Source organism: Hyperoodon ampullatus, assembly GCF_949752795.1.
Source record: "Hyperoodon ampullatus genome assembly, chromosome: 1".
NCBI classification, from domain to species: Eukaryota; Metazoa; Chordata; class Mammalia; order Artiodactyla; family Ziphiidae; genus Hyperoodon; species Hyperoodon ampullatus.
In genome coordinates this window covers 59,901,000-60,045,178 of record NC_136914.1, presented here as the reverse complement: position 1 = coordinate 60,045,178, position 144,179 = coordinate 59,901,000, and the positions used below count along the sequence as shown (strand labels likewise).

The window sequence follows — 144,179 nt, the reverse complement described above, 5'->3', positions numbered from 1 at the left end:
GCAACTAGGAAAGGACATGTGACTGGATCTGCCAGTCAGATGCAGCTGCCCAGGCATGGGGTCCCTTCAGAAGCTGATGCTGAGACCAGATTAGAGTACAGGTAATTATGTTGGAAGTGACCCCAGGCAGCCCACTAGGGGAGAGGGCAAGTAGGCCAGGGGAGGGAGGGTGACCCATAACAGGGGCTTTATCCAGCAAGTCACCATATGGGCAACCAGAGCCTATGAAGAGTTATCCCAGCTGGGATGGAGGGAGCTGGGCGGCCATACACCACTTCCCATGCGTCACTGGTTAGGGCTGAATTATTTTTCTACTTATTTCACCCAGACTTGGCTTCTATTTCTGGCAACTAATAACCCTGGTGATGACACCATGCCATCTTTCCCCTTGCTGCTTCAACACCCCCATCCCCTTTCCCAACTGTCCTCCCACCCCACCCTGGTGGGCCCTGTCCTTAGAGCCACCATTCAATTGCCCCCAGCACTTCCCTCCCCAGGGCATGGAGCACAGAAGGGCAGGGACCTTTCGTGGGTTCCATCATTCACCGATGGTTACTGAGCACCTTCTGTCAACCAGGTCCTGGGGCCAGTGAACAAGGCATGCGGCACATCTGTCTCCTTGTGGCCTGTGTCTGATGGGGAGATGATGTGGGCCCGGAGGAGATGCAGGGAGCAGGGTGGCACTCAGGCTGTGGGCTGGGCTGAATTGCTTTTTTTTTTCCTCTCTCTCTCTCCCCGCCCAAGTGATCTCTTCCAAGACTTCGGGCTGGGGTTGACGACAGCCTGGTTTTTGTTTTTTATGCAGTTGCCACAGCACCTTCATCTCCCTTCAAACACACTTCGTGGTCTCTGAGGTGTGGCCCCCAGCTGCTGTGGCGGCGGCGTCAGTGTCTCTGACGTGTGAGTGGAGGAGGATCTGCTGGAGGACAGCAGTCTGGGGGTGGGGAGAGCCCGGGGGGAGGTGCAGGGGGCCCCTTGCAGCTTTGATAGGCTGTGAGTCCTCTCTGCAATGATCTTCATTCCCCCACATCCGTCACCAAGGCCAGCCAGTTCAGCCTCTTCTGCTCATAACCACAGCCTCTCTGGCCCAGGCCATCAACATCTCTCGCTTGGACGAGTCTTCCTGTGGCCTCCTCACTGATCACTAGGCTCCTGTCTCCCCCTCACCGTCCCTCCAACTCACAGCCACAGTGGTGCTGGCACCCTCCCCGTATCCCCTCAGCCCGCTCCATGCTGGCCCTCCATGTCTGCCTGAGGGTCCCACGGGGAGGCCAGAAGTGCTGGGGATCAGTGTCCATGCCCGACCCAGCCTGGAAGAGCCCTCAACCGATGGCTAATGGGAAGTGGTGTATAAATAGCCCAGCTCCCTCTGCCTGGGCCGGGGGGGATAACTCTGAGGGGCATATTCTGCAGTGGCTCCCAGAGTTGCCCAAAAGCGTTAAGCTCCAGTACTCACAATGGTGACCTGCTTGACCCCAAGTGCTCTCCTGGCTGTCTCCCTTCCCGGTCTCAATTCCCCACTTCCCTACTGGTATTATCTGGAATCACCTCCCACATAAACTACCTGTTTGCAAATGCCTGTCTTAAGGTCTGTCTCTGGGGAAACCAGCTAAGATGAACATCTGACCACATCATTGCCTCGCTTGAAACTCTTCATTGGTTCCTTGTGGCTCTTGCGATGCAGTCCAAAGCCCCTAGTGTGATCCACACGCTGACCTCACTCTCAACTCTGCCTTTCCCGCCCCCTACCCCGCCCATCGCTCAAGCCCTGCCTCACTGAGCATGTTCATTCCTCTGTTGGCCACGCTCTCTCTAGCTCTTCACATGTGCTGCCACCTCTTTCTGGAACTTTTCTCCTCTAACCAGACTAAGTCCTCCTCAGCCTTCAGGCTTCAGCTTCAAAGGTGGCTTCCTCTGGGAAGCCTTCCCTGGCTTGCAGGTCTAGGTCATGGACCCCCGTACCCTGCTCCCATAGTCCTCATTATTTCCCCATCACAGTGCCGTGAGGCCAAGGGCCATTTCTATCTTACTCACAGTTGAATCAACTAGTCCAGCACCTAACATAAGTTTGATCCTTGAAAAATATTGGATGGGTGATTAGATGGATAAATCAATGAATGAATAATACCTACCAAAGAATCTTCCAGCCTCTGCTTGAACTCTCCCAGAGACAGAGAACTCATTACCTCTGAAGGTAGCTGTTCTACACAGAAGGAAGAAGGTTCTAACCATGAACCATCATGTGACACAGAAACCGACCTCTTTATAACGTCCAGCCCTGGTCGTGGATCAGGGATTCTGTGTCTAGATCTCTGGTCCCGTCTCTGACTTGGTTGGGCTGAAGCACCACTAAGCTGATTCCAGTCCAGGCAACGGTTGTCTCTCGCTCCTCTTTGTGTAAAGGAGCCACAGAAGGGCCACACACTGCCTGGGTCAAGGTGGACATGGGACTGGGTCAGCCACCCTCCTCTCTGTTACTGACAGTAGAAGCAAGAACCTCTCATGGGAGGGAGACCTTCAAGATGGTGGAAAAGTAAGACGGAGATCACCTTCCTCCCCACAAATACATCAGAAATACATGTACATGTGGAACAACTCCTACAGAACACCTGCTGAACGCTGGCAGAAGACCTCAGACCTCCCAAAAGGCAAGAAACTCTCCACGTACCTGGGTAGGGCAAAAGAAAAAAGAAAAAACAGAGACTAAATAATAGGGACGGGACCTGCACCAGTGGGAGGGAGCCGTGAAGGAGGAAAGGTTTCCACACACGAGGAAGCGCCTTCGCGGGTGGAGACTGCGGGTGGCAGAGGAGGGAAGCTTCGGAGCCACGGAGGAGAGCACAGCAACAGGGGTGCGGAGGGCAAAGCGGAGAGATTCCCGCACAGAGGATCGGCGCCGACCGGCACTCACCAGCCCGAGAGGCTTGTCTGCTCACCCGCCGGGACAGGTTGGGGCTGGGAGCTGAGGCTCGGGCTTCGGAGGTCGGATCCCAGGAAGGGCACTGGGGTTGGCCGCGTGAACACAGCCTGAAGGGGGCTAGTGCGCCCCAGCTAGCCGGGAGGGAGTCCGGAAAAAAGTCTGCACCTGCCTAAGAGGCAAGAGACCATTGTTTCGGGGTGCGTGAGGAGAGGTGATTCAGAAAACCGCCTAACCGAGCTCCAGAAACGGGCGAGAGCCACGGCTATCAGCGCAGACCCCAGAGACGGGCATGAGATGCTAAGGCTGCTGCTGCCGCCACCAAGAAGCCTGTGTGCAAGCACAGGTCACGATCCACACCTCCCCTCCTGGGAGCCTGTGCAGCCCGCCACTGCCAGGGTCCCGGGATCCAGGGACAACTTCCCCGGGAGAACACACGGCGCGCCTCAGGCTGGTGCAATGTCACACCGGCGTCTGCCAACGCAGGCTCACCCCGCATCCATACCCCTCCCTCCCCCCGGCCTGAGTGAGCCAGAGCCCCCGAATCAGCTGCTCCTTTAACCCTGCCCTGTCTGAGCGAAGAACAGACGCCCTCAGGCGACCTACATGCAAAGGCAGGGCCACATCCAAAGCTGAACCCCAAGAGCTGTGCGAACAAAGAAGAGAAAGGGAAATTGCTCCCAGCAGCCTCGGGAGCAGCGGATTAAATCTCCACAATCAACTTCATGTATCCTGCATCTGTGGAATACCTGAATAGACAATGAATCATACAAAATTGAGGAGGTGGACTTTGGGAGCGATGATATATATATATTTTTCCTTTTTCTCTTTTTGTGAGTGTGTATGTGTATGCTTTATGTGATTTTGTCTGTATAGCTTTCCTTTGGCCATTTGTCCTAGGGTTCTGTCCATCCGTTTTTTTTGTTGTTGCTGTTTTGCTTTTTGGTTTTTTTTAATATAGTTTTTAGCGCTTATTATCATTGCTGGATTTGTTTTTTGGTTTGGATGCTCTCTTTGTTTTTCTTTTTTTTATTACTTTTTAATTTTTTTAATAATTGTTTTTTTATTTTAATAACTTAATTTTATTTTATTTCTTTATTTATTTTATTTCTCCCTTTTCTTCTGAGCCATGTGGCTGACATGGTCTTGGTGCTCCGGCCGGGTGTCAGGCCTGTGCCTAAAATCATAATAAGGTCACAGACACTCCAAAACACACCACCAGACATGGACCTGCCCACCAGAAACACAAGATCCAGCCTCATCCTCCAGAACACAGGCACCAGTCCCCTCCACCAGGAAGCCTACACAAGCCACTGAACCAACCTTCGCCACTAGGGGCAGACACCAAAAACAATGGGAACTATGAACCTGCAGCCTGCAAAAAGGAGACCCCAAACACAGTAAGTTAAGCAAAATCAGAAACCAGAGAAACACACAGCAGATGAAGGAGCAAGGCAAAAATCCACCAGAACAAAAAAATGAAGAGGAAATAGTCTACCTGAAAAAGAATTCAGAGTAATGATAGAAAAGATGATCCAAATCTTGGAAATAGAATGGAGAAAATACAAGAAGCATTAAACAAAGACCTAGAAAAACTAAAGAGGAAACAAGCAATGACAAAAAACACAATAAATGAAATTTAAAATTCTCTAGAAAGAATAAATAACTGAGGCAGAAGAACGGATAAGTGACCTGGAAGATAAAACAGTGGAAATAACTACCGCAGAGCAGAAAAAAGAAAAAAGAATGAAAAGAATTGAGGACACTCTCAGAGACCGCGGGGACAACATTAAATGAACCAACATTCAAATTATAGGGGTCCCAGAAGAAGAAGAGAAAAAGAAAGGGACTGAGAAAATATTTGAAGAGATTATAGCTGAAAACTTCGCTAATAGGGGAAAGGGAATACTTAATCAAGTCCAGGAAGTGCAGAGAGTCCCATACAGGATAAATCCAAGGAGAAACATGCCAAGACACATATTAATCAAACTAACAAAAATTAAATACAAAGAAAAAATATTAAAAAGCAGCAAGGGAAAACAAACAAATAACATAGAAGGGAATCCCCATAAGGTTAACAGCTGATCTCTCAGCAGAAGCTCTGCAAGCCAGAAGGGAGAGGCAGGACATATTTAAAGAGATGAAAGGGAAAAACCTTTCAAGCAAGGATCTCATTCAGATTCGATGGAGAAATTAAAACCTTTACAAAGAAGCAAAAGCTAAGAGAATTCAGCACCAGCAAACCAGCTTTACAATAAATGCTAAAGGAACTTCTCCAGGCAGGAAACACAGGAGAAGGAAAAGACCTACAAAAACACACCCAAAACAATTAAGAAAATGGTAATAGGAGCATACATATCAATAATTACCTTAAATGTAAATGGATTAAATGCTCCAACCAAAAAACACAGACTGACTGAATGGATACAAAAACAAGATCCGTACATATGCTGTCTACAAAAGACCCACTTCAGACCTAGGGACACATACAGACTAAAAGTGAAGGGATGAAAAAAGATATTCCATGCAAATGGAAATCAAAAGAAAGCTGCAGTAGCAATTCTCATATCAGACAAAATAGACTTTAAAATAAAGACAATTACAAGAGGCAAAGAAGGATACTACATAAGGATCAAGGGATCAATCCAAGAAGAACATATAACAATTGTAAATATTTACGCACCCAACATAGGAGCACCTCAATACATAAGGCAAATGGTAACAGCCACAAAAGGGGAAATCGACAGTAACACAAGCATAGTAGGGGACTTTAACACCCCACTTTCACCAATGCACAGATCAAGATGAAAATAAATAAGGAAACACAAGCATTAAATGACATATTAAACAAGATGGACTTAATTGATATTTTTAGGACATTCCATCCGAAAACAACAGAATACACTTTCTTCTCAAGTACTCATGGAACATTCTCCAGGATAGATCACATGTTGGGTCACAAATTAAGCCTTGGTAAATTTAAGAAAATGAAATTGTATCAAGTATCTTTTCTGACCACAATGCTATGAGACTAGATATCAATTACAGGAATAAATCTGTAAAAAATACAAATACATGGAGGTTAAACAATACACTACTTAATAACCAAGAGATCACTGAAGAAATCAAAGAGGAAACCAAAAAATACCTAGGAACAAATGACAACGAAAACATGACGAACCAAAATCAATGGATGCAGCAAAAGCAGTTCTAAGAAGGAAGTTTATAGCAATACAATCCTACCTCAAGAAACAAGAAAAAATCTCAAATGAACAACCTAACCTTACACCTAAAGCAATTAGAGAAAGAAGAACAAAAAAGCCCCAAAGTTAGCAGAACGAAAGAAATCATAAAGATCAGATCAGAAATAAATAAAAAGAAATGAAGGAAACAATAGCAAAGATCAATAAAACTAAAAGCTGGTTCTTTGAGAAGATAAACAAAATAGATAAACCATTAGCTAGACTCATCAAGAAAAACATGGAGAAGACTCAAATCAACAGAATTAGAAATGAAAAAGGAGAAGTAACAACTGACACTGCAGAAATACAGAGGATCATGAGAGATTACTACAAGCAACTCTATGCCAATAAAATGGACAACCTGGAAGAAATGGACACATTCTCAGAAAAGCCTAACCTTCCGAGACTGAAGCAGGAAGAAATAGAAAATATAAACAGACCAATCACAAGCACTGAAATTGAGACTGTTTTTAAAATCTTCCAATAAACAAAAGCCCAGGACCAGATGGCTTCACAGGTAAATTCTATCAAACATTTAGAGAAGACATAACATCTATCATTCTCAAACTCTTCCAAAATATAGCGGAGGGAGGACCACTCCCAAACTCATTCTACGAGGCCACCATCACCCTGATACCAAAACCAGACAAAGATGTCACAAAAAAAGAAAACTACAGGCCAATATCACTGATGAATATACATGCAAAAATCCACAACAAAATACTAGCAAACAGAATCCAACAGCACATTAAAAGGATCATACACCCTGATCAAGTGGGGTTTATCCCAGGAATGCAAGGATTCTTCAGTATACACAAATCAGTCAATGTGATAGACCATATTAACAAACTGAAGGATAAAAAACATATGATCATCTCAATAGATGCAGAAAAAGCTTTCGACAAGATTCAACACCCATTTATGACCAAAACCCTCCAGGAAGTAGGCATAGAGGGAACTTACCTCAACATAATAAAGGCCGTATATGACAAACCCACAGCCAACATCGTTCTCAGTGGTGAAAAACTGAAACCATTTCCACTAAGATCAGGAACAAGACAAGGTTGTCCACTCTCACCGCTGTTATTCAACATAGTTTTGGAAGTTTTAGCCACAGCAATCAGAGAAGAAAAAGAAATAAAAGGAATCCAAATCGGAAAAGAAGAAGTAAAGCTGTCACTGTTTGCAGATGACATGATACTATACATAGAGAATTCTAAAGATGCTACCAGAAAACTACTAGAGCTAATCAATGAATCTGGTAAAGTGGCAGGATACAAAATTAATGCACAGAAATCTCTTGCATTCCTATACACTAATGATGAAAAATCTGAAAGAGAAATTAAGGAAACACTCCCATATACCACTGCAACAAAAAGAATAAAATACCTACGAATAAACCTACCTAAGGAGACAAAAGACCTATATGCAGAAAACTATAAGACACTGATGAAATAAATTAAAGATGATACAAACAGATGGAGAAATATACCACATTCTTGGATTGGAAGAATCAACATTGTGAAAATGACTATGATACCCAAAGCAATCTACAGATTCATGCAGTCCCTATCGAAGTACCAATGGCATTTTTCACAGAACTAGAACAAAATATTTCACAATTTGTATGGAAACAGAAAAGATCCCGAATCGCCAAAGCAATCTTCAGAAAGATAGAAGGAGCTGGAGGAATCAGGCTCCCAGACTTCAGACTATATTAAAAATCTACAGTAATCAAGACAGTATGGTATTGGCACAAAAACAGAAATATAGATGAATGGAGCAGAATAGAAAGCCCGGAGATAAACCCATGCACATATGGTCACCTTATCTTTGATAAAGGAGGCAAGAATATACAATGGAGAAAAGACAGCCTCTTCCATAAGTGGTGCTGGGAAAACTGGACAGCTACATGTAAAAGTATGAAATTAGAACACTCCCTAACACCATACACAAAAATAAACTCAAAATGGATTAAAGACCTAAATGTAAGGCCAGACAGTATAAAACTCTTAGAGGAAAACATCGGCAGAACACTCTATGACATAAATCACAGCAAGATCCTTTTGACCCACCTCCTAGAGAAATGGAAATATAAACAAAAATAAATAAATGGGACCTAATGAAACTTAAAAGCTTTTGCACAGCAAAGGAAACCATAAACAAGATAAAAAGACAACCCTCAGAATGGGAGAAAATATTTTCAAATGGAGCAACTGCCAAAGGATTAATCTCCAAAATATACAAGTAGCTCATGCAGCTCAATATCAAAAAAACAAACAACCCAATCCAAAAAACAAAAAACCCAACCCAAGACCTAAATAGACATTTCTCCAAAGAAGATATACAGATTGCCAACAAACACATGAAAGGATGTTCAACATCACTAATCATTAGAGAAATGCAAATCAAAACTACAATGAGGTATCACCTCACACCAGTCAGAATGGCCATCATCAAAAAATCTACAAACAGTAGATGCTGGAGAGGGTGTGGAGAAAAGGGAACACTCTTGCACTGCTGGTGGGAATGTGAATTGGTACAGCCACTATGGAGAACAGTATGGAGCTTCCCTAAAAAACTAAAAATAGAACTACCATATGACCCAGCAATCCCACTACTGGGCATATACCCTGAGAAAACCATAATTTAAAAAGAGTCATGTACCAAAATGCAGCTCTATTTACAATAGCCAGGACATGGAAGCAATCTAAGTGTCCATCGACAGATGAATGATTAAATAAGATGTGGCACATATATACAATGGAATATTACTCAGCCATAAAAAGAAACAAAACTGAGTTATTTGTAGTGAGGTGGATAGACCTAGAGTGTGTCATACAGAGTGAAGTAAGTCAGAAGGAGAAAAACAAATACCGCATGCTAACACCTATATATGGAATCTAAAAAAAATTTTTATATGGTTATGAAAAACCTAGGGGCAGGACAGGAATAAAGACGCAGATGTAGAGAATGGACTTGAGGACACGGGGAGGGGGAAGGGTAAGCTGGGACGAAGTGAGAGAGTGACATGGACATACATACACTACCAAATGTAAAATAGATAGCTAGTGGGAAGCAGCCTCATAGCACAAGGACAGAGAGATCAGCTCAGTGCTTTGTGACCACCTAGAGGGGTGGGATAGGGAGGGTGGGAGGGAGATGCAGGGGGGAGGAGATATGGGGATGTATGTATATGTATAGCTGATTCACTTTGCTATAAAGCAGAAACTAACACACCATTGTAAAGCAATTATACTCCAATAAAGATGTTTAAAAAATACAATGGGAAAGTAGAATGAACATATGATGTATCTAAAGCTGTATATTCAAACTCAGATAACAACAAACTACTAAGCTTTATACGGGGATTCAATTTGCAAAATATCATTAGAACACTTTGAATTGAGGGTCAAACAGTTTCAGTATAATTGAAATCTTCTCTATATGCATTTATGCATAATAATGGATTTCTAAATCCCCAAGTATTTCTTACTGTGAAAAGACTAAGTATGGAAATTATAGTCTAATATAATTTAGCAGTTCAATCAAATGAATAAATAATTGATAAATTAACATGTTCAGTTTTCAGGGTTCCAGTGAAATGTCTGTAACTCTTAGTTTTCAAACTGCCTGATTCTTTCTCCCCGACAGTTCCAAATTATTCTGTTGTTGTTCTTTAGTTTGAAGATCTATTTGACCAATTTAAGTAGTATAATTTCAGTTTAAGTATATACATCTAAAATTATAAACCAGAAACCAAAGATAATTTCTTACAAGAGTTGTTGAAATGTGTTTGTAGCCTGTGCTATGACCACAGCAGAAACTCAATCAATATCTGTTTGCTATGGACTTCCATGGTGGCGCAGTGGTTGAGAATCTGCCTGCCAATGCAGGGGACACGGGTTCAAGCCCTGGTCTGGGAAGATCCCACATGCCGCGGAGCAACTAGGCCCGTGAGCCACAACTACTGAGCCTGCGCGTCTGGAGCTTCTGCTCCGCAATAATAGAGGCCGCGACAGTGAGAGAGGCCCGTGCCGCGATGAAGTGTGGCCCCTGCTCGCCGCAACTAGAGAAAGCCCACACACAGCAACGAAGACCCAACACAGCTATTAATTAATTAATTTTAAAAATATCTGTTTGCTAAATAAGTGAATAAATGAATGAGTAAATCTGAAAAAAAAAAAAACAGAACCTCTCATGGAAGGCGAGGGATGGCTCTTGATTGTTACCTACCCAGACCTCTTGTTTCACAATGGGCTCAGTCACCAACTGAGTCAGTTCCAGCTGGGGCAGCTCTTTCTCTGGGCACAGCTGGTATCCACTTGGCCTAGGCAAGTTGTGACCCCAGAAGGGCCAGGTCTACCACCCTAACCTGCTCATGGGGCTCCCCTCCCCCACCCACCGCCTGCCAGACAAGGTCCTTTCCAGCCAAGACTTCCACAGCCCAGGCGGCCAAACACCAAGCAGGGGCAGACTGGGCACCTGCCTGGCTTTTATCTGTTAGGGAGGGGGTGATAGGGTGGCAGGTGGGTCTGGTACAGCTAAGACCAAGGTCACTGGTTAGCATTACTGCCACACAGAAAGACACCAACCTCCGTCACAGACAGGACCCTCAAGAGCAGCTAAGGACTGACAGCCAACCCAGGCCACAGATGAAATGACCATGGCCATACGCTCACCCCAGACTAGCCAAAGAGACTTACCATATGAACCTTGACTTTGATCCAAGACTGAGCTCCAACCCCAACCAGTTCTCTTTAGTACATCACAATCACATAAAACCCCCTCCAGACCCTGGGGTCCCCTGCTGTAAAAGGAGGAGCTAGAACAATGACGTCTGCATGCTCTTTCAGCTGAGAGGGACTGGGCCCTGATTCCCCAAGCCGGCTGGTCCCTGACACTCAGTGGACATGGCCGAAGGACCCGACAGCCCTGTCACCCCGAATCTGCTGGGTGGGCAAACCCCAGAAGCACCACCCTCCCAATGCTTGGAAGAAGTCCTGCTCCACAAGCCCTTCTCTTCCCAAAAGCCAGATATGCAAGGCCGGCTGGCCAGAACTAGAACAGCTGCTATTGCTTTACAGGCTATAATGGCAATTTGTTTACTGTGGGGCTCGACTGCACATCTGGGCTCACAGTTAATCTCCACAACAGCTAGTTCCCTGCTTCTTCTTAAAAGGGCCATGACGTCAACCTGTTGGCAGGACACTGACTTTTCCCCTGGGAAACCCAAACACCCCATGAGATCAACCAGCATGAAAGGGAAACATCTTTGTCTCCATCTCCTTTTTTTAAACATCTTTATTGGAGTATAATTGCTTTATAACGTGTTAGTTTCTGCTGTATAACAAAGTGAATCAGCTATATGTATACATATATCCCCATATCCTCTCCCTCTTGCATCTCCCTCCCACCCTCCCTATCCCACCCCTCTAGGTGGTCACAAAGCACCTAGCTGATCTCCCTGTGCTATGCGGCTGCTTCCCACTAGCTACCTAATTTACATTTGGTAGTGTATATATGTCCATGCCACTCTCGCACTTCGTCCCAGCTTACCCTTCCCCCTCCACATGTCCTCAAGTCCATTCTCTACGTCTGCATCTTTATTGCTCTCCTGCCCCTAGGTTCTTTAGAACCTTTTTTTTTTTTTAGATTCCATATATATGTGTTAGCATATGGTATTTGTTTTCTCTTTCTGACACACTTCACTCTGTATGACAGACTCTAGGTCCATCCACCTCACTACAAATAACTCAATCTCATTTCTTTTTATGGCTGAGTAATATTCCATTGTATACATGTGCCACACCTTTTTTTTGAAGTTTTGAATTTTATTTTACTTATTTTTTTATACAGCAGGTTCTTATTAGTTATCCATTTTATACATATTAGTGTGTATATGTCAATCCCAATCTCCCAATTCATCACACCACCACCTGCCCCCCACCACTTTCCCCGCTTGGTGTCTGTAGCATTGTTCTCTACATCCGTGTCTCATTTTCTGCCCTGCAAACAGGTCCATCTCTACCATTTTTCTAGGTTCCACATATATGCGTTAATATATGATATTTGTTTTTCTCTTTCTGACTTACTTCACTCTGTATGACAGTCTCTAGATTCATCCATGTCTCTACAAATGACCCAACTTCGTTCCTTTTTATGGCTGAGTAATATTCCATTGGTATATATGTACTACATCTTCTTTATCCATTTGTCTGTCGATGGGCATTTAGGTTGCTTTCATGACCTGGCTATTGTAAATAGTGCTGCAATGAACATTGGAGTACATAACTCTTTTTGAATTATTGTTTTCTCAGGGTATATGCCCAGTAGTGGGATTGCCGGGTCATATGGTAGTTCTATTTTTAGTTTTTTAGGGAACCTCCATACTGTTCTCCATAGTGGCTGTATCAATTTACATTCCCACTAACAGTGCAGGAGGATTCCCTTTTCTCCACACCCTCTCCAGCATTTATTGTTTGTAGATTTTTTGATGATGGCCATTCTGAACGGTGTGAGGTGATACCTCATTGTAGGCTTGATTTGCATTTCTCTAATAATTAGTGATGTTGAACATCCTTTCATGTGTTTGTTGGCAATCTGTATATCTTCTTTGGAGAAATGTCTATTTAGGTCTTCTGCCCATTTTTGGATTGGGTTGTTTGTTTTCTTGATATTAAGCTGCATGAGCTGCTAGTATATTTTATATATTAAGCCTTTGTCAGTTGCTTCCTCTGCAAATATTTCCTCCCATTCTGAGGGCTGTCTTTTCGTCTCGTTTACGGTTTCCTTTGCTGTGCAAAAGGTTTTAAGTTTCATTGGGTTCCCTTTGTTTATTTTTGTTTTTATTTCCATTTCTCTAGGAGGTGGGTCACAAAGGATCTTGCTGTGATTTATGTCATAGAGTGTTCTGCCGATGTTTTCCTCTAAGAGTTTTACAGTGTCTGGCCTTACATTTAGGTCTTTAATCCATTTTGAGCTTATTTTTGGGTATGGTGTTAGGGAGTGTTCTAAATTCATTCTTTTCCATGTAGCTGTCCAGTTTTCCCAGCACTACTTATGGAAGAGGCTGCCTTTTCTCCATTGTATATTCTTGCCTCCTTTATCAGGTGACCTCCTTTATAAGGTGACCATATGTGCATGGGCTTATCTCTGGGCTTTCTATCCTGTTCCATTGATCTATATTTCTGTTTTTGTGCCAGTACCATACTGTCTTGATTACTGTACCATTTTAGGAAAGTACAGATTATTTTAGTCTGAAGTCCAGAAGCCTGATTCCTCCAGCTCCTTCTATCTTTCTGAAGATTGCTTTGGCGATTCGGGATCTTTTCTGTTTCCATACAAATTGTGAAATATTTTGTTCTAGTTCTGTGAAAAATGCCATTGGTACTTCGATAGGGACTGCATGAATCTGTAGATTGCTTTGGGTATCATAGTCATTTTCACAATGTTGATTCTTCCAATCCAAGAACGTGGTATATTTCTCCATCTGTTTGTATCATCTTTAATTTCTTTCATCAGTGTCTTATAGTTTTCTGCATATAGGTCTTTTGTCTCCTTAGGTAGGTTTATTCGTAGGTATTTTATTCTTTTTGTTGCAGTGGTATATGGGAGTGTTTCCTTAATTTCTCTTTCAGATTTTTCACCATTAGTGTATAGGAATGCAAGAGATTTCTGTGCATTAATTTTGTATCCTGCCACTTTACCAGATTCATTGATTAGCTCTAGTAGTTTTCTGGTAGCATCTTTAGAATTCTCTATGTATAGTATCATGTCATCTGCAAACAGTGACAGCTTTACTTCTTCTTTTCCGATTTGGATTCCTTTTATTTCTTTTTCTTCTCTGATTGCTGTGGCTAAAACTTCCAAAACTATGTTGAATAACAGCGGTGAGAGTGGACAACCTTGTCTTGTTCCTGATCTTAGTGGAAATGGTTTCAGTTTTTCACCACTGAGAACGATGTTGGCTGTGGGTTTGTCATATACGGCCTTTATTATGTTGAGGTAAGTTCCCTCTATGCCTACTTCCTGGAGGGTTTTGGTCATAAATGGGTGTTGAATCTTGTCGAAAGCTTTTTCTGCATCTATTGAGATGATCATATGTTTTTTATCCTTCAGTTTGTTAATATGGTCTATCACATTGACTGATTTGTGTATACTGAAGAATCCTTGCATTCCTGGGATAAACCCCACTTGATCAGGGTGTATGATCCTTTTAATGTGCTGTTGGATTCTGTTTGCTAGTATTTTGTTGTGGATTTTTGCATGTATATTCATCAGTGATATTGGCCTGTAGTTTTCTTTTTTTGTGACATCTTTGTCTGGTTTTGGTATCAGGGTGATGGTGGCCTCGTAGAATGAGTTTGGGAGTGGTCCTCCCTCCGCTATATTTTGGAAGAGTTTGAGAATGATAGATGTTATGTCTTCTCTAAATGTTTGATAGAATTTACCTGTGAAGCCATCTGGTCCTGGGCTTTTGTTTATTGGAAGATTTTAAAAACAGTCTCAATTTCAGTGCTTGTGATTGGTCTGTTTATATTTTCTATTTCTTCCTGCTTCAGTCTCGGAAGGTTAGGCTTTTCTGAGAATGTGTCCATTTCTTCCAGGTTGTCCATTTTATTGGCATAGAGTTGCTTGTAGTAATCTCTCATGATCCTCTGTATTTCTGCAGTGTCAGTTGTTACTTCTCCTTTTTCATTTCTAATTCTGTTGATTTGAGTCTTCTCCATGTTTTTCTTGATGAGTCTAGCTAATGGTTTATCTATTTTGTTTATCTTCTCAAAGAACCAGCTTTTAGTTTTATTGATCTTTGCTATTGTTTCCTTCATTTCTTTTTATTTATTTCTGATCTGATCTTTATGATTTCTTTCGTTCTGCTAACTTTGGGGCTTTTTTGTTCTTCTTTCTCTAATTGCTTTAGGTGTAAGGTTAGGTTGTTCATTTGAGATTTTTTCTTGTTTCTTGAGGTAGGATTGTATTGCTATAAACTTCCTTCTTAGAACTGCTTTTGCTGCATCCATTGATTTTGGTTCGTCATGTTTTCGTTGTCATTTGTTCCTAGGTATTTTTTGGTTTCCTCTTTGATTTCTTCAGTGATCTCTTGGTTATTAAGTAGTGTATTGTTTAACCTCCATGTATTTGTATTTTTTACAGATTTATTCCTGTAATTGATATCTAGTCTCATAGCATTGTGGTCAGAAAAGATACTTGATACAATTTCATTTTCTTAAATTTATCAAGGCTTAATTTGTGACCCAACATGTGATCTATCCTGGAGAATGTTCCATGAGTACTTGAGAAGAAAGTGTATTCTGTTGTTTTCGGATGGAATGTCCTAAAAATATCAATTAAGTCCATCTTGTTTAATATGTCATTTAATGCTTGTGTTTCCTTATTTATTTTCATCTTGATGATCTGTGCATTGGTGAAAAGTAGGGTGTTAAAGTCCCCTACTATGCTTGTGTTACTGTCGATTTCCCCTTTTGTGGCTGTTACCATTTGCCTTATGTATTGAGGTGCTCCTATGTTGGGTGCGTAAATATTTACAATTGTTATATGTTCTTCTTGGATTGATCCCTTGATCCTTATGTAGTATCCTTCTTTGCCTCTTGTAATTGTCTTTATTTTAAAGTCTATTTTGTCTGATATGAGAATTGCTACTGCAGCTTTCTTTTGATTTCCATTTGCATGGAATATCTTTTTCCATCCCCTCACTTTTAGTCTGTGTGTGTCCCTAGGTCTGAAGTGGGTCTTTTGTAGACAGCATATATACGGATCTTGTTTTTGTATCCATTCAGCCAGTCTGTTATTTGGTTGGAGCATTTAAACCGTTTACATTTAAGGTAATTATTGATATGTATGCTCCTATTACCATTTTCTTAATTGTTTTGGGTTTGTTTTTGTAGGTCTCTTCCTTCTGTTGTGTTTCCTGCCTAGAGAAATTCCTTTAGCATTTATTGTAAAGCTGGTTTGGTGGTGATGAATTCTCTTAGCTTTTGCTTCTTTGTAAAGCTTTTAATTTCTCCGTCGAATCTGAATGAGATCTTTGCTGTGTAGCATAATCTTGGTTGTAGGTTTTCCCCTTTCATCACTTTAAATATGTCCTGCCTTTCCCTTCTGGCTTGCAGAGTTTCTGCTGAAAGATCAGCTGTTAACTTTATGGGGATTCCTTTCTATGTTATTTGTTTGTTTTCCCTTGCTGCTTTTAATATTTCTTTGTATTTAATTTTTGTTAGTTTGATTAATATGTGTCTTGGTGTGTTTCTCCTTGGATTTATCCTGTATGGGACTCTCTGTGCTTCCTGGACTTGATTAACTATTTCCTTTCCCCTATTAGGGAAGTTTTCAGCTATAATCTCTTCAAATATTTTCTCAGTCCCTTTCTCTTTCTCTTCTTCTTGTGGGACCGCTATAATTGAATGTTGGTGTGTTTAATATTGTCCCCGAGGTCTCTGAGACTGTCCTCAATTCTCTTCATTCTTTTTTCTTTATTCTGCTGTGTGGTGCTTATTTCCACTATTTTATCTTTCGGGTCACTTATCCGTTTTTCTGCCTCAGTTATTCTACTATTGATTCCTTCTAGAGAAATTTTAATTTCATTTATTGTGTTGTTCGTCATTGTTTGTTTGCTCTTTAGTTCTTCTAGGTTCTTGTTTAATGTTTCTTGTATTTTCTCCATTCTGTTTCCAAGATTTTGGATCATCTTTACTATCATCACTCTGAATTCTTTTTCAGGTAGACTGCCTATTTCCTCTTCATTGGTTTGGTCTGGTGGGTTTTTACTTTGCTCCTTCATCTGCTGTGTATTTCTCTTTCTCATTTTGCTTAATTTACTGTGTTTGGGGTCTCCTTTTCACAGGCTGCAGGTTCGTAATTCCCATAGTTTTTGGTGTCTGCCCCCAGTGGGTATCGTTGGTTCCGTGGCTTGTGTAGGCTTCCTGGTGGAGGGGACTGGTGCTTGTGTTGTGGTGGATGAGGCTGGATCTTGTCTTTCTGGTAGGCAGGAGTGCGTCCAGTGGTGTGTTTTGGGGTGTCTGTGAACTTAGTATGATTTTAGGCAGCCTGTCTGCTAATGGGTGGGGTTGTGTTCCTGTCTTGCTAGTTGTTTGGCATAGGGTGTCCAGCACTGGAGCTTGCTGGTCATTGAGTGGAGCTGGGTCTTAGCGTTGAGACGGAGATCTCTGGGAGAGCTCTTGCTGATTGATATTACGTGGGGCCGGGAGGTCACTGGTGGACCAGTGTCCTGAACTCGGCTCTCTCACCTCAGAGGCTCAGGCCTGACACCTGGCTGGAGTACCAAGACCCCGTCAGCCACACAGTTCAGAAGAAAAGGGAGAAAAAAAAAAAGAAAGGAAGAAAAAATAAAATGAAGTGAAATAAAGTTATTAAAATAAAAAAAATTTTAAATATTAAAATTAAAAAATTAAATAGTAATAAAAAAAGAAGAGAGCAACCAAACCAATAAACAAATCCACCAGTGATAACAAGCACTAAAAACTATACTACGATAAACATAAAAATCAGAAACTAGGGCTTCCCTGGTGGTGCAGTGGTTGGGAGTCTGCCTGCCGATGCAGGGGATACGGGTTCGTGGCCCGGTCCGGGAAGATCCCACATGCCACGGAGCAGCTAGGCCCATGAGCCATGGCCGCTGAGCCTGTGCGTCCAGAGCCTGTGCTCCACAATGGGAGAGGCCACAACAGTGAGAGGCCCGCGTACCACAAAAAAAAAAAAAAAAAAAAAAAATCAGAAACTAGTTCATCGCAGACAGCAATCTCCAAGTCTACAGTTGCTCCCAAAGTCTGCCACCTCAGTTTTGGGATGATTTGTTGTCTATTCAGGTATTCCAGATGCAGGGTATATCCAGTTGATTGTGGAGATTTAATCCACTGCTCCTGAGGCTGCTGGGAGAAATTTCCCTTTCTCTTCTTTGTTTACACAGCTCCTGGGGTTCAGCTTTGGATTTGGCCCCACCTCTGTGTGCAGGTTGCCCTCTGGTGTCTGTTCTTCGCTCAGACAGGAGGGGTTGAAGGAGCAGCTGATTACGGGGCTCTGGCTCACTCAGGTCGGCAGGGAGGGAGGGGTTCGGAATGCGGGGCCAGCCTGTGGCGTGAGAAGCCAGTGTGATGTTGCAACAGCCTAAGGCACACCATGTGTTCTCCCAGGGAAGTTGTCCCTGGATCACAGGACCCTGGAAGTGGCAGGCTGCACAGGCTCCCAGGAGGGGAGGTGTGGATTGTGACCTGTGCTTGCACACAGGCTTCTTGGCTGAAACAGCAGCCTTAGAGTTTTTGCCCATCTCTTGTGTCTGCACTGATAGCCATGGCTCGCGCCCGTCTCTGAAGCTCTTTTAGGCGGTGCTCTGCCTTCTGTGGGCAGACAGGGAAGGAATCCCCTCTCCTCGTGCACCCCAAAACAATGGTCTCTTGCTTCTTAGGCAGGTCCAGACCTTTTCCAGGACTCCCTCCCGGCTAGCTGGGGTGCACTAGCCCCCTTCAGGCTGTGTTCACGCCACCAACCCCTGTCCCCTCCCTGGGATCCGACCTCCGAAGCCCGAGCCTCAGCTCCCAGCCCCAACCCGTCCTGGCAGGTGAGCAGACAAGCCTCTCGGGCTGGTGAGTGCTGGTCGGCACCGGTCCTCTGTGCGGGAATCTCTCCGCTTTGCCCTCCACTCCCATTGCTGTGCTCTCCTCCACTACTCCGAAGCTCCCCCCCTCCGCCACCAGCAGTCTCTGCCTGCGAAGGGGCTTCCTAGTGTGTGGAAACTTTTCCTCCTTCACAGCTCCCTCCCACTGGTGCAGGTCCCGTCCCTATTCTTTTGTCTCTGTTTTTTCTTTTTTCTTTTGCCCTATCCAGGTACATGGGGAGTTTCTTGCCTTTTGGGGGGTCTGAGGTCTTCTGTCAGCGTTCAGTAGGTGTTCTGTAGGAGTTGTTCCACGTGTAGATGTATTTCTGATGTATCTGTGGGGAGGAGGGTGATCTCCACGTCTCACTCCTCCACCATCTTGAAGGTCCCCCCATCTCCCTGTCCTTTTTATTCACAGGAGTCATCACCTGGAAGGCTGGGACCTTCATCCAAGGTCCTGCCTCCACTGGGAGGCAGTCATTCCCACCTCCACCAGATCCCCCTCTCGGGAATGTGGGGCTTCATGGGACTTCATTTCATAAGGCATTTTTCCAAGTTGCAGTAATTGAGAGACCTCACTGCCTCTCCTTTGCCTTTTCACTCCCCTTACTTTTCTCTAACAGCACAAGTGAAATACTAATAAATAACATTTCTTGAGTGCTTACTGCAGTGTTTTGAAGGCTGTACATGCATCATCCCAGCAGCCCTACTTGGTGGATGTACTCATCCCTGCTTTAGAAATGAGGTCTCCCAAAAAGCCGAGGAGCTTGTTTCTCCAGCCGTCCCATGGTGTGACCCCTGAGGTGTCGAGAGTGTATTTTGCACCATCTCCCCTAGTGTCTTGTTTGCATAGTTCCCCAACCTTCTCAACACAAAGCCCTCGAGTGGCTGAAGAGGACCCGCTTTAGGGGGGTGTTCTCAGGAAGAGCAATCTCCTCATGCCATCTGCCACTCTCCTTTTTTTCAATTTGATAAAAACATACAGGGCATAATATTTATCATTTTAACCATTTGAAAGCATACAGTTCAGTAGCATTAAATACATTCACAGTGTCGTGTAAGCATCACCCCTATCTATACCTGAATCTTTTTCATCTTCTCCAACAAAAACTCTGTACCCATTAACAATAAACACCCCCCACCCAGCCTCTGGTAACCTCTATTCTGTTTTCTGTCTCTGAATTTGCCTACTCTAGGTAGGCAAGTGGAATCGTAACAGTATTTGTCCTGTGTGTCTCGCTTCTTTCACTCCACATAATGTTTTCAAGGTCCATTCATGTTGTTGGCTGTGTCAGGACTTTATTCATTCTATGGCTGAATAATATTCCACTGTATGGATATATCACTTTGTTTATCCATTCATCCATAGATGGACACTTGCATTGTTTCTACCTTTTGGCTATGGTAAATAATGCTGCTATGAACATTGTGGCACAAGTTTCTGCTTGAGTCCCTGCTTGCACTTCTTTTAGATAAACACCAAGGAGTGGAATTTCTGGGTCATGTGGTAGTTCTATGTATAACCTCTTGAGAAACCACCAAACTGTTTCCTGCAGCCTGCCACTGGCTTCTTAGCTAGCCTCTACCTTGACCTTCCTGTGCCTATCTTCCTACCTGTCAAATCAGGACTTAAACAAGATCCAGCCCAGCTCTCCAGAACTGGAGAGACCAACCTCACACTTATGACAGGGCCATGGCAACTCCAAGCCCTCTAGGCCCCAAGGAACTAGCCCTGCCCACAACTCCGCCCTCCCCCTAGAGCTCCCCGCTACAGCAGTGGCCCTGGGGTGGGGTGGGGGGCAGTGAAGAAAGCCAAATAGGTGGGCACCGTCACTAGGCCTCGGGATTCTCCTGCCTGGAACTGTCCCATTCTGTCTGGATCATCACGGCCTCCACGCCCCTAGTAAGACCTGGCACGTAGCAGGTGCTCCAAAAACACTGTTGAATGAATGAATGTTGGCATGTATTTCCCCCTGCCTCACAAGACAATGAGCTTGTTGGGTTAGGGGGAGACAAGGAGACTGGGGAGGGTGGGAGAGCGAGCACTGGAGCCCTGCTCCTGGGAATAAGAGCCGAGGCTAGGCTGGAGGGAAGGCCTCAGCTCCTCTCTCCCCACTGCCCCCGGCGGCCCTGCCCCCACCCAGAAAGGCCAACTCTTCCCCCTTTTACCTTGAAACAGTTTGAGACCAGTGTGGGGAGCCACTAGTTGGGAGGAAGGGACTTCCAACCAGAGCCAACCAAGGTGCCCCTGCCCTCATGCACAGGTGCACAAGCTCATGATAAATGCCAAGAGGAGGATGAGATCTCAAGGTAGTTTGTTTTTACCTTTATCAACCATTTCTTAAGCGCCTACTGTGAGACATGCCCTGTGTAAATATGCATGATTTCATTTACTTTTCCTAAGAGCCCTACTTTCTAAGTGAGGAAACTGAGGCTAAGAAAGGTTTGATGACTAGTCCAAAGACTCCCAGTTACTCAGTGCTGGGAAAGGTAAGATTCGAGCCAGGGGTTCTGCTGCCAATGGCCCCGGGTACGTCCTGCTCCTGCCTCCAGTCCACACCCCACCCCACCTGTCTTCCCTGGGCATCTGCCCCTCAGCTACTGCAGACCTGGGGCGGTGCCCAGGCGCCCTCAGCCACGCTTCCTGTCCTGGCCAGGCCACAGGGCTCTCACTAGGGCTCCCTCCCCTCTGGTCCCTCGCTCCTCCACTCTGGTCCACCTTGCACTGGAGGCTCCTAGCCCACCCTGGCTGTCCCGCTCTGTCCTCCTCAGCATTGGGAAATGACACCTGCAGGTTGTACATCGCACTCCAGGGGCTAGAACGAGGGGTGCACTTGGTTCCCCTCCCTGGGACACTCACTGAGCCCAGCTCCCATGCCTACCCTCTGGACCATAAGAGGGTGGGGAAGGCTGGCTGGGAATTCCAGGGATCCTGAGGGAAAGTAGAGGGCACACATTTACTGGGCATCCCTGACACATTTACTGGTGTCAGGCAGCATGCTTCTCTGTCACTCTAACCCCCTCAGCTGCCAGGCAAGGACCCCACAGGCAGGACGGGGGGGGGACTGGCTCAAGGCCAAGCAGACTGGCCCAGAAGGACCCACTCCTTAGCAACCGTTCCCTTCCGTCCCCAAGGGCCCTCTCCTCTCTCAGGAGGCCGGCTGCTAAGGGAGCAGCCAGTTGCGGGAGGCAGCTCAGGGGAGGGGCCCGGGGACTGGACTCCAGCCTGGCCAGAATCCCTCCCTGCCCCTTAAAAGAGCAAACTGGGCAGAGGAGAGACAGAAAGCCTGTGTTTAAGCTGGAGCCGGCAGCCTAAACATAAACATCTGTTTCTGATTTCAAAAACAAAACAGAAGTATGGTTTGCTGAACCAATTCACAGGGCAAATGACATGGCAGGGGATTCTATAACTTTGTGAAGAACCCAAACTGCTTTCACGTCCTTTGGAAACCTTTAAGACCATGCAAATGTGCTTATTAAGCAAACCGTGCAAATTAGCTTATAAACCATGAGTAATCCCTCATGATTCTTATCTGGTATTTAAGCAGGTGCTGCAGGGGCGTCCACTGGGTCCAGAAGGTACCTTAGTCTTGGTTTTCATCTGTAGTGTATCTGAAAATAATACTAGGGCTTTCCTTGAAAGGGTTCAGTGATGTAGACGTTCTGGTCAATTCTTCCCTAATTATGTCCCCCAACTGTTTCCAAAAAGCGGTTGTTTATTGTTTTGTTGTATCAACAAACTGAGCAAAAGGGCCTTTATTGGTACCATCTGGAGTGAAGAGCATTCCCACAGCCCTCCCAGACCAGTTGTGTGCAGTGGGCTACACCCTTGCTTGCTACGTGACCTAGAGCAAATGGGTTCCCCTCCGAGTCCGCTGTTCCTCACATCGCCTGGACACACTAACACCTCAGTCAGAGTTTAAGATCACACGTGGGCTCCTGTGTGGTAAAGGATCAGCTGTGGAAGCACCTACAAACACGTCAGGTGCAGCAGCATCGGGAAGGGACCCCACTTAATGGGTTGATGCCTGTCCTGCCCCAGATCCCGTAGACAGCTGGGGAATCCTGCCTGCACTGCAGGATGGGGTCTGGGGCGGGAGAGCATTGTCAGCTCCTTTTAGAGATGTAGAAACTGGGGCTGGGAGAGTTGCAGGAATTTGTCAGGCACATGTTAGATACTCAGAAGTACCTGTCACCCAAGAAACACTCACGGAGATGTTACTGTGTGCAGAACCACAAAGACACACCAGCCACAGCCTGCTGCACTGGTCTGCTGCTCTCACCTCCCCACCAAGAGACCCACTCCCTGCTGGGGCCAACGTCCCTCCTCAGCAAACCTTCCCTGGCAAATCTCTTTACAAAGCTGCGATCCTGCCTGTCCTCAGCCAAGGAGAGGGTGGGCCTAGCCAGAGAGAACGCCAGCCAGTGCCCTGACGGGGGAATCCAAGGCAGGAAGGACAAGGGCCTGTCTCCTGCATTGGCAGGGATCCGGGCAACCCAAAGGGAGTGGGGTCACCTCACACGGCCACAGCTCCCCTCCACCCAGTGCTTTCATGGTTCCCACAGCCTTGCACCCCCAGGGCTCCCACAGACGCCCACCACGCAGTGCTTCCTTTCCAAGGGAGTTGGGGACAGCAGGTTGCTTTGGCCACTCAGAGCCTGTATTCTTCAGATTCTCGTCCAAAACCCTCGTGAGGAAACTTAAGCCAATGGACAATGACATAACCTCCCCATGTGACCAAAGTTCATGCCCAGTTACTGGCAGCCACAGAGAGTCCTCACACAGGCCACAGCTCTAAGCGGAAGCTTCTCCATGGAGAGCAAGGCTCCCAAAGGCTGGTCCACACTAACATTTTCAGTCGAGAGCAAAGTGAGCAAAATAAGGACCATGTAGCATGTTAAAGCTATTTCACCTAATGGGAAGGCCTGTCACTTTTATCCCCCAGAGAATTTGTCCTTCTTGTTTGGAGGGGTTAAAAATATCCTTTTATGATACGATAGAGTTGTAAGGGGGGTTCATTTCTTTTTAATTTTTGCCAACTTTGCAAAAATCTGCATCCTAATATTCTTTTAAAAATTCTGTTTATCTGCACAATCAAGAATTTGGGGAACCACTGGAGAGAACACGTAAAGGAGCCCTCACCTGCTTTGGGGGGTCACGGTTTTTGTATTTGTTTTGAGAGCCTGATGCAAACACTGGATGCTCTCCTGAGCAGAGTATATAAACACAATTTCACACACAACTTCAAGAATCTGAAGCCCATGGCACCCTCGGTGAAGAAGAAGGAAGATGGGCACCATGAGCTAGTGCTTGGGCAGGCACCCACCCACACAGCCTTAGGAAATGCAGTTTCTGTGGGTCTCCAGGCTCTGGGTTAGTGACTAGTACCAATCCAGATGCTCGGATGGGAAAAAAAGAAAGCGCACTGGGCAGGAAGTCAGCACATTGAGTGTGCCCTTGCCTCCCTGCATGACCTTGGATGTCATTGCCCTTCCAGCCTCAGATCCCTCCTTTGCTTAGTGAAGAGGTGTACGAGCTCCCTTCAGGTATCATATTCCCATAGTGAATGAATTTCCAGCAGTGAATGCCATATTCCAGTAGTATGGAAATACTCACTAAAGGTTCATTCATTCATTCTTGCCAAAAATATTTACTGTACCTGCTAGTTGCGAGATCCTGGGACATTCAGAAATGCATAAAGCACAGTCCCCAGCACCAAGTAGCCTCCAGTCTACAGAGAAGGCACTGGGTCACCAGCATGGGTTTGAGGGCAGCTTGACAATCTGAATCCCAGATCCCTTAGGGATACAATGTGAGCCTTGAGTAAATTATGAAACTTCTCTTGGTCTTGTAAAAGAGAGATCATAATCCCAGCCTCATCTGACTTGCAAGGCTTTGGTGAAATAATGAACGCAATGCCCCACACAATGTATGAAAACCACCCGTAGGCACTCAAGAAATAAAACTCTCCTTCCCCTTTCCTGGGAAACACCAAATGCCTTGTGAATTATCGATTCATCAAACATTTACTGACTGCATTCCGTGTGCCAGGCCATCACAGACCCTGAGATGCAAAGATTGATCACTGGTAGCCCTTCCTTTTTAAGGAATTCACAAGTTAGTGGAGGTCTAGACAAGTTGATGGACAGTAGTGTGAAAGTGTTTTTGAGAAGTGGGCCCCAGAGTATGGGGCTGTTCTTCATACAATACTTCCAACCTTCCTGTAGTTTTGAAATTTTCATAATGAAATGCTGGAGGAAATGTGGGCACAGCATCCTGAGAAGTCAGAACCCTTTCTCTAAGTATCTTGAGGACACTTAGATCGCAGTGGTGAGGAGACCTGAATCAAGCTGAACTTGACGCACAGGAGCAGTGGGCTAGGAAGGGAGGGAAGGCACACCAGGCAGAGGGAGGAATAGAGGGAAATTCTGGAGGTGTCATTGGATCAAGGTGCCTGGGCTTCCTCCTTTGTAAAATAAGGAGAACAGGCCTACCTCGTCAGGCTGTCGTGGAACTACCGGAGGTGATGACATACATGAAGCGCCTGGGAGAAGGCTGTGCTGGTTATCCTCCGTTTGTCTCTCTCTCAGTTCCCCATCTCCGGAGGCGGACCCACCCTGTGGACCATGTTGCTGGCACCTCCTGCAATCAAAGGAAGGCACTGACGGGAGATCAGAGGACAAGACAAGGGAGAAGTCAAGGCATTTGCTCCTCCTCCCTCAGCCCCATGCTCAGTGATGCTGCTCTGGCCACGGTTACCCGCTTCTCAACTCAGTTTCTGCTGGATGGTCCCCGGAGTCCCCTGAAGATACCTGCGGCAGGCTCAGGTAACACTGTGCTGTCCCCTTGCCCCCTCAAGTCTAGGGGAGGTTACTGCTTCTCCCTGTAACTAGTTCCTGAGTGCCTCTCACCATTCCAAGCTGGTTCCCTTAACCCTGCCCACACCTCTGCAAATGGTCCTTTCATTAAATTGTCTTTGAACTTGGAGCTAAGGCTGCCATCCATTCTTTGCCAGGATCCTAACTGCTACAGGGCCTAGTGCATAGTATGAGCTATTTTCATATACAAATTATGATTAAGCACATGCTCTAGTTTCCCCTTCCCAACCCACAGCCCTCAAAATGTCATTAAAAGTATCTATTTTTTAAATTCTTTGCCAGTGCTAGAATAACAAGAGGTCAGAAATTGTGAGGAATCCCTGAAAGACAGAGATTGATGGAACTGGATGGACAGGGGAAATGACAGCCCACAAGCCACGCAGATGAAAGCCTCTGAGAGAGGAGAGACCAGCTTTAAGGAAGCTTTCAGCTCACAGATGCCAAGCCAGGAGGCAGGAGGAAGCCTGGACCCCCATCAAGACAAGGTTGGAGAATTCCAGCAGAAGCAGCGGGAGAATTTGGCTCTCCCCGTGCCCCCCTCAGCAGCACAGGTCAAGTCTGGGTAGCAGTGGAGTCTGCCAGGTAGTAGCAGCGAGTGGGGCACTTGGGGCAGCATCCTAGGACTGATATCCACCTAGCAGCGGGGGGGGCACCCTCATCCAGAAGGGCAGCCACCGGCACACGCTGTTGCCAGCAAGTCTCATCCCTCCCCAGTAGTCACCAGTCCAGGCTATGTGCAATAGTCACAAGCCTTACCGACAGGATAACCTGAAATCTCAAGACAAAGTTGAGTGCACAACCAAATTCACCAACCACTGAGGAAAACCAACAACATGAAAAACAAACACCAAGTTCGATAAAGAGAACTAACATCCACGGAAATAGAACTACTAACTGAATAAGCCCTCAAATAAGAATAATTAATATCTTCAAAGAGATGAGCCTTCTAACGCTTTTAGGCTTACCCTAAAAAAGACTGAATTGGAAATCTTATCAATTAAAAATGTGACCTGGGAGGGTGGTGGTAGGAAATACATCCACTACACACCAATTAGAATGGCTAAAGTCAAAAAAGATTGACAATTCCAAGGTGGGTAAGAATGTGGAAGGACTAGAACTCCCATATGCTGCTGGTGGGGATGAAACCATCTGGAAAATAGTTTGGCAGTTTCTTAAAAATTTAAACATACACATACCACACCATTCAGCCATTCTCCTCCTAGGTATTTATCCAAAAGAAATGAAAACATATGTCCATACGAAGACTTGTACATGTTCATAACAGTTTTATTTGTAATAGCCAAAACTTGGAAACAACCCAAATATCCAGTAACAATTGGGATTAACCAACTGAGGGTATAGCCATACGATGGAATACCACTCAGCAATATAAAGAAATGACCAATTGATGTACATTAAACATGGATGACTTGAAATAAATATGCTGAGTGAAAGAAGCCAGAAAATAAGAGTACACACTGATGATTCCATTTATATAAAACCCTAGAAAATGCAAACAAATCTATGATGACAAAAAGCAGATCAAAGTGTCCCTGCGGAGAGGGATGGGGGAGGGAAGGTCAGGAAGGAGAAATTATAAAGGGATATAAGCAAACTTTCAGAGATGATGGATATGGTCATTATCTCGATTATGATAATTTCACAGGTGTATACCTATGTCAAAACTTAACAAATTATACACTTCAAATATGTACAGTTTATTGTATGTCAATTATACCTCAATAAAGTTGTTTTTAAAAAACTTTTTGGACTGTAAAAAAAAGAAAAGTTTGTATTGGAAAAGGGGAGTTAAAATGAACAATATTTTCCTCATCTATTTTTATGTATGTTAGTTTATACAGGGTACCTCTGAGTGAAAGAGTAAGAGATATAATTAGTAGTCACTTGACAAATCTTAATAAACATTTGGGGGCATATATTTTCCAGAAAGTGAGAGAGTTAATGACTCCAATATCCAGGTAATACATCCTTTTGCAATTCCAGTGTTTTCCAATTCTCAATGCTTATAACAAAATTACACGAGTACCCACTTGACTGACAGCTAATAGAAAAAAAATTTCTAATGCTTTGATGAGAGATCATGAAGTGATTTTTGGCATACTACTCAGAAGAGGTTCATAGAATCAAGTAGCATTACTATAGCAAAAAGTCACCTCTACTAGTTTATGTGATCACAGATTCTCAATGTTTACATTTATAAGAACAAAAGTAGGTTATCTGAAGATAACAAACAGAAAAACCGGCAAATGTGACCATGGAAAATATGTAAGATATTCATAAACATTAAGATTGAGAAAGAAGACAGTCACAGATGCACAGGAGCCTTCTAAATACTTAAGAGAATATTACAAGGTTTTCCCTGGCATTCCAGTGGTTAGGACTCCGCCTTTCCAGTGCAGGGGGTGTATGAGTTTGATCCCTGGTCGGGGAACTAAGATCCTGCATGCCGCTGGGCGCAGCCAAAAGAAAAGAGAGAATATTACATATGATTTTACATTAATAAATTTGAAATTTTTGACAGATGTCCATGTGTTATTCTGGGAAAATGTTGGTATTTTACCAAAATTGACCCAAGGAAAACTAAAAGTCCAGAAAAGAGTAATAAAGATGTAAAAAATTAAAAATCCACTCGAGATTTTTTAAACTTAGGATGGAAAGTCAGAGATGGTTGTTGGAAGATGAATGGATGCTAGAGGCAATGGCAATCACATGTCTACTGTACGGACCCATGTATACCCAGGGACCTAACATATGACAAGGGTTGCAGTTCAAGGAGTAGAGAAACTTGGCTACTCGATAAATGACATAGGCCAACTGGATATGCATTTGGAAAAAAATAAATTATATTCTCTACCATATGTCATTCACAAACATTTATTCCAGGTGAATTAAAGAAAGAAACATAAAGGACAATACTGTACAAGCAATCAAAGAAAACAAGGAAATAGATAAGTAACCTTGGGTAGAGAAGGTCTGCTGACACAAGACACAAAATATAAAAGGCAAAAATTTGACAAAATAAACTCCAAAACAATTATGGATAAACTGGAAGAAAGAACTGGCTGTATATCTATCTATCTACCGACAAATGAAACAGACTGTATTAAAATTTTTACGCCTATTAGTTTAAAAGAGACAACCCAGTAGAAAAATAAGCAAACACATAAGAGAGCAAATCCAAATGGCCAATAAACCTATAAAAAGATGTTTCATCTCATTAGTAATTGGGAAAATCGTATTAAAATAAAAACAAAAGACTCTTTCCTTATCAGATGGGCAAAAATTAAAAGAGTGGTGACTTCAAATGTTGGGGTGGGAATGGGGAAGTGTGTGTTTTCATAAACTACTGATGTTTAATTCAGGGTGAGGTGGGCAGATGGTAGGAAAAGAAAGAATATACTAAGGGGAGGCGCAAAATGAAACTCAAAAGCCCCCATCATAGATAATCTATCAGAGTGACTCATAGGAAACAAGTACTTCTTGTGGGTGTTGAGGGGAACCTCTTGAAAGAACACGGGGGTTTGAAAAGCATTGAGTGTAAGAACCACAAGACCTTGTAGGAGGGTTTTCAAAGCAATCATGCTTTCCCCTCACCCCCCTCCCAACCCTCCCCCCAGCGAGGGCACACTTCCAGAAGGACTGACATCTCTCTCCCCATCACTGAAAATGTCAGAGAGGGTTCCAGTACCCAGAGCTGGCACCGACATCCACCTTTGAAATGAGCACGGGCTTGGAGTCAGACACTCTCTTGGCACATAGATCAATGGAACAGAATAGAGAGCCCAGAAATAAACCCATGCACTTATGGTCAATTAATCTTTGACAACGGAGGCAAGAATATACAACGGAGAAAAGACAGTCTCTTCAATAACAGTATGAAGGGTCCTCAAAAAACTAGAAAGAGAACTGTCATATGATCCAGCAATTCCACTCCAGTATATCCAGAAAAAACAAAAACACTAATTCAAAAAATGCACCCCAATGTTCACAGCAGCACTCTTTACAATAGCCAAGACATGGAAGCAACCCAAGTGCCCATCAGCAGACACACAGATAAAGAAGATGTGGTATTATATATGTGTGTGTATACACACACACACACACACACACACACACACATTACTCAGCCATAAAAAACGAATGAAATTCTGCCATTTGCAGAAACAAGAATGGACCTAGAGAATATCATGCTTTGTGAAATAAGTCAGAGAAAGACAAATACTATATGATATCACTTATATGTGGACTCTAAAAAACACAACAAACCAGTGAATACAACCAAAAAGAAGCTGACTCACAGATACAGAGAACAAATTATTGGTTACCAGTGGGGAGGGGGAAGGGGGGATGGGTAATACAGGGGTAGGGAAGTAAAAGGTACAAACTATTAGGTATAAAATAAGTTACAAGGATATACTGTACAACATGGAGAATATAGCCAATATTTTATAAGAACTATAAATGGAGTATTACCTTTAAAAATTGTGAATCACTATATTACATACCTGTAACATATAATATTGTACAGCAACTACACTTCAATAAAAAAATAAGTAAATAAATAAAATATAAAATTAAACACATGAGATTCTACTGTGAGCCACAAAACTAGCGAGAAGTTTTTAAAAAATGGAATAGGTGGTGCTGGCCAGGCATGAGAAACAGTGAGCTCCTTAATTGCTATTTGAGACTATCCAATAGGACATTTCTGGAGGACAAATTGAAAACCTTTATAATGGTTTACTTAGGAAATATTCCCTTTATTTAGGAAATAAGCAGAGGTTGGCACTGCCATTCGCAGATTTAGGGGTATCCACCCAGATAACTCTAAGCGCCTCAGTCCTGCCTTCCCCACCCCACCCCATCCACAGAGAAGGTGAGCAACAATTTCCTTCCACACGGGCCCCAGTCCACAGGCCCCGCAGCCCCACACTCGCGATGGAAGGGCAGGGCGGTGCGAGAGAGAGAAAGACAACTGAGTCTGGCTGGAACTGTAACATATGAAGCTGGAAACCGGGCTGATGGTGTCCCTACGCAGTGCCAGAAAAGGCTGCCTTAACCAGCAAGAGGGACAAAGAAGCTGCCCAGAGAGGCCAAGAAGAGGGTGAGGGTGTGTCATTCAGGTCCTCAGAGTGGCAGACGCCACGATGGGATCAGATGTGCAAGAGATTTATTTGTGGAAACCCCTGTGAAGGATAAAGGAGGAGGCGGCAGAAGGCAGGAAGAGCCTGCAGATCACGATGCGGGTCTGACGCCCGTGAAGGGAGAGAGGAAGCGAGAGCCCCACGCTGCAGGGTGGGTCTGGGGAACCCCAAGCCAGACCAATGGGGAGGCCCCAGGCAAGGCTGCCACGGGCAGAAACAGCGTGGCTAGTGGCTCGAGAGCCCTGCCGGCCTCAGCCATCGTCTGGGAGAGCCCGAGCGGGGAAAGGGATGGAGACGGAGCGCGGCCTTGGTGCGTGCTGGATCGAAGCTGCAGTGGCTGGAGTTGTGCCATTTGCTCTTGCAGAGGGTACTCCTGAAGGGGGATTGGAGCGGCGCACCCCCGTTGATGCTGCAGAGGACTTCTAGGGCTCCCTGGACAGTATTCCAGTTCCCAGTCCTGGTCGTCCCAAGACCCCGCCGCACCTCCATCAGGGTCCCAGGAGCTCCTTCCACTGATCACAGTTTTACAATCCCCTCATCCCTGGCAGAGAAGTGCTGAACCACCGCACATACGGACACACATGCACATATGGACACACATGCACACTGGCGAATACACCACTGCACTCACATTCAGAAGCCACACAGAGCATGCCTGGACTCTGCTGTGCTGGGAAATAACCCCAGGAGGCCTCCCCCCTCCAAGGCTGGGGAGATCACCAACCCTATGCAGTCAGAGCTCTGGATTCCATTCTCACCACCCCCAGCTGACCTTGGAACTACCACCCAGAGGGTCTGATTCCCCTAGTCCTGGAAGAGCTTAGAGAGAAGCCTCAGGTCAGCACTCTCTCTGCCTCACTCTCCCTACTGCCTCTTTACACACCAATTTCTCAACACAAGTGTGCTCAAGCCTTCAGGGGCCTAAAGGGACCAAGGGGAGCCTGCAGGGATAAGAAAAGGAAATAGAGGTTGAGGACCACCCTCCTTCATAGCCCTTGAAATTCCATTTTGTTCCATTTCCCTGGATATAACAGTCCTTCACACTTTAGCGTGAATTAGCCGGTTATGTTGCCTTCTTCAAGAAGGGGCTCAGCACGTCAGCCGTGGGCATCCAGAGTGAGATGGTCAAACATGATTGGGGATGTGAAGGAAGGAGAGAGACATCCAGGAAAATCCACCTTCTCTGAGAATCAGATGCACTACAGGCAGGTGCTCTTGGCTCTCCCTGCCCTCCCATCCTTACTCTGAAGTAGCAGGGACCCCAGCTTGCATCAGTTCTGTAACACCTGACCCACACTAAAGACATAGGCAGCCAAGCGCACTTCACATTTAACCACTTTTAATGCTCAAAAGCTCTGTACAAAAAAAAAAAAAAAATCACGAATGAATCCTCACAACACCCCTGTGAGGTAGGTAGGCAAGTATTATTCTCCCATTTTACAGATAGGGAAACTGAGGCAGAGAGGTGATGTGACCAGCCAGTAGTCCCAGCACAGCTGAAAGTCAGGGCCAACCGTGAGAATGCAAAGGATCCCTCCCAGTTCAGCCCTGATCTCTGACCCCTCATCTAGACCTTGTCTGCAACAAAATTAACACTTTTTACTACATGCAAAAATAAAACCAAAAACAACAACAAATCTGAAAAGGTAGTGAACAGACATACAGTAGATTTGCAAAAGAATTCAGCCAAAATGGTCATAAATTTTCCAACACTAGGTAGATGTGAACAACTTTGGCCTCTTCCCCCTTTTCAAAACACCATGACCGGTGACACATCACCCGTTTCTCTGCACAAGTGCCGGTGTCCAACCAAGAGAGACCTCCCTGGCCCCAACGAGCCAGGCCAGAAGGACAGCGTCCACACCATTCAGCCCCTGTGCTTCGGGGGACACCAGCCCTAAGAGGGAGAGCCGCAGACTCAGCTCAACACCGCCTGCCTCTCCGAGCAACCCTCCCACTGTCTGCACAGAGCTGGTCCCAGCAGCTGCTAACTCAGCAGCACTTGACCCTTTGCCCCCACTGGAACGCAGCTCAAGGATGCTCAGCAAGAATGGCCTGGAATCCAAGTGCCCCCTCACGCCATCCTTGGCCCACTCTCACACGTCCCACTGCTCACTCAGGGTCACCCGGCGGTCTCCGGGGCTCCTGCCACAGCAGGTCGGGGCACAGGCCACTCTGGATGGCGGGGCAGGGAGGCAGTGCTTCCCTAGACCTCCCGCCCATGGTTCCAGAGAAATGGAGCTGGTCTTTTCCACAGGGCTGCATGCACCTTCTGGAAGCTCTTTCTTCCCCCGAGAGGGACTCCATTTCATTTTCAGCTCCCTGGAAACCTCCAAAGTCCTGCCAGCCCAGAGGAGGGGAGAGGGCAAAGGAAGGAGAGGCAGAGGCCCCTATGGGACCCACCGGGCACGTGGTTGTCCTTCTTCAAGTCTCCAGGTTGAGACGAGGCATGAGAGGCAAGAAAACTGGGTAAAGCTGCCTTTAAGGTAACAAATCAGCCAGCACACAATCCACTCCCCAGGGAGCCCGGGGCCCCCAGGGCAGTGCTCAGGCAGCAAAACGGGGAGAAGCTGCACGGGAGAAGCTGCATGGGAGAACCACGAGAGAGGGAAAGAGGGAAACCAACACTGGCCAGGGCCGCTCCGCACCAGGGGCCATCAGAGCCGCTCGGGGGAGAGGTGGGCGAAGCGGCGAGGGGCTTCGCTTGGCGACTTGGGGAGTGAGCTCCTTGGAGACGTCATGCCACACCCGCCTTCCTGCAGGCCCTCCCCGCGCCTGCCATTCACAAGGTAACACCGTGCACCAACTATCCTACAAAAACTCTTTCAGAAAAGGGGTCCCCACCCATGCCAGTCACTCTGCTAAGCTGAGGAATCATTTCTCAGGGCCACTGTCAGTGAAGAGCACCGGCACCCCCAGCCTGCGAGGGTAGGAGGTGGCCCCGCGGGAGGCGACGGTAGCAGGGGCAGGGGGAGTGCGTCCTACAGGAAGTCCCATTCCTACAGGAAGTCCCCTGCAGCGGAGGGCTCGGGGCTGTGGCTCTGCTCCTGCCACCGGCAGCGCAGCCTCGAGAAGGGCTGGTCCTCCACGCTCTCAAGCTCGGGGAAGCCCAGCTGGTTGAGGATCTCGTAGATGCCGGCCTTTGCTGCCACCTGGGGAGGACAGCAGAGATGGGGGCAGAGCTCCAGGGAAGGGGGGTAATCATTCAGGTCCCCCGTCCCCCTCTGTCACACCGTCCTCCCCTCACTGGGCTCTGCAGATACAGGCGAGTCTGGGGCCCAGCGCTGCCTCCCCCCAGCTCAGTGACCTGCACAAGTTTGCATCCTGATTACTATTAACTGCTCTGCGCTTCCATTTCCTTATAATGGGACTGCACAGTGTGGAGGGCGACACTGCACAGAAAGCGCCCGGCAGGGAGTGAGCAAGCGGAGAGCAGCGCGGGAGGCCAAGCACACCCCATGCCTGTGTAGCCCCGACGCTCCCATGGGGACCTCAGGAGCAGGGGCCCAGCTGCTCCCGGTATTACAGCTGGGCCCTCAGGGAGCGCTGGGGAAGGCAGTGTGGATGCAGCAGCCAGCAAGAGCCCTTTGGCTGTGAGTTCCAGCTGTGGAGCAGGCAGGCCCACCAAGGGCCTCAGCTCAGGCGGGTTAACTGGGGCCTCCCTGGACACTCTCCACACAGCCCTATGGCCCAGACCCTGGCACTAGACTCAAACCACTCAACGACCAGCCTCCTTCTCTCCCCACCGTCCCGGGGGATGGGGAGGATGCAAGCTCCACTCCAAACAGAGGTCCCCGGGCAACCCGCACCCCTGCCCTCTGTTCATCCCCCGAGGCTGGAACCCACGCTCGGGGCTGGACCAGCAGTTCTCGCCCTCCTTGACGTCCCCAAACACCCACCAGCCAGGTTCAGCCGGCGAGCTCCGCAGCCCCTGGTCCCCCTGATTTCAGCTCTCCGAGCAGAACCCAAGCAGAAGTGTCCTAGGCCTCCCACCACCTTCACCTCCACCTCCAAGAGGAAGCTGAGCCCAAGGCCTGCTCAAGAGGGTAGCCCCAATGTGGCCTTGGTGTGACCCACGCCCTATCAGGACCACCCGGAAGGCTCATCTTCAGCAGAAATGCCCGGCAGCCACCACTCCTGCCACCAGGCCCTGTGGTGGTCTCCCTGCCTCTGTTCCCTCACAGCTCTGACCCCACGTGCACACCAACCTAAGCCCCCCTACCCTTCCTATACCCATCACAGCCTCCCATCCTCCTGCACACCTGCCCCACGGGAGCTAATTTCAGCCCTGAGTCCAGATTAGAACTGCCAGGACAGTCTGGTGAGGTCAGTAGGGGCCAGTGTCCCAGCGGAAGGGTAATTACAGGCCCCTCTGCCAAGGAGGGAAGGAGGCCTTTCTCCTGCCTTAGAGGTGCCGAGGCAGCGGCTCTTCCTCTAAAAGCAGCCAAACTGGGGGAAGAATCAGGAAGAGCCACGCAGAGAGGGAGGGTGGAGGCGGCATGAGAGGGCAGCGTCTCAGGCCAGACATGGTGGGCTTTGGAGCCAAACAACCTGCTCTAACGCTGACCGTGAACACAGCACTTAACTTCTCTGTGCTCAGTCTCCTCCTCTGTAGAATGGGAGCATACAGTCGCCACGTAAGGCAGACCCGCTCACACAAGCTCTGGCAGATGGCACTGTATGCATCTCATGGAATCCCCACCACAGCCTCCTGAGGTGGTGCTGACGTTTTAACGCCGAGGACAGCAGCTCAGAGGGGCTAACTAACTTGTCCGAGGTCACGGTTGCAAGGCAGCAGCGGCCGAGCCACAGCGGGAAGCCAGAAGGGCACAGGGGAGGGATGAACACAACAGTGGGCGTGAAGCACCCAGGTGACGCTGGCCTGGGGGACACAGGCAGGGAGCAGGAGCCCAGCCCAGCACCCGCCCTGCTGTGTCCCCAGGCACCTCGTCTCCTCCCTCCCCCTCCTCACCCACCCACTCACTCACTGCCTGCTGAGCACAGAGGCTGTGCTGGGGACCCAGAGCTGAACGAGACACAATCTCAGCCACAGGGAAGCGTCCTGTACAGTGAGATGAGAACTCTGCCCACTCAACAGGGAGCCTGTCCCTGGGCCCGGGGAAGACGCACAGGGCGGTCCCGGCCCCCGCCCCTGCCCTCACCTCCCGCATCCAGGCGCTGAAGGGCCTCTGCCAGGAGCCGGCCTTCTCCAGGTGGAGGTACGCATTGAAGAGCACCAGGCAGACGTAGCGTTCCAGGTACTGCAGGCTTCGCAGCTGCAGCCTCCGGGCCTCCCGCTCTGACTTGGCCGCTTTCGCCTAGAGGACGGACAGCACGGGGCGGGAGTCAGAGTGGGTGCTCATCCCCAGCCAGGGACACTCCACACACCACACACTCCACACACACTCTACACACATACACACACCCGACTCACACACTCACAGACTCTCACAATCGTACACAGCACACACACACTCACACACATATACACACACTCACACATACCTCACTCACACACCACATGCCCTCGGTCACACACACCCCACACACAACACAGTCACATACACACACACGCACCGCATACACACACCCACATACTCACACACATACAGACACACTCTCACACAACACACATAGTCTCCAAGGCTGGGGGCAGAGCGCAGAAAGACCACAGAAGCAGGGTCAGCAACAGGGGCGAGAGCTCAGGGAGGGACAGGCTGGGATGCAGGGTGGGGCATCGGCCTTCTGAACGGCAATCCTGAGCACCTTCTAGGAGAAGAGGCCACGCCAGGGAGGGAAGGGACAGCCAAGTGACTAAAGGTAGCTTCCCAGAGAGCACAGGATGCAGCTGGGCCTTGAGGGCCTGGGTGGACTCGGATGAAGACAGTGAGCACCAGACGGGGAGGCCAGAGGTGAGGATGGTGCCCAGCAGGTAGGGGGACTGGGAAGGGGCTGGCCTGGCTGGAACAACGGTGCGAAGGGACAAGACGGGAACTGGGTTGGCCCCCAACTCTAGAAGCCACCCTGGTGCTGAGAAGTCTACCCTCTAAGCCAGCTTCCCAACCCTGGCGTGCAGATGCCTGGGCCCCACCCCGGACCAATCAGACGAGAACCTCCGCGGGGTGGGCTGGGCACAGGGACTGTGAAAAGTCCCCGGGGCCATTCTAGGGAGCCAGGGTTGAGCTCTGTGGCTTTAGCACCGGGGAGCCACTGAAGCTTTGAGAATAGGAGTGACCTGTTAACGGAAGACTCACGGGAGACTAACGCTCAGAAGGAAGAGGCCTTACATGGGGTCCCCTCCAGGTCCTCCTCCGTGTCGGGCTCAGTGGGAAGGCGGGGGGACAAGGCCCAGGACACACAGAGCCAGCTCTCCCCCTGCCGGGTGTCTGCCACCATATCTGAGCGTGCTCCTCCAACCCACCACAGATGGACCGTCACCCTAGGGGGGAGCCCGGGGGACTGAACGCCACACCTCACCTTGCACTTGCACCCTCCCCCTGCGCGCCCACACCCGCACCCACCCTGGCCTCCTTCCAGGGCCCACGGCAGCTCTCTCTGCTCCAAGAAGAGGATGTGGCATAGCGGCCGTACCTTCAGGCACCGGGAACACCCAGGAGAGGGCGCAGCCAGCCCCCGGGGCCTCTGGGAACCAGGAAGGGCAGTCTCCCAACAACTGGGCCACAGCTGGAAGCCCTACCACGCAGGCACACATCAGCCTACACGAGTCTCCTCCGGGCCGCTTCAGGAAGGCTCCTGGGTGGGCCCCCGCCCCAGACATGACACGACCCACAGCCCTAAGAACCGCGAGCTGGAGCGGGCTTGCCTGTGGGGCCTGGAGTCCCGCACCCCCCACTTCTGCCTCAGGTGACTCAGCCTCTGGTGCCTCTGCCGTCTTTGCCCCCAGGGTCATGGGAGTGGACGGCTGGCCCACCACACCATCCAGAAGGAGCTCTAGAACCTTGGGGACGGCGAACAGGGCCCAGCTGGGGCAAGGGGACCACAGCCAGCGCCCTGACTCCCTGGGAGACACGACTGGGTTCTGGTCCCAGCTCTGCCATTTAAACTCTCAGCCCCACGTTGCTGGAGGTCACATTGCTCGGTAAAGTATGGCATGAGGAAGCACCTATAAACCCTGGGGGGCCACACGGGTCCAGCCATTCACAGAATGGGGGCCACAGCCATGGCACAAAGGTGGGGCACACACAGGCCCTGGCCGCAGAGACACTCGTGGTCTGGGGGAGACAGGGGACAACTTCCAAACACCCAGAGCAGCCAGACCACGGGATCGAGGCAAGGCAGGTAGTGGATGAGGGAGGGCCTCCAAGAGGAGGAGGATTTGAGGTGCCCTGAGAGGGGGAGGAAAGGGTCAAAGAGTGAGGTGGGTTCAAGGGAGGCAGAGAGGGAGGGGCTTGTAGCAGCAGGGGGCCCAGAGCCAGGCAAGCCCTGACCCTACAGACAAAGGGGCCAGTGAGGGCTTCTGGCAGATATGAGGGTAGGAATGTCCCCAGGGCCACTGGTGCGGGAAGTTGACTGGGGCTATAGGGGCAGGACGCCTACTGTTTTAAGGATGGATCAACCAACCAAGTGCTCAAAGCAAAGCAGTTTTGCTTAGAAATTAGGCAGTGGACCAAAAAAATATATATATATATTTTACCTAAATACAAACTGCGGCCAATACAGCACGACACGGCCTGTCTCTAAGGGTGACTATTGCATGCCGCGCGGAGCTGGGCATTCACCACCCGATCCCTTACGCTGCTCCCCAGTCTCCATCCAAAGGCTGGGAGCCTAGTTAAACACATTTTCTTAGAAAGAAGGAAAGGAATTCACCCCCAGTGCCACCAGGCAGAGTCATTTTAAACTACTTTCAAGAGCTCAGAAGGAACTTCCTGTGGGTGTGAAGAGGCCTCAGCTCGGGACTTGGCCCCGGGGGCAGAGCCGCAGCAGCTCTATCCTCTTGGCGCCCCTGCTCCAGAGGGGACCGAAGCCTGCTGCCCCCGAGACTCCAGCAAGGATTCTGAGGAACATCTTGGGTGGAGAGGTCAAGTGATTCCTTCCGAGCCCCTACTGGCAAGGTAGGGTGGAATTATCTCTAAATTCAGACCACTGGGTCAAGGTGACGCCTGACACCCACCGGAAGGTTCCGTGGGCGCTTCCTGCCCGACCGCAGTCTGTGATTTGAGACAATGATCCATCTTCCTAGCAAAGCCCTGGTTTCCTTAAAATCACCCCAGGTTGGCACTGTCTGGGGAGGAGGACAGGCCAGACACCTCCAGTAGACAAAAATAGTGCAGCTGTTTTTACATGGCCTGGCAGGCCAGGCTGTCATTAGCTGTGGTGGAGCCGACAAGGCTTCCTCGTCCATTGGGGACTAAGCACTAAAACAGACGGGGCCCAGGGAAGGTGGCCAGGGCCCTGAGTTCGTCAGGCCTCTCAAGCCTCCAGTCTGCCCAGCATCAACGCGGGCCCCGAGATGCACTGCTCCTTGCTGGGCCACTTGGGAGAGGCCCATGGAGGCAGGGCTGGAAAGCCTCCCCGGGTGTGCCCAGGCCCCCTGCATGCAGGTGCCAGGCTGAGCACAACGCACGTAGATCTGACGAGGAGATTCTAATAGGTCCTCCAGCAAACCCATGAAGCAAGAGGGACATTTCATGGTGCAGATGGGGCTCAGCAAGGTCACAGAGTTCCAAGCTGGGACGTGAACTCCAAAACCCCAGCTCTCCTAACACCCTAGGCCTTTCCACCACAGTCAAGTTCAAGTGCTCCCTGCCTCACTCTTCCTCCTGCCTGGAATGCCCTACCCTCCGCCGGGGCTGGCCGCGTTCAGCTTTCCCTCCAGGCCCTGGACAAGCCACTGCTCTCCCGAGGCTCTGAACCATCCAGCCCCACCGCGCGCCCTTCTCAGCCTCCTCTGCCCTGCACCAGTTCACTAACTACTGCATTACATTCCATCGTGAGGGCTTCTAATTGCTTCTCCAAGGCATGACGGGTCTCCTCAAGACAGCGATACGCCGGGGCGACAGGCACCAGATTATAGCCAGGTTTCCATCTCCGCCTCCTTCCCGCCGCCCTGAGTGTCTGACTAGGACCCAGCGTGCAGAGGGTGCTCAGCTGGTCAACGGGCACTCACTCCCTGGGTCCTGTCACCCTTTCAGTGTCATACTCTCAGTGTCATCTAGGACCGAGCTTCCAGATTCCCTGGGGACCCCCACGTGTGTACCTGCGCCGGAGGCTCCGGACTCAGACGTGCAACTGCTGCTCAAGAGCTCCGCATGGACAAGGTTTGGGCTCCTCAAATTCCACAACACACTCCACACGGGCCTCGGGACCGCTCCCCAAACCTGCCCTGCCCACAAGCTTGCCGTCTCATAGGCAACTCCTGCTGCTAAGGCCCAAACCGACATCCCTCCTCGACTTCTCCCTTTCTCAGCCCCACATCCAGCCAATCAGGGAATCCTGTCAACTCTATGTCAACACCCCCCCAGAAGCTGCCCCCTCTCACGCCCCAGTCAAGCCACCTCATCTCAGTGAGGGCGCCTGACTGGCCTCCCTGCCACCGCCCTCAACCCCCGCCCCTGCTGTCTATTCCCAGTGCGGCACCAGAGCGACCCTGCGGGAACCTGCGGTCATTACTGGAGCCTCCCTGCTGCCCTCTCCCCACCCGCTCCCCAGGAACAAGCATGGCCTGGAGACCACCGCCCTCCAGCTGAGGGGGGGTCCAGACCGGGCGGGCGGCCGACAGCCCTCAAAGATGGTCAGTTTCTAAGGGGCAGGGTCCCAGAGCTCAGACCCCACCCTTCTTCTCAAAATTGAACGCCATCCCCCTCCTTGGGAGCTTTGCATGAGTCCCTGCAGACTCCATCCTCAGGCCTGCGTGGGCTTGAGGGGCCTCACGCCCAAGGATGCTCTCCACGCCTAGTCCCCAGAAGGGAGAAAGGGGCCCTCGCCACAGAGGCAGGTAACTGATTTTCCAAAGCTGTCATATTTCGATCAGCACTTTCAAAGCATGAAGGGGCTAAACCTGGCACCATGTGCTTCTCTGATGTTCATCCAACAACCACCGTTCACCCTTAGACCAGGCTCTGGGATTCAGCGCTGACCAGACACGGTCCTGGCCTCAGGAGCCCACTGTCCCTACACATAACCAAGGGAGTCAGCCTGGTGTCCCGGCCACCGTACACCCCACTCCCACCTCACCAGTACCCAGGCAAGTGCTCACCACCACCCCTCAAGGCAGGCAGGGCAGCAGCAGTGACCCCGGGTGACAGATGGAAAAGCAGAGGCCCAGGCAGGTCAAAGTGATTTGCCCAAGGTTGTGCCGGAAGCTACTAGCAGAGCCTGGGCTAGAACCAGGGTTTCCAACCCCCTCCCAGGGCTCTTTTGGTTGCTGGAGAAGAGCGCCCTCTCCTGGAGACCAATCCTGTGGACAAAGAACCAAAAGATACAGAGATGGTAGGGGGCGGGTTTCCTATTTAATCACACAATGACTTACTCAACCGTCCGCTTTCCATCCGCTCACAGGCAGACATCTGTGAAGCCCTACTTGTGCCAGGCAGGGTCTGAGTCAGGGTTTCAGGGAGGAGCCCTTGCACGTGGACAGAGATGAGCAGCTGAAAGAGGCACCTTTAGTGACAACCACAAACTTGACAGTGACAGCGATAAGCACAGAGGCAGGGTCTCAGGGGACGGAGGGGGTGCGGGGGGAGGGGGAGGCAGGGAGACGGTGGGGTTGAGATCTGAACCCCTCCCAAACCACGGAAAATCCCAAGCCTGATGGCGCATGTTCAGAAACCACGCCTGGCACTCCGCCAGTGTTCACTGGATGGATGCCGTCGAACAAACCAGCATAGTCCCCCTGGAGGGTGGAAGCGGTTCCAGCTCAGCCGTATGATGGGAAGGAAGGGAAAGCAAGGGAGGTCTCAGCTACTGAGAACATGAGCCTACTCACACAACTCACACACTCTCACACTCACACTTACACACACAGACCCACACCCACACACTCCATCTGAATGAAAGCTGCTCACCAGTCCGCTGGCTCTATTTTGGCCTGGTTTGAAAGAGCCTTGGGAAGCAACCCTTTTCTTCCATCATATTTTACGTGACAGCTTGGCCCTGACCCAAACTCATTGCCTCTATAGGAATGGAGGAGGCATCATGGGCTGCAGCCCCCAGAGGCCAGGCAGCCTGAGACAGGCCTCGGCAAAGAGAGGCGTCCAGACTGCTACACCGGGGAAGGTCTGTCTCCACGGAAAATGTGTGTGCAGGTTTGGTCCCATGCCCTTCTACAGCCATGACCCGAGTGTGGGATGTCTTCTTGTCCTCTGGGCTCCTCCCCTTACTCAGGCGGGGAATACAAGGGCAAGGACCATGGCTTCCAGGCCTTATGCTTTCCCCCAGTGGGGCTGCAGATGGGCAAGGGAGGTAAAACTGCCCCCTCTTCCTTGGGCGGCAGTGTGGCACAGTGGAGAGGGCCCGATCTGGGAGTCGGGGGCTGGAGTCGTGCTCTCCTCCTGCCATCATCTACCAGCTGTGTGTCCTCGGACAAGCCTAGGGCCTCCCTTCCTCAAATGGAGGTAATGTTACAAGCTGCCTTGGTCAGGCACAGGCACACAGGGAAGACTAAGCCAGACTGTGGATGTGAAAATGTACAGTCAGCCTGGCGTGGACATCTCCCAGGCTGGTTCTGAGCCTGGCGTGGACACCACCCAGGCCCCATGTGTCCTTGGCCCCCCTGCCTCTAGCAATGGCCTCCAGCAACTCCCAGCCTCCCCTCATGAGCCCTTCCGTCTTCCCTCTCCCGGCCCACCCCCACCCAGTCACCCCCAGACCCTCATCACAGACTCCAGTGCCATCCGAGTCTGGAGGAACATTAGGGCTTACTGAGTACCTCCCCTCGGCTTTAGAGGAGCATCTCCCAAACCTCCCCTGGGGACGGGTAAATCCAAGGGGAAAGCAAGCACCGGCCCTGCCTTCCTGCCCTCATTGCATCTCGGGGAAGTCTCTTTCTGGAAGTACAGCAATTAATTAATGCAGAGGGAATGAGAGAGCCGGTATATCACCATTTTGCAAACCAATGAAATAAGGAATCCAGGGGATGAGCACCAGCAGCTGCCAGGTCACAGTAGAGACCACAGCAGCTTCCAGGCCCCCGTGGCAGCACACAGCACCACCTGTGACTGTGCCGGCCCAAAACCAAGCCAAATCTGGTCAAGCCTCTGCTCTACCCATTTACAGGAAGCACAGGAACTGCAACACAGGCTCAATTAAACCCACAGGTGCAATCAGCAAGATCCAGACTGTGGGACGCCCGGGAAGATAACCTGGTTACCTCATCACATTCACTTCAGGGGAGGAAAGGAGGAGAAATGTTCTAGATTCATTGAGACTTAAGGGCTTCATGAGCCAAATGCCACCTGTGGATCTTGTTTGGGTCCTGCTCCAACTGCAGAAATACGTCGTGAGATCAGTAAGAAAATCTAACACTGACTAGGTATTGGAGGATGAGAAATCACTGTCGTTTTAGGTGTGATAATGGCATTATGATGGTCTTTCTTTTTTTTGGCCACGCCGCAGCTTGCGAGATCTTAGTTGCCCAACCAGGGATCGAACCCGTGACCCCTGCAGTGGAAGCACAGCGTCCTAACCCCTGGACCACCAGGGAAGTCCCTATGATGGTCTTTTTTTTTAAAAGATCCCTTCTTTGATGGATATGCTGAAATATTTATAGAGGAAGTAATATGAGGTCTGGGACTTGTTTCAAAATAATCCAGTTGGGGTAGTGGGCGGCACTGGTAGGGCTTCAGATGAAATAAGACTGGCCCTGATTCCTGAAGCTGGGAGGTGGGCACACAAGGGTCTGTGAAATTATTCTCCCTACTTTGAATTGTTCTGTTTGAAATTTTCCAAAATAATTTGAAAAAATAAGTTCCTATTTTTCAACTCAGTCAATAATCCTACTTCTAAGAATCAGCCTACAGAAACAAGCCACACAGATGAAAGAGTAGCATGCGCTGTGAGGCTCGTGGTACCATCACCTGCCCAGAGAACAACAGGAAGTAATCTCATGGGCCACCTCCACAGGAAGAGCAGGTGATGCTGGAGTACATCCACTCAACCAGGTATTAGGCCGACATTACATAGGATGATGTAGAGGCTCTTCAACAGACAGGCTAAAGTGTCCACGAGCTCAAACTATTTATTAATGAGCCTCTCCTCATTCTACTAGAATATAAGCTCAGTGAAGCTTCACTCACTGTTCCATCCCCAGACACAGGACAGGCGCTCAGTAAGCATGTGCTGACTGAGCACATGTTTAAACGCAAGAACGTCATCCAGGTGAATAACCAGGACAGCTTGTGTACACACTGCGATCACCGCTGTGAGAGGAAGTGAGCCCACATGCACGAAGACCAGAGAGAGAAGGCAAAACTGAAACCATCCCTGGGAGGCTGGGTAATGGTCTAATATCATTTCCAAAACCACAAACAAGCTACAAACAGTCCTCATCGCTGTTGTGTGACTTCGCCGTGCAGACGGAGACTTACACACACTCTGAGCCCTCCTTTCTGCTCCACGACAGAGCAGCAACCTCCACATTCTCTCGCTCTTCTCCACCAAGGGCCCGAAATAGTTTTACTGCTGGCAGAAGTGCACTCGCCGAGTTCCAGGAGCCGTTTTCTTAATTGCCTGTGATTAAGGTGTAAGCTGACTGCTGGACCTGGCAGGGCCAGGGAAGGGAAATGCACTGTTTGGGGGATCTGGGGTACAGGGCAGGAAGCTGAGGAGCACGTGCTGCTGAGAGAGAGTCTCAGAATCCCAAGGCTGTGGGATCCTGGGAGGAAACCTTCTGATGGGCAGAATGTGGATAGGACCTGGAATGTTCCCAAGCAAATGGAGCCCATGTAGGCGATACACCCCCAACCTGAGCCTGGGCTCAGGTCCATTTCCATTCAGAGGTCCTGGGTGCCCAACCAGGCAAACGAGAGTCACCTGCACATGCAACACCTGGCCTGCTCTGAGCAGACAACTGCAGGCTCCACCAGAGAGCACCCGGGGGCTTCCAGCTTGAAACCAGAGGGCAGGGGTCTAAATAAACAGCCAGGTACCAGGGGTGAGACATGGCTGCCAATTTCCAGAGGAGTCGGTCCATCAGAGGGAAAGGGTAGAGGAAGCAGCTGCCTCTGGAACCTCAGCAAGCCCACCACAGCCCACCAGGGCAACATGGACTGAGACCTGGGGTCAAGGGCATCGTGGTCAGGGGAGGGGCTCGGGGCTGGGAGTGAGGATCTTTGCCTCTCATCCCTGATCTGCCACCAACTCACGTGGGGCCCTGGGCAGTCCGCTCTCCTGCTCATCTGTAAACAGAGAGGTCACATGCTCTCTAAGTCCCCTTGGCACTAAAATCTGAGAGTCTGTTCAGGGGGTTTGAAGCTAGGAAGAACATCACAGGACACTGTGCCCTACAATGATCCTTGGGACCTTCCATTTTCGAGCATTTACTGTGTCCTTCCCACACACAGCCCTGCGAGGAAGCAGCATTAGTCCAGCCTGTAGGCAGGGGGACAAGGTAGTCAGAGGGGATGAAGATGGCCCTGTAGGAACCCAGCGCCTTCCAGCGCCCACATCCTCGTTCCTTCCACCAGTCAACCCAGGACAATCTAACCTGCTTCCTTCCCATCCACACGGGGATTGACGGTCATAATTAAGTCCATTCCAGGGTCCACACACACACACCTAGCTGGCCAGATGCCCCTTCAAATCTGGAGGCAGCTGGGACAGCTCAGATCACCCTGACCTCAGGCAGGACAGGGGCTCTGGGTCCAGTCAGGCCGGGGCGAGTGCAGGGTGACCCTGAAGGAGGCATTCTGCCTTTCTGACTAAAGTAAACAGTGGCCTCGTCGCAATTCCCAAATCTAGGTCTATGACCAGTCTCACAACTCTGCAGGAATTTAGAAATATAAATCTTTTCAAGGACTGTCCTCTATTCTGAGAACACCCACCCTACTTTTCTGGTACTAAAATATCCTTTCTTTTCTAAAATGCCAACCATGTTAGATGGTAGTTGGGTTTTTTAATTTTTGCTTCTTTACTTCCTTCCTTCCTTTAAAATGAACACATTTAACAAGGCTACATATTGGCAACCCTTGAAAGATCCTTCCCTTTGTTAACACTGGTCTGTGAAACCTGGGCTAGGAATAAGGTCTTTGGATTCTTTCTTTGTTCTCTAACAGCACTTGCAGGCTGGAAGGTGTCTATGATAAGACGACCTCTGAGATTAGTGTCCTTATAAGAAGAAATACCAGACAGCCCCCTCCCTCCCTTCCCTTCTCTCCGTACACACACACACACACACACACACACACACACAGGCCATGTGAGGACACAGTGAGAAGGCGGCTGTACATAAGCCAGGATGAGAGCCCTCACTAGAAACTCAATCAGCCAGAACCTTGATCTTGGACTTGCCAGCCTCCAGAACTGTGAGAAAATAAATTTCTGTTGGTTAAGCCATGCAGTCTGTGGTAGTCTGGTATGCCAGCCCAAGCTGACTAACACACTTGTGATACCCTCTCTTCCTCCCTAGGTTTCTGTCTCCCCATGACAGGGTAACACTGTATGAGGCCAATATTACCCTGATGCCAAACCAAACACATCATAAGAAAAGAACTCTACAGATCAATAGCTTTTATGAATTTGATGCAAAAATCCTCCACAAACCAAATGTAGCAACATATAAAGAAGATCGTACACCATGACCAAGTAGAATTTATCCCAGGGATGCAAGCTTGGTTTAATATTCAAAAATTAATTCCAACAATATAATATACCAATAGAATAAAGGGCATAAACCATAGAATCATCTCAATGGATAGAGAAAAAGCATTTGACAATATTAACATCTCTTCATTAAAAAACACAATAAACCAAGAATGGAAGAGAACTTCCTCAAAGGATATCTGTGACAAACCCACAGCTGATATCATACTTAATGGTGAGAGACTGAAAGCTTTCCTCTTAAGATCAGGAACAAGACAAAGATGTCTGCTCTTGCCACTTCTAGTCGACGTTGTACAGGAAGATTTTGCCAGGGCAATCAGACAAGAAAATCAAATAAAAGGCATGAATATTGGAAAGAAAAAAATAAAATATCTCTACTTGCAGATGACATGATCTTGTATATAGAAAATTCTAAGAAATTCACTAAAAAAATAAAAGTATTAGAACTAATAAACAAGTTCTACAAGGTTGCAAGATAGAAAATCCATATACAAATACCAGTTGTATTTCTATACAGTAGCAATGAACAAACTAAAAAAATAAAACTAAGAAATCAGTTCCATTTATAATAGCATAAAAATAATAAAATACTTAGGAATAAATTTAACAGAAGAAGTACAAACCTTACACTCTGGAAACTACAAAACATCATGTAAGAAATTAAAGAAGACTGATATAAATGGAAAGATACCTCATTTTTTCATGGATCAGAAGAGTGACTATTGTTAAGATGGCAATCCCCGGGACCTCCCTGGTGGCAGAGTGGTTAAGAACCCTCCTGCCAATGCAGGGGACATGGGTTCGAGCCCTGGTCTGGGAAGATCCCACATGCCGCGGAGCAACTAAGCCCATGCGCCACAACTACTGAGCCTGAGCTCTAGAGCCCACATGCCACAACTACTGAAGCCCGCATGCCACAACTACTGAAGCCCGCGTGCCTAGAGCCTGTGCTCCGCAACAAGAGAAGCCACTGCAATGAGAAGCCCGCACACCGCAGTAAGGAGTGGCCCCCACTTGCCACAACTAGAGAAAGCACCTGCGCAGCAACGAAGACCCAATGCAGCCAAAAATAAATTAATTAAAAAAAAAAAGATGGGAATCCCCAAACTGATTCCCTGCCTCTTCACCGCTGACTCTGACAGCAAGAGCGCCCCGCACACTCTCCCCTCCCTCTTGGATCTGCTTGACCCCCACTCAGGGACCTTAGGGACCCCCATCCACTCTACTCTCTGACAGAGCACCCAGACACGACCTCCTAGAGGGGCAGAGAGACGCACAGTCTCCCATGCAGGGAGCGAGGACTCCAGATTCCATTTCACCCACAAAAGTCCTCAGTGACCAGCTAAGAAGCCACAGAATCATCTGGGCTACAGCTATAATGGATGGCTAAAATCAAAAAGGACAATCACCAGGGACTTCCCTGGCGGTCCAGTGGTTAGGACTCTGCACTTTCACTGCCGAGGGCATGGGTTCAATCCCTGGTCAGGGACCTAAGATCCCACAAGCCACGCAGCCTGGCCAGAAAAATAAATAAAATTAAAAAAAAAAATTTTTAAAAGGACAATCACCAGTGTTAGCGAGGATGTGGAGAAATTGGAATCTTCACACACTGCTGATAGGAATATAAAATGGTGCAGCCACTTTGGAAAACAGTCTGGCAGTTCCCCAAAAGAGTAAACCTAAAGTTATAATATGACCCAGCAATTCCACTCCTGTGTATATTGAAAACACGTCCACACAAATACTTATCCATGAATGCTCATAGCAGCTTTATATTCATAACAGCGAGAAAACGGAAACAACCCAATGTCCGTCAACTGATGAAGAGATAAACAAAATGTGATATATCCACACAACAGAATAGTATTCAGTCATAAAAAGGAGTGAAATACTGATACATGCTACAATGTGGATAAACCTCAAAAATACTATGCTAAGTAAAAGAAGCCAGTCACAAAGGTCCAAATATTGTATAATTCCATTTATATGAAACGTCCAGAATAGGCAAATCCCCAGAGACTGAAAGTAGATTGGCCGTTGCCTAGGGCTTGGAGAGGGGGAAATGGGGAAGGACTACTAATGGGTACAATAGGTTTCTTTCTGGGATGATGAAAAGGTTCTAAAGTTGATTGTGGTAACGATGGTTACACAACTCTGTGAATATACTAAAACCCATTGCCTTGCACACTTTAAATAAGTGACTTGTGTGGTGTGTGAGTTACATCTCAATAAAGCTGTTATAAAAAGGAGAGAGCAAGAGGGTGAGACACTACAGCGGCAGAACCCGCAGTGTGGTCCCCGCCCGGGAGCATCAGCATCATCTAGGAGCTTGCTAGACACCCAGACCTACAGAATCAAAAGCCTGGGGGTGGGCCCAGCAATATGCATTTTAACAAGTCCTCCAGGTGACCCTGAACCTCACTAAAGTTGGGGACCCCTGCTTAGAGTACGTGGTACTTAACCTTGACTGTATTTTGGAATCACCTAAGTTACTTTAAGAAAAGCTCCCTTCCCCGGCCCCCATAGCAGACCAACTAAATCAGACTCTCTGGGGATGGAGCTCAGGCATGGGCCTGTTTTAAAGCTCCGAGGTGAATCTGCACAGCCAGGGTGAGAAGAACTGGATTAGAGGGTGTCTCAGGCCCCCCTCCTCTTCAGCTCTTTTGGGAGTTTGACCCCAGCTCGCTGGTGCCACCTGGTGGCCAAATTGGGGAAAGACTCTACATCTTGCTTCTGCCCCGACCCTTATCTCTCCATCACCAACACCAGGAAGCCCAGGAATGGGGCTCAGGGATTCCCCTCCTCCCACTGCAGAGGTTAGCACCATCCTAGCCTTTGGAACGGAGATGAGGGGGCTGGCCTGGCGGGGAGGGGGCGAGAGTCCTCTGTTGGCTCTGCTTCCATTAAAACACCCCACACCCCAAAGGCAGCCAGAGCATCTACTGCTGAACATAGCCCCAACCATACCACCCTTCCCTCCCGCTGCCAACAGAGTAGAGCTAACTCACCCACCCAGCCTCATCTCTGACAACTTCCAACACAACTGTGTTCGCAGGCACCGAAGCACCTTCACTGCTTCTGAACTCGCTTCACACCTTTCAGCCTCCTGGCCTTCGCCCAGGCGCTCCCTCCCGCCTGAAGTGCCTTCACCTGGCTCTCATTACTTCAGGATTGTTCAAGGCCAGCTCTGTGGGACCTCTCCTCTTTTCCCAAGGCTCACGTCCCCTTGATGCTCCCTGCTGCACCCTCGGTGTGCCCCACAGTGAACATCCACGGCTGCAGAGCTCAGAGGAGGGGAGGGCCTATCACCTTTGGGGGGTGGGGCGGTCCCTAAATTGCCTAAAGGCAGTGAAGAGCTAGCAGGGCCGGAAGGAAGGGGCTGTGGAGAGGGGGACTCTGACAGAGTGTGGTCAGTGTGGGGAGGGGGCCTATGGTGCTCTGAAGCAGGGCTAGGCATCCTTTTTCAACTATTCGGGCCTCCAGCTACAGAGAGAAAGGGAAGCGTCAGTTCTCCACCCTCTCGGGGTGTCCTGAAAGGAGGAGCTCAGGCTCTCAGTTCACTGCTGCCACCTGGTGGCAGAATACGAGACCACCATGAGTGAGACCCCCAGGCCACTTCAAAGGGGATATACAATGGAGCTGCTGGCCCTGGGGAAAATGAGCCCATCTTCCAAAGCTCAGCAAAGTCCATTTTCTGAAACTCCTTAACCCCTTTCCCCACCCCAAATTTGGCAGCCCTTCCAAGTGACCTCTGACCTTGGGCATAGCCTGACCCCAGATGGCCTGCCTCTAGCCCAACACCCTTTCTCCCAACCGTGGTCTGATCGATGACCCTAAGCAAAGGTTGGCCTGGATCAGCCATTCACAACATGTGCCAGGTGCAGGCTGCGCGTGGGGCTGGCTTGGAGCTGCCTCTTCTCTGCAGCGGCCACAGGCAGAAGCTGACCTTGGGAACTGCTGGCCCACAGCAGAGAGCACAAGGTCGGCACCCAGAGGGGTGCTCCCTCACTTCAGGCTCAGTCTTCTCGGCTCCCCCCACAGCTGCTCCCTCCCACTCCAGCACCCTCTTCTTCTCCAGCAGCCAAGCAAGTTCACTGGGCCAGAGAAGAACAGAAGAACAGGTCGGCGTGCTCCATACAGAGACCAGAGGCCACAGAGTCTGATGCCCAGAGCGGCCCGGCGGGTTACATGGCCGCACCAGCTGGGCCACATGTGACAGAGCACGGGAAACCACAGCCGCCTGGAGGGCACATTTTTTCTAGATAGGCTAAAAACCTGAATGTTTATATGAAATCTAGACTTCTTTAGAAAACTTCTGATTTGTATTATTGAATGCCCAGTCCCTCAGGCAGCATGAGCTGTGAAAACACTGAATGGCTTCCCTGCCGGATATTAAACAGCCATTGTCCAGGACCCATCTACCAACCTGCCTCTTGCCCAGGATCCCCAGGGCCCCCATGGCCCAGAAACCGGAGGGTGAATGCCTGGCACCACAGGGATCTAGCACAGGGTGCTCCTCTGACCGGTCACATCCTTGACGGGTCCCAGAGCCGCAGCAGCTGCTAATAAATACCCTGAACCTCACCCCCGCACACACCCCACCGAGCGCTCTAGTACGCAGCCGGGACGAGCCGGGGCTGGCCGTATTTCCATGTCAGGGATCACCTCCGCTTCCAGAAGGTGAAGAAGTGACCGAGAGCCCCTGCGGGTCCCGTGGGGCCCCCAGCCCTCACAGCCACGGTGGCCGCCTCCTGGGCTGTGCACATGGGGACGGCACCCGGGCCGGGGCTCACCTGGCGGTAGGTGCAGATGATGATCTCCCGCAGGTGGTAGTGCATGGGCGTCATGGTCTCACTGACCGTGTCCAGTGCCGCGTCCACCTCCTTCTTCACGCGGTGCCCATCAGGCAGCAGCTGCACCACTTTCATCACCACCTGGGACCAGAGGAGGGGGATGAGCAGAGAGAAGACCAAGTAGAGGGGCCCTCCAGCCCCGGCAACAGGTTCACCCACACCAAGGGCCGCACTGGCCTCAAGGCCCAGGCCCTGACCACTCCTTGGTTCTCAGATGGGGGCGGGGAACAAGGGCGTTCCTCCGTATCTCTGAGGCCAGGGCTCCCGAGGTGCTTATTTTTTTAAGCAGCAGGAACCTTGCTTCAAATGAAGCCTTATCCAGGACTCTAACCCATAAAACAGATAGCTGTCATGTAACTGGGGCTGGCGGGGCGAGGCGGGGATACAGGACAGGCCTGCACTGGGGCCTCGCTGGCTCTCCCTCCACCCGGCAGCAGCCCCCAGGCACTTCGGAAACACCCAGCTCTGGGGAACCCAGTGTGGACACCGCTCATCTGAAGTAAGCCCCCCTTTACTCGGGGAAACTGAGGCCCGTTAAGATCACTCTGCAGGGCAGGGCTCCTCCCCGCAGTCACCCGCCCGACCACGCCCCTGCAGACTCCCCTCTGGATGTGCCTACCCTGCAACCCCTGCGCCAGCACCAACCCAGGCCTCCAGCACCTCCCACCCCCACTGCAGCAGCCCCTCCTTCTCCTCGCTGGTAGCCAGAGAGGCCATAGGAAAGTATAAGTGTGAGCACGTCCTGTTTGTGTAATTCCTGGGCTTCAGTCTCTTCCTGGCTCCCTTGCACTCAACATAAAAACCGAAAGCTTCCCCACGTCTACAAGGTCCCCCAGTGCCTGACCCCACCTGCCTCCCAGCCTCCCTCATAACCCCCTGCCCAGGGCCCCAACGCCTTCCTGGAGCCCCCTCAGTCACCCCAACAGCCCGCACGGTCCTTTCAGAGCCCCGAAGTTGACCTCCACCTACTCATCCATCGCATCCATCCGTGTCCCCACTTGTTCACATCCGCTCCCCACCAGACAAGAAGCTCCCTAATCCCCAAGAGCAATAGCTTTTCCACCTAGGAGGCGCCCCGTGAACGATGCTAAATGAACGAAAGACCAAAACCCTACCCAACTCAGCTCTTTTCTCAATCTGACCCATCTCCATGACTGGGCCCTAGCGGGATCGTGGCAGGGAGGGCGCTCCCTCACCCCTGTGTTTCTCAGAAGGAACTGGCCCAGGGCTGGCACACTGGCAGGGGTGGAGCTACAGCCCAGTGGGAGAAGAGGACCCATCACCTGGGAGGACCCTGGGCTAATCCGGCTCAGGCCACACCCGGATCCCAAGCTCTGGGTCGGACATCTCGCTTAGGAGGAATGTGGACCACAGGCAGGTCCCCAGGATGGCCCAGGGGCAGTTCCCCAGGCAGAGGGCTGCAGCTTTTTCAAATACAATAAACCAAACTCCTAGCCTCTCCCCCTAAATTGCTCCTCCCCTTGAACTCTTCATCTCCTTGGTTGTCACCAGCGCCAGCCAGAAACCTGAGGTCATCCTGGGTGTCTTCCCTCTTTGCCACACAACCAATGGCCCCCAACACCAGCCAATGGTGACTGGGCTCCTGTTCACCGGGCGGCCCCCGCCTCACTCAGGCCCCAGGCTCTCCTCTCCACACCTTCCTCCACACACTGGCCTCCAGAATGAGAATCTGATCACGACCTCCCCTACTTCTCTGCTGGCCCCAAGGTTAAGGTCAAACACACAGTGTGGTCTTCCAGGGTCCTCAAAGTCAGGGCCCCCACCTCAGCCCTGTCTTCTTCCATTCTGGCCAACTGCAGCCTTCCACAGGTCCTGCCCCTTCCAGACTCCCTCCTTTGCACGTTTGATCCCCTCTGCACACTATCCCTCCCCCCAGCCCCAGGAGACTCACTCATCTTTCTAAAATGCACTCAAATGTCACCTCCTCCACGAAGCCCTCTTGGGCTCCCCCAGTTGCACCTTTGGCGCTCAGAACCAATGTCTATTTCAGCACTCTTCACAATCTACTGAATGTTCCCCACTGGGCTGTGGGCTCAATAGGCCTGAATTAATTACAAAGGAAGCTGGTATAGACATGAGCATGTCTTGGGGTGGGTAAGGATGGGGATACCGGGGCATCCTTGGGTCATATGATATAACTTTAGAACACAGATTCAGAGGTCAACTATCTGGCTTCTGCCCTGACCCCATCACCTCTCTGACGTGGTTCTAGGGTGATGAGCTTGGCTCCCAGCACCTCAGTTTCCTCATCTATCAACTGGGAGTAGTAAGGGCACCTAACTCTTGGGAGCTGTGAAGGGTGAAGAAGGGAGCACACACAGAGCTCCTGGCACAGGACTGGGTGTGAGTAGAGAGAGTTCTAACTATCACATCTGAGGGACTGACGTGTAGACTTGGAAATAAATCCTCATGTATATGCTCAAATGATTTTTGCCAAACCATTCGATGGGGAAGGGACATTCTTTTCAACAAATGGTGCTGGGAAAACCGGATATCCACATGCAAAAGAATGAACTTGGACCCTTACCTTATACCATATACAAAAATTAATTCAGACAGAAAGACAGACAAGAACAAAAGGCAGAGGGGCTGCATACCAGATGAAGGAACAAGATAAAACCCCAGAAAAACAACCAAATGAAGTGGAGATAGGCAACCTTCCAGAAAAAGAATTCAGAATAATGATAGTGAAGATGATCCAGGACCTCGGAAAAAGAACGGAGGCAAAGATCAAGAAGATGCAAGAGGGCTTCCCTGGTGGCACAGTGGTTGAGAGTCTGCCTGCCAATGCAGGGGACACGGGTTCATGCCCCAGTCCAGGAAGATCCCACATGCCGCGGAGCGGCTGGGCCCGTGAGCCATGGGCGCTGAGCCTGCGCATCCGGAGACTGTGCTCTGCAACGGGAGAGCCCACAACAGTGAGAGGCCTGCGTACTGCAAAAAAAAAAAAAAAAAAAAAGAAGATGCAAGAAATGTTTAACAAAGACCTAGAAGAATTAAAGAACAAACACCTGGAAGAATTAAAGAACAAACAGAGATGAAAATACAATAACTGAAATGAAAAATACACTAGAAGGAATCAATAGCAGAATAACTGAGGCAGAAGAATGGACAAGTGACCTGGAAGACAGAATGGTGGAATTCACTGTCGTGGAAGAGAATAAAGAAAAAAGAATCAAAAGAAATGAAGGCAGCCTAAGAGACCTCTGAGACAACATTAAACACAACAACATTCGCATTATAGGGGTCCCAGAAGGAGAAGAGAGAGAGAAAGGACCTGAGAAAATATTTGAAGAGATTATAGTCAAAAACGTCCCTAACATGGGAAAGGAAATAGCCACCCAAATCCATGAAGCGCAGAGAGTCCCAGGCAGGATAAACCCAAGGAGAAACACACCAAGACACACAGTAGTAATCAAACTGACAAAAATTAAAGACATAGAAAAATTATTGAAAGGAGCAAGGGAAAAAAGACAAATAACATACAAGGGAACTCCCATAAGATTAAAAGCTGATTTCTCAGCAGAAACTCTACAAGACAGAAGGGAGTGGCATGACACATTTAAAGTGATGAAAGGGAAGAACCTACAACCAAGATTACTCTACCCAGCAAGGGTCTCATTCAGATTCGATGGAGAAATCAAAAGCTTTACAGACAAGCAAAAGCTAAGAGAATTCAGCACCACCAAACCAGCTCAACAACAAATGCTAAAGGAACTTCTCTAAGTGGGAAACACAGAGAAGAAAAGGACCTACAAAAACAAACCCAAAACAATTAAGAAACTGGTAATAATTGGGCTTCCCTGGTGGCGCAGTGGTTGAGAATCTGCCTGCCAATGCAGGGGACACGGGTTCGAGCCTGGTCTGGGAAGATCCCACATGCCGCGGAGCAACTAGGCCCGTGAGCCACAACTACTGAGTGTGCATATCTGGAGCTTTTGCTCCGCAACAACAGAGGCCCCAATAGTGAGAGGCCTGCGCACCGCGATGAAGAGTGGCCCCCGCTTGACGCAACTAGAGAAAGCCCTCACACAGAAACAAAGACCCAACACAGCTAAAATAAATAAATGAATGAATGAATGAATAAAAATTTTAAAAAAAGAAACTGGTAATAGGAACATACATATCGATAATTACCTTAAACATGAATGGATTAAATGCTTCAACCAAAAGACACAGGCTTGCTGAATGGATATAAAAACAAGACCCATATATAGGCTGTCTACAAGAGACCCACTTCAGACCTAGGGACACATACCAAGTGAAAGTGAGGGGATGGGAGCCGGAGGAAGATGGCGGAAGAGTAAGACGCGGAGATCACCTTCCTCCCCACAGATACATCAGAAATTCATCTACACGTGGAACAACTCCAACAGAACACCTACTGAACGCTGACAGAAGACCTCAGACCCCCCAAAAGGCAAGAAACTCCCCACATACCTGGGTAGGTCAAAAGAAAAAAAGAATAAACAGAGACAATAGGATATGGACGGGACCTACACCAGTGGGAGGGAGCCGTGAAGGAGGGAAGGTTTCTACACACTACAAGCCCCTTCGTCGGCGGAGACTACAGGTGGCGGAGGGGGAAAGCTTCGGAGTAGCGGAGGAGAGCACAGCAACAGGGGTGCGGAGGGCAAAGCGGAGAGATTTTGGCACAGAGGACCGGTGCCCTCAGGCACACACCAGCCCGAGAGGCTTGTCTGCTCGGCCACCGGGGCGGGCGGGGCTGGGAGCTGAGGCTCGGGTATCGGCTTTCAGTCGGAGCGCAGGGAGAGGACTGGGGCTGGCGGCAGGAAGAGAGCCTGAAGGGGTTAGTGCTAGCCCGGAGGGAGTCCGGGGAAAGGGTCTGGAGCGACTGGAGAGGCAAGAGACTTTTTTCCCTTTTGTTGCCTGGTGCGCGAGGAGAGGGCATTCCCCTCCCTCCCCTCTGCCTGAGTGAGCCAGAGCCCCCGAATCAGCGGCTCCTTTAAACCCGTCCTGTCTGAGCGAAGAACGGACGCCCTCCGGCGACCTACGCGCAGAGGCGGGGCCAGGTCCAAGGCTGAGACCCGGGAGTTGTGAGAGCAGAGACAGGGAAATCTCTCTGGGCAGCCTCGGAGGCAGTGGATTAAAGCTCCACGGTCCATTTGATGTGCCCTGCATCTGTGGAGTGTATGAATGGACAGCGAATCATCCCAAATTGAGGAAGTGGACTTTGAGGACAAGATTTAAGACTTTCCCCCCTTTTTACAACGAATTATCCCAAATTAAGGAGGTGGACTTAGCAAGATTTCAGACTTCTCGCCCTTTTCCTCTTTTTACAACGAATTATCCCAAATCGAGGAGGTGGACTTGGAGAGCAAGATTTTTTATTTTTCCCCCTGCTCTCTTTTTGTGAATGTGTGTGTGTAATCTTCTGTGTAAGATTCTCTCTGTATAGCTTTGCTTCCACCATATGTCCCAGGGTTCTATCGGTCCGTGTTTTTTTTTTCAATAATTACTTTTTAATTTTAATAACGCTACTATATTTCATACTTTATTCTATTTTACTTTACCTGCTCTTTCTTTTTTTCCTACCTTCCCTTCCTCCCTCCCTCCCTCCGCTCCTCCTTTCCTTCTTTCTTTTTCTTTCCTCCCTCCCTCCCTCCCACCCTTCTTCTTTCCACTTTCTTTTTATTTCCTTCCTCCCTCCCTCCCTCCTGTCTTTCTTTCTTTCTTTCCTTCCTCCCTCCCTCCCTCCCTTCTTCCATTCACTCTTCCTTTTGCTTTCATTCCTCCCTCCCTCCCTCCTTTCTTTCCTTCTTTCTTTCCATCCTCCCTCTCTCCCTCCCTCCTTTCTTTCTTTCTTCCTTCCTTCCTTCCTTTCTTCCCTGCTTCCTTTCTTTCCCTCTCTCTTTCTTTCTTCTACTAATTCTTTCTTTCTACTTTTTCTCACTGTTATTCTGAGCCGGGTGGATGAAAGGCTCGTGGTGCTGCAGCCAGGAGTCAGTGCTGTGCCTCTGAAGTGGGAGAGCCAACCTCAGGACACGGGTCCACAAGAGACCTCCCAGCTCCACATAATATCAAGCAGCGAAAATCTCCTAGGGATCTCCATCTCAACACCAGCACCCAGCTTCACTCAACGACCAGCAAGCTACAGTGCTGGTCACCCTATGCCAAGCAACTAGCAAGGCAGGAACACAACCCCACCCATTAGCAGAGAGGCTACCTAAAAACATAATAAGGCCACAGGCACCCCAAAACACACCACCAGACGTGGACCTGTCCACCAGAAAGACAAGATCGAGCCTCAACCACCAGAGCACAGGCATTAGTCCCCCCCACCAGGAAGCCTACACAACCTACTGAAACAACCTTAGCCACGGGGGACAGACACCAAAAACAACGGGAACTACGAATCTGCAGCCTGCAAAAAGGAGACCCCAAACACAGTAACATAAGCAAAATGAGAAAGCAGAAAAACACACAGCAGGTGAAGGAGCAAGATAAAAACCTACCAGACCTAACAAATGAAGAGGTAATAGGCAGTCTACCTGAAAAAGAATTCAGAATAATGATAGTAAAGATGATCCAAAATCTTGGAAATAGGATAGACAAAATGCAAGAAACAGTTAACAAGGACCTAGAAGAACTAAAGATGAATCAAGCATCGATTAAAAACACAATAAATGAAATGAAAAATACTCTAGATGGGATCAATAGCAGAATAACTGAGGCAGAAGAACGGATAAGTGAGGTGGAAGATAAAATAGTGGAAATAACTGATGCAGAGCAAAATAAAGAAAAAAGAATGAAAAGAATAGAGGACAGTCTCAGAGACCTCTGGGACAACATTAAACGCACCAACATTCGAATTATAGGGGTTCCAGAAGAAGAAGAGAAAAAGAAAGGGACTGAGAAAATATTTGAAGAGATTATAGTTGAAAACTTCCCTAATATGGGAAAGGAAATAGTTAATCAAGTCCAGGAGGCACAGAGAGTCCCATACAGAATAAATCCAAGGAGAAATACGCCAAGACACATATTAATCAAACTGTCAAAAATTAAACACAAAGAAATCATATTAAAAGCAGCAAGGGAAAAACAACAAATAACACACAAGGGAATCCCCATCAGGTTAACAGCTGATCTCTCAGCAGAAACTCTACAAGCCAGAAGGGAGTGGCAGGACATAATTAAAGTGATGAAGGAGAGAAACCTGCAACCAAGATTACTCTACCCAGCAAGGATCTCATTCAGATTTGATGGAGAAATTAAAACGTTTACAGACAAGCAAAAGCTGAGAGAGTTCAGCACCACCAAACCAGCTTTACAACAAATGCTAAAGGAACTTCTCTAGGCAAGAAACACAACAGAAGGAATATACCTACAATAACGAACCCAAAGCAATTAAGGAAATGGGAATAGAAACATACATATCAATAATTACCTTAAATGTAAATGGACTAAATGCTCCCACCAAAAGACACAGAGTGGCTGAATGGATACAAAAACAAGACCCATATATATGCTGTCTACAAGAGACCCACTTCAGACCTAGAGACACATACAGATTGAAAGTAAGGGGATGGAAAAAGATATTCCATGCAAATGGAAATCAAAAGAAAGCTGGAGTAGCAATTCTTATATCAGACAAAATAGACTTTAAAATAAAGACTATTAGAAGAGACAAAGAAGGACACTACATAACGATAAAGGGATCGATCCAAGAAGAAGATATAACAATTGTAAATATTTATGCACCCAACATAGGAGCACCTCAATACATAAGGCAAATACTAACAGCCATAAAAGGGGAAATCGACAGTAACACAATCATAGTAGGGGACTTTAACACCCCACTTTCACCTATGGACAGATCATCCAAAATGAAAATAAATAAGGAAACACAAGCTTTAAATGATACATTAAACAAGATGGACTTAGTTGATATTTATAGGACATTCCATCCAAAAACAACAGAATACACATTTTTCTCAAGTGCTCATGGAACATTCTCCAGGATAGATCATATCTTGGGTCACAAATCAAGCCTTGGTAAATTTAAGAAAATTGAAATTGTATCAAGTATCTTTTCCGACCACAATGCTATGAGACTAGACATCAATTACAGGAAAAGATCTGTAAAAAATACAAACACATGGAGGCTAAACAATACACTACTCAATAACGAAGTGATCACTGAAGAAATCAAAGAGGAAATTAAAAAATACCTAGAAACAAATGACAATGGAGACACGACGACCCAAAACCTATGGGACGCAGCAAAAGCAGTTCTAAGGGGGAAGTTTATAGCAATACAATCCCACCTTAAGAAACAGGAAACATTTCGAGTAAACAACCTGACGCTGCACCTAAAGCAATTAGAGAAAGAAGAACAAAAAACCCCCAAAGTTAGCAGAAGGAAAGAAATCATAAAGATCAGATCAGAAATAAATGAAAAAGAAATGAAGGAAACAATAGCAAAGATCAATAAAAGTAAAAGCTGGTTCTTTGAGAAGATAAACAAAATTGACAAACCATTAGCCAGACTCATGAAGAAAAGAAGGGAGAAGACTCAAATCAATAGAATTAGAAATGAAAAAGGAGAAGTAACAACTGACACTGCAGAAATACAAAAGATCATGAGAGATTACTATAAGCAACTCTATGCCAATAAAATGGACAACCTGGAAGAAATGGACAAATTCTTAGAAATGCACAACCTACCAAGACTGACTCAGGAAGAAATAGAAAATATGAACAGACCAATCACAAGCACTGAAATTGAAACTGTGATTAAAAATCTTCCATCAAACAAAAGCCCAGGACCAGATGGCTTCACAGGCGAATTCTATCAAACATTTAGAGAAGAGCTAACACCCATCCTTCTCAAACTCTTCCAAACAGTATCAGAGGAAGGAACACTCCCAAACTCATTCTACGAGGCCACCATCACCTTGATACCAAAACCAGGCAAGGATGTCACAAAGAAAGAAAACTACAGGCCAATATCACTGATGAACATAGATGCAAAAATCCTCAACAAAATACTAGCAAACAGAATCCAACAGCACATTAAAAGGATCATACACCATGATCAAGTGGGGTTTATTCCAGGAATGCAAGGATTCTTCAATATACACAAATCAATCAATGTGATACACCATATTAACAAGTTGAAGGAGAAAAACCATATGATCATCTCAATAGATGCAGAGAAAGCTTTCGACAAAATTCAACACCCATTTATGATAAAAACCCTGCAGAAAGTAGGCATAGAGGGAACTTTCCTCAACATAATAAAGGTCATATATGACAAACCCACAGCCAACATTGTTCTCAATGGTGAAAAACTGAAACCATTTCCACTAAGATCAGGAACAAGACAAGGCTGCCCACTCTCACCACTCTTATTCAACCTAGTTTTGGAAGTTTTAGCCACAGCAATCAGAGAAGAAAAGGAAATAAAAGGAATCCAAATTGGAAAAGAAGAAGTAAAGCTGTCACTGTTTGCAGATGACATGATACTATACATAGAGAATCCTAAAGATGCTACCAGAAAACTACTAGAGCTAATCAATGAATTTGGTAAAGTAGCAGGATACAAAATTAATGCACAGAAATCTCTGGCATTCCTGTACACTAATGATGAAAAATCTGAAAATGAAATCAAGAAAACACTCCCATTTACCATTGCAACAAAAAGAATAAAATATCTAGGAATAAACCTACCTAAGGAGACAAAAGACCTGTATGCAGAAAATTATAAGACACTGATGAAAGAAATTAAAGAGGATACAAATAGATGGAGAGATATACCATGCTCCTGGATTGGAAGAATCAATATTGTGAAAATGACTCTACTACCCAAAGCAATCTACAGATTCAATGCAATCCCTATCAAACTACCACTGGCATTATTCACAGAACTAGAACAAAAAATTTCAAAATTTGTTTGGAAAAACAAAAGACCCCGAATAGCCAAAGCAATCTTGAGAACGAAAAACGGAGCTGGAGGAATCAGGCTGCCTGACTTCAGACTATACTACAAAGCTACAGTAATTAAGACAGTGTGGTACTGGCATAAAAACAGAAAGATAGATCAGTGGATCAGGACAGAAAGCCCAGAGATAAACCCACGCACATATGGCCAACTTATCTTTGATAAAGGAGGCAGGAATGTACAGTGGAGAAAGGACAGCCTCTTCAATAAGTGGTGCTGGGAAAACTGGACAGGGACATGTAAAAGTATGAGATTAGATCATTCCCTAACACCATACACAAAAATAAGCTCAAAATGGATTAAAGACCTAAATGTAAGGCCAGAAACTATCAAACTCTTAGAGGAAAACATAGGTAGAACACTCTATGACATAAATCACAGCAAGATCCTTTTGGACCCACCTCCTAGAGAAATGGAACTAAAAACAAAGATAAACAAATGGGACCTAATGAAACTTCAAAGCTTTTGCACAGCAAAGGAAACCATAAACAAGACCAAAAGACAACCCTCAGAATGGGAGAAAATATTTGCAAATGAAGCAACTGACAAAGGATTAATCTCCAAAATTTATAAACAGCTCAGGCAGCTCAATAGCAAAAAAACAAACAACCCAATCCAAAAATGGGCAGAAGACTTAAATAGGCATTTCTCCAAAGAAGATATACAGACTGCCAACAAACACATGAAAGAATGCTCAACATCATTAATCATTAGAGAAATGCAAATCAAAACTACAATGAGATATCATCTCACACCAGTCAGAATGGCCATCATCAAGAAATCTAGAAACAATAAATGCTGGAGAGGGTGTGGAGAAAAGGGAACACTCTTGCACTGCTGGTGGGAATGTGAATTGGTACAGCCACTATGGAGAACAGTATGGAGGTTCCTTAAAAAACTAAAAATAGAACTACCATATGACCCAGCAATACCACTACTAGGCATATACCCTGAGAAAACCATAATTCAAAAAGAGGCATGTACCAAAATGTTCATTGCAGCTCTATTCACAATAGCCCGGAGCTGGAAACAACCTAAGTGTCCATCATCGGATGAATGGATAAAGAAGATGTGGCACATATATACAATGGAATATTACTCAGCCATAAAAAGGAACGAAACTGAGCTATTTGTAATGAGGTGGATAGACCTAGAGTCTGTCATACAGAGTGAAGTAAGTCAGAAAGAGAAAGACAAATACCGTATGCTAACACATATATATGGAATTTAAAAAAAAAAAAATGTCATGAAGAACCTAAGGGTAAAACTGGAATAAAGACACAGACCTACTTGAGAACGGACTTGAGGATATGGGGAGGGTGAAGGGTAAGCTGTGACAAAGCGAAAGAGAGGCATGGACATATATACACTACCAAGCGTAAGGTAGATAGATAGTGGGAAGCAGCCGCAGAGCACAGGGAGATCAGCTCGGTGCTTTGTGACCGCCTGGAGGGGTGGGATAGGGAGGGTGGGAGGGAGGGAGATGCAATAGGGAAGGGATGTGGGAACAGATGTGTATGTATGACTGATTCACTTTGTTATAAAGCAGAAACTAATAAAAAAAAAAAAAAAGAAAGTGAGGGGATGGAAAAAGATATTCCATGCAAATGGAAATTAAAAGACAGCTGCAGTTGCAATTCTCGTATCAGACAAAACAGACTTCAAGAGACAAGGAAGGACACTACATAATGATCAAGGGATCAATCCAAGAAGAAGAAATAACAATTATAAATATATATGCACCCAACATAGGAGCACCTCAATACATAAGGCAACTGCTAACAGCTATAAAAGAGGAAATTGACAGTAACACAATAATAGTGGGGGACTTTAACACCTCACTTACACCAATGGACAGATCATTCAAAATGAAAATAAATAAGGAAACAGAAGCTTTAAATGACACAATAGACCAGATAGATTTAATTGATATTTATAGGACATTCCAACCAAAAACAGCAGATTACACTTTCTTCTCAAGTGTACATGGAACATTCTCCAGGACAGATCACATCTTGGGTCACAAATCAAGCCTCAGTAAATTTAAGAAAATTGAAATCATATCAAGCATCTTTTCTGACCACAACGTTATGAGATTAGAAATCAATTACAGGGAAAAAAACATAAAAAACACAAACACATGGAGCCTAAACAATACGTTACTAAATAGGATCACTGAAGAAATCAAACAGGAAATCAAAAAATACCTAGAGACAAATTACAAAGAAAACATGATGATCCAAAACCTATGGGATGCAGCAAAAGCAGTTCTAAGAGGGAAAAAGAAACAAGAAACAAGAAAAATCTCAAATAAACAATCTAACCTTACACCTAAAGGAACTAGAGAAAGAAGAACAAATAAAATTCAAAGTTAGTAGAAGGAAAGAAATCATAAAGATCAGAGCAGAAATAAATGAAATAGAAACAAAGAAAACAATAGCAAAGAGCAATAAAACTAAAAGCTGGTTCTTTGAGAAGATAAACAAAATTGATAAACTATTAGCCAGACTCATCAAGAAAAGGAGGGAGAGGACTCAAATCAATAAAATTAGAAATGAAATAGGAGAAGTTAAAACAGACACCACAGAAATACAAAGCATCCTAAGAGACTACTACAAGCGACTTTATGCCAACAAAATGGACAACCTGGAAGAAATGGACAAATTCTTAGAAAAGCGCAACCTTCCGAGACTGAACCAGGAAGAGATAGAAAATATGAACAGGCCAATCACAAACACTGAAATTGAAACTGTGATTAAAAATCTTCCAACAAACAAAAGCCCAGGACCAGATTGCTTCATAGGCGAATTCTATCAAACATTTAGAGAATCGCTAACACCTATCCTTCTCAAACGCTTCCAAAAAATTGCAGAGGAAGGAACACTGTCAAACTCATTCTGTAAGGCCACCATCACCCTGATACCAAAACCAGACAAAGGTACTACAAAAAAAGAAAATTACAGACCAATATCACTGACGAATATAGACACAAAAATCCTCAACAAAATACTAGCAAACAGATTCCAACAACCCATTAAAAGGATCATACACCATGATCAAGTGGGATTTATCCCAGGGATGCAAGGATTCTTCAATATATGCAAATCAATCAATGTGACACACCATATTAACAAATTGAAGAATAAAAACCATATGATCATCTCAGTAAATGCAGAAAAAGCTTTTGACAAAATTCAACACCCATTTATGATAAGAACTCTCCAGAAAATGGGCATAGAGGGAACCTACCTCAACATAATAAAGGCCATATATGACAAACCCACAGCAAACATCATTCTCAATGGTGAAAAACTGAAAGCATCTCCTCTAAGATCAGGAACAAGACAAGGATGTCCACTCTCGCCACTATTATTCAACATAGTTTTAGAAATCCTAGCCATGGCAATCAGGGAAGAAAAAGAAATAAAAGGAATACAATTGGAAAAGAAGTAAAACTGTCACTGTTTGCAGATGACATGATACTATACGTAGAGAATCCTAAAGATGCCACCAGAAAACTACTAGCGCTAATCAATGAATTTAGTAAAGTTGCAGGATACAAAATCAACACACAGAAATCTCATGCATTCCTATACACTAATGATGAAAAATCTGAAAGAGAAATTAAGGAAACACTCCCATATACTATTGCAGCAAAAGGAAAAAAATACCTATGAATAAACCTACCTAAGGAGACAAAAGACCTGTATGCAGAAAACTATAAGACACTGATAAAAGAAATTAAAGATGATACAGAGGGAGAGATATACCATGTTTTTGGATTAGAAGAGTCAATATTGTGAAAATGACTATACTACCCAAAGCAATCTACAGATTCAATGCAATCTCTATCAAATTACCAATGGCATTTTTTACAAAACAAAAAATCTTAAAATCTGTATGGAGACACAAAAGACCCCAAATAGCCAAAGCAGTCTTGAGGGAAAAAAACGGAGCTGGAGGAATCAGACTCCCTGATTTCAGACTATAGTACAAAGCTACAGTAATCAAGACAATAATGGTATGGCACAGAAACAGAACTATAGATCAGTGGAACGGGATAGAAAGCCCAGAGATAAACCCATGCACCTATGGTCAACTAATCTATGACAAAGGAGGCAAGGACATACAATGGAGAAAAGACAGTCTCTTCAATAAGTGGTGCTGAGAAAACTGGACAGCTACATGTAAAAGAATGAAATTAGACACTCCCTAATACCATACACAAAAATAAACTCAAAATGGACCTAAATGTTAAGACTGAACACTATAAAAGTCTTAGAGGAAAACATAGGAAGAACACGCTTTGACATAAATCACAGCAAGATCTTTTTTGATCCACCTCCTAGAGTAATGGAAATAAAAACAAAAATAAACAAATGGGACCTAATGAAAAGTAAAATCTTTTGCAAAGCAAAGGAAACTGCAAACAAGATGAAAAGACAACCCTCAGAATGGGAGAAAATATTTGCAAAGGAATCAACAGACAAAGGATTAATCTCCAAAATATATAAACAGCTCATGCAGCTCAATATTAAGAAAACAAACAACCCAATCCAAAAATGGGCAGAAGACCTAAATAGACATTTCTCCAAAGAAGACATACAGGTGGCCAAGAAGCACATGAAAAGCTGCTCAACATCACTAATTATTAGAGAAATGCAAATCAAAACTACAATGAGGTATCACCTCACACCAGTTAGAATGGGCATCATCAGAAAATCTACAAACAACCAATGCTGGAGAGGGTGTGGACAAAAGGGAACCCTCTTGTACTGTTGGTGGGAATGTAAATTGATACTGCCGCTATGGAGAACAGTATGGAGGGTCCTTAAAAAACTAAAAATAGAATTAACATATGACCCAGCAATCCCACTACTGGGCATATACCCAGAGAAAACCATAATTCAAAAAGACACATGCACCCCAATGTTCACTGCAGCACTATTTACGATAGCCAGGTCATGGAAGCAACCTAAATGCCCATCAACAAACAAATGGATAAAGATGTGGTACATATATTCAATGGAATATTACTCAGCCATAAAAAGGAACGAAATTGGATCATTTGTAGAGACGTGGATGGATCCAGAGACTGTCATACAGAGTGAAGTAAGTCAGAAAGAGAAAAACAAATATCGTATATTAACACATATATGTGGAACCTAGAAAAATGGCACAGATGAACTGGTTTGCAGGGCAGACATGGAGACACAGATGTAGAGAACAAACATATGGACACCAAGGGGGGGAAGTGGTGGTTGTGGGGTGGTGGTGTGATGAATTGGGAGATTGGGACTGACATATATACACTAATATGTATAAAATGGATAACTAATAAGAACCTGCTGTATAAAAAAATAAATAAAATTAAACTAAAAAAATAAAATTAATTCAAAATGGATCAAAGACCTCAATGTAAGAGCTAAAACCATAAAATTCTTAGAAGAAAAGCTTCATAACATTGCATTTAGCAGTGACTTCTTGGATATGACACCAAAAGCACAGGAAAAAAGAAAAAATAGACAAATTGAATTTCATCAAAATTAAAAATTTTTGCATGAAAGGACACTATCAATAGAGTAAAAAGGCAACCCACCAAACTATCACATATCTAACAAGGGATTGATATCCAGAATATATAAAGAGTTCCTACAACTCAACAATAACAAAGCAACCCAAATCAAAAATGGGCAAAGAATTCAAATAGACATTTCTCCAAGGAAGATACAAAAATAGCCATAAAACAAATGAAACAATGTTCAACATCACTAGTCGGTGGGGAAATTCAAATCAACACCACAGTGAGATGTCACTTCATACCTACTTGGAAGGCTATTATCAAAAAAAAAAAAAAAAACAGAAAACAACAAGTGTTGGCAAGAATGTGGAGGAATTGGAACCCTTGTGCTTTGCTGGTAGGAATGTATATGGTGCAGCTGCTGTGGAAAACAATATGGCAGTTCCTCAAAATTTAAACAGTGAATTACCAGTTGATCCAGTGATTCCACTTCTGGAATTGAAAGCAAAGACTCAAACAGATATGTGTACACCCATGTTCACAGCAGCGTGATTCACAGTAGCCCAAAGGTGAAGACAGCCTATGTGCCCACGGACAGATGAATGGATAAACAAAATGTGGTCAATACTTACAATGGAATGCTACTCAGCCTTTTAAAAACGGAAATTGTTTTTCCGTTTATTTTCCGACACATGCTACACCACGGATGAAACTGGATGCTACTGGATGCTATTATGCTAAGTGCAATAAGCCAGTCACAAAAGGACAAATACTGTATGATTCTCCTCATATGAGGTATGTAAAATAGTCAAATTCATAGAGATAGAAAGTAGAATGGTGGCTGCCAGGGGCTGGGGGAAGGGAGATAGGGAGTTAGTGTTTAATGGATAGGGTCAATTTGGCCTAAGAAAAAAGTTCTGGAGATGGTGGTGATGGTTGCACAATAATGTGAATGTACTTAATGCCACAGAACTGTACACTGAAAAATGGTTAAAATGGTAAATTTTGTGTTATGTATATTTTACCACAATAAAAAATTAAAAAGAAAAGAATCAGCCACAAGAAGGAAGAGAGAAGTGGTCCAGGGCAAGGGAAAAGCATATGCAAAGCCCCAGAAGCTGAAAGCGCTTGGTGAGTTTGAGGAGCTGCATGGAGGCCAGGGTGTCAGGACAGTAGGGAGGGCAGGGGAGGGGCACTGGCCAGGCCGGCCAGGTAGGCAGGAGCTGACCACAACACCGACACCGGGCAGCCACGTGCCAACTCTGAGTTCCACATGCCCCGTGTGTAAGATGGGGACACTGCCACCTACTTACAGGGTGTCAGGGAAGATGACAGGAGGCACACAAGGTGCAATACATGGGTGGCTAAATGTGAGATGTTGGCACTGTCCATCCAGTGCCCTGAATTGAAATGGGGGTGGGGTGGGGCGGTCCAGGGCCCGGCACCAGAGTCACCAACCACAGCTGGGTCCCAGGTGCCCGTGAGGTGGTCGTCAGTGTTACCCAGACAAGATGGTGGCCAGTAGCCCAGCAGCAGGGCCAGGAGGAGTGGGGGGGGATCTGCCCCCTCTTCTCCAAACACCATCTGCCAGGGCCCAGAGCCAAGCCACCCTGTGCCCTGGTTTGCTCATCTGTGAAATGGGGACAGGGAAGGGCTGATACGATGAGGTGGAAGAAGGTAATGGCCTTAGGAGGAGCTTTGAATATCTCCCCCCGACCTGCCAGCAAGACTCACCCCTCCCCTCCCCCAGGTGTCCCCTGGGGACCCCACGGGGCATGCTCACCTCAAACTCGCCCTTGGTGAACTTGGCATCAGGCACGCTCACGAGCTCCTCCTCGCCCACCTCGGGGAAGCCCTAAGGGAGGACAGCTGCTGGGACTGGGAGCATGGCTACCAGACCGCACCCTCCCCCAGCTCTGCCCACAGCTGGAGCCCGTGCCGGGGGTCTGTCAGCCCACGCGCCGTCTGCCCAGGGCTGGTGAGAGGGGACTCTGGGACCACACCTTCCTGCCACAGCCAGGGTCCCCAGGGACCAAATGCCCACCCTGCCTGGGCAGACCCCTGTCCTCACACAGGAGGCCACACATACTCGGATGTGCCAGAAGGCAAGCACAGCCACCACCATGGCGGTCGTGGTCCGGCCCTGGCCGCTGAGGCAGCTGAACACGAAGCCGGTACCCAGGTCCTTGGCGAGGGCAGCCTGCAGGGTCCCCAGCAGCCGGTCAAAATCCTGCACAGGGAGACCGAGGTCTGAGTCAGTGGGTGCTCCCAGCTGCACAGACTCCCAAGATGGCCCATCCCTCCAAATGGCAACCCCGGCAGCTGTCCTGGGAGTGTTTGCCCTGAGCCTGGCTGTGTCAGGCTCAAAACCTTGTATGCACACACACTCAGCTCACTGCAGTACACACAAGACCACGTGCACATAAACAGCCACACTCCCATATAACCAGGCACTGGACGTATGAGCAGACACGGGCATACACCTGAGGTTCCTGGTGCCACCACCTACCAGGTAGAACAAGCACATTCCTACATGCTGCGCCCCCGGGCTGCACGTGGACCCCCAGCCCTACTGCCCACCTAAGGTGGACCCAACCCAGATCCCAGTTTGAGGGCAGTCCCGACCTCAGCCAATCACTGCAGTGCGAGACCACTAGGTGGCAGCAAACTACAGGCAGCCAGACCCACAGAGCAAAGTGAGGGGACAATACAAGCCCCGTCACCACCCGTCTCACAGACAGACAGACACAGACGCATCACCCAAACAACAGACACATCACACAGGCACACAGCGACCCCCACACAATACATGCCAGGCACACACACCACACAAACCTTAAAGACCCACAGACCGTACATTCACAGGTATAAACCTACAGATACCACATGCACACAGAACTCCCTCAGTCACACACAGCATTCCCCAGCACCCTCCTCCACAAACCCCCTACACACACCACACCACACCACACAGCTCCCCACCAGACAGGCTCTCCACGCGTCCCCCAGTAAAGACAAGTGGCACAGCACAGCCTCCATAGACACAAACACACCACACACACTCTCCACAACCACACCCACTCTGAACACACACAGACATGCTCACCCACCCCACACATACCTACAACACATAATACACACACACACGGGCACGCGCGCACACGCAAACGCGAAGCATGGTGGGCATGTGAATAAACCACCCAGACCGATCTGAAAGCCTGCACAACAAGCTCTCAGTCCCTCTGGGGAGCTGTGCCCACAGCCAAGGCCCAGGCCCGAGGGAGGCGGGGGGGGGTGGGGGGGCGTCCTCTCCCTCCCCAGAGGCCTCAGCCACACAGCCCCCTCACCTCCTCGCGGGGGGCACAGAAGTCTGGCATGGGGACGCGGTGGTAGGTAAGGCCGGGGCAGGCCCCGCGGTGCTGGCTGAAGACCTCCTGCGTCGTGAGGCATGTCTGGAACCTGTGGGTCCGCGGGCCCTGGGTGCCTGCAGGAGGCATGCTCAGGTGGGCCTTCAGCTGGGTCTCCAGGTTCTAGGGGAGGGTGGGACGGAGGGCTCAGGCCACACGGCAGCCCCCAGGCCAGCCCTGAAAGACCAGAGCCTCTGTGGCCAGGATAGTCCTGGCTTCCGGGCCCATCCCTCCCCCTTCTCAAGCCTCAAGGTTTATAACCAGACCCAGGACTGCAAGGAAGTCCTGAGTCAGCCACTCCCTGAGACCGCTCCTCTCGGGGCCTCAGTTTCTTCATCTGTACAAAAGGAGCACAGAAGCTTCTGAAGACCCTTTCAGGCCCAGTCCCCAGAAGGCCTCCAAGGCAGGGGTGCGTACAAGGCAGGAGGGCCTCACCTCCACCTGGCTAGGGGCCGTGGGTGGCCCAGGCCACCGCAGGCTGTGGGTGTGCCCGTCACACTCCAGCACGGCCTCCTCTCTCAGGTTGACCCACACGACCTGCTGCAGCTTCCTCTTGGTGTCGGTCAGGTAGGCCAGGATACTCCCCAGGGCCTGCGGGGACAGATGGCCATCAGTGAAAGAGCTCAACCCCCCTTCCCCTCACCCCACAAGTGGGCCCCCTGGCTGGTCACCTTGGCACTGGGCTGGGCCGTGCCGTAGATGGGCAAACGGGGCACCCGCCGAAAGTTGGCCACGTCCATCTCTCTGACGGTGCTGAGTGCGTCCGGGGAGACGAGGTCATCTGCCCCCTGTTGGGAGAGAAGCAAGCCTGGGACCCTCAGCGGCCGACTGAGGTTCAGAACCTGGCCCCAGGTGGGCATGGGGGGCGGGGGGTGAGACCAGCACCTGACAGTTTAGAAAGCACTTTTGCACACTTGGAGCCTCATAACCACCCTGGCAAGGGCAAGTGCAATGGTGCCCACTCTCCAGATGAGGAAGCTGAGGCTCAAAGATGAGAGGCTGGTGGCAAAGATACCAGAACCAGATCTCCTGACTCCCAGCCCAGAGCGCTTGGGGTTGAGAATGAGGAGTGGGTACTGGAACAGTAGCCAGAGCTGCAAATGCTTCTTAGGGCCTGAGAATGGCCCCATTTAGTTCACAGGAGGATCCCATCACCCCACGGGCCATCCTCCCTTTGCTTCCTGTGAGGGCAATGCTTAGCCCAACCCCACAGGAACCAAGGCTGTAATCAACCCCAGGGCCAGCCCACACCCACGCCCACTTCCCCAGCCAGCCAGGCACACTCACCAGGGAGCCGGTGGTGATGAGGTCCCCAGGGGCCAGAGGCCCTGCTGAGCTTAGTGTCACAGGCAGGCGGTACAGTTCGGGACGGGCACACAGCCAGCGGCTGAAACTGAGGGCAAAAGCCAACGGGTACTGCAGCCCGAGGCAGGGAGAGACGGGACTTCAGGGACTTCACGTGGCCATCCCAAACTCTCCCTGCCTGCCCTCTGGTCGGGGGACCCCAAGAGATACCCATCACGGCCCAGGGCAGGGATGAGGGGCTAGGGAGAGAGGACCAGGATACCCGAAGCGAGATCCCTCCAGGCACCGATGCCCGGCTAAGGGTACAGAGATGGGCCTAGAGGAAAGGGACGTGGGGCCTCCCTTTGCCTGACCTGCTCAGGGACCATCCCTCTATCTGGGTCTCTCCTTGCCTCCCCCAAACCTGCCTTCCTCTGGAACCAACACACATGTCCCCACTCCCCTCCCCAGCTCCACAGGGGTCCCCATCAACCCCATGCCAGTCACTGGGTGGGGAGTCTGGAGGGGCCCCAGGAGAAAAGGGGATGGGTCCGCTCATCCCCCCGCCCCACCTGCTCATGGAGATAGTAGTTAAACAGGACAAGGTAGAAGTATCGCTCCAGGCTCCGCAGCGCCCTCTGCCGGACACCGCGCTGGCTGCCGCTTTCCTGAGAGGAAGGGACCAGGAAGGAGGGCCGGCAGTAAAGATGGGGCTGCTAAGCCACCCATCTCCATCCCCAGAAGGGCAGGAGTTAACCCTCAGAAATGCCCATTAGACAATCTACCCCCACCCTTCATAACCTTGTTTCGCCAGGTTGGAAGTTCTTCCAACCCTATCCCCTTTGCTGTGGTTTATCCATGGTGCAGGAAGAGCTACTGGTGACCCCAGGAGGCACTACAGCTCTCGGTGAGGCTCTGTGCCCAGAGGCAGGCTGGGCCTCGCTGCTTTGCTCCAATGCCACCTACCATGCAGGGCCGCCCACAATCCGTGTTGAAGCAGCAAGTGTATAAACACCCTTCCCTGAACCAGAGGCCCTCGCTTAAGAGCTGCGACCCTCCCCACCCCAGCGTCCTCTGGGCAGGGGGCTGTCACAGAAAATTCCAAGGGTCCCCCTCTTCACCTTCGGATCTCAGGCTTCTCCTGCTGGGTCAGCAACACCTTTTGGAGGGCAAGTGAGATTCGTACAGGCCCGAAAAAAAGGTCATGCCCTTGGATGAAATTTAATCCCATCTTTGGGAATCCAGGCCAGAGGTCAGCAAACTTTTATTTCTATAAAAGGCCAGACAGTAAATTTTCTAGGCTTGTGGGCTACACGATTTGCCTTGCAACAGCTGGACTCTGCCACGGCAGCATAAGAGAGCCAGAGACGGTACATAAATGGATGGGCAAGACGTCGTTCCAACAAAACTTATTTATCAAAACAGGTGGTGGGTTGGATTTGGCCCGTGGGCCATCGTCTGTCAACCCCTAATCTAGACCTTATAAGGGGAAAAATCCTAAATACACAAAAGCCTCATTTTCATGAAGTAGTTCAATGCAAAGTACTTACTTTGACCCCACTGCACAACTAGAAGGGGCCTGAAGGTCACAGCAGGTGAGCCAGGAGGAACACCTGCTCTGTCAGGCTCCCTTCTGAGGCTTTATGACCTGAGCTCACCTAATCCTCACAACAACCCTATGGGGTAGTTATTGTTAGTGGCCTCATTTTACGAGTGGGGAAACTGAGGCACAGAGCAGTGAAGCAGGTTGCCCAGGTCCACACGCCTCTAGGTGGCAGAGCCAGGAACAGAACTCAGGCAATCGGGCCAGAGGTCTGCTCCTAACCTATCAGGCCAATGATGGCTGAGCCTCCCAATGGCCTTGGTTCCACAGCCAGTAAACCTCAACAACGACAAGCAGGTATGACATGGAAAAGACGGGGTTACATGAAATTAAACAGGACATAAATGTGCCCTAGGCAACCTACAAAAGAGCATCAGAAATATGAAAACTGAAGGAAGGCAGCCAAAATGCTCACGGCAGCTGGGCTTGGATGACGGCAGTTTTACTCCTTCTCTAATTTCTCAATTTTCTATAATATAATATTGCTTTTAAAACACTTTTTTAAGTGTTAAAGAAGAAAAAGACTCTGCGGGCTTTAGATTCTTTCCATGCGCTGTGTGCGAGCAAGCCAACCTCCTCTCCCCAGAGCACAGGGACAGGCCTGCTGAGACAACCCAGAGCCCATCACTCTTCCAGAATCAGCGGCTGGACCAAACCTTGGCCTTCCCAAAGAACAGAGAGGGTTTTATTTGCAGGGGGAGCCGGGAGCAGCCTGGGAAGTATCTGGAGCCAGAGGCCCCCAGCACCTTGCCAGCAGCCCCTTCCTCCATCCTGTTTATTCTGCAGCGAGGGGTCCTGGTCAGGGAAAGTAAACTTCCTCTCTTCCTGCAGGCCCAGCTCCCCATCTCCCCTTCCTCTGAAAACTGCTCTGCTCATGGGAGAAGCAGCAATGAGGAAAAGCCAATCTGAAGGGGGCCAGTCAACAGGCCCAACCAAACAAGGCTGCCGGGCTCAGGCAAAAGCAGCGGCTCTCGGTGCCTCACCTGAGCCGCGGTCTCCAGCGGGCTGCCTTCCAGCTCCCTCTGGTGTTCCAAGACTACTTCCTTCAGGTCGTGCAACTCTGCACAGGTGGTGATGGCTCTGTCCACCTGGTGCCAGAGACCAGGGCAGGGAAGAGAGGACAGCAGCAGGGAGGGAGCAGGGCCGAGGAAAGATGGCAGGAGGTAGAAGAGAAGAGAGGGGGAAAGAGGATGACTGGCCGGGAAGGGAAGGAGGGGGCAGGGGAGGAAGAGGCCCCCCAGTGAGGGGAGCGGGTGCCCCTCCACGGCCCCGCCCCCAGCTCCTTGCCCAGCCCTCCACCTCACTCACCTCCTCCACCATCCTCCTCCCCTGGGGTACCACGTGGAGAAAGCTCTGGACCACCTGGAGCTGCTCCATGGGCAGTGGCTTGGTCTTCGTAGGGGCAGCCCTGACAGGGAGGGGCAGTAGCATCGTCAGCGCTCCCAAAGGCCTGGAGGACACCCCGCTGTCGACACCCTCCCATTCATCTGGCCGATGAGAGGCACCGGACTACATGCTCCAAGTTTTCCTTCCAAAGCAGTTGGGGAGACAAGAGGTTTGTTCCACTGGGGAAACTGGGGCCCAGAAAGGCCAAGTGACTTTCTCCAGGTCAGCCAGTGAAGTCTGCGGCAAACAGGGAAGTGAACCCCAGCTGCCCAACTTCCAGTTGTAGCTCTGGGCTTCTGACATGTCCCCGGCAACCTGGGGAAGCCCCGCCCTCCCTTATCCCCGCAGTCCCCTGGGGCACTGGGTCCCACTAGCCACTCACTCCGGCCTCGAGGCAGTCCCATTGTGGTGAAGCAGGATGAGGGTGCCCAGAACCATGCCCAGGTTGGTCCTGCCCACGCCCGTCTGGCAGCTGAAGAGGAGAGCAGGGGGAGGCCCGTGGGCATCTCGGAGCAGCAGCAGGCTGGGGGTCTCCTGGGGAAGGGCCATGAAGAGCATGTAACAGCGTGACCGGAAAGCCCTCGGCTGAGGACCAAATTGGGGTTGGGGGGTCATGACATGGGCCGCCCAGCCCCACGGCCCGATCTGCTCCACCTGCCCCAGGAGCACAGGCCCTGCCTCCTTCCCAGGGCCCTGGAGCTGAGAAGTACTCAGAGGGGACAGGGCCACAGTTACTCTGCTGTGAGAAGCAAATTAAATAAGGTGACCTCCCAAGGGGGTTGGGACAGAAACACCAGTACTCAGGAGATATCAGCTGAAGCCTGGAAGGTAAGAATTTTTAGTTCCAATATAGAAATGAGGAACTTGAGGCCTAGAAGTTAGGAGATCTGTCCAGGATCACACAGCAAGTTAGCAGCCAAGCCACAGCCAGAGTCCAGTCCTCCAGACGGTCAGCGCTGGGCTCTGTCATTAGAGAACGTACAAATACACACCCACACCAGACACACACACACAGCCCACACACTCATGCCCTCAGCCTTCCTCCAGAAGCCACACCCACCAGGGCATCTCCATGGAGACGGGGCCTCGACACAGACCCACTCTCCAAGCACCTGCCCACCCTCTGTGCTCCCACCACCCCTCTTGCCCCCACTTACCCGGAGGACACTGACAAAGGCATCAAACTGGGCCTCCAGGGGGGCCCCTTGCTCTGGCAGGGGCAGACGGTGGTACCTGCCGGGTGAGGGGGAGCAGCCCATCAGGCAGGCCACACGCCCCGGACATCCCCCCACCCCCATATTCCCATGGGAGACACAGGCACGGGGAACTCAGCCCAACCTGCAGATGGTGAGACTGAGGCCGCAGCTGGAGAGCAGGCCCAGAGAGCACCCACGCCCAGCACACTGGGGGCCTGTGCAGGCCCTTGGTACCTGTAGGTGGGCCGCAGGAAGAGGGGTCGCTTGTACACCTCCTGGGTCACGTGCACATCCTCCTCGCCCCTGACGGCCACGGCGTGGGGCTCCCCCCGCAGGTCTTCGGTGTTGTGGTACACGTAGTACTTGTTCTCGCTCAGCTGGGCAAAGTCGTGGATCTACAGGAGGTAGGGGGCCAGAGGGCCATGACGGACTTTCCTGGCTGAGCTCTGGAGTGCCTAGGCCACACAGAGGCCATGGACAGGCTGCTTTCCCTCCAGGGAGAACCACACACCAGAGGTCCTCTCTGTGCCCTGGGAGCCCTGACGGGACCAGGGCGGCCACTGGCCTGAGGGCAGCCACCCATGCCTGAGTTGATATGGCCCACACTGGGGCCAGGTTGGAAGGGCTTGGCCCAGTGGGCAGCAGGAATTGGCTAAACCGCCAGACTGAAGGACAGGAGGAAGCTCGGTCAACTGGGAGCCAGAGGGGAGAAAGCCTGAGCTGCGGCCTCCGTTCCTGCCCGGGATGTCCCAGGGGACGTAGGGGACGCCACGACCCCCACACACTATTTACACACCTCTGTGGTGCATCAACAGCCTCAGAGACCCTGACAAACCTTCCAGCTGTGAAGGAGGAGGACAGAGGAACCTCAGAAACAGAGGCCCGTGGAGAGAAGTGACCCAGCCCAGGCCTCACAGCTCACAGGAGGCTGAACTTGTCTTGGGGCTTTTAGTCTAGTGCTCTTTCCCCTCCACCAGACCCTTTTCTAAATAATGATGCTGAGTTTGGAGGAGAAAAGCAGGGTGGGAAAGGGGCAGAGGCAAGCAGAGCCGAGAAGAGAAGCCCTTCCCCTGGCTGCCCAGAGCCCGCGTTGCCGCAGCCATTCACCCAAGCAGGGCAGAAAAGTGAGCGAGTGTGTGCCAGTGAGAGCAAGGCGGGGCTGGGGCTCAACTCAGCTGTCCAAGGCCTACCAGGAGGGCAGCCTCCCACCCACACCGGTGGCCCTCACCTCCTTCCGGATGGCCAGCTCCAAGCGCTCCACCTGGACCCCAGGTCCGAGGCCCTGGAGGTTCTCGTGAAGACTCTGCTTGTCTCGAGGCGTGTAGGGCACGAAGTCCTCATCAGCACGCAGGAACAGCACGGGCTCCTCCCGTACACAGAAGATGACGCACTCCTGCCGGGAACCCGAGAAGGAAGGAACCATCACCGCTCTCCGGAGTGGACACCTGCTCCACTGCCCCACCTCTGGGCCCCTGAGCTAGCCGCTCCCCCTCATTGCGGGCCCATCACCCCACTCTGCCTCTGCAACCTGAACCCTACCCCAGAAGCAAAGCTCAGTCCCAGTGCCACCGGCTCCTGACCCTCCCTCCTCTCAGGGCCAACAGCCCTTCCTCTGAATCTTGAGGTGTTAACTCCTGCTCTGGATTAATGTTATCAATGAATACATCTTTCTCCCTTTGTGGACCACAGGTTCCTTGCGGGTAGAATCGCGTCCTTGTCATTTTCATGTCCCCACAATTCCTAGTGCAGAGCCCTAGGTAAATCAAGTGCTTGATAAACATCAGCTGAGGAAGTGAATGCCCACCACCACCATGTAATCATTCATTCACTGAGCACCGTACAGACAGAGGGAGATGTGTGGGCAGGCCCCGCCCTGGAGAAGTTGCCGGGAAGGTGGGATCCATGCTCAGCTAACACCCCCTCCCCACTCTGGTTCACTAAGGACTCTCCATCTTAACCCAGGTCAAATCACACTCGGCTGCCCGCCATAAACCTGCAATCACAGTGGACACTCATCCTCTGTCCTGGAGACACTCAAAACCCCACCTCCACATGAGGCAGGAGAGAGGAGGCATGTAAAGCAGGCATGTGGAGTCCAGGGGTCTAGGTTTGTGTCTTGGGACACCACTCAGGGGCGGTGTCACTTATCCTCTCTGGGCCTCAGTTTCCTCCTCTGTAAAATGGGAGAATAACTGCCTCATAGGATTGACATGAGGACGTAAGTGTTAGCTGTGATCATCATCCTGTGGGGTGTATAAGGGGCTTCTGACCTTGGGGCTCCCATGTCCACACAGGACAGTGCAATAAACATTTACCCAGAATTTCCCAGTCATGCTGACCACAGTGACCATAATGGCACTGAAGGCCTGGCAGGGCCTGGGCCTGGTCACCAGTCACCCTCCTTATGATATGGCCAGGCCCCTCCAGAGCCTCGGAAGTTGCCCCTCCAGGAACCCCCTTCCCCAGATTTGTGGGCTAGCCCCTGCCTGGGAAATGGCCATGCTTACCCTGTGTCCGTCCTTCTGGAGTTTCTGAAGAACCCGCCTGAATCCTGAGAGGCTGGGCTGCCCCATGCCGAACACAGCGAGCCCGCCCCGCACCTGCCGGAAGTTGGGGGCCCCACAGCTCTGCAGAGTGCCCAGCACATCCATCTTCTCCGCAACATCCCGCACCAGGAAGTAGCAGCCCTGGCAGGGGGAGAGCCACAGGGGGTCACTCAGATGACTTAGGGATGTCTTCTACAAACAGGGCTCTGTCCCAGACCCCAGGGGATGGGGAGCAGGGAGAGGGGGTGGGGGACATGGTCCTCAAGTTGTCTGCTGACTCGTGGAAAAAGTAGACAAAATACGTGACTATCCGTGATGCCAGGAGGAGTGTCGTACAGTGTGGGAAAAGGAAATGCAACTCCTCCTGAGGGGGAATCCAAAAGGGCTTCATACAGGAAGTGGCATCTGAGCCTGGCCTTGAAGAAGGAGAGCAGGGAGAGGTACTCCAGGGACATGAAACAGAAGACCAAAGCTGCCTCTAGGGTGGGCCTGCAGCTCCCCAGGCACACAGCAAACATCTCTCATACCCAGAGGAAGCTCATGGAAAAGGGGCTCGAGTAGGGAGTCACAGCTGGGGCACCAAGAACCAACCAGGAGAAAACTGCTAGCCACTTCCTAGAGGCCTGCGGCTCTGGGAATGGGCAGGTTTCTCCCCTCCCCAGCTGGGGAGGCAGTGACTACAGAGAAAAGAGGAAAACACTACTCAGGGATCAGGTGAAAGCAGGAGGAACCAGAAGACACATTCCTGGGCAAAAAGGAACCATGAGGTCATCTCATCCACCTGTTCACCCATCTACCCGTCCACTGCCACCTCCTACCCAGACCCTCTTTCAACAAATACAGTTTAATCATGATTATCATTCATTCATTCATTCATTCATTCACTATTTATTGAGCAACTACATTATACCCAAGCACTGTTCTAGGGCCTGGGGCTATAGCAGTGAACAAGACACATGAAAAGTCATCTGCCCTTGTAGACTTTACTTTCCAGGGGATATTTAAGGCAAAAAAAAAAAAAAGATACAAAGACAGATAGATACATGTACATGTACATCTACATCTCTCTACATTCCAGAGAAGTTCTGAAACTTCAAAAGAGAATGGGATGGAGATTCCCAGCCTGGGGGGAGCTGTCTGGGGTCCCAGGTCCTTCAGGCTCCCTTCTCTGTTCTCCCTGGTGCTCCGAGAGAGAGGTGTGGGCAGGCCGGGGCCAGGCAGGGGACAGATGGGGACAGAAGAGCAGGGGGCTCCACAGGGCAGGAGGAACGGGGCCCAGGAAACCAGGGGATGAGAGGAAGTGGGATCAGGACCCCAGAGGGTGGGGTGAGGCAGTGAAGCAGAGAAGGGGGACAGTGTGGAAAGCAGGAGGAGATTAGGGAGGGAGCCTGTGAGGAAGGAGGGCAAGAGGGTGGGAGAGGCCGCAAGGGGGAGGGAGGGACAGGCCCAACCTCACCTGCACCAGGTAGTGCTCTGGGGTGGCATCTGAGAGCCGGCCCAGCGTGTAATGGGCTTTGAGCAGCTCATCGTGGATCTGGAACTCCTCCTTGCAGTTGTACCTGCCAGGGGCAGGATGGAGACTGAGTCAGGCAACCTCCGCAGCCAGTATCCGCTCCACCCTCACCAGGCCTACGGCAGGGCCACCCCATCCCACACATGCATTTATGATAGAGGCTGCCCACTGTCCCCCAATAGCCACTCTCCCCTTCTTCCTCAGCAATAGTACCCTGGAATGTGACTGGGACATCCAGCTGAAGACTACATGTCCCAGCCTCCCTTGCAGCTAGTGTGATCATGTGATTCAGTTTGGGCCAATGGGATGTGAGGAGAAGTGATGTGTGCAACTTCTGGGCCATCCCCGTAAAGAGAAGATGTGTGCCCTCTACCCTTCCCTCCTTCTCCCTGTCTAGCATCCAGAAATGATGGCAGGAAGTAGATGCTGATGATGGTGGGGCAACAAGAGAGGAGGAGCCTGACTGATCACGGAGCAGCCACATCAGCCTGGAGTACCTCCTGGACTTTTGTGTAGAGAGAAGCTTCTGTCTTGTTTAAGGCCTCCTTAAACAAGGCTTAACAAGGACCATCCCAGACGGTCCTTCCATCAGACTGTCTCTGAGAACAACCCCACACTGACAACCCCCTAGCACAGTGCAGTGGTTCAGGACCCAGGCTTTGGGGCCATGTGGCCTGGGTATGACTCCAACTCCACCTGCTCATTAACTCCATGGCTTTGGAGTTACTTGCTCTATAGCTCCGTTTCTAGTAACTGCAACCTCCTAAGGGCTGCTGTGAGAAGACAGTGCACTAATGAAGTAAGTGCTTAGCCCAGTGCCTCGAAGACTGTGATCATTTAGTAATCTAACTACAATTACTAGCAGTAGTTCTACCTCCACACAGGGCCATTTCAAACAAAACCCACAGCTTTCTGTAGATGCTAAACCAGGGGGAGTGCTGTGCACTCAAGACCCAACAAGTTTCTGTGCTGATTATAACAATGAATAAGACAGCCTCCCAGAGCTCATGATGTGGGGTCTGAGCCTCTTTACAAAAGGAAAGGCAGGGTGGGGGAATGACTGGGGTGGGGAGCACTAGACAGGAGTCCAGAGACCTGGGCTCCCTCGGCCAGCTCTGCCTCCATCACATGGGACCCGTGGCGAGCAAACCATTCTGCCTCCCGAGACTCAGTTTCTGTGTCTAGATCAGTTTTCACATCTGATCTAATAGCTCTCAGGTCAGGAGTGAGCAAACCTTTCCTATAAAGGACCAGATAAAGATAGTAAATACTTTAGGCTTTGTGGGCCACGCAGTCAGCTGCAACTACTCAACTCTGCTGTTGCAGCCTTAAGCGTCTGCTGACAATACGCAAATGAGCGGGAGTGGCAGTGTCCCAACGAACTCTTATCGAACTCTTATTTACCGAAACAGGAGATGGGCCTGAAGGATACGGTTTGCCAGCCGCTGTACTGGATGATCTTCTAAGGTCCCTTGAACCTCAAACAAGCTACAACCCAAGGATCACTGGGTCACGGCTGGCTCCAGGGAGCACACAGTCTCACTACAGTGGATTTCTGCAGCAGACCGGTGACTGTCCTGAGCCACACCACGCTTAAATATTTTGAATGTCATCCCCACATATCCTGATAAGGAAACTGAGGCCCCGAGAGGGAAAAGTATCTGCCCACGGTCACAGAGCAGGACAGAGGCAGAGCCAAGGCCCAGGACACGAGGTTCCAACACTGTGCTCAAGACCCTGACCTAGTTTTGTCATCTGCTAGTCAAAAGACTATATATCAAGTCCCTTTTTTCTTTTTTTAATAAACTTATTTTATTTTTTTTATTGCTGGCTGTGTTGGGTCTTCATTGCTTCGCGCAGACTTTCTCTAGTTGCGGTGAGCAGGGGCTGCTCTTCGTTGTGGTGCACGGGCTTCTCATTGCGGTGGCTTCTCTTGCTGTGGAGCACGGGCTCTAGGCACGTGGGCTTTAGTAGTTGTGGCACATGGGCTTCAGTAGTTGTGGCTCGCAGGCTCTAGAGTGCAGGCTCAGTAGCTGTGGCGCACGGGCTTAGTTGCTCCACGGCATGTGGGATCTTCCCGGACCAGGGCTCGAACCCATGTCCCCTGCATTGGCAGGCAGATTCTTAACCACTGAGCCACCAGGGAAGCCCTCAAGTCCCTTTTATTTAACGTCTCTTTTCCTCCCCTTATCATAAGCACAGTAACGTATTATGACTACAATTTTCCTGTCAGGCCCCAAAGGCAGCAGGCCGGATTTATCATTCCCACTCCTCAGGTTTCCTTATACAGAAGGCCCCATCTGCTAACTCTCTGCCAAACGTCTCTGCGTGGAATACATTTAATTCTTAGCTCATCATGTCCCACTTCCTCCATCCTGGAGGGGTCCAGAGGCAGGGAAGCTCGGTGGGCAGATATGATATAAGGCAAGGCTTCCTGACTCACTAGGAGACACATCCAATGCCCCTTCTGTCTCCCTGGCCTCAGGCTCCCAGCACCCACTCCTTCCCTGGGCCCACATGACGCATGCAGTGTGTCCAGGTCTCTCAAAATATGGGGCCAGAACCAACCCTCAGCCTCCTCTGGGAATGTCCTTGAAGGGCCTAATTAGGAGAGTTGACCAACAGCTTCCAGCTTTTTCAGCCCAAGGCCCTTTAATGGCCCAGTGTTAACCTCAGTTTCGAACCATAATTACAGGTTTTGGGGGGGGGAAATCTACATTTTATGCATCTAAGAATATAAACTTCCTTTGAAAACGTCAGCAAAAAACTACTCTCAAAAGGGTGTCCCCCCTCCCCCAGCCACTCTTCCCTCTCCACACTCCCTGGCACTGTGACATGGTAAGTAATATGGGCTAAGAGACCCGTGACAGACACCGGCTCTGCCACCCACTTCCTGTGTGACTCCAGACAAACTGCTTAACCTCTCTGCGCCTCAGTATCTTCATCTACGAAAGCAGTTTGGAGACGTGAAGTGCTGTATGCCACCACCCCTCCAGGCAGCTCCCCCCAGCCATGTCTTCCGGGGACATGGTCACACTTGTCCTGCCACTCACGTGATCACGACGGGGGCCACCTTGTTGGGGATGATGGACTTGGCCTTACTGTTGTGCAAGCCCGTGGTCTGGAAGGAGTGGACACTGAGTGAGTGCCGACCGTCCATCGTGCCGCCGTTCTGGAGGCCCTCAAAGGGGGCGCTGGCTGAGACTGTCTGCTGGGCTGTGCTGGCCGTTGTACCCATAGTCTGCCGGCGGCCTCAGGACCCAAGACCTGTGGGGTAAGAGGTCAAGGAGGGGGTGGGAAAAGCCACAGCAGGAAGGGACCCAGCCCACCCACCATCCCTACCCTGTGAACAGATACACAGTCTGAGGCCCATGAGAGGGCCAGCTCACCCTACAGCTGGAGACAGAGGGTGGGTTTGCTGCCTCCACGCCGGTGCCCAGCAAAGCATATGTTCGCGGAGCACCTACTGTGTGCCTGGCCCCCTGCTGCTGCCTTGGGGGGAGTTATGGACATGGAGAGTCAAGAAGATGTAGCCCCCTGACCCCTTACAGCTTACACTCCCCCAGTGAAGATAAGACAGTTAGGAAGGGGTTAACCATCCCCATCAGGGCAGGACCTAGGGCTCCAAGTAATTGGGTCAGGCCACATGGAGGCCACGCCCTCTAGACTGGGAGAAGGAGGAGGCCCTCACCAGAGGGAGAACCAGAACCAGAGGCAGAGGGAAGTATGGAGACAGATTTGAAGGATTTGGATGGGAACAGGACGCAGGAGGATATTCTAGCCGTGAATGTCACAAAATGAGGCCAGGGAAGTCCAGATTGGGTGAGTTCTCAGCAGGTCAAGGGTTCAACAAAAACACCAGGCCCCTGAACTCTACATCAGTAACCTCAACACCATCAACATCGCAACAGCCAAAGCTTTTGCCCAACATCCGGCATGCCAGGCATCCTCGTGGACTCCCAATTCCTCTCACAGGGCTCTCTCCTAGGGAAATATTGATAGTTAAGGATGCACGTAACAACTGGGCTACAAGGGTGTTTTGTTGATTGCAATGTTACTTACAGTAACAAAACACTGGAAACAGCCTGCAACGGGATTTGCTGAATAAATTATGGGGTATCTCTAACGTGGAATGTTAAACAGCCTTAAAAATACCTTATTGACTGCTGTGGAAAGATATCTAGGAAACAGGAATGGAAGGAGCAGGCTGCAAAGCAAGTACAGACTATAATCTCATTTTAATGCATGAACATGTAGCAGGAGAAAAATCCGGGAAGAGGCACATCAGGATGCTAACCTGAGTCATCACCTGGTGATGAGATTATAGACAATTTTTATCTTCTCCTTTTTCCTTATCTGTGGTTTCTGATTTTTCTCCTCTGAACACTGGGTAATAAAATCTATTTAAAACAAATAAAAAGAATGGCTGGGGAAGCAGGCCAGGAGAGCTGCTAAGAGCTGGTAGAGGGTGTGGGGAGAACTGGCTCAGGTGTCCAAGAACCAGGCCCGCTGGGAAGGGAAGGGGCTGGGAGTTCCACACAGACCCAAGAGAGGGGGCGACAGACGTGGGAGACAGAGGCTCAAAGAACTTTCTGAGAGCCCAGCAGCAGCTGGCCCCATGTGGCGCTGACGTACCAGGATCTGGAGGGGGAGGGAGCGACCTGCCCGGCCAGCCCCCACCCCCCACCTGCACCCTGAGATACTTCCCCTCTGAGAACACAGAGGCGATAAGCAGTCTTTAGAACCTGACGACTCCCCTCCGCTCCCCAAGCTGCCTGGCATGAGTTGTGCCCCCTCAGGCAGCGGGGACTACCTGTCCCCCACCATCCACGCTCCGCCCACGCCCTCTCATAAGCAGCAGCGGCACCTCAGGCAGTGGATGGTGCGGTCAGGGGTCAGCATGAAACCGGGGCAGCAGATCAGTCTGAAGGCTGAGCTCACTGCGCCCTCTCCCCTCCCAGATCCCGAATCAGAGCTCCTGGTCCCAAGGCGGGCGCTCCCAGGGCCTCCCCGGGCTGTGCCCTCAGGCTCCGCCTTCCCAGAGCCACCTAGACAGAATGGCTACTCATTCCACCCCTCCCAGCACGCCAAACCACCCCCTCCCCCTCTCCAGTCTGGAAAGGGTTCCCCACCTCTCTCCGGCCCAGCCTTGTCACCCTTGACAACTCCCAGCAGCTGTGTGACAGCTCTGCTAACACGCTAACCGAATGTTTTTGTAAGAGCCTCATCACGACTCTCCACACCCGATCCAACCTCTCTCTCTTTTTTTTTTTTTCCTGGTAGAAGGTGGAAGGAATGAGCCTCTGTTTCCAAACAGAAACACAGGCACTCAGAGCGGGTGAGGGGCTCCACAGTGGACCCCCAGCTGACCGTCAGCAGAGCCAGAACCTTCTCTCCGCTTCGCCTGCCACAGCAGGTCCCCAACATGGCTCACCAACTGTCCCTAGACCCCTCTTCAGCAGCCTGGGCCAAGGAGGCATGGGTGGGAACAGCCTCCTCCAAGAACAGGACTCGGGAGGCTGTCCCAAAGGAGGGAGTGACGGACAGGACATGGGAAGGGCCTGCAGGAGGCAACAGCTGGCTACAGCTGCCAGGCCGAGGCTGGGCCCTGCTCCCACGGGGCTGGGCCAGGCCTGGCACCTCCATCTCGCCTGCCCCTCGCCTCCCCCAAAGCTCCAGCTCCTGCCTTCTTCGTCTCTCTCGAGGGCTCCACAGGCGGTGAAAGGTCCCAGCCGGTCCCTATAAGGACAGCCCGGAGACAATACAGATGTGCACAGCTGCAGGCGTGGGGGAAAGACCGTATCATCTGAAAGTTGACCTGTCTCCAAAATGTCTAGAGGAGGGGGAAACCCTGGGATTCCCAGGCTTCTCACTCTGCAACTCTCCCCCTGAAGCCTCTCCACCCCACCTAGAGTGAGCCTCGCCAGCAAAGGACCCTTCATCCTGGTGGCCACATGCTGTGGGGCCTTGGGCAATTTACTTCTCCCCTCTGGGCCTCAGCAGCCCCAGCCATAAAATGACAGTGAAGGATGGGACAGTCTGAAGGCCCCTTCCAAATGGATCTGGCTCCTAAGATTGGCAGTCCTAGTGGTGATACCACTGCTGTCCACTGCCAGGGCCAGGGGTCAGCAAGGGCACACATGTAGGTGGGGTCCCTAGTGCTCAAACCTCCACTGCAGGGAGAATCGGGGTAGACTAGGATGAGACTAGATAGTAAGATGGGGGGGGGCGGATCTATGAGCCTGGATGGTTTTGCAAACAATTAGGCCTTATTTTCCTAACTTCTAACTAAAAGCTAACATCTCCTTAACCACAAGTGAAGGCCACTCCTGCTGTGTCGCAAAGCCCAGGACATAGTCACCACTGAGCTCAGAGACGTGTTCACATCACACAGCAGCCGTGCAGGTATCTGGAAACGTGGCTTGCGCTCATCACTCCCTTCACACCACTGTAATTATCAGACCTGGTCCCCTGCCCCCCAGGTCTCAGGTGACAGGACCGGCCAACTCTGGGCGACTCTGCGCCTGGCGGTCTTGATCCCCCAAGCGGGATCCAGATTCTCACAACCGCCTTTCACTCAACAAGCGTGGAGAATGTGACGATCCAAGCGAGAAGCCTAGCCTCACTTTCCGAAGCCAGCTGTAAAGAAGCTGCCATGCCATTTGCAAAATGGGGCTCTCCACACTTGGGACCATCGAACCAATCGCAAACGCCTGCATGTCCATCATGCTGGCCACATGCCCTCAAAGGCACACCCCAGATGAATGTCCCCATCAAAGCCAAGCAACAGCAGCCTTGACACTGGTGTGTCTTTAAAAAAGTAAAATTTAACCTTAACTCACTTAATGGATTATCTTATTAACGCAAGAATATCTAAGGACATGTATTACTACATCACAAGTTTGTTTTTTAGTATTTTGATAGCACTCTCAATAAAATTTACTCCCTCTGTAATCCCAAATATTTAATTTGTGCATTTAAAAACATCATTCCGAGAAGGGATCTGTGAGCTTCTGCCATTCTGCTACAGGAGCTCTTGGCAAATAAAAAAGGGAACCACTGCTTTAAGGGAACACCGTGCCCCACCAAATACAGGCCCCTTCCACGTTTCTCCATTGCTTCTGTTTGTTGACATTTCAAAGCACCTACTAAGTGCCAGGCACCATGCTGGGTGCTTTACAACATATGGTGCCCCCTACACACAACCCTATAAGGTTCAGGCCTCACTGTGTCCATTTCAGGTGAGGACAGCTGGCCTTTGCTAAGTGGCAGCATAAGCTTGCCTCCCTGTCTCTTCACAGCTGACCCTGACCGCAAGAACACCCCACACACTCTTCTCTCCCTCTTGGACCTGCTTGACCGCCACTCAGGGACCTTAGGGACCCCCATCCACTCCACTCTCTGCCAGGGCACCCAGACACGACCTCCTAGAGGGGAAGAGAGACGCACAGTCTCCCATGCAGGGAGCGAGGACTCCAGATTCCATTTCACCCACAAAAGTCCTCAGTGACCAGCTAAGAAGCCACAGAATCATCTAGGCTGCAGTTACAACTGCATTTGAGAAAGTTCCACACATGGACATGCCACCCTCCTGCCTCTGGGCAATCACACAGCAGTCAGTCCCGAGAGAAAAGAAACCACCCTATGGAATCTTTCACAGAGAGGTGACCTCATTTCTCCAAGAAGTGTTGGCCCAGACGGATGCCAGGAGGGCCAGTGGGTGGACCTCTGATTGCAAAGCATTTGACGTATATTATCTCATTTAATCCCGCCCAAAAAAAGAGATGCCAACTCTTACAACTCAATATTAAGTTAACCAAAAATACAATTTACAATGGCAAGAGATTTAAAGGTACATACGGATGCCAAATAAGCATATAAAAGATGTTCAGCATCTTATGTCATCAGCAAAATGCACTAGAATGACAATTTTGTTTTTCTCTTTTTGGCTGCACCGCGCAGCATGTGGGATCTTAGTTCCCTGACCAGGGATTGAACCCGTACCCCCTGCAGTAGAAGCACGGAGTCTTAATCACTAGACTGCCAGGAAAGTCCCATAGAATGACAAATTTTAAAAGATCAACAACATCAAGTGTTGGTAAGGTTGTGGATGAACTGGAGACCCAGTGCTTAAGTGTAACATCACACAGCCACTTTGGAAGACAGCTTTGTAGTTTCTTACAAATTTAAACATACAATTACCATATGACTCAGCAATTCTACTCTCAGGCAACTAACTACCCAAGAGAAATGAAACCATATCCAGAAAAAGGCTTGTACACAGTAGCATTATTCATTGTAGCCCCAAACTGAAATCAACTCACATGTCCACCAACTGGTGGACAGATGAAAAAAATGTGAAAAACGTGCACATTTATACAATGAAATACTACTCAGCAATAAAAAAGGAACAAGTTACTGATATACACATGACATGGGATGAACCTCACAAACATCATACTAAGAGAAACAGGCAGGCCCCGGACACTTCAAACTGTATGGCTCCATTTATATGACATCTGAGAAAAGGCAAAGCTACAGGGGCAGAAAGCAGATCAATGGCTGTCAGGGACAGGGGAGTCGACCGCACAGGGGCTCAAGGGCACCTTTAGGGGATAGAATTGCTCTATGTATTCAATGTGGTGATTACACAAGTACATACATTTGCCAGTGGTGAACTGTACACTTAAAATGGGTGAATTCTGTCGTATGAAGTTTGCCTAAATAAATCTGTTAAAAACAAGAGGAGCTCGCCCCCCTCATCACACCTTCCTCCTTAGCTCCACAACTCACCCACTGTGCAACCTCAGCCAAGCTACCTCTCTGGACTTCAGTTGCCACATCAATGAAATGGGGACAACAGCAGTAGCTCCCCTGAGGGGTTGCTATGAAGGTTCAACAATACAGTTGACCCTTAAACAACACAGGGGTTAGGGGCGTTGACCCCCCAGGCAGTCTAAGATCCGTACCCGCAATTCCGTGTACCTGGATCCAACCAACCACAGATCATGCAGTAGCTATCTATTGAAAAACACTCACGTATAAGTGGACCCACGCAGTTCAAACCTGTGCTGTTCAAGGGTCCACTGTGTAACTATAAAAGTCCTCAGAACAGGGCCTCATCAGTGAGTCCTCCTTAAAAATCAGCTGTTATCATGCACTGCAGAGGTGGGGGCAGGGATCAATCAGACTCTGGAGCTGGGCTGTGCAATACAGTAACCACCACTGCACTGGCTGCTGAGCCCTTGCAATGTGGCTGGTCCACACTGGGATGTGCTGCAAGTGTAAAATACACACTGGATTCGAAGACGTAGTACAAAACAAAGTGAAATATCTCATTAACAATTTATTATGTTGATTATACGTCAAAATGATAATTTTTTTTCTTTTTTTTTTTTTTTTTTTTTTTTTGTGGTACGCGGGCCTCTCACTGCTGTGGCCTCTCCCGTTGCGGAGCACAGGCTCCGGACGCACAGGCTCAGCGGCCATGGCTCACGGGCCCAGCCGCTCCGCGGCATATGGGATCCTCCCAGACCGGGGCACGAACCCGTATCCCCTGCATCGGCAGGCGGACTCTCAACCACTGCGCCACCAGGGAGGCCCAAAATGATAGTATTTTGATATACTGGGATTAAATAATACATGTACTAAAATTAAGTTCACCTATTTCTTTTTTACTTTTTTATGTGGCCAGTTAAAATGACACGTGGTGAAACTAACACAACATTGCAAACCAACTATACTTCAATTAAAAAAAACACATGGCTCGCCTTATACAGGTATCCCCCATTTTTTGAAAGTTCACTTTATGCCACTTTGCTTTTATGAAAGACCTACATTAGTAACTGTTTCCGCTAACCAAGAGAAATCTGAAGAGGATTTTGCTTTTACCACAAAAAAAGGGGGAAAAGAAAGATAGTGTTGAGCGTTTGTTTTGCAGGAGCCGTTACAGGGGCCGCGCACCCCTCGCCAAGCTCCTTCCCAAGAACCACTCAACATCTCAGCAGCAAGCTCAGAGGTTTGAACTGCGTCGGGGAGCATCTGTACTTTATCCAACTTATTTTGTGCATTGTTAGCAAGTGCACTTGTCCTAAGGTAATTGTTTCTCCGCTGGATGCCATTTCAGCTAACAAAGCTTCCACGGGAATGCTCTACCTTCGGATAGTGGGGAAACCTGCACCCCTGTTGGACAGTGCTGCTGAGTCTCAAGTCCTCCGTGGTCCTTGAGGGCCCCTCTCGGCAGCTCGGGGTCCTCACTGAGCCCAATGCCTGCTGCAGGCAAGAACTTAAAACCCTCTGTTTGAGGAGTGAGGAAACCCCAGGAAAGCAGTGGTAGCATTTCCATTTAACAGATAGAAAGTGAGAACTCCCCAACACCCTCACACCTAGTTGGGGGATCCAGTGGTTTCGACTCTATGTGAAGCATGGAATCTGGGGCCGAAATATGGCTGATTCCGATCTTCTCATCTCTACCACGTATTAGTCGTGTGGCACATGCTTAACTTCTCTGAGTCTCAGTTTCCCCAACTATAAACTGGGGACCATAACTCTACCTCCCTAATCGGATCATACAAAATGAAATAAGTGAATGTGTGTTTAAGGCAATACCTACCCAGCCCAAACACAGCGAGGGCGCGACTCAGCCCTTCATATCCCCCCAGGCTCCACTCTGCCTGCACTCTCTCCCCACCTTTTCCACATCCCCTCCCTGCAACCACGGACTGGTACCAGATCTAAACCTCCCAGACACTCCCAGGCCAGGGCCAGGGCCGTGCCCAGACACTGCCTATAAAAGGAACGGTCTGAGGGAATAAGTGGGCTCAGCAAACCCCTGGCTCTCATCCCGGGCAAACAACAGGGCCGAGTGCGGCTGGGCCGCAGCAGCTGCCCTACTGTCATAACACAGAATTCCAAGTCTCCCCGTTTCACTCTGCCCAGCGAGCCACCTAGGGAGATTTCCGTCTGCTTCTGGTCTTAATCAAGAACCAAGAGAGCCTAGCTCTGCTCTGGGGCCTTGGGCAAGTCCTCTGCCTGCTCTGAAAGCCCACCCACAGATGAAGGGGTTCGCACCCCTAGTCGGTCCAACTGCTCTGCCACCACTGGTCACTGGCCCCTGCCTAGAGCGACTACAGCAGCCTCCAGGAGTCTCTCTCCTTCCCTCCGGAAGGATGGATGACCCCTGCAATCCATCCTCCGTGCAGCAGCCAGAAGCATCTCTGAAGTCCTAAATCACATCGTTGGCCCTGCTTAGCTGTTTCCTCTTCTGCAAAGTGGGAGCCATAAACCGTCTCGCCTCCCTCGAGGGCTGTTGTCAGTTGCAGAGACAGAAAAACCACAAAGACACAAAAAGCCCCACCAGACTGTAGGAATGGAAGGCTTATCACGGGAACACGGACAATCACAGGCAGAGGGCGCTCGGGCGGAGGTCATGTCATTTTCCTCCATCACACTGTAACATGCAAACCCCTCAGCCGGGCGGAGAGGCCCCCACCCCTCCCTTTGCTATGATGCCCCAGCCACTGGCCACGTCCTCCTCCTCCTTCCAACACCCCAGACCCTCTCCTACTCATGAAAGCTTCTTACCCACCACCCCTCCACCTGGAGCACTCTGCAGCTTGCTCACGTGGCTGCCCCTTCCCCTAGTCTTGGCTCAAACGTCCTTCCTCAGAAGCCTCTCTGAGGTCCTGGCGATGCTGTCTGTCCACACACACCCCTCAATTCTTCTCCAGCTTATGACCTCCTTTTATTTTTCAGTTGCCTCACTGATGGGATTATGTCTGTAGCAGCAGCCTCCCCGACTCCCCAAGAGCAGGATGGTGCCTAATTTGTCCACACCATGGCCCCAGCACCAGAACAGTGCCCGGGTCCCAGTAGATGCTCAGGAAATATTTCTGAGATGAACAGATGACAACCTGGGGGCATCTGCAGCTTTCAGGACTCACAGAAGAGCGAGCACCCGGCATCAAGGAGTAGGTCTCAGTGCACATGAGGGTCGGGGGGAAGATGCTCCCACCCCGCACTTTCTCACCTGGACTGCCCTCCTCCCCTACATTCTACCCGCCCTTGGAAGTTAAAGCCCAGCTCCTCCAGGAAGCTCTCCCTGACTGACTACACACCCACCCCCATCCCTCAACTCCCACAGCCCACAGTGAGCATCACAAAATGGGACATTCCATTCCCTTCCAATGCATGCTGTTCCCAGCAGGGGCCATCCTGTGTCCCTGGCTCTGTCCCACTGAGGGAGCCAGACACACAATTGCTGATGGAACAAATCAGCTCCATCACTTCACCTTCCCACCCTGCCCGGCTCCTTTTTGATGGGACCAAGGATGGCACCCAACAACAAGCAGGTACAAAAGGGGGAAGATGTTTAAACATTATGGTACTCATTCCTGAGCTCGGGGACTGAGTACGGTATTTATTTTCTTTTTTGCTTACCCATCACTTCTAAATTTCCTACAATGAACATGATTACTTTGGGAATGTTTTTAAGTGCGGTTGTGTGTAATAGTTTCAAAGCTGGACAAAGGTCACAGCTCCTCACCCAGTGCGTGCCCCACCCCCAAGTCCCCCTGTGCTCCCTCGGCTCAGTGCCTTTGCCACCCTCTGCCTGTGGTCATCCATGTTCCCATGATAATCATTCCATTCCTGCAGCCTGGTGGAGCTTTTTGTGTCTTTGTGGTCTCTCTGTCTTTGCTGCTGACAACCACCCTCAAGGGAGGCGAGACAGGGGGAAACAGCTAAGCAGGGTCAATGACGTGAATTTCCCCAGGCTACGTGGCTTAGTAGAAGCAGAGTTCTGCTTTCTGCCCGTAGCCCCTCACCTCATGTCTCTGATGGTCACCCAGACCAATCCCTTCGCAACCGCTGCCCCTTAGCCTCCTTCTTTTTAAAATTAGGACAAGATCAATTTTTTAAAAATAAAGCTGTCTGGGGTCTGAGATTGCAGGAGACCTTCACAAGCTACGTTATATGTTTCTGAAGTGTTTTTAGTTTTTCTGAACCAAAAAAAAAAAAAAAAAAAAAAAGGTTAAAAATTAAAAACAGAAGGTGGATGAAGGTTTGGAAATAGTGCCATGTGTTCATCAGGTGGGCTGCCTCCGTGAGGTGGGCCTTGTGTTCCAGGCTTCAGCCTGCAAACGACGGGGAGCCTCTGGAGGTAGGATGCAGGTGGGCAGAGTGACCGGGCAGCTAGCCGAGGAGCTGTGGAGAATGGGGCCAGTGTGGGGCAGCAGCAGAGCCGGGGGATCACCCTGCAGATGGACCCCTGGGCTGGGAGAAGCTGCAGGTGGAGCGGCAGGCTCCGCCCTCAGTGAAGGGGCAACAAGCCTCCCTCTCGGCTCACCTGACAAGCGGAGGGCAGAGAGGGGGCTCCTGCCTGCTCCACAGCCAGCAAAGACCCTGGAACTTGTTACCAGGTGCTCCAGTGGGGCTGGGGGTTCCTGGAATTCAGGACCCTCGGGAAAGAAAAGGGCCCTTTCCAGCACCCCTAGTTACCTGCTTCCAGGCCTGGGGAACCCCCCATCTCTGGAGCTCCCCATGGTGGGTCAGCTGTGCCTGATGGGATGCTCTGCTTATATGGAATCTTGGACTGGGGACAGCACTTTCTCAGCACACCCCGACCCTCTGAGAAGAGGGCGGCCCACCTCCCTCATTCTGACCACGCCACGGGGCTGGCTCCAGCCCCCTGAAAGCCTTTCTCCCTCAGGCTCAGCCCCTGCTTCCCTTCCTGGCCTGAGGCGTGTGGCTTTCTGGTCCCAAGGCAGGACTGGCCTCCTCCTGAGAAATCTCCCTGGGTGAGACTCTGCTGCCCCCGAACCGCTGGCCCGGTTTCTCAGCCTGGGAACATCCTCAGGTTTGCTCAAAATGCCCACAATGCCTTCATCCCCTCCCTCCCTCCATCTGCACTAAACAAACCAGAGGACGGACAGGGCAGCTAGCTGAGCACATGGCTGCCCACGGCCAAGACCACACTCCTTATCTCCCTTGCAGCTACCTGGGGCCAGGTGACTAATTCTAGCCGATGGAACATAAGGGGCAGTATGTGCCCTTGGCAAATTCCAGATCCTTCCTTATAAGCCCCCTTTGCCCCCTTCCTCCATCCCGCTGCCTGGAACATAGGCACGATGGCTGACGGTTCAGAGCCGTCTTGAACTGCCAGCACATGAAGCCACACCCCGGGAATCTGTGGAGCCGAACCACCACACCAGGCCTGGACTGCAAAACTCTGGGCTCAGACAGGACAGAGGAATAAACTTCCATCTCGTGTAAACCACTGTTATTTGGCTTTTCCTATTATTCACAGGCAAATCTAATCCTGACTAATGCACTCCGTCATTTTTAGGGTTGGCCCTCAATGACCATACACCGCAAGACACAACTTCCTTCTTTCCCCTTTCACGGGAGAACACTGGGTTCCCTGCTGGTCATGCTCAAGCAGGTCGATGCCAGGATCCTGTGAGCCCAGCCCTTGCTGGGGCCACGGCGACTCACGAATACAGAAGACACTATCCCTGGCCACCAGGGCCCATGGGGCAGCTGAGGAGACGCACACGCGTCACAGGATCATCAACTGATAGGCCGTGTGGTGCAGGAGCTTTCCCCGAGTCAATTGTATAAATCTAGAAAGTTCCAAGCTAATAAATGTTTGTTCTACAGTGTAGGTAGACCCTTGGGTTCCATTCCTCCAAAAAGGTAGAGAGATCGCAAGAGTCTCCCCATCTGGAGTCTCTCTGTGTCCCTCTCGGGGACCTTTCTGAGCAGGGGAACTCCCTGAAAAACAAGAAGGTATTATCTGGCTGGGAGGGACCCTGCCTGTAGGTTCTTTCAAGGACGAGCAGGAGGGGAGTGTAGAAATCCCCAGGGAGGCGCCAGTCAACTCTGGGAAGGACATTCATTCTGTGCCTGAAAGAGCCGAAAGCCCGTCTATCTCAGATTGGGAGTAGGGGGAGGGCCCTGGGGAGAGCAGGGTTAAAAGTATATGGACATGGGGCTTCCCTGGTGGCGCAGTGGTTGAGAGTCCGCCTGCCGATGCAGGGGACACGGGTTCGTGCCCCGGTCCGGGAAGATCCCACATGCCACGGAGCGGCTGGGCCCGTGAGCCATGGCCGCTGAGCCTGCGCATCTGGAACCTGTGCTCCACAACGGGAGAGGCCACAACAGTGAGAGGCCCACGTACCACAAAAAAAAAAAAAAAAGTATATGGACATGCTCACGTGCTCAGTGATGGTGCTCAAAGCTGGGCACTTGGGCATTTTCAAGGTCAGCAGAAACCTAGAGCCTCCTGACACCACGGCCAGGACCCTGACCCTGCTGACACTCTCCTGGCTGCTTCCAGGGACTGGGCCCCAAAAGGCCAGTGGGAACTTACACTTGAACCCCAATTCTGACCTCCAGCAATGCCACAGGGACCCAAAGTATCATTTTAAGGAGCTGGGAAGAACCATGACCCAATTCTGGGATTTGCCCCCATCCCTCCCACCCCTGCGGCCTCCTGTCCAGACTCCCTTGCCTGGCCTTCAAGACCCCCGTTCCCACCCTCATCATCCCCTATTTACCCTCCACACCTCTGACATTCCAGGCAAAGCCAGGTCCCAGCTGCCCTATGGTGTGGAGTAGGAAAAGCCCCAGGAGATGTTTCCCTCCACACAGGCACTCTGAGAGGCCTCAAGTTCAACACAGCCCTCTCTGGGCCACACTTGATTTCCACCTGGAAAGTGAGGGAGCTGGACAAGATGGGTAGGACAACATTTTACCAGCTCAATCCTTCGCACAAAATCAATCCTTCATGGAAGTCCAGTGTGTAAAACAGCCAGAAGCAGAGCTGCTCTGCTGGCTGCCAGCTCAGGAAGGGGGTTGCTGGGCTTCTTGCCCCCAGACCCACCGTGGGGCCCCTTCCCAGGGGAGCAGCTCCAGAGCTGCCGGCCAGAAATGCTCAAGGCCCTTTACTGCTTGGATCTCCCAGGACACATCCGGCCCTTCGCTGCCTCCATGCCTCTGCCCTCCTGGTCCAACAACCAGGAACACCATCCCCACCCTCACCCCGTCACTCCATCCATCAACGTCCAGTGGAAATGTCCCCCTGCCCTCCAAACCTTCCAAAACGCAGCCTGTACCCCACACGACCCTGACCTTGCGCCCACTGGCCCAGTGTTTGGAAAGTACATGCCTCATCTCCCCACTCTGGATGTGATGCTCCTTCGGGGCCCCCACAGGGTTGAACCCACAATAGTTGTAGGCTCCTAATGTCATTTTGCTAAACAAATTTCACATCCACTATCTCATTTCAGCTTCAGAACAACCCTATGAGAAAGGCAGAAGTGCAAGCTATTATGCCATTTAGCAGATGGAAAAACTGAGGCATGGAGAGTTTATTACATGACATAACAACACAGCCAGGCCTCTGGTTCGCAGCCTGGGCCCTTTGTACTGCATCATCCACGCATCCATCTACTCTTCCATTTTTCCCGTAGCCACCCTCACTTTCCCAAAAGACACCGGGAAGCTTAACCCAAGGACCCAGCAGAAGGCAGAGAACAAGCTGAACCCAGGGAAGAGTGCCCCTTCCAGGGCCACAGCCTCTCACACACCCCTGGCAGCCAGATGCCTGGGGTGAGTAACAATGGAGCTAAAAATAGGGCAGGAGGCTGAGTGGCCAGCTGCAGGAAACATCTGCCTCAGCTGCAGAACAAACACAGAGGAAGTCACCATGCTCCAGGGCTCCCCTACTCTGGGGCCAGGGGAGAGCTGGGGGATAGGGTTAGAGAGGAAGGGGGCATCACACTTTCAGTCTGTACCCAGGGTAGGGGCTCAGACCAGCCCACTGCTAGCCCTGGGCCTCATCCCCCAACACCCAACACACACACACACACACACACACACACTCGCAAACACAAGACAGGGTCTAAATTCCCCTTAGGCACCAACATGTATCTTAGAGTCAGAGCCACCTCTGAGACCCTAGTCTGTCCCTCTCATTCTATAGAAGAGGAAACTAAGGTATAGAGTAGGCCAGAGACCTGCCCAGTCACAGAGACAGTGGCCAGCAGGGCCACGACCGGGGGCCTCCTACCCCTCTCCCTGCACCTCCCTGCTGTTCTGCTTCACTTTACTGAGCAGGAAAGACCCTGACCAGGAAGAGCTCTCTTGCTCCAGAGAATGAAGCACAAGGTCAAAGTGTTCTCAGGACAGTACTAAGACCTCGTTGCCTTTCTCACCATGAGGAGCAAAGGCCACAGTGGGTGAAACTGCTAGAGGCTCAGCAGGAGGCCCAGCAGTGGCCCGGAACTGGGCTGGTCATCACTTGCGGTGACAAAATACACCAGTGTCACTTAAGAATGTCCTTGATGGAGCAGTGAAACCGATAAGTTTCACTGACTCTCAGCCCTTGAGTACATGTCTCTTTGATATTCTGTGTGCTGACCTGGGAAGAGCACGTGGGCTAGTTACTGGCATACGGCAGATGTCTGCAGGACAAGCCCTTGTGAGCTGCTCTGTGCTGTCCGCAGAACCAGCCTCTTTGTCCGTGGAGCACCACTTTCATCTGAAAGAATGGCTGACAAACAAATGATGGTTATTCACAATTGGGTGTTTGATAGACATTTTCTCAAAAATGAACAAAGTGAGCCTGTCCCTTCAAGGAAAACAACTGACAGCATTTATTGTCAGTGATAAAGTTTGAACTTTTAAGGAAAAATTAGAATTCTCGAAAACTTGCATCAGCCACCAGGAATTTAAAAGCTTCGTAAAACACAAAGATTTTGCGATGATATGGTTAACATATGTAATTTTTGGATATGATGAAATGAATTGTGCCACATTTGGAACATCTGAACCACTCAGTGAACCGATATTTTCCCAATGACTGATATATGGTGTTACAAAATCACACCTGGTCAAAGAGCCATTCATAATAGAAGAGTCCAATGAATTTTAATGTAACAAAATATGAAAAGTTCATTAATATGTTTTCAGATTCTACATTCCCTTTAAGAAACTATCACTTGTTGAACTTTTATATAGTATCAAAGGAAAATATCCACAGACTAACAAAATACTCCTCCCTTTTCCAAAAACCTACCTGTGTGAAGCTGGATTTTCTTCCTATACTTCAATTGAAACAACATATCACAACAGGTTGAACGCAGGAACAGATATGAGAATCCAGCTGTCTTCTATTAAACCAGACATTAAAGAGATTTGCAAAATGGCAAAACAATGCTACTCTTCCTACCGTATTTAAATCGTAGTTATTTTTCAGGAAAAAATTTATTTATTTTAACATATAATGGGTTTGCTATCATTATTTTTTAAATGAATGTATAAATATATGCTTTTAAATATACTGTTTTAATTTCTAATATTGTAAATATCAATTTATAAATATATCACCCACATAAACAAGAGCTCTTTGGGGTCTTCAATTTTTAAGAGTGTAAAGGAAGGAGTATTGAGACTAAAAAGTTTGCAAATAGCCATGATTTAACCCCCACCATAAGCCTTGGTTATTGTGTCCTAGCACTATTCCCATTTTGCAGCTACAGACACTGAGGCACAGAGGGTCTCTGTAATCTGCTCAAGGGTACACTGGTGGCTGAAAGCCTCTGAGTGCATGCTCTTAACCTCTAAGCTGTCCCTCACCTAACATCATGCTCCCAAGGTAAGTACAGAAGGATGAACAATGACACTACAAAGGGAACCAGAGAAGCGAAGGAAGAGAACATAAGTAAATATTTATATAATCTTGGGGCATAACAAAACTTTCTATGCAAATTCTAGAGGAGACATAAAGTTATATATCGATAGACCAGACTACATTAAAAAATGGTCAGATTTTGGGCTTCCCTGGTGGCGCAGTGGTTGAGAGTCCGCCTGCCGATGCAGGGGACACGGTTCGTGCCCCGGTCCGGGAAGATCCCACATGCCGCGGAGCTGCTGGGCCCGTGAGCCGTGGCCGCTGAGCCTGCGCGTCCGGAGCCTGTGCTCCGCAACGGGAGAGGTCACAACAGTGAGAGGCCCGCGTACCGCAAAAAAAAAAAAAAAAAAAAAAAAAAGGTCAACTTTTGATCAACACAGAAAAACCACAAAGTTATAAGGCAAATGACAAATTGGATAAAAATATTTTCAACATATTTTTATTATTTATCATATTTAATATAGAGGATTTGGGGGTTTTTTTGTTTTTTTTTAAGCAGAGGTCTTCTTAGAAGCCCATATGATTTAAATCTATCTATCTATCTATCTATTTATTTATTTATGGCTGTGTTGGGTCTTCGTTTCTGTGCGAGGGCTTTCTCTAGTTGTGGCAAGCGGGGGCCACTCTTCATCACGGTGCGTGGGCCTCTCACTATCACGGCCTCTCTTGTTGTGGAGCACAGGCTCCAGACGCACAGGCTCAGTAGCTGTGGCTCATGGGCCCAGTTGCTCCGCGGCATGTGGGATCTTCCCAGACCAGGGCTCGAACCCGTGTCCCCTGCATTGGCAGGCAGATTCTCAACCACTGCGCCACCAGGGAAGCCCGAGGGTGTTTTGTTTTTGTTTTTGCGGTACGCGGGCCTCTCACTGTCGTGGCCTCTCCCATTGCGGAGCACAGGCTCCGGACGCGCAGGCTCAGCGGCCACGGCTCACGGGCCCAGCCACTCCGCAGCATGAGGGATCCTCCCGGACCGGGGCACGAACCCATGTCCCCTGCATCGGCAGGCAGACTCTCAACCACTGCGCCACCAGGGAAGCCCCCGAGGGTTCTTTTTTAATGAGAAAACAAGTATGTCTTAAAAGTAAAGCATACCAGGGACTTCCCTGGCGGTCCAGTGGTTAAGACTCCGAGCTTCCAATGCAGGGGGCACGGGTTCGATCCCTGGTAAGGGAACTAAGATCTCGCATGCTGCGCAGAGTGGACAAAAACTTTAAAAAGAAATTTTTTAAAGTAAAGCATTCCAAAAAAACAAAAACAAACACTCAACAAAGAAGAAATACAAATGACCATGACTGTGAGAAAAGATATTCACCTAATTTAAAAATTGGGAACAAGGAGCTGCCACGTCTTGCCTTTCATGGCATCATAAGCACAGCAGGATGAAAGCAACAGGTCTCTGCATGGGTGCCAGGGATGGGCTCCCTCCTAAGCACCTGGCAGGATGTAAATTGGCACAGCTCCCTGGAGGACAATCTGGCAATACTCCTAAAATACCTTAACAATTTACAACACTTTGACCCAGCAATTCGTCAGTTGAGTCAAAGGAAATAATCAAAGATACGGCCACAAAGGTGTTGGGTACAGCTTTGTTTATATTAGTCAAAGACTGGAAACATTTTTCACATCAACAGTGGTCAAAGTTGAACGTATCATGGACATCATCACATTGTCATTAAAATGGACAGAGCATCAGATGACCGTCCCTAACAGAATATGGATCCAAAAAAGCCAACATAAGCAAACACTATATGATTCCATTTATCTAAAACTCAAAATCAGGCCAAAGTAGTGTATGGTGTTGGAAATCAGGCACAAAGTCATGTCTGGAGCAGGAAGGAGGTGGGGACAGTTAAAGGGTACAGGGTTGGGGTGCTGGAGGAATTCTGTTTCTTGACTTGGTGAGGCTCCGAAGGCTGTGCTCACTTCGTACAATCATCGAGCTGTATACTTGTGATGTGTGTTAAATTTCAACTTAAAAATTTCCAAAAAAAGTTTCCTTCAAAAGAAGCAAGGAGCAGTTTATTTACTGACATAGGAAAATATCTATTGTATGTTGAGTTTGAAAAAAAAGACACTAAACAGTAATTTACAGCTTCATCCCACTGAAAAGGAGAGAGGGTTCCTGTACACAAGCACAAACACTCACCCACAATCACACACACACACACCACAAAAAATGTCTGGAAGGACAAATCTCAAAACATTAATGATAAACTGTGGTTATCACTGAGAAGTGGGATCACAGATGATTTTCCTAATCTTCCTGCATATCTTTATTTACTCTTATTTTCCTATATAAATATATACTATTTATAGAAAAAAGAAGGGGGAAAAAGGAACTACACAGTATGCACACTACACTGATGCCAGGGACCAGGGTTCTACATCAACTTTACAGCCCAAGGAGACCCTGATCCCACAGGGAAAGAGCAGAGGGGTGGGGATGCTCCTGAGCTGCCCCTGAGGAAAAGCCAAATACCTTCCCACGAAATAAACCAGGACATTGGGGTCAGAGAGGCCTGGGTAGGCTCCCAGCACCATCCCCCGACCAGAGACCCAGGTCAGTTCCTGAGCTTCTATGAGCCTCAGGGTCCCTGCAGTGAAGTGAGGATTAAATGAGGTCAAGGATGTCCTGGGCTGACCAGGTCAGTTCTTGAGGCAGATCTGACACACAGGCTCCCCCAGGTTCTACAGAAGAAGAAAGGGAGGCCCAGGGAGACTGAATGACCTCCTCACCTTACCCTACAGGCCTGCGACCCTGAGGGACACCCACAGAGGTCCCACAATTGCAGTGTGGCCCAGAGGCCTGACCTCGAGAAGTGCCCTGCCCTCCCTGGGCCCCAGTGCCCCCAGAATAAAAGGTGTCAGCTGGGCATTGAACTTGACCTCGGGAAGCCTCCCTTGAACCCCACACCCATGATTTCCATGAAACCCGCATGTGGAAGGCTGTGGCAGGAAAGGTGGCCAGCTTATCCAGACAGGAAGTGACCTCACCGGATGAACAACCGGCCAACATTCCATGGGGAGCCCCACCTGCTGGTGACCTGCAGGGTCATGGGAGCCAGGAGTGGGTGGGCACACGGTGGCCAAGGAGGAAACAGGATTTACTGCAGAAGGCCAGGCACATGGCAGACCCCCAGGCAGGGAAGTGACTTCATTTCACACACTGTCCTCCTCACTTCCGCCCCTGGCATGGCAGGGAGTTAACCCTGAAGGGGCCAAGCTTCACCAGCCTGGCGAACTCTACACAGGCCAGGGCCTGAGAATCCAGGCTTTCTCCTCTCCCTCGTCCAATGATCCCCAATCCACAGATGAGGAAACTGAGGCTTAGAGAGGCTGACAGCACGGCAGGAACTCCAGGACCTTTCCCATTACCCTGAGCTGCACAGAGGAGGGAGATGCTAATTCAGGGCTGGGAACTCCAAGAAGGCTTCCTGGAAGAGGAGGTCACTGAATTTTTCCTGGAAGAGGAGGTCACTGAACTTTTCCTGGAAGAGGAGGCCACTGAGCTGGGCCTTGTACGATGAGCAACATTTGACAGACAAGAAAGTCATTCTGGGGCTTCCCTGGTGGCGCAGTGGTTGGGGGTCCGCCTGCCGATGCAGGGGACACGGGTTCGTGCTCTGGTCCGGGAAGATCCCACATGCCGCGGAGCAGCTGGGCCCATGCGCCATGGCCGCAGAGCCTGCGCATCCGGAGCCTGTGCTCCGCAACGGGAGGGGCCACAGCAGTGAGAGACCCGCGTACTGGGGGGGAAAAAAAAAAAAAGAAAGTCATTCTGGGGGCTTCCCTAGTGGCGCAGTGGTTAAGAATGCGCCTGCCAATGCAGGAGACACGGTTCGAGCCCTGGTCCAGGAAGACCCCACATGCCGCAAAGCAACCAAGCCCGTACACCACAACTACTGAGCCTGCGCTCTAGAGCCCACGTGCTACAACCACTGAAGCCCATGCGCCCTAGAGCCCGTGCTCTGCAACAAGAGAAGCCACCGCAATGAGAAACCCGCACACCACAACGAAGAGTAGCCCCCGCTCACCGCAACTAGAGAAAGCCCATGCGCAGCAACAAAGACCCAACACAGCCAATAAATAAATAAAGTAAATAAAATAATTTTTAAAAAAAAGAAAGTCATTCTGAACAGAGGGAACAGCATACAGAGAGACATGCTTGGCACTGTGCAGAGCCTCCTAGGAAGTATTATTATTATGGCATCATGAGGCTAGAATACAGGATGGGGTAAGGTTGGTTTAAGCCCCAAGTGCCTTGGGGACCATGTCAGAGAGTTAGGATGTTGCTCCGTGGGGTGAGATGTGCTGTCCAGGCCGGGGCAATTGGAGAGAGCCATGACGACACCCTGTGTCAACCTAAGATGGCTGCATGGAGGAGGCAGCCTGTGGGAAGCCAACTCAGAAAGGGCTAAATATTGCTCTGGGACTGCTGGGGCCCAGAGCTCAGCAGGCCTCACCCCACCATGACATTACCCCCAACTAAACTTGGTTTCTCTGTAAAAGAGAAGGGAAAGGAATTAAGAGTACCAACAGTCCAGTGTGCCAAGGTCTCTGCCAGATGCCAAACTGATAAAATAGGAGGGCGCTAAGTACACAGCTGCCTAGGTTTGAGCCCAAGCTCCACCACCACCAGCTGTGTGACCCTGACAGAAACACTTAACCTCTCTGTGCTTCAAAAGCTGTCAAATAAAGACAATAACCCTGCCCACCTTTGAGGGCTGTGAGGATTAACTGACGTGATAATCCTTGTATATGCCCACTTGAGCACCCACAGCCAGTATTCAATGAATATTCACTACGTTATTTCTCCATTCTGACCCACACTGAGGCTGAATTAATTAGCTTAGATCACACGGCAAAGAAACAGCGGAGCCAAGATTCAAACTGGGGCCTCTGGCCCCAGCGCCCAGGTTTATCCCAGCCCATCAGGCAAAAGCCTGAAACCCTAAAAACCTAAAACTCGCCAGCCATGGCTCCCCAGGCCTCAGAGCGGTTTCTGACAGGTGAAGAGCTCCACCACCTCAAACCTCCAGTGGCCAAGGGGAGAGCAGGCAGAAATCTCCAGGGCACAGGAGGGGAAGAAAAACATTTCTAAGCTTCTCCCTCTTCCTGTTTATCTATCCTCTCAATCCCAAAACTCCTGGTAGTTATTTGTTCAGAGAAAGTTCTGCCAAGAGTGACATCCTGCTGCTGGCTGCCCTGCCAGGCTTGTGCTGGACGAAGTGGCCCCTGCCAGCCTGTGCTGGGGGGGGGGGGGGTGCACTGAGGCCCACTTCCCTGCAGACCCCTGCCTGGCCCAAGGAGGCTGCTTCACAAAGGGTCTTTCAACAGAAACCAGGGCCCAGGAAGGGGGACCTGGGCCGGGGAGGAGGAGCCACTGCCATTGTCTCCTCGGAGCCAGCTGGCACCCATCGGCTCCACACTCAGCTCCAATCAGCTGATGAGAAGAATTCGAGGAAATGACTCTCAGCCTGAGCCGGGCACTGCCCTGGGTGGCGGTGGGGACTCGGATCACAGGCTGTGCAGGCAGGCAGACCCAGTGTCCAATCCTGGCTGACCAATGACTTGCTGTGTGACCTTGGTCAAGTGACTGAGCCTACTACCCTTATCTGTAAAATGAGGATAATATTAGTACCTACTTCATAAGGATGTGGTGAGGATTACATGAGACAACATAGGGGAAGGGCTGGCGCCTAGGAGATGTGAATAAATGTTGTTTATTTCCCACTCCCACAGGCAAGTTGATCCCCTCACTCAACCCTGAAGATCTCAGGTTCCTTTAAAATGTGCTCCAAAGAACAGTTACAGCCTTCAAAAGGAATGAAATTCTGACACATGCTACAACCTGGATGAACCTTGAAGACATTATGCTAAGTGTTTACATAAGCCAGATACAAAAGGACAATTACAATGATTCCACTTATATGAGGTACCTAGAGTAGTCAAATTCACGGAGACAGAAAGAAGAAGGGGGGTTACCAGGGGCTGGGGGTGATGGGGAGTTAGCGTTTAATAAGCATAAAGTTACCGTTTGGGAAAATTTTAAAGTTCTGGAGCTGCATGCTGGTGATGGTTGCACAACAATGTGAATGTACTTAATGCCACTTAGTTGTACAATTAAAAATGGTTAAAAGGGTAGATTGTATGGTATGTATATTTTACCTCAATAAGCACAGGGAACTCAGCTCAGTGCTGAGTTGGGAGGAAGCGGGGAAGGGGAGGGAGGGAGGTCCAAGAGGGAGGAGATACAGTTATACATACAGCTGATTCACTTCATTGTACAGCAGAAACTAAAACAACACTGTAAAGCAATTTTACTCCAATAAAAAGAAAAAAGCCCATATTCCTTTCTGTCCCCACCCTTGGAGAGTTCAGGGTGGAGAGGTGGGACAGGTATGGAAATAGCTAAAGGCACCACCTCCCGAGGAGCTGGTGCCACAGAAGTGAGTGGAGGGAGGTGAGGAGAGAGACACAAGGCTGCCTCTGCGGCCTGGGAGGGCTCCGAGAGAAGGCGGTCCCAGCCAGGCGTACGCCAGCCCCAGAGGAAGCCACTCGGCGAGGTTCTTTCCAGTACGAGGAGGCATCTGACCCTCCACAAGGCTGGGGTGAGAAGAAGCAGGCCAGGGGTGGAAAGTGTTGGTAAGACCAGGGTGAGAGTGCTTGCCGGTGGGGTAGATAGGCTGACTTCACCCATGAGTCATCGTGTGACCTTGAGCAAGTACTTCCACTGCTGGATCTACACTGGATCTACTTCTGGGTTCTATCCCAGCACCCAGCAAGCACCCCTGGATCTACATCCTAGAGAAGTGAGTGTTTGTGTCCACAGGCAAGAGTGTTCAGCAGCTTTTCTCATAATCCCCCCAAAACTGGAAACTAGGCAAAAGTCCATCTACAGGGAAAAAATATATATATATATATATATATAGTGATACATCCACACAATGGAATACTACACAGCAACGAAAAAGACAAGTTGCAGCATCACATATGAATCACAGAGTTCATGTTGAGAGGAAGAAGCCAGATAAAAATAGCTCATACCATATGGTTCCAATCACATAAAGTTCAAGAACAGGCAAGACTAATCCTTGAAAGGCACTCAGAAGCATGGCCACTTGAGAGGATGGGAGGGTCTGGTAACTGACTGGGAAAGGACCCCAGGGAATCTTCCAGTCCACTGATAATGTGCTATATCTTGATCTGGGTATGCGTTACACACGTGACATACCTGTAACAATTCATCAAACCACGCCCTGGTTTACTGTCTGAAAATTCTATCTCAATTTACAAAATAAAATACAAACAGCTAATAACTCATACTCTGTCCTCCTCTGAGGACTGCAGTGAGCTGACACTGCGAAGCTGGATGTGGAAAGGTTATGGAAGGTGTTGGGTGGTGGGTAAGAACACAGGCTGGGAGTCAGAAGGACCAGGGTTCAAGTCCTGATGCTCCCTCTGACTGGATATGATCTTTTCTTTTGTGATTTTTTTTGTTGCTGTTGGCCAGATTTTTTATTACGAAATTTGTACTTAATGCCACAAGTCAAACAAGGATGTATAAAGAAAAAGTTTATGCCTGTCCCATCCCCCTCCAAGCCCACCTGTTAAGCTTCCTTCTACAACAAGTTTTTTTTCCTTAGCAAGACAACACAAACAGCCCCTCCCAGTTAATTACATATAACTCCAACCCTGTCTGTTTAATGGTGGTGTGTCATTTCATTGTATCATTACTCATTCAACAAAGAGCTACTAAGTATTAACCATGTCAATCAGATAGGAACCTGGGAGCAGATGTTCCCACAACAGAGAAAAAGAGAGGGAGAGAGTCAACAAACAAATACAATAGTGGGGCTTCCCTGGTGGTGCAGTGGTTAAGAATCCACCTGCCAATGCAGGGGACACGGGTTCAAGCCCTGGTCCGGGAAGATCCCACATGCCGCGGAGCAACTAAGCCCATGCGCCACAACTACTGAGCCTGTGCTCTAGAGCCCGTGAGCTCCAACTACTGAGCCCACGTGCCACAACTACTGAAGCCCGCCTGCCTAGAGCCTGTGCTCCGCAACGAGAAGCCACAGCAATGAGAAACCCGTGCACCGCAACGAAGAGTAGCCCCTGCTCGCTGCAACTAGAGAAAGCCCGCGCGCAGCAACGAAGACCCAACGCAGCCAAAAATTAAATAAATAAAAATAAATAAATTTATTTAAAAAAAAAAAAGAAATACAATAGTGACACATTGCATATACTGTGATGAGGGCTCCAAGGGCTGAGATGCTGAGATAGAAAATGAGGAAAGTAGGAAAAGGACATACAGATCTTCAACTTATGACGGGGTTACCTCCTAATAAACCCATCATAAATTGAACATATCGCAAGTCAAAAATGCATTTAACACACCTCACCTACTGAACAACTTAGCTATAGCCCACCTTAAACATGCTCAGAACACTTACATTAGCCTACGGCTGGGCAAAATCATCTAACACGAAGCCTATTTTATAATACAGTGTTGAATGCCTCGTGTAATTTATTGAATACTCTACCAAAAGTGAAAAGAACGGTTGTGTGGGTGCAGAATGGTTATACGTGTATCGGTTGTTTACCCTCGTGACCGCGTGGCTGACAGAGCTGTGGCTTCTGCTGCCCAGCACCACAGGAGAGGAGCGCACTGCACATCACTAGCCCAAGAAACGATCCAAATGCAAAATTCCTACTGACTGCATATCTCTTTCACGCCCCATCTTTTTTTTTTTTTTTGTGGTACGCGGGCCTCCCACCGCTGTGGCCTCTCCCGTTGCGGAGCACAGGCTCCGGATGCACAGGCCCAGCGCCCACGGCTCACAGGCCCAGCCGCTCCGCGGCATGCAGGATCCTCCTGGACCGGGGCACAAACCCGCATCCCCCGCATCGGCAGGCGGACACCCAACCACTGCGCCACCAGGGAAGCCCCACGCCATCTTAAAGTCAAAAAGTCATAAGTCGAACCACTGTAAATTGGGGACCGTCTCTATATTGTAGATATGATGGTCACGGAAGGCCTACGCTGACATCTAAACAGGAAGGTTTGAGCCACGTGCAAAGCAGGCCAGGAAGAGGAACACAGCCCATGCCAGGGTCCTGCGTGGGGAGAACACAGAAGTGAAAGGAGACAGTGTGGTCTCTGGGGCACGGCCACTCAATCCCTGTGCACAAAGCCTTATGTCCTGATAATCTGACTTCTTTAGGACAGGCTACCAAAATTTGGACTGCTTAGATGAAAAGGCATGTGCGTTTTAAAAACTAGAGTAACTAAGTGCCATATTACTTTTCCAAACAGTTGTAGCACATCATACAGCAACCAGAATTGCTTAAGACACATCCTCATTGGTTCAAGAAGTTATGGATCCTTTCCATTTTTGCCCACATGAAAGCTCTCTATTTCCACACAAAAGCTCTCCACACCCAATTCACAGAATGGGGTAAATGACAGCTCTTCCTCCTCAGGATGTGGTGAGGTTTAACTGAGAAATAAATCCATCTAAGCTGCTGAGCCCAGCGCCTAGCACAGACTGAGCGCTCAACAAACGGGGCAGGCTGTTCCATCACCTGCATGAATGCCAACTCCGTAGTTACCATTTTAACAAAGGGAGCTTCCTAAGGGGAGCTTGGAAGCCTCAAACCCACGAGGTTTAGCATGGCTGTCCCTAGACACAGGGCCATAGGGAGAAGGAGGTGGAACTATGGCTCAGCAAAAGGGCACGGGGAGTCAAGAGACTAGGTTCAAGTCAACCTTTCTGAGACTCAGCTTCCTCATCTATAAAATGGCCCAATTCACTCCTTCTTGACGCAGCCATTCTACAAACGTTTCTGGGGCATCTACTATGCGTAGGGCATTGTTCTGGGAGCTAACAGTACAGAATAAAAATTCCTGCCTCATACATGCTAGCTGGAGACACAGAAATAAACTATATAAATTAGTAAAATATATGGTATATCAGGAGGTGATAACTGATAAGAAAGAAAAGGGTTATGGAGATGAGGCATGGAATTTTAGGGTATCCAAGGGAGGCTTCACATTTGACTAAAGACCTGAAGGAAGTTACATGGCAAGCTATGTGGCTCTGGGGAGGAAAAGCATCCCTGGTCAAGGGATCAGTTGTGCAAATGCCCTGAGGTGGGGTGTTCCCAATGTTTTGCAGGAGCCGTGAGGCAGCCAGTTTGGCTGCAGCAAGGGGAGAGCGAGCGGGTGGGTACTAGATGGAGGCCACAGTAAGGACACTGGCCTTCACTGTAGGTAGATGAGGAACTACTGGGGGGGCTTGGGGCAGAGAAGTGCCCTGGGCTGACTTCCACATTCCAACAAGGTCACCCTGCTGCTGTGCTAGAAGAGGCTGTTGGGGGCCGAGCACGGAAGCCAACAGCCTGTTAGGAGTCTTCCGCAACCGCGCAAGTGATGCTAGCGGCTTGGGCCCGCAGCATGGCTCGTCCTGGACCCATTTTGAAGGTAAGCCAAGAGGACTTGCTGACACGTTTCTGAGGTGTGAGAGACACAGAGGAACCACGGATGACTTCAGGTTTGGCCTGAACAACTACGGGGACGGGGCTGCCGCTCACTGAGATGGGACAAAGGGGGAAGCAATGTGCAGTGAGGGCTGAGCAGACAGACAGGGCAGCCATGGTCTCCATCCCATGCAATCTCAGAAGGAAGCAGCAGGCCCTGGAGACCTGAAAAGAAAGAGGAGCTGGTCCTGAGGCCTGTGCGGCTCCCTCTGGAAAGCAGTACAAAAGCCAGAGAGGGGAAGGTGGCGTCGGAGGTCTGACCTGCCACACGTCTGACCCACTACAGGCCTTGCTGCCCACAGAGCCCAGACCACGGCCACGGCTGGCTGCTTACGGGCCCACGTCACAGGTGTGGAAACTGAGGGCACTGAGTTCTACAGTGAGCACCTCTCATTTAGAAGCCAGAAAGGGCCAGGGCGATTTAAGGCTGGGAGGCAGACAGCTCCCACCTACCACCCGATACAGGGACCATGGGGCTGAAGCCCGGTGTCCTCACCACCCAGGAAGTCCGCAGGATCCCAAGAGGTGATGAGGACTCTGGGTTGCCCAGAGCTGAGACTATGACTCGATCCAGACTCCAAGGATGTCTGCTTCAGGATCCGTGAGCTCTCCCCCGTCCCCCTCACCACTGGGATTTAATTCACATAACCATAAAATTCACCTTTATAAAATATACAATTCAGTGGCATTTAATACATTCACATTGTTGTACAACCATCACTACTACCTAACTCCAGCATATCAAACCCAAAACGTTAAACATAGAATTATCATATGACCCAGCAATTCCATTCCTAGGTACATACCCAAGAGAACTGAGAACAGGTACATGAATGTTCTAGTCACAACAGCCAAAAGGTAGGAACAATCCAAATGTCCATCAAATGATACATGGATAAACAAAATGTGGTATCTTCACACAATGGATTATTATTCAGCTACAAAAAGAAATGAAGCACTGTTCAACTACAATGTAGTTGAACTTTGATAACATTACACCAAGTGAAAGAAGCCCAGACACAAAAAGTCACATACTGTATGATTCCATTTCTATGAAATACCCAAAATAGGTAAATCCACAGAGACAAGAGTGTAGATTAGTGGTGCCAGGGGCTGGGGAGAGTGGGGGATCAGGAGTGGCTGCTTTGTAGATGCAGAGTTTCCTTTGGGGGGATGAGTATATTTTGGATGCTAAACATCACTAATCATCAAGGAAAAGCAGATCAAAAGCACAATGAGATATCACCTCACACCTGTCAGGATGGCTATTATCAAAAACACAAAAGACAAGTGTTGGCAAGGATGTGGAGAAATTGGAACACTTGCACGCTGTTGGTGGGAACGTAGTATGGTGCAGCCACTGTGGAAAACTGCACAGAGGTTCCTAAAACTTAAAAATAGAACTTCCAAATGATCCAGCAATCCCACTTCTGGGTATTTATCCAAAAGAATTGAAATCAAGATCTCCAAAGAGGTATTAGCGTACCCGTGTTCACTACAGCACGAGACACAACAGCCAAGAGGTGGAAGCAACCCAAACGTCCATTGATGGATGAATGGATAAAGAAAATGTGGTGCATACACAAAATGGAATACTATTCAGTCTTTAAAAAGAAGGAAATTCTGCAGTATGCGACAACATGGACGAACCTTGAGGACATTATGCTAAGTGAAATAAGCCACTCACAGAAAGACAAATACTGCGTGATTCCACTTACATGAGGGATCTAAAATAGTCAAATTCATAAATGGAATGGTGGTTGCCAGGGGCTGGGCGAAGGGACAAAGGGGGAGTTACTAATCAACAGGCACAAAGTCTCGGTTAAGCAAGGTGAATCAGCTCTAGAGATCTGCTGTACAGCACTGTCCTTATAGTCAAAAATAAGATATTATACACTTAAAAATTTGTTAAGAGGGGCTTCCCTGGTGACGCAGTGGTTGAGGGTCCGCCTGCCGATGCAGGGGACACGGGTTTGTGCCCTGGTCCAGGAGGATCCCACATGCCACGGAGCGGCTGGGCCCGTGAGCCGTGGCCGCTGAGCCTGCGCGTCCGGAGCCTGTGCTCCGCAACGGGAGAGGCCGCAACAGTGAGAGGCCCGCGTACCGCAAAAAAAAAAAAAAAAAAAAAAATTTGTTAAGATGGTAGCTCTCATGTTAAGTGTTCTTACCACAATAAAATAAAAATTTTTTCAATGTTTTGGAATTAGGTAGAAGTGATGGTTGCACAATTTTGTGAATGTGCTAAATATCACTGAATTGCACACTTTGAAACAGTTAATTTTATGTTATATGAATTTCACCTCAATTTTTAAAAAGTCTCCAATAAAAATTTTTTTTAAATAAAAAAATAATAATAAAAACTTTTTCAAAAGTAATGAGAGCGTGCCCTGGGTCATCCAAATGACCATCTCACAAGCAAGTGCTGCTGTGCAATTTGGGGCTCCGGCCTGCTCCTGTGTTTATGATTCAGTTCCTTCTTTGTGAAGGCCAAATGACATCACTGCACACAACACAAACAAAGGTTGTGCTTCAAATAAGAGAAGGGGGTGGGGTGGAGAACTGAGCCACCCTGTAGCCCATGGCAGCCTGGATGTGCCCAGTTCAAAGGCCCAATCTCTTAGCAGTCAGGACTGTGCTCATGTTGAGAGCATCCGTGTGAATTGAGCAAAGCCCATCTCTGTGCCAAATTGCTGATTCCCACGAGAAGTGGGCTTAACAGCCACTGTATGCAGATTTCAATAATGCCATTATTACACCCGTATCTTTGATCAAATGAGTCAACTTTCCAGGTTATCAAGTGGTGTACTATTAAAACAGCCATTTGGGGATTACTCATTGGCAGTTCAGGCTCAAATGTGGGTATAGTTGGCCAGCCACATCTTTGGGGTCTGTAATCCTCGGATTCAACCAACCTCAGATTGAAAATATTTGAAAAAAAAAAAGTCCAGAAAGTTCCAAAAAGCAAAACTTGAATTTGCTGTATGCTGGCAACTATTTACATAGCATTTACATTGTATTTACAACTATTAACATAACATTTACATTATACTAGGTATTATAAGTAATCTAGAGATGATTTAAAAGATAGGGGAGGATGTGTATAGGTTATATGCAAATACTGTGCCATTTTATATAAGGGACTTGAGCATCTTGACTTTGGAATCCATGAGGGTCCTGAAACCAATCCCCCCACCCAGGATGCTGCAGAGGGACAACTGTAATCAGAATCGCCCCAAACCAGCAGCCAGCCCAGCAGGCACAAGTGACAGAAGCAGGGGAAACAGAAGGGGCCAGCTCTCTGCTATCAACCCAACGATGGCAATTTTGTTTCAGTTCACATCCTTCCAATTAAATTAACATTGCTCATTTGAAATGGGCCGGCTTTCTGGTTTTATTAGTTTTATTCTGGCTTTATTTCATGTTTGCTTTATACTTATGTAAAAACTATGTAAGTCTGAGGCACTTACACCTAGTTTTATATTTGTACGTTTAAGTTATATTCTAATAAGAAAATTTAAATCAACAGGTGAGGCTTTTTTTTCCTTTAAAAGGGAGTGCAGAAAAAAACACATACTTATGATTCCATTCATATGAAATGTCCAGAACAAGCAAATCTATAGAGGCAGAAAGTAGACTTGTGGGGTGGGGAGTGATGACTAATGAGTACAGGGTATTTTTCTGGTTTAATGAAAATGTTGTAAAATTAGACTATAGTGACAGACGTACAACTCTTTGAATGCACTAAAAGCTACTGAACTGTACACTTTACATCACTGAACTGTATGGCTTGTGAGTTAAATCTCAATAAAGCTATTTTTAAATGGGGGGGAGGGTCGACCTATTGCCCAGGTTTGAGCTGCATTAAGCTGGAAAAATCACAGGGAAATCAATAAACCCACCTATTCACGGCTTCCCTTCCAGGCCTACTCTCTACTCTTCCTCCCCCTATACTGTGCCCAAGGGCTCAGGAGACAGAGGCTAAGACGAAACCCTAAGTCACAAGCCAAGCCCACCCTGGGTGAGCAGGTGGCTGCCCTCAGACACCACAACACAGGATTCTTATCTCTTGGAATCCACTTCATACAACAGTATTAAGGCACTATTTGAATTATTAAATTCGGAAAAAACTTAAAAACAATGAAAACAACTAATGTCAGTTAAGTACGCAGGGAATGTGATTTAGTGTACATCAGAGGCAGCGTCAAGGAAAGGAGCCTGACAATAAAGATTCAGCACCTCACTGACCCAGCTGGCTGGGGATGGGGTAGAGCCAGGAGCCAGCCCATCTGAGCACAGGCAGTCCCCATGCTGGGGAGGCAGCCGACATCCCCACCCTTCACCCACACTCGCCCAGCACAGCCTGCCCGCAGGACAGGGTCCCTATCCAAGCACACTGCTTGCCTCCAGCCTCAGCAAGGGGCAACTCCGCGGCAACAAGAAGGGAGGCCTCAAGGGCCCATCTTCTGTCGACCCAGCAAATCTCCCTCTCCTTGGGCCTATTCCTTCCAGCGGCACTTTACAGAGACAGGAAGAGGAAGCCCCTGCCGGCAGCTGCTGGGTGGGAGGCGCTGGTGAAGCCAGCAGGAGTGCACGTCCACCCCTGACAGACGGACCCCTTTTGTCCCAATGCCTCCCTCCCTCCACAAACCTCTTGGAATTGACCACCTCCAGGAAGCCGCCTTCTGTCTCCCCAAAGGTTCACTGAGCCCCAGCTAGGAGCCGGGGGAGGGGGAGAGAGTGGACACCTGTTCACCTGGCCCAGGCCCCCACCTCTGGGCCCTCAGCTCAGGGCTGGCTCCCAGGGAACACGTAGAACTCAGATGGCTGTGCTGGGAACACCCCCAAGACCAAGGGCTAAGTGAAGAAGTGGGCCCCAGAGCCGTGGACCAAGTGCCATCCCATCTATATCCCCAAATCAAAACTACACAAACCCACACAGAGGCACAGAAAAGAAGACGGTGGGATATTCACAAATTGCTGAAAGGGATGCCTCCGGGGGAAGAGAGGAAGTCAGGAGGGGGAAGTGGCTTTCAGATTTTACTCTCTCTCTCTCTCTCTCTCTCTCTCTCTCTCTCTCTCTATGAAGCTACTACCTGAATCCTTCATAAAGATAACTACTTAATTTTGTTTTAACTGAAAACATTTTCAAAAGCAGGGTAGACATCCATCAGCTGGAAACTCGGTAAGCAAGTTATGCTCCCCGCACACATTGGGATGAAAAAGGAAGGCACTCCCAGAACACACGACAACTTGGATGAGACTCGAGAACATTACGTTTAGTAGAATAGGCAGAAATAAAAAATACCTATTATCTACCTGAGTCCACTTATGTGAAAATCTAGAAAAAAGCAAAACCAGAGTGACAGGAGATAAGCGGCCTGGGACCAGGCGTGGGAGTGGCTACTGACGGTAGGGGAGCCCCAGGAAATCTTCTGGGTGATGGAAGCGTTCGCACACTCGACTAGAGTGGGGCTGCACGCCCATGACCTTCACCGACACTCAGCCAGCTGCCCCCTAGGCTGGGTGACTGTTATGGTATGTGTACCTCAATAAAACTTCCTTTCTAAGTGAGGTAGAAGGAATGGAATCAGTGCTTAATGAGAAAGGGGTCTTCCTTTGGGGTGATGAAAATGTTTTGGAACTTGATGGAAGTGGTGGTCCCACAACACTGCAAATGTACTCAATGCCACTCAACTGTGTACTTCAACATGGTCAATTTTACATCAAGTGAATTTCGCCTCAATTTTTTTTTTTAATTTTAAGTAGACGTAAAAATTTATTATGCCCATTTTGCAGATGAGAAAACTGGGCTCAGAGGAAGCAGTCAACTGCTGATCCCGGGCTTATCCACCGATGCCTCAGACCCAGTTCAGAGCACCTACACCCAGCAGAAGAGAGAGACCTGCTCTGTACTTCCCCAGAAGGCTCTGCGGCACCGGGGCCGATCTCCAGAGAGGCCCTTGGCTCTGGGGCATTTGAAAACCAGAGCTTCCTGACAGGCCTCGGAGCAAGCCAGCACAGCAGCACCTGCAGGAGACTCCCAAAGTCTGCGAGCTCCATCAACAGACAGGGCTGCCACGGGGGCAGGGAGTGAGCACCACCAAGCAGGTGGTCTAACTAAGGCTAAAGCAAGGATGGGGGTACGGAGGGTTCCGATCAGATCCAGGGTGGATGAGGTCTTCTAGGTCCTGCCAGTCAGGGCCCTAGAGAGTTAAGGGGTCAGCACCAATGTCAGGGACCCAGGAGAAGGACTCAGTAACTAGAGGGCAGCAGTCAAAGGGGACACGTCCACCAGCCACTTTGTGACTGGCAGGAGAGGGGTTAACTCCTTCCTGGGGTCTGCAGTTCCAAGAAAAGGAAAAGGAAAAGGGGAGAAGTTCCCCTCCGTGCTTTCTAAACAGAAACTTCAAAAACGCCCAGTGTCCCGGTCCTCCACTCTGGGGAGGGCCAGGACAGAAGACACACCGCCTGCAGATAGGCAGGGCCTGGGGCTCAGCAGGATGCAGAGTCTGGCAAAGCCCAAGGTCATCTGAGGGCACTCACTTCTCTCCCCCACCTCCCCGACATGCCCCCGACCCAGCCTCTTGGCTGTGGGGCTGTTTCTCATGGGCGAGGGACGGAAGCCAAGCAGTGTACCCACAGCTGTCCCAGCACCACACCCTCCCTCCTCCTGGAATCTCTGAAAGCCCTGCTCCTTGGGAGCCCGCAGGGTCAGGAGCGGCACACCCAGTTCCAAGATGCTTTCTACTGCCTGCCATGGGCATGGAGGTAACCCCAGACGCCCCATGTCTCTCCCTCATCAGTGTGCCCCAGCTCCAGCCCAAGCAGGGGCACCCTTCAGAGCTAAAGCCAGTCCACATGTCAGTTACAGGAAATAAAACACCTTCTAATTCTACTATTAGACATTCACTCCTTAGGAGAGGTTTCAAAGGCTTCAGTTCATTCCTGAGGAAGGGGACCTGTTAACCTACAGGCATCTCAGCTAAGAGCAAAAATAGGCATGTTGATGCTGGGGTGAGAGCAGTCTGGAGTCCCCAGCTCAAAAATGAGGGGTCCCAGGAAGGGCTGGCAGGCATTTATAAGAGGGTGGGGAGGTCCCCTGGAGAATGGCAGGACAGTGAATGTGATTCTTTAAAGGAAAGGGGGGAGGCCAGAATTCCGGGGGGCCTCTAGCTTATGTCCGAAGAGGCACACCAGGGCTGCTTCTGAGCCCAGTGTGGGAGGGACAGCAGGTCGCAGAAAGGTCTCTCCTGACAGGCCAGGAGTGCTGAGCGTGGGTCCCACCCCAGGTCCGTGGATCTGCTCACGTTCCCTAAACACACCAAGCTGTCACATCTCTGCATGGGCTGCTCATTCTGCTTGGGAAGCCTTTCTCATCCTTGCAAACTCTTAGCCATCCTTCAAAGCCCACCTGAAGCACCACCCCGTCCCCAGGCAAGCCCTTCCCTCCGGCTCCAATCACAGCTGGCACAGGCCCCGGGAAGGTACCAGTGGGAGAAGGTAGAAATGTGCCTCTCTCATCTGGCAGGGACTGAGTCTCACTCACCTTTGGTCCCCTGCGCCTCATACTGAACCTGGGGGCAGGAAAGGCCAGGAATTGGAACCAAGAAGCCATCCTGGTGCCTTCCCACCATGAGGCACTGTGCAAACAGCCTGGCCTCTGTGGCCTCACAGGTCTCTCCCTCTGCTGAGATTAACTGGAACCATGGTAACAGAAGCACCTAATGTTTACTGAGCACTTACTATGAGCCACACACTACCCCAAGGGCTCTCCATGTGCTACCTCCTTTCACCCTGTGACATCCTTATAAGGGAGTTACTATTATTAATCCTGCTACACAAGGGAATCAGGCACAGAGAGGTTAAGTGAGTTGTCCGGTGCCATACAGCCAGCAAGAGAGGAAGCTGAAATTCAGACCATAGTGGTCTGGTTCCGGGCCCGGTATTTTTTTTGTTTTGTTTTGTTTTTTTGCGGTACGCGGGCCCCTCACTGTTGTGGCCCCTCCCATTGCGGAGCACAGGATCTGGACGCGCAGGCTCAGCGGCCATGGCTCACGGGCCCGGCCGCTTTGCAGCATGGGGGATCTTCCCGGACCGGGGCACGAACCCGTGTCCCCTGCATTGGCAGGGGGACTCTCAACCACTGCGCCACCAGGGAAGCCCCCGGTATTCTCAATCGCTACAGGTCTGTTGAGGGGTAGGAAGATGGGTCACTTGTCAGGACAAGCTCTAAGTGGAAGAGGAACTCAGAGATTTTAAAGGCTAGTTCTCCCCGGACCTTCTCTTTCCCCAGGTCCCAGCCAAACACCTAGGAAGAACAGCAGGGCCTCCTCCCAGATCCGGCCTGTTGCTCCCAAGCTCATCCCGGTTCCAGGAAACACAAAAGGCCCATCTGTAAGCCCTCTGGCCCAGGCTGGGAAGATGCACGGCTGCCCGCTGGGAGGCAGAGCCATAATTTGGGGCTATTCTTAGCCAACCACTGGCTCCCCTCCCAGAGGCCCAGCAGGAGGCAGGCCCAAGCTTCATACACCCTGCCTGCAGGCGTGCAGAGGTCCCCCAGGGCTAAGGAGCGACTGGTGGGCAGGAGGTGAGGACAAAGCCCTCCATCTTTCAAACCAGAGGTGACTGGCCTGCTAGCCTTCCCAGGGCCAGGCGCCTGGCTGCTGAAGCAGCTCTGGAGAGTCCTGGCCACAGGGGAAGGCTGGTCACCAAGGCTCCACTGACAGTGGTCGCTCTGTGCCAGACCCTGGGCCACACACTTTCCACTGATTATCTCACATTTAACCCTCACCACACCCCAAGGGCGAGGGGTTACTGGCACCACTTTAAAGATGAGGCGTTTCACTTTAAAGATGAGTTAGCTAAGACATTAAGTAACTTGCCCAGGTAACACGGTGAGTTAGTGTCGAGCTGTATCTCCCAATCTCCAGGTTGAGCCATAGCCAGATTGGGGGCAGGGGGGCCCTCCCTGTCCAAGGGTTTGGGGGAGGGGCAGTCCACACCAGAAAGCAAAGGTCTCATCAAAGACCCAACTGCATGTCTACTCTTTCTCTTCCCCAGGGATTGTCCCTTCCCTGCCAAAAACCCTCAGGCTTGGGCTCAGGAGAGTCCCCAGCCAGGTAACTCCCCTACCCTGACCACACGACCTCACTTCAGGAAGCTCTGGAGACCCAGGGGAGATGAGCCTCAAAGTTCAAGGAGTCCCAGATGGTGTTTAAGGCATTCACCCAGCCCTGTAACTTAGGGAGTAGAGAGGTCAAACAACTCTCAGGGTGAAACAGAGGATACTGAGCCCTTTGGGGTCTTCAAACTCCAAAGCGGAAGTCCAGAAATGAAGCCACACCACACAGCACCTGTACCACCTCCACCCCAAACAGGTCAGCTTTCAGGCACTGCTGCCACACAGAGTTACAGGGATAACTGAGCAGCACTTGCCTCGGACTATATCTTGGTACCTACCTCCGACTGTGTTCTGCCCTCTGCTGCCGGAAGACTCAGCAGGTATAAGTGTCTGTGTTGTCTGTGTCCCAGGTGCTCAGAGCCAACTCCATGTCTGCCCAGGATTCAAGGCACGTCCATGTGGCTCCATGTTTTGCGTTGGTGAATGTCAGCTCACATCTCTGTCTGTGCTTCCGTGAGCCCACCCATATGTCTGTCCACTTCCATCAGCCAAATCTCCATGATAGCATAGGTCCATCTATAGAGTATCTGCCGCCTGTTCGTGCTCCACACTTGTGTGTTCACACTGTCTGCCCCTGCACGTGTCTGTGCCCTGGGTTGCTTGCCCACCTCCACTGCCTTCGTGTCCATCTGTATCCAGTTCCTCACTGCCCTTGCCCACACAGTTATAAACCTGAGCACGCGCGCACATCTCTTCTCATGCCAGCATTCCCCACCTGCGCCCAGGTGACCCTGTGTGTGCCACCAGTTTGGAGGCAGGTGGGTGTGTTCACCCAAGTACTCACAGTGCCAGCCAAGGACTAAAGGGTGAGTTCAGCAACACCCACCCCCAGAACAGCTCCCAAGGCCACAGGCATGAGCACACTGCCACCTCTGCAAAGTGTTCCAGAAAACAGAAACTTGCCAGGGATGATGCGGGAGAGGGCAGAGCCCTAGACAAAGCAGAACCTCAGAAGTGAGGTCAGGATGCCCCAGGTACCACTCACCTCAAACCAGCCCTGCCAGGCCTGCCCACCTCCAACACCCCAACTCCAACCCCCCATGGCCAGCGAGGGGAAGATTGTCTGTCTGCACTCACAGGAAACAGTGTCTGGCTCAGGGCCTCCAGCCTGACAAACTCATCCCCAGCCCCCAGCGATAGAGGCTCTTCCGAAAGGAAGAGAGGACTTCCTCCTGTAAGGCTGGATCTAGACCCTAAACCTCAAGAGCCCCAGGGAGGCTGGGAGAGTCCTATGGTTAGCCTGACCTCAGAAACCAAATGTGCTTCTTCAGAAATCCACCAGCAGAAAAACAAAAAACACCTGGGAGTAGGGCTGGGGCACACTCCAGCTGCTCCCTGTCCATGGAAATGGTGAGAGGGCCTAACCACTAGCACGGTAATCACAAAGGATGGGTATGGAGGCAGAACATTTTAAACATATTTGCACGGCTGCCTGAGAACTGCATCCCAGCTCCCCTAGCAACTGCAGACCTTATCGCTCACTCAGCAATTAATCATGTGTATGGTCTTGGTATTTCCACTAGTATTACTATTAGTCCAGGACCGGGATGGAAACCCTGTATTAGCGAACTTTCTTTGTGTTTATGTCTTGTCTCCCCCCGTGGGGCTGAGCCACCTAAGGGGAGAACCATCCAACACCTTCCACCACTCCCACCCTCCCTGGCATTTAAGAAATGCTCAGTCACGGGTCCAGGTTGCTCTGCAGGAAGCCAAGGAGTCGGTGCCTGGAATTCTGGTCGAGAGAGTAGGGAAGCTGGGAAGCTTCCTGAAGTCAGGGAGATTTTCTTCCATTTCTGACTCCCCAAGAGATAAGAACAGGTTCCAACCACCCTGCCACTTTCGAAAGTCCAGGGCAACAGTCTCCCGCACACTGCACTCTGCTTTCTGACAGGCCTCTTGCCCCTTCAGGAAAAACCTCTAAAGATGAAAAGGGGGCTCCCCTCGGAGACCCAGGCCTACAGAAGGAAAGGACCAGATGAGGCCCAGCATCAAAGCTTGCACCCACTGGGCTCTCTGGACTCTTCCCAGTGCCATGGGCCTCAAGCCCCTAAAGATGAGCCCAGGGACCCCAGGTGTGGATCATGAAGCGTCCTGCCTCGACGCAGCTGCACAGGAAGCCCAGCTCTTGGGCCTTGCCCCAGGCCTGGCCATTACGAGTGGAGGTGTCGCCAGCTCACATCTACCCCAGTCCGAGGGAAACCTCCTCGAGGAAGTCGGTAGCCCAGAGCCGGACAGACAGAACGACTCAATAACTCCTCACTGTTTAATATGTGAGGTTCCGCTTCTCTCCCAGGCAACGATCCCGCGCGGGTTTGGATGGGGGCCCAGGACCTCTCTCCGCCGCGGAGCCCAGGGAGGCGTGCGATCTGGGAGATGGGGAGTGGGTGGTCGGAGCAGCCCCGGCCCGGGAGTGCCCAGATAACTCCTGAATCAGCCCTCCCTCGCCAGCCCGGGTTCGGACGCATCGGTACCTGTCAGCCCGCGGCTCCGGGGCATCCACTCTCCCGCGGCTGGCGCGCTGCGCCCGAACGGCGGGCGCCGAGTCAGGCAGCGGCGGGTCGCTCCCGGCGCGGGCTCCGGCTGGCTCCTCCCAACTTCCCCAGCCCATCCGTGGGCAGAGGCCGTTCCGGAGGCTGGCAGGCCGGGCGCAAGGAGGCGAGGCCACGAGAGAAGGAGCCCGCGCTCGCCGGCGAAGGGAGCTGCCCGCCCCAGCCCGAGCGCGCAGCTCCGCTCCGCGCGCCCCACGACCCCCAAGCCGAGGGGAGGATCCGGCCAGGCCGCCAATCACCGAGCCCGCCGCCGCCCGGCCAGCCCGAGCCCCGGCCCCAGCCGCCAAGGGGGCGGGGGTCTCGGATTTAAAGACACACTCACCAAGCAGCGTCCCGATTGGCATTCCAGAGCCGCGGCAGCCTGGCGGGGAGGGAACAGCTGGCCCCACCTTTCCCGGCCCCGCTTCCTCCCTTCGCCCATCCACCCTCCGCCTGGGAGGAGAAGTTTGGGACGGGGGAGACGGCCTGGGAAGCTAGCTCCTCTTCCCTTGTCATTAGTTCGTCTAGTTCTGGAAGAAGCCCAAACCCTACATCCAGCCTCCCTGGCAGGAGAAAGAAGCAAAAGCTCTCGGCGCCACACCCCCTCCCAGACTCCAGCTCCCCGGGAAATCGGCTGGCTCTCGCCGCTCTCTGCTTTTTAAAGCCAGGCCAAGCCTCGGCGCGACCGAGACAAGCAGCTGGGCACCGGAAGAATCCTCGCTGTGCTGTGCAACCTGAGCTAGGCGATTGCCCTCTCTGGACCTCAGCCACCACAGGAGTCAACGGTTGAGCCCTTAAAAAGCAGACTGTCCACTCAATCGTGGGCTTCTCCCAAGCCCTAGACACCCTCAGTCCCCGGAGGCGAAAAGGGAAGAATGAGGCAGAAACTTTGGAAGGGGAGGGGCCCCTCTGCCCCCACCCCATGAATCCCTACAGTGATACGTACAATCCCCACCCCCAAGGGGCCCTATCCCCGCCTCCCACTGACCGGGCACGGCAGCCCAACCAGGTGCACCCCGATGCCCCAGCAGCCCATGCCAGCCCTCCGCTGGCGCGTGCCCCCAAACTCACCCAAGTGCATTCGCTCTGTCGCCACTGTTTCCTCTGGGGGAGATGGGCTTTGCTGTGGTTGGTGAGTCACTTCTTCCTTCACTCTGCTCCACACTGGGGAAAACAGTCTTCTCACCTGTCACTACCTGCCTCACCCACCATCAGTGCTGCAGCAGGAGTCGGTGAAGTCCGAGTCTCCCCAGGATGAAGGCAGCACAGGCCTCACCTCTCCAAAGTCAGGCCAGAGGCGCAGGGCTAGGAGAGGGGCAGGCAGGCCCTGCAGTCCATGGGAGCCCTAAAAACAAATAAAGACAAGCGGAATGGCTGTTATTTGTGGTGCTCTTACCAAGTCTCCAGCACCCAGGTCTCAAGTGCTTCACTGGATGATTCTATGAGATAACTACTTTTATTATCCCTCTTTTAGTGGATGAGGAAACTGAGGCCCAGGGAACACTCGCCCTCAGCTGCAGGCCTCCTCGTGTAACAACGAAGATGTGCGAGGAGGAGAGGAGAGGAGAAGACCCAGGAGTGGCCTTGGGAAGCAGACCTGACCTTCAGAGACCAGTAGAGCTAGGCTCAAGCTGGCTCATGGTTTACTGCCTGTGTGGTCTGTGACATGACCTGTCTGATATTCAAGTGCCTCAGCCAGAATATGGCCTGTCCTCCTTCAAAGAGGTGTTGACAAGCCAGGAAGCTGGGGCATGTGATGCCTTGGCGTGGCATGTGGCACATGGTAGGCACCATCTTTGGGCACTGCTCCCTTCCTTCCTCCTCTTTGTACAACCTCATAAACCACTCCACCCCGTGTCAGATTCCCCAACTGAAGCCCCTGCCATACTGAGGATACTGATAATGCATCCTCATTATCCTGCATTATCCAGGATAATGCCCCCTTGCAGCCAGGACTAAGGTAGGGGTATGTATGTGCACTAAGACTGTGCTCGAGCACACACATATACACATATACAAACATGCACACATGCACACACACACTACTCTTCCTCCCTGGGATCTGTGGCCAGCTGCCTCTCTAGACTGAGCTCCTGGAGGACAAAAGTCCGTGTCTGACCTGTCTTTTGGTCCCCAGCACAGTGTCTGGTACATTGGTCATTCATTCATTCATTCATTCATTCGTGTTCACCATGCACACAGTAGGTGTTCTTGTTGAATCAAGCAGAAAAGCCCAGGGCAGAGATGTCCCCAGAAGAACCAGAATCACTGCCCTTCTGGCTCCAACAGACAGCCTCAGGACTCAGCTGGTAGACCCCAGAAGCAGAGGGCTGGGGGTTTAGAGGTATCTCAGAGACAGGGTACAGATGGCATCCAGATCACAGCGTCCGGCCTCACCATCCCGCCCCCAACCCCTGAGATTCTGCCAAGTCTTTGCTCAGAGCGGCAAATGCTGGGGGTTCCCCCCACCACAAGAAAGCCTGCAGGGCCAGATCCTGCCCCCCACCGGACCTAAAGGCCTGGAAGGGGGAAGGAGACTGAATGTTGAGGAAAAGATGAAGGAAGGGACACAGCAGCCCTAGGTATACCCCAAAGAAGGCACTCTGCCCTCTCTCTACAACCCCAGGCAGGACGGAAGAATCAATTGGGCCAACTGTCTCAGCACAAACTGCCGCAGAAGCTCCTCAAGAAGTCTGTAAGCTCAGAGCAGAAGCCCAAAAGCCACCGAGAAAGGATCAGTGGTCCCCGAACAGGATCTCAGAAACTAGAGGGCTCAGGACCCACCCCTACTGACCCAGCACCTCCACCAGAACTACTGCCACCACCCCACATCCCAGTTGCACAAGCACCCGAGACGCCACCTTATCATCTAGAGAATGCCAGGGCCCCGCGGGTGGCCCTGCAGTACAACTGTGTGCTCGTGTGTGAACACGTGTATGTACACATATGTGCTTGTGTTGCTCATGTATGTTTGCAGAGATGTGAATGAGAGTGTGCATGTTTGTGTGAGTGTCTAGTGGGTGTGAGTGTGGATGTAGGAGTGAGCATGTGTGTATATGTGGGCATGTGTAGCACACACACAAACTAACCCACCAACCACCGTCCAAAACCAGGAGAGCCGCTACTGCAAAGGGTAGTGAACCACCCCATTACTCACGCTTCCAAGAGAATTGCCAGTGGCCGTGGCCATCCACAGCGCCCTCTGCCCAGGCAAGCAAGTCCCAAGTTCAATCCCTGAGAAGAACCATAAGCTGTGCGAACCCCCTGTTCCCTCGTGGGAACGCTCAGGCCAAGAATTACTTCCTGACAGGTGGAAACGACTCGCCGGAAGGCAGAGGAGCTGGGTTCAAACCAACAAAGATGAGACTTGACAAAAGATGAGAAACAGGCTCTACTGCTCTTCTCTGCTCCTCATTGCACACCAAGCCCACCACAGGCTGGGGGACATTGGGCCCGAGGAATAGGCAATATCAGGGCAGGAAGCCAATCTGGCACTGCTCCCCGTGGCCACGTTATTGCCAAGACTGGGACCCACGTGGGCCCTCCATGGTGGGTGTCTTGGAGCCTGCAGTCTTCCCTGTGAGCCAGGTGGTCTCTGAGGCCCAACACAGACCCGTCCCCACCTGCCCCAGCTGCCTCAGAGTCCTGCTCTGGCTGTCTGCCCCTCCAGGCCCACCACCCCACCACCAGGATCCAGCAGCCCTTGCTTGTCGGGCCTTGCTGTGTGCAGTCCAGGGCTGAAAGACACGGGCTCTGAGTAGGGCCAACTTGCCCTGGATCTAACCTCAGCAATTTTACCACTATGTGACCCTTACCCTAAAAGTCACCACATTTCTCCAAGTCTTTTTTTCCTCATTTGTAAAATGGTATGAAGAGCAGTTTATGCCTCCAGGAAATGTCTGGAGGATTAAAGGAGTGCCTGGCACTTGGCCAGAGCTCACTGACCGAAGCTATTGTTATTGTTACTATTATTGCCACCTGAGTTCACACCCTCACCCAGCCCTGAACCTGCCAGGGCAGAGGGGTTCTTCGAGGCTGAGTTCAGTTCAGGTTCCACCGCCTCTAGGCAGTCTTCCCTGCTCAAAGGATCTCTGTCTGCCCTGGACTCCTTCCCCCTCACCTCTGTGCAGGGCCCTAGTACTTGAGCAGTCCTGCCTGGCACAGAATACATGTTCAATAATTGACATTATAATTATCAGCTGGATTATTAATTTCATTGGTTGGCCCTCCTTTGGGTCTAGGTCCAAGGATAGCATCTCCCACCTCCCAAATTCACACACTAGATTCAAACTTTTTTGACAAAACTCAAAGTAAGAAATACATTTTAGGAACTTCCCTGGTGGTGCATGGGATAAGACTCCACACTTCCTAATGCCGAGGGCCCGGGTTCGATCCCTGGTCAGGGAACTAGATCCCACATGCATGCCACAACTAAGGAGCTCGCAAGCTGCAACTAAGGAACACGCCTGCTGGGACAAAGACCCCACGCAACCAAATAAATAAATAAATAAAATTTTAGTAATTTTATTTTATTTATTTATTTATGTATTTATTTTTTGTCTGAGTTGGGCCTTCGTTGCTGCGTGTGGGATTTTTCTCTAGTTGCGGCGTGCACAGGCTTCTCATTGTGGTGGCTTCTCGTGTTGTGGAGCACAGGCTCTAGGCACTCGGGCTTCAATAGTTGCAGCGCGTGGGCTCTGTAGTTGTGGCTTGCAGGCTCTAGAGCGCAGGCTCAGTAGTGGCGCATGGGCTTAGCTGCTCTGCGGCATGTGTGATCTTCCCAGACCAGGAATCAAACCCATGTCCCCTGCATTGGCAGGCGGATTCTTAACCACTGTGCCACCAGGGAAGTCCCATAACTAAATACTAAAAAAAAAAAGAAATACATTTTAGGGTATACATCTGGAAAAATTAAAACTCTAATTCAAAAAATACATACACCCCAATGTGCACAACAGCACTATTTACAATAGCCAAGACATGGAAACAACCAAAGTGCCTATCAACATACATTTGGCTTAAGAAGATGTGGTATATTTATACAATGGAATGTTACTCAGCCATAAAAAAAGAAATATTGCCACTTGCAGCAACATGAATGGACCTAGAGAATATTATACTTAGTGAAGTCAGGCAGAGAAAGACAAATACTGTATGATATCTCCTATATGTGGAATCTGAAATAGGATTCAAATGAATCTATATAAGAAACAGAATCACAGACATAGAAAACAAGCTTATGGTTACCGAAGGGGGAGGGAGGGAGGGACAAATCAAGAACATGGGTTTAGGGGCTTCCCTGGTGGCACAGTGGTTAAGAATCTGCCCGCCAATGCAGGGGATGAGGGTTCGTGCCCCAGTCCGGGAAGATCCCACATGCCGCAGAGCAGCTGGGCCCGTGAGCCATGGCCGCTGAGCCTGCGCGTCTGGAGCCTGTGCTCCGCAACGGGAGAGGCCACAGTGAGAGGCCCACGTACTGCAAAAAAAAAAAAAAAAGAAAAGAACATGGGTTTAACAGATTCAAACTACTATACATAAAATAGATAAGCAATAAGGATTTACTGCATAGCACAGAGAACTATGTTCAACATCTTATAACCTATAATGGAATAAAATCTGCAAAATATATATTAGCTGAATCACTTGGCTGTATTAACACAATATTATCATGGCCTGAAACTAACACAATATTGTAAATCAACTATATTATATATATATATTTTTTTTTTACTTTGGGACAGCCTGCTACACAGAGACAGAAATATACAAAAAAAAATGCTTAGCCTTACTGCATGTGATGCACTCTGATACTTTGTAATCAATCCTATCCTACTTCTTTCTTTTTTTTTAATAAATTTATTTTTATATTTTTTAAATTTTTATTCTTTTGGCTGTGTTGGGTCTTCGTTGCTGCACGTGGGCTTTCTCTAGTTGCGGTGCCTACTTTTTTTTGTGGTGTGCAGGCTTCTCATCGCAGTGGCTTCTCTTGTTGTGGAGCACGGGCTCTAGGTGCACAGGCTCAGTAGTTGTGGCACACGGGCTTAGGTGCTCCGTGGCATGTGGAATCTTCCCGGACCAGGGCTCGAACCCATGTCCCCTGCATTGGTGGGCAGATTCTTAACCACTGCACCACCAGGGAAGCCCCTATCCTATTTCTTTTTGTTTTTACTGATTGCAGTGCACAAAACTGATTTTACCTGTGACCTGCAGTTTGAAAATGCCTTGAAGAACAATGAGGTCCCCGAGAGCAAGGGGACCTCCCCCCTACCTGTCCCCCAGCACTTCTCAATGCCTGACTGAAGAGTGCCCAGGATATGTGGGAGGAGGGTGATTCTATCTCCAGAACATTCCTCAAGTACTACAAGGAGAGCCCTCCATCAGAAGAAGAAGAGAGAAAAGGGAGAAGGAATCCTGGTTCATTCAGTCAACAGATATTTCATTCATTCATTGTCAGTCAGTCAATCAACAAACATTTACAGAGCCCCTTCTATCTTCCAAGCCCTGTTCTAGGCCTTGAGCAGTGAATGAGGCAGACAAGTTCCCTCATGGGGCAATGTCCCTTTATGGGGCTGACATTTTAGTAGGGTGGGGCAAAGGATACAATAAACAAGTAAGTAATAACAGAGGCAACATCATTCCTGAGTGATTCATGCAATGAAGAAAATAATAGAATGGTAAAGAAAAGTGGGGCTACTTTAGAAACAGTGGAGGTCTCTGAGTCTCAGGTAACTCATGACACTTACCTCACTTACCTGAGCTGGTGCTTGTGGGACTTAAACGGGGTGATGACTTCAAAGTATGTAGCACAGAGTGGCCTTTACCGTCATCGCTGTTTGTTGGATAAGCGTGACTGAAGGCAGGTTGTGATAAAGTTCCACAAAGTGTAAGGTTGTACTGGGGTTCAGAGGATGATGAGGGGACACGCTGATTACAGCACAAGCCCAGGACCCACGCACGTATTGGCTTCTTCCTCTGCACAGCTCACCTAGCATGTCTCTCCCCATTTCCCAAGCTACAGCTCCCTACTCCCACCTCACCCTACAATTCAGCCCAGCCCAATTTGACCAGTCCTCTCTAAGAGCTGGGCCACTGAAGAGTTAAATTCCTTCTGGTGGGTGTCCTGAGCTGCACAGGGACAGATACCAGCAGCCTTCACCATCCCACCTGCGCCTCTGTGGACTCCCGCTGATCAGATGACACCTGCCCGGGAACGTGGGTGCTGACTCCCAGCAAGATAGCAAGAGGGTGGAGATCTGGAGCCCAGCCCCAGGAAATGCTGAAGGGTCGGGGTCTGTTCAACTGGAGCAGAGAAGGCTCAGAGGCAGGACACTGTCTTCTGGTCCCTGCAGGGCTGTCGGAAAGTGAGTGAGGATCCCTGTCTCAGGTGAGCTGCTCAAGCATCTGAGCTCCAGGCAGCAACGTTAAGTACCTACTATGTGCCTGATCCTGATCTCAGGGTGCAGACCCCACCCTGCCCTAGGTGCTCCCAGATCTGTGAGGCAGGCAGAGCAGTAAATTTTCAGAGAGACGTGTTTCCTGCAGGGTGGAGTGGGGACCAGGGTGCTGGGAGGGCAGTGATGAGGACACCAGCACCACCTCCCAGGTCAGCTCAGAGTGGAAGTGGATGTCCTGTGAGGGCCCTACCAGCTCAGGGATGTACACTGATTTGTTTCAGCTTTCGCATCAGACAGACCTGAGTTTGAATTCAGTTTCTGCAGTTTGAATTCAGTTTCTGCCACTTCTTAGCTACGTGACCTCAGGCAAGTTCTGAGCTTCTCTGAGCCTCTGTTTCCGCATCTATAAAATGAGGATTGGGACCTCCCTGGCAGACCAGTGGTTGAGACTCTGCACTTCCACTGCAAGGGGTGTGGGTTCGCTCCCTAGTCTGGGAACTAAGATCCCACATGCCACGCAGCCTGGCCAAAAAATAAATAAAATTAAATTTTTAAAAAGTGCTTATAAAATGAGGACAGTCACACATACTTTGACAGGATTTTGAGATTAAATGAACTAACAAATTTAAAGCCCTTAACAAATAGCTGTCCAAGCAGATGCTCAATAACATAATAGTAGTTGTGGCCGCTAGTATCATCAGAAGATCCCCTCCTATCGGTCTCCATCTGCCCTCACCTCCTCCCTCCTCTCCCTCCCCTCTCATAATGTGCAGAGAATCCCCTGCCCCCACTGCTATGAGAAAGGAGCTCCAAGTGGCCTTCTGCTGGGTCTCACTGCAGAACCCCAGGCCCTGGACATTGAAAATAATGAGGTGGGGTGGGATGGGGGGTGTTGAAAGGGGGTCTGCCAAGCCCTGCAGCAGGAAGACCATCCATCCCTGAATAAACAGGCTGTCACCCCTTCCCTCCCACTATCCTTCTCCCTTAAATAACCCAGATCTGTTGCCCAGTTGTATCCAAGCAACTCTACTCAGGCGCCCAAGGATGTCTCACTCTGACAGAGCCATTTATGAAGATGCTGCAAGGGAAAAGGGGGCGGGGTGGGGATCAAGGGAGCTACAGAGGCCTGACAGTGCCTTCCCAAAGCCTTCAGATGGCAAGTTCCTCATCCCCAGGAAGAGAGCTCCTGGGCTGACCCCTCACCAGAGGGGTGGGCAGCGAGGAGTGCTTTTTACCAGCAACATTCCAGCAGAGGCCAAGACCTCCCAGACTTACAGGGAAGATCCCAGACTCCCCGAAGCTTGGGACACACAGGAGCCAACGTAGTGCCGTGGAAAGATCACTGGCACAGGCTCAGCCTCCTGAGCTCTAGTCTCGGAGCCAAAACTCACTGGCTGTGTTATCCCAGCCAGGTCACCCACCTCTCTGAGCCTCAAAGAACCTTAGTGCCAGAAGAGGGATAGGAAAAAAAAAAGGAAGAGGGATAGGAAAGGGACGGTCTCACACTTTTTGACAGTATCTATCCACATGACAAATGCAGACTCTTCGCCTCAGCAATTCTATTTCTAGGAATTTAGCCTAGAGATGTGTCTGCACACGGACAGATTGACAACTGTGCAAGGTTATTCCTCATTTGCGATGGTGAAAGAATGGAAACAGCCGAAAAGTCTGTGGACAGAGAGATGATTGGCTAGATAAACTCCGGAACATCTAGAAACTGGAAATGCCATGCAACTATTTTAAAACACGAGGCAGGGCTTCCCTGGTGGCGCAGTGGTTGAGAGTCCGCCTGCCGATGCAGGGAACACGGGTTCGTGCCCCAGTCCAGGAGGATCCCACGTGCCACGGAGCGGCTGGGCCCGTGAGCCATGGCTACTGAGCCTGCGCATCCGGAGCCTGTGTTCCGCAACGGGAGAGGCCACAATAGTGAGAGACCCGCGTAATGCAAAAAAAAAAACAAAAACAAAAAAAACACGAGGCAGATGTATGTGGGCTGATGGAAAATGATCTCTAGAGCTGGGAGCAAACTCCAGGAGTGGACATGGACAGAGACGGTCAGGGCAGTGTAGTCTGTGACAGTGGGCACTGGAGCCAGCCTTGGCATCTGTCTCTAGGGGAATAGATAAGTCACATGAATTCCAACCACAGAATTCCATCCAACAGGTACACCCAACAGTCCAGGTGCACGTGCAAAGATGTGGAGCGAGCTTGAAAACACAGTATCCTGTGATAAAAGAATAGAGCTGGATTAGCCATACAATACCATTGATGTAAAGTAACAACACTCATACACAGAAAAATAACCGTAGTTTTTAAAAATGAGGATATGTGCATTATGCAAGAACACTGATCAGACACACTACCATGGGTGCCTATGAGAAAAAGGAATGCAATGAAAGGGAAATGAAACAAAGAGAACAATGCAAGAGAAAGGCCTCACAAATATTGATGATGATTGAGGAAAATTATTTACTCAACTGCAGCTGAGGTAAAAAAAGGAGGGAAGGCGGGAGGGAGGAGAGGAAATTGCAGGACAGGTCTCTAATATTCTAGCACTTTAGGAGCTGTATAGATATAGTCTCTCAATATCCACTGGGGGATAAGTTCCAGGACGCCCATGGATACCAAAATCTGCAGATGCTCAGGTCCCTTAAATAGTAGTACAGCTGTATCAGTTGTACGTACAGTGGGTATCAGCTGATGTGGAAACTGGATATGGAGGGTTGCTTATATATACATCATGCACAGAATACAGTTGACCCTTGAATAACACAGGTTTGAACGGCAGGGGGCGACTTATACGCAATTTTTTTTACTACAATACTACAAGATTCAGGGTTGGTTGAATCTGGGGATGCAGAATGGGGGATACTGCCAGGGGCCAGCTATAAATTAAATTACACGCGGATTTTTGACTGCACGGAGGTGGGCACCCCTAACCCCTGCAATGTTCAAGGGTAAACTGTACATTAAATGTCTCTGGGGCTTCCCTGGTGGTGCAGTGGTTGAGAGTCCACCTGCCGATGCAGGGGACGCGGGTTCGTGCCGCGGTCTGGGACGATCCCACATGCCACGGAGCAGCTGGGCCCGTGAGCCATGGCCGCTGAGCCTGCGCGTCTGGAGCCTGTGCTCCACGACGGGAGAGGCCACAACAGTGAGAGGCCCGCGTACCGCAAAAAAAAAAAAAAAAAAAGTCTCTGAAGAACAGGTAAGAAACAAGTGATTTTAGTTGCCTCCAGGAAACTGGGTGGCTGGATGGAAACTTCTCACTGCATACCTTCTTGTGCATTTGAATTTTGTCCCATGTGGATGTGTTACCTATTTTTAAATAATAATAATCAACTGATAGGCTTGTATACACAGCGTCAGTCTCTGGACGGCTACAGAAGATGCTGGGAAGAGGGCTTAGCCCTCAGAGGATAAATGAGGCCCGGGGAGGGGAAGCAGGAAGAAGCTTGGGGAGGGGAATTAGGCTTGCCCTCCACTCACTATCCTTTTGTACAGTTGGCTTTTTTTATTTGTTTGTTTTTTGTTTTTTTTGCAGTGCACGGGCCTCTCACTGTTGTGGCCTCTCCTGTTGTGGAGCACAGGCTCCGGACGCGCAGGCTCTGCAGCCATGGCTCACGGGCCCAGCCGCTCCGCAGCATGTGGGATCTTCCCGGACTGGGGCATGAACCCGCATCCCCTGCATCGGCAGGCGGACTCTCAACTACTGCACCACCAGGGAAGCACACAGTTGGCTTTTTTTACCCTATGCATCTATGATACATTCGAATAACTGCCTTTTTTTGGCCATGCCACGAGGCATATGGGATCTTAGTTACCCGACCAGGGATTGAACCCTGGCCCTTGGCAGTGAGAGCAAAGAGTCCTAAGCACTGGACTGCCAGGGAATTTCCTAATAACTGTCATTTTTAATTTTTATTATGAACACTTTATATATGCACAAAAGTAGAGAATAGCATAATCGACGCTATATACCCATTATCAGATGTGACAATTATCAAGATTTTGCCACTCTTGCTTCATCTACTGTTATCTTTTTTTTCTCTTTTGGTTTTCTTTCTGGAGTATTTTAAAGCAACCCACAGACATAACACAATTTCACCCCAACCTCCATCAGAATATGATGGATGCAGTAAACACATCTTAAAGAAATGAAGTCTAAGAGGCCAGACAGAGCACCCTGGCAGACCTAGAGGGATTCCCTGTATGAAATCTCTGAGGGGTAGTGGTCCCTGCCTCTGCTTGACTGTTCCCAGAGACAAGGAACTCACTCCTGACCCAGTTTCCTTCTTTGTCCTAATGGCCTAGAGCTAGGCTTCTCAGAAGGGACAGACACCACCCCCCATTCCCTTTGTTGTCTTGGAGGCACCCAGCCATGGGCAGAAGCAGCTCAAAGCCACAAAGAAACAGCCCAGCTCATTAGAGTCCCTTCCTTTCCAAAACAAACTCAGCATAATGGCACGCCAGGCACGTTCACATAAACTGGAGGCCACTAAAGACCTGCTGGCTTGGAAGGCCTCTCCAGGCGCCTCCCCTCCCCAGGCCGTCTGAGACAGGCATTCACTGTCCTGGCAGTCAGGGGTAAACCTGGGGCCGGGACTGGACAACTGTTCCCAGCTGGCCTATGTGTGCATTTGAATCACCAGCAGGAGGGATTTGACCACAGATTCCCAGGCTCCACTCCAGCCCTCCTAAGCCAGAATCTCCAGGGCTGGAGCCTGGGAAAGCCCCCTGGGTGGTTCTAAGGCAAGAGTCAAGTATCTGGTGTTTGGGAACCACTGGTCCAAGTGACTCCAAGGCCCTCTTCTGCAAAGGGCCAATCCGACTCTTAGCAGCCTGTGTCTGTACCAAGATTCTGGCCTGCCCCCAGCCCAGCCCAGGGTGTAGTGTTCCCACCTGTGGCCGGCAGGGGACCAGGTGATGCCAACTCCTCTTAAGAGTGTGCTGGCCAAGGCTCAGAAGGGCACAGACAGCCCCCCAAATCCAGGGTGCTTTCTGAGGCCAGAGACACAGATTCAGTGATGGCATCTCACCCCCTCCCCTGCAAGGTCTTCCCTCCTCCAGGGAAAGGGAGACACTGAGTGTCTACTCTGTGCCACATTTCACATGCATTAACTCACTGAAGCCTCACCCCTGCCCCATGAGTCAGGAGCCATCTTATCCTCCTTAGCAGATGAGGAAACTGAGGCTCAGGGAGATGCACTAACCCACCCCAGGGCACACAACTGGTAAGGGGCCAAGCTGGGATTCACACCAGGCAGACTGACTTCAAAGATCTGCTTTTCTACCCACAACAAAGCTCAGCCTGCCCCTGTGCTCCAGCGACCGAGCAAGACACCTGCCATCCAAAGTGTGGTCAGCTAGACTATGCTCCACATAACCAGGCTTGGGTCAGGGTATGTGTCCCTCCACAGTGCGTGTCAGTTATGTTCTCTAGAAAGGCAACGTTAGCAGTGCAGTTAGTTTATTGGGGGAAATGCCAGGGGGCGAGGAGGTAGGAATGAGTGGGGAGAGCCTTCATACCATGTTGCAGGTCTGACACCTGTGCAAGGATGGGGAAGGAAGGAGGGTTGAGAAGAAGAGCCCCAGGCCCAGGGCAGCCCTGAGAACATCTCAGCCAGGCCAAGAGGGAAACCCGAAGAAAGACTGCCCACTAGAGGAGTCCTGCGTCTGGCAGATGTGGCCCAGCTCTACTACCCGCACTGGGCTCAGCCACTGGCCAGGAGCCCAGGGAGGTGGTGGCCTCCGTGTGAACGCAGCAGTGGATCCCAAAGGTGGGGCAGCTGAGGGCAGTCAGCTAACCGCATCCTGCAGCAAGTTCTCTGCAAGGGAGCTCAGAATAGCACACCTCAAGGCTGCCACCGCTGGCATGATCCATTGGCTTGAGTGTCCCTCCACCACCAGGCAGGGAAACATGTACTGTTACCGTTGAGCTCCCGGAGGGCAGGGAAATATGTACTGTTCACTGCTGTGTTCCAGCCAAGGGCACAGCATATACTAGAAGCTTAATAAATGCTTGTATAATTGGCCAGGCCAAAACCCCAAATGCTGCAGGACAGCTGCTTCCACTGCAAGAGGTGGTCTTGGGCAGAGGAAACAAGGAAGAAATTCAAGTCCTGAGTACCTACATACACCAAGCTTGGACTCAAGGCCTGCTTTTGGATTACAAAGGGGTTTCTCAAAATTACCGTGCTGGCTATTTTCAGCCAACCTGAGAAGGAGGTTCCACTGCCACATCCTGGAGCACTGAGGCTTGGAGTGGTGATGTCACTCCTCTGGGGATGGCTCTCCTGATGCCAAAGCCTGCTGTGCCCTGCTCACTGTAGCAGGTCCACAAGAAGCCCTGGGCAGGGACCCCTCCTGGAGCAAAAGCAGGGAAAGGGAGTCCACATTTAGGCCCTGGGGAAAAGAAGCTTCCTTAACCTTGCCTGGTACCCCTCATCCCACCTTTTTTCCATCAAGACAGTCAGGCAACCCCTCTAACTGAGCAGAAAACCAAGAGGCCATGGGCTTGATAAAGGCCATGACAAGACAGATTGTTTGGACAGAGCCCCTGACCAGGCTTCTGGAGGTTCAAGCCCTAATCTAGATCCTGCCTCACCATGTCCACACTGGGCAATTAAAGGAAACTCTCTGGGCCTCAGTCTCCTCATCTGTAAAATGAGATAAATAACTCTTGCCTTGCCCATAAACACAGGTACTCTTCTCAGACCCCATCTATGGTGGATAGGTGGACAGATTGCGCATTTGGTGGTAAGTGACAAACTTCAGACAACTGTGGTGCACTGTCACCCCATGGTTCTCCCTCCATGGAACATCAGGGCTGAGGGGCTCTTTGCGGGAATTTAACCCAACTCCCCACCTCACCCAAGAATGCTCCCCACTGTAGTCCGATCCTTTACTGGGTGCTTTCTAAGTGCCAGGGACTGCATTAGACTTCAGATCCATAAACCTATTCCTCAGTTTTGAAAAGCATATTCCGCTATCCTCATTTTTTGAATGAAGAAAGCGAGGCACAGAGAGGTTGAGGAACTTGCCCCACGTCCCTCAGCCATCTCTGACCTCAGAGCCCTTGAGTTCAGCCAAAGTGCTACCTGACTTTAATCCCCACCCCCACCCGGGATGGGAGCTCACCCCCTAGGGAGACTTCTCTGCAGAACTGTCCTCCTCCTCCTAACATGAATCTGACCTCCACTTCCCAGCCACTCTCCTCAGTCCCCAGCTGGTCCTGTCCCCACCACCCTGGGACCACCAGCACACAGGTTCATACCTCTTCCTTTCAAATATTTGAGAAATACCGTCTCCTACCCTGCCTGCAGACTTCTCCAGCTAAACAACCCCTGGACTTTCAAAGCCCCGTGGGAGCTTCCAAGACCCGTGAGAACTTCCAAGACCGGAAAAGGCCTGAACTGTTATTCCACCTCCAGGTCCCCCAGGGAGCTCTTTCCCAAGGGGGTCGAGAAGAGAATGAAACCCTTCTCTCTCACCACTCAGCACCTCCCTACCCCCAGGGATCCGGTCTCCCGGCTCTGACTTCACACCTATCTGACATTTGACATTCAGAAACCGGCAGACAAGTCTCCTTCTGGAGCCTGCACGCACCTCCCAGCCTGTCACCGCCCCCCTTCAACTCTCTAGCTGCTGCTGGCAGTGAAGCAGTGAAGCGGTTAAAAATGCTCACTATTCTGTAGGGAGAGAGAGGGAGAGGCCAGCATGGGGGTGGGGCAGGCAGCCAGAGGCCGGTGGGAAGGAAATAAAGAGCCCAGAGCAGCGGATCAGGACAGCCCAGGACAGGGGCTTGGAGGGGAGTGGGCTAAATCTCCCTGCTAAGGGGCCCCAGTTTCTGCCACAAATCCCTGCCTTCCTCACTAGTTTGTTCCACATTCTCTTACTTCCTCTCACAGCTTCCCCCTGGTCACTCAGGGACAGCGACTTCCTACTCCCGCCTCCAAAACCCACTATTCAAAAAGTTAGTGTTTAATGGGTATGGTGTTTCACTTGGGGAAGATGAAAAAGTCCTAGAGATGGATGGTGGTGATGGCGGCACAACAATGTGAATGCACTTAATGTCACTGAACTGTATACTTAAAAGTGGTTAAAATGGTCAATTCTTTATGTATATTTTACCACGATTAAAAAAAAAAAAAAACCCTGACCTAAATGGGAGGGAAATCCAAAAAGGAGGGGTTGTATGTATGTGTGTGGCTGATTCATTCTGCTGTGAAGTAAACACTAGCACAACATTGTAAAGCAACTATACTCCAATAAAAATTAATTTTAAAATAACCCCACAGAATGGAGAAAATAATTGCTCCCTCCCCCCGACGCAAAAGACCTCACCAAGAAGTCCCAAGTGGCCAAAGTTCCAGCTCTGAGTAGGAAGACCACTGTCTGGGAGGTGGAGACCTCACACCAGCCCCATGGAGCAGTCCTGGGAATCCCAAAGCCGCCTCTCCCCACCAGCCTCCCCAGTGGCAGCCCTGGAGCAAAGGGCACCTGTCAGGCCAGTGAAGGCCTGGAGACCCCGAGTCCCAACCCCAGGTCAGAGCTAGAGGGTACTGGAGGCACTGAGAGGCAGTGCCTGGCCCAAGGTCACACAGCAAGTTAACCACAAGGCCCACTGAGCAGACCCAACCCTGAGCTGTCCTCAGAAGGGAAATGCAGGCCAGTTGGGGTCTGGCAGCAGTTTAAAACAGAATACCTAGGCTATTTCTCCCAGCTGCTTCCCATCCTGCCTGGGGACCTGCTAATGTGAGGAGCCTCTCAAGTTTCTCATTTCCCCGCAGGTTCTACACTCGGCCTTTGCAGCCCTGGCACATGGAGCCTTCACTCCCCTGGGTGGCAGCATGTCATGGAGGGGTCAGGCTTTAGAGTCAGACAGGCCTGCCTGAGTCCTGATTCCACCTCTATAAATATGCTTCTTAGATTAGGCCCCCCATCTGTAAAATGGGCACAATAATGCCTAATTGGTGGTATTCTTTGAGGATTAGCACAAATGATATAATACCTATGAAGGGCCTGAAGTGCAGTAGGTGCTCAAAAAAATTTCTTTTCTTTCCTCTTCCCTCCTAGGGACCCAGGGCCTTCTGCCTAGCACAAGTGGTGCAAAAATGGTCAGCAGCATCCCCCCTCAACCACTGATTGCCTGGGTAACCTGGTGGCAAGTCCATTCCCTTCTCTGGGCCTGTTTCTCCACCTGCAGAATGAAAGGGTAGAGCTTGCTGATCCTTCACTGGTGTATATAACATACCTAAAAGCGCATGTATAGTATCTTTTCGGGCATGCTATCTACAAGAATGTTCCTAGCAGCATTATTCAGAATAGCCCAAAATATGTAAAGAACTCAAAGGTCTATCAAGAGAAGAATGGATAAACAAACTGTGGTGCAGGGGACTTCGCTGGTGGCGCAGTGGTTAAGAATCTGCCTGCCAATGCAGGGGACATGGGTTCGATCCCTGGTCTGGGAAGATCCCACATGCCGTGGAGCAACTAAGCCCGCGAGCCACAACTACTGAGCCCGCGTGCCACAACTACTGAAGTCCGCATGCCTAGAGCCCGTGCTCTGCAACAAGAGAAGCCACCGCAATGAGAAGCTCGCGCACCGCAACTAGAGAAAGTCCGCGCACAGCAACGAAGACCCAACGCAGCCAAAAATAAATAAATAAATCTATTAAAAAATTATTACAAAAAAACAAAAACAAATTGTGGTGCAGTGTCTTAATGGAATACTTCCTAGCAACTAAAATGAATGAACTACCAATTCACCAACATCATGGACGAAAAGAGCTAGATCCAAATGAAAATGTAGTGTAAGATTCCATCATTTAGACAAACTCCGAGGACAGGTAAAACTAGCCTATGATGATTGAGGGCAGAAGGGTGGTCACCTCTGGGTGAGGGGTGACATTGACTAGGAGGGGGCCTGAGGGAACCTTCTGGGGCACTGGGGATGTTCTATATCTTGATCTGGATATGTTACATAGACGAATACAGCTGTGAAAATTCATCAGATTATGACTTTAAAATCAGTGCACTTTATGCATTATTTTCATCATCCCCTTTGCCCACTAAGTTCCAGCCTAACTTCTTTCAGTTCCTCAAACTGGCCAGTTGTGGTCCCTCCTTGGGGTGTTTGCACTTGCTGATCCCTCTTCCTAAGATGCTCTTTCTCCAGATCTTCCTTCCTTCCACTTAGGTCTTTGCTTACCTGTCACCTCCTCGGAGAGGCCTTCCCTGCCGCCTCCACCTGAAACAGTCCTTCATTCTCTCACTATTCCGTCACCCTAATTCTCTACACAGCACCCATCACTATCTGATACTTTCCTTGTTCTGGCTGTTTGTTTGTTTATTGTCTTTCTCCCCCTACTAGGATGTCAGCTCCCTGAGAGCAGGAACGTGTCTAGCTGGGTTCAAATCTTGGCTCCACCTAGAGCAATGGCTGGCACACAGTAGGTACTAAATAAATATTTGTGGGATGAGCAGGCCATTTCTAGAGAAGGTGGGATTATGTCTCAAAATTTTACTCTTCAAAGTAGTGAGAGGGAATTCATTTTTTGTGTTTTCATTCACCCCAAAAACATGCAAGAGAGGCCTACGAGGTGCCAGGCCCAACCTGAACTCACCAGGGCTTCTGAGGGAACGCCCAGAGTAAGTGGCTGGCTCAGCCTCCCAGTTCCCAGGGTAGGGAGACTGGTGGGCTCTGGGTGTGGCCAAGGCTGCCCACGCCAGCTAAATGTCTGGGCAGCAGGAGGGCCTGTGCCTTGGCAGGAAACCACCCCTTCTAAAGAGACAGAGAGCTCAGCAAAAGCCAGCCACTGTCCCTGTCTGCAGGCCTGGTCACTTGCTGCCATGGCAACTGTCCTGCCAAGCCACTGGCACTGAAAGCAGGAGACACAGTGCCAGGAAGGCAATTGAGCATCTGCTGGCCTCCCCTGTCCTGGCAAAGGAGGCACCTTGGCCTGCCTGAGCCCACAGCTGGGAGAGGTATGTGTTGTTCCTGCGTTTTTCCCTGTGTGTGTGTGTGTGTGTGTGTGTGTGTGCACGCGCGCGCCATGCACAAGCACGGACAGTATCTCCCACATCTGGAATGGGGATTCCCATAGGGGGTAAAGAATTGTTCAGTAGTAAAAGCCGTCATTCACTGAGTATTTACTACACCCAGGTACCATGCTAGATACTTGTGTATTTCCTCATCCTAGTCTCACAACAACCCTATGAGACAGGAACTATTCCCACTTTTACAGAGGAGGAAGATGAGGCACACCGTGGTTATGTAACTTGCCCAGAGTCTCACCACAAGTAAACAGTAGAGTGAGGATTAGAGCCCAAGCAATCAGGCTCCAAAGCCTTAATGATAAGAAGAGCCTCTCCACGGGACTGAGTCGTTTGGTTTTCCCGCTGGTCATTCAGTTTTCTGAGCTCTGCACAGGCACCAAGGAAAAAGAAACGGGTTTGATCTGGCCTCTGGCTTCAAGTTGCCTCTAGCCCCCTGCAGGAGATGCCGGTAAACATAACCACGATGCGGAGCCCCAAGCCTCAAACAGTAGAGCGGAGTTCAGAGGGCTCTGTGGGGCAGGAAGACGTGAGACGGGAGCCTGACTCCTGCACCTGCTGCTTGGATCTCCAACTGGGGGCTGCGGGGTCGCAGTGGGAGCTGTCCTGGAATCAGAGGACCGATGAAGTTCTGCCCTGGGAGGCCACCTGCTGGACAGACGGCAGCAGGAGAGCCTGGGCAGCCGGACGCTCCTCTCCTTCACAACAGGTGTTTCCCGGGTGCTCTCCGTGTGCCTAGCGCCATGCTCAGTGCAGGGGTGAAGAGCCACACAGACAGTAAACCCAACAGGCTTTGTGGCACTTACAGTCTGCTGGGGGTGGGGCGCAAACATGAACCAACAGCCCCCGAGCAAAGATGTAACCACAGCTGACAATACGTGCTCTGAGGGACTGTGAGGGGGTCCCCTTCCAACAGCGTGCTGGGGGAAGGTCTCTCCAAGGAGGTTATATGTAAGCAAAGAGTTGAAGGCTAGTAGGTGTTTGCCAGGCAGAGTGGGAGAAAGGGCATTTGGGCAGAGGGGACGGCAAGGGCAAAGGCCCTGAGGTGGGAACAAGCTCATCAGATTCCAGGAACTGAAAGAAGGCGGAAGGCTGCTGCAGGTGGAGGGCAGTGAGGCATGAGGCACAGGGCCCGGGCCTCAGGAGCTTGTATTTGATCCCGAGGCAAGGGGAGCTCCGAGGGTTTCAAGGAGGGAAGTGGTGCAATCCCACCCACGGCTGCCGCTCCCGGGAGGAATGGATTGTGGGGACCAGCCAGGAGGTCAGTGCAGAGCAAATGGTGGCTGGGACCAGGGGGATGACAGAGGAGATGGAGAGGGACAGATGGATTCTAGAGAACAATTTTAAAAGCAGGATCGGTGGGGCTAGTGTTGGATTGGATGTTGGGATGGTGGGGAGAGGAGGGAATCAGGGTGTCTGGCTTGAGTAGAGGTAGGGACTTGAGTGAAGTGGGAGCACCGCACGAGGAGCACATGAAGAGCTCGGTCCTGGACGGGAAGGGAGCTGGATAAGCCCATGAGGGAGCCCAAGGGAGATGCACGGGTGGGTGGTGGATGTGGGTCCTGGACTCAGACGTAGAGAAAGGCAGGGCACCATCAGCATCGGGTGGGGTTTAAGCCTTAGGAGGGCAAGACCCTCCAGAAGAAGGATGTAGAGGGAGAGGAGGGAGCCATCAGTGCCGAGTGGGTGGGGGGGCACTGGAGAATGGGAAGGAGGCCAAGAGGACAGAGGACTGAGCAGGAGTGGCCGGGGGGGTGGGAGGGAAGCTTGGTGGCACCAAAGTCAAGGGGTAGGAGAGTGTTTCAACTGTGTCCAAAGCTGCCTTGAGGTCAGGCAGGACTAAACCAATTTGGCAACATGAGTGTCCCACAACCCAAGCCAGGGCAGTGTCCACGGTGGGCGGGGGGGAGATGCTCTCAGAGCTGAAGAGTGACCAGGAGGCAGGGAGTGTGGGAAGGCAGCACCATCGATGACAATTCGAGAAGGTGCGCAGCTGGGAGGGGACTGGGGTGTGTGGCTGTAAAGACCAGGTGTCTTTACAGGGCATGGTGGGGTGCTCTGATGGGAACTGGTCCGGAGCATGGGGGGTGGGAGAGCACGGAGGACACAGGCAGGGCTGCAGGACCCCGCAGCTTTCCAGAGCCTCTTTCTTCTGCTGCTCTTCCACTTTCACCCTGGTTTCTGTAGTCACCCCTGTAGCAACCACCCCTTTCTCTGTTAAGGGAAGCTGAGCCCCAGAGAGGGGCCCAAGGTTACACTAGGGCTCTGCCCAAGCTGGCTCCTTAGGGGGGCGGGGAGCCGGGTGGTGGGCAGGCTGTTTGGAGTCATGGGAGGCCAAGAATGGTGCAGAGGTCATGTGGGCCCCGGACGGGTGTGCACGCCCTTCCCTCCCTGCCAGGCCTGCACTGCCCGGCTCCGGCAATCCCCTACCCTGGGCAGTGTGGCAGGGGACAGCAGACAAGACCAGGTACCCAGGAAAGATCGATCACTTGTTATGGGGCCCGAGCCTCATACTGTTGGGACAGGGGGTTTGAAGGAAAGAACACAAAAATACAAACACAAATTAGATCTGGGGACCTTGGAGGGGCGTGAAACTTACCCTTCATTAGCCTCAAGGTAACTAACTCCACCTGTGGCTGCCCTCGCCTGAAGCAACTGACATCATCTCTCAGCACCCACCATGCGGAGTTGCCAGCATTAAATGAGATAACTGCAAAGGGTCGCGGGTGAGCTCTGACAAACTGTGACAGTGGCTATTGCGGACTGGGCTCCCCTGGGGGTGGGGGTGGGGGGCTCTGCCCTCTGTAAGTCCAGGGGCAGAAGCGCTGGGGAGCACAAAAAGGTGGTGGTGACCCACCCCACCTATCCCAACTCCACCCCAGAGCCAGCCTGGCACCAAGCTGGGGCTCTGCAGATGGCCCTGTGCCATAACGTCCTCCTGAGGCCTCAGCTTACAGAGTAGGCCCAGGGTGGGGACAGGATAGACGGGAGGGGAACACATCCAGCTGACCCAGATCCCTGACCACTACATCCAGGTTGGGGGCTCACTCCAGAGGGTCCCTCTTTCTCGGGGCTCCAGTCCGGGACCAAGTGGCAAGGCCCGCAGGGCGGGGGAGCTGCCCGAGGTGCAGCACCAAGTCGTGGGCACAGCGACACACGGGCAAGACCTGCAGCGCTCACACCCACCGGGACCTGGGGAGGAGACAGCCCGCGCTAGGGACCCGCGACGGGGCTCCAGGCCACTCACCGCCGCCTCCAGTTTCCTCTGGCGCCACAGCCCACTCTGTTCCTTCTGCTTGCTGGCAGCCGAGTTGCCCGGGTCGCCCTCGGAGCGCTTTCCCAAGAAGGCGGGCGCAGCGGCCTGACGTGGCTGGCGGGACTGGGCACCGCCCTGCACACATCCCTTTAGGACTCCTCTCCACAAACAAGAGAGCAAAGCCAGAGGCAGGCATGCACGCTGAAGGGCACGGCTTCCATGAGTGTTCCTTTCCTTTGCCTCCATCACCTCGCGATGACAACAATCAACCTGCCTGGGGAAAGCAAGCTCTATAAGAAAAGTACGTTTTCATCCCCCTTAATTAGCACCTATTGTACACATGGCACTGAGTGCAGGGGTGCAGAGGAGACCTCTGTCCCCTAAAAGCTCATAGTCTAAGAGGAGGTGGGTAATAGGGGGCATGATATAAGGGTCCTGAGAGAGGGCTGATTGGACTGCAGAAATCTCAGCTGGCTTCCTGGAGGACGTGGTCTCTTAAAATAAGCAACATTTATGTTTAGATAGTGGTGAAGGATGCTTACTGGCCTGGAAAGATGTTCAGGTTACATGAAAGAAGCAGTTTACAGAACAGTTCACACAGTGTGATTGTTCTAAGTGAAAGACGCCTGTGCACATAAATGCCTGGGGGAAGGGGGATAGGAAGGACATACTCCAAAATGCTAACCACGGTTACATACGGATTGCAGGATTAGAGGGGAGTTTTCTTTTCCTCTGTGTACCGTTATGCAGTAAATTTTCTACAGTGAATATACATTAATTCTGTACACAGAAAAGCACAATACAAGGAACTAAGTGGAAAAATTTTGTTAATTGGGCTTCCCTGGTGGCGCAGTGGTTGAGAGCCTGCCTGCCGATGCAGGGGACGCGGGTTCGTGCCCCGGTCCGGGAGGATCCCACATGCCGCGGAGCGGCCGGGAGCCATGGCCGTTGAGCCTGCGCTCCGCAACGGGAGAGGCCACAGCAGCGCGAGGCCCACATACAGCAAAAAAAAAAAAAAAAAAAAAAAAAAAAAAAAAAAAAAAAATTTTGTTAACATTTCACCAACTGGTTGGGATGAACAGAGGAGGAAAAAGCTGCAAAGCCCACATGTGCAGGACCTGAATGTTAGGAAACACTTCCACTCACTGGTCTCAGATCTCCACCAAGTCCAGGATAACCAAGTGGGGGACAGAGCTGGGGACGATCCCAGATGCAGAAACTGAGGCTCAGCGAGGCCATGTGGCTTGGCCAAGGTCACATGCTGGTCTGGGTTGAGCTGAGAGGAGGCCCTAGATGTCCTGGCCCCCTTCCCTCCCGCATGCCAATCTAACTGGTACTAATTCAGACCAATACCCTCTCCCCCTCCCAGCCCTGCTCTTTGGGAATTTCCTTGACTGGACTCCCCAGCAGGGCAGCGCCCTCTTACCGGTGCGGAAGGAACACGGTTCTGAGGGGTGTAGTCCACAGGGAGGATGGAAAAGGGGAGCTGAGGGCTGGGGTGGGAGTGGGGAGGGCAAGAATGAAGAGAGCCAGGAGTAGGCTGGGGAGGTGGCTGGGCCGGGGTCTCCCGGGCAGGGAAGCCAGTGTAGCCAAGACTGGAGCTGAGGAAGCACAGCCTCCT

General features: G+C 50.0%; 1 protein-coding gene across 1 annotated transcript; it reads right to left on the bottom strand.

Moving 5' to 3' along the window:
• Positions 1-33,830: 33,830 nt before the first annotated feature.
• On the bottom strand, positions 33,831-83,143 carry PALD1 (phosphatase domain containing paladin 1; the record flags this gene model as incomplete). Its single annotated transcript, XM_079715652.1, has 19 exons — positions 33,831-33,983; positions 35,994-36,149; positions 51,405-51,545; positions 68,754-68,825; positions 69,060-69,200; positions 70,318-70,500; positions 70,813-70,968; positions 71,049-71,165; positions 71,665-71,793; positions 72,234-72,329; positions 74,248-74,352; positions 74,573-74,672; positions 75,033-75,184; positions 75,808-75,883; positions 76,081-76,241; positions 77,075-77,239; positions 78,354-78,533; positions 79,849-79,951; positions 82,959-83,143. The coding sequence occupies 19 exons, from the start codon at positions 83,141-83,143 to the stop codon at positions 33,831-33,833; spliced, it is 2,571 nt and encodes an 856-aa protein (XP_079571778.1).
• Between the last annotated feature and the right edge of the window lie 61,036 nt (positions 83,144-144,179).